Source organism: Elaeis guineensis, chromosome 7, assembly GCF_000442705.2.
Source record: "Elaeis guineensis isolate ETL-2024a chromosome 7, EG11, whole genome shotgun sequence".
Taxonomy (NCBI): Eukaryota; Viridiplantae; Streptophyta; class Magnoliopsida; order Arecales; family Arecaceae; genus Elaeis; species Elaeis guineensis.
In genome coordinates, this window is record NC_025999.2 from 84,816,172 (window position 1) to 84,941,544 (window position 125,373).

The 125,373-nt window shown below is 38.6% G+C and overlaps 5 protein-coding genes and 1 non-coding gene across 6 annotated transcripts; 5 read left to right on the forward strand and 1 right to left on the reverse strand.

The window, feature by feature from the left end:
* Positions 1 to 21,582: 21,582 nt before the first annotated feature.
* Positions 21,583 to 34,167, reverse strand: LOC105048624 (ras-related protein RABH1e). Its single transcript, XM_010927986.4, has 6 exons — positions 33,718 to 34,167; positions 30,754 to 30,824; positions 27,224 to 27,312; positions 23,560 to 23,671; positions 22,190 to 22,280; positions 21,583 to 22,108 (listed from the first exon to the last, which is right to left on the reverse strand). The coding sequence occupies exons 1-6, from the start codon at positions 33,832 to 33,834 to the stop codon at positions 21,965 to 21,967; spliced, it is 624 nt and encodes a 207-aa protein (XP_010926288.1). The 5' UTR covers positions 33,835 to 34,167; the 3' UTR covers positions 21,583 to 21,964.
* A 9,023-nt stretch (positions 34,168 to 43,190) lies between these two features.
* LOC140859169 (uncharacterized) lies at positions 43,191 to 44,318 on the forward strand. Its single transcript, XM_073260781.1, has 2 exons — positions 43,191 to 43,507; positions 43,669 to 44,318. The coding sequence occupies exons 1-2, from the start codon at positions 43,286 to 43,288 to the stop codon at positions 44,080 to 44,082; spliced, it is 636 nt and encodes a 211-aa protein (XP_073116882.1). The 5' UTR covers positions 43,191 to 43,285; the 3' UTR covers positions 44,083 to 44,318.
* A 9,467-nt stretch (positions 44,319 to 53,785) lies between these two features.
* On the forward strand, positions 53,786 to 56,301 carry LOC105048626 (uncharacterized). Its single transcript, XM_010927988.4, has one exon. It carries the CDS (start codon positions 53,820 to 53,822, stop codon positions 56,073 to 56,075), a length of 2,256 nt encoding a protein of 751 aa, XP_010926290.3. The 5' UTR covers positions 53,786 to 53,819; the 3' UTR covers positions 56,076 to 56,301.
* Positions 56,302 to 59,371: 3,070 nt separating this feature from the next.
* LOC105048775 (probable mitochondrial adenine nucleotide transporter BTL3) lies at positions 59,372 to 61,798 on the forward strand. The gene is given in 7 exon segments (XM_073261324.1): positions 59,372 to 60,334; positions 60,734 to 60,824; positions 60,827 to 60,892; positions 60,895 to 61,061; positions 61,064 to 61,168; positions 61,171 to 61,215; positions 61,329 to 61,798. Coding segments are annotated over 7 exon segments (789 nt in total). The 5' UTR covers positions 59,372 to 60,088; the 3' UTR covers positions 61,398 to 61,798.
* Positions 61,799 to 65,711: 3,913 nt separating this feature from the next.
* Positions 65,712 to 87,743, forward strand: LOC105048627 (calmodulin-binding transcription activator 3). Its single transcript, XM_073261326.1, is given in 15 exon segments — positions 65,712 to 65,876; positions 66,038 to 66,173; positions 70,418 to 70,537; positions 71,838 to 71,953; positions 72,577 to 72,665; positions 76,587 to 76,629; positions 77,563 to 77,740; positions 77,861 to 77,986; positions 78,087 to 78,406; positions 79,628 to 79,658; positions 79,661 to 80,013; positions 80,188 to 80,888; positions 80,978 to 81,560; positions 85,940 to 86,263; positions 87,462 to 87,743. Coding segments are annotated over 14 exon segments (3,132 nt in total). The 5' UTR covers positions 65,712 to 65,876; positions 66,038 to 66,133; the 3' UTR covers positions 87,570 to 87,743.
* A 1,336-nt stretch (positions 87,744 to 89,079) lies between these two features.
* On the forward strand, positions 89,080 to 117,673 carry LOC105048628 (uncharacterized). Its single transcript, XR_012142967.1, has 8 exons — positions 89,080 to 89,356; positions 89,443 to 89,583; positions 98,983 to 99,210; positions 112,175 to 112,382; positions 113,068 to 113,204; positions 115,347 to 115,427; positions 116,844 to 116,910; positions 116,997 to 117,673. It is a non-coding gene; the product is annotated as an uncharacterized protein (transcript).
* Positions 117,674 to 125,373: the final 7,700 nt, after the last annotated feature.

Consider the following 125,373-nt stretch of genomic DNA (forward strand, 5'->3'; position numbering starts at 1 on the left):
CTAATGAAGCATATATTTTGATCACCTTATCAAAACGCATGTTCTAACTCCTAGATTCCTGCTTCAGTCCATAAATTGATCTATTTAGTTTGCTCATCTTAGATTCGTTTATGGATGTAAATCCTTCATGTTGTATCATATATACCTCTTTTTTCAGCTCTCCATTAAAGAAATAGTTTTACATCCATTTACCAAATCTCATAATCTAAGTGTGCTGCTATTGCAAGCATAATTCGGATGGGCTTGAGCATTGTCATAGGTGAGAACGTCTCATCATAGTCAATACCATAAATTGACGGTAATCCTTGGCAACTAGAGGATTTTATAGGTCTCCACCTTTCCGTTCGCTCCTCTTTTTCTTTTGAAAATCCACTTGCACCCTATAGATTTTATTCCTTTAACAGATCAACTAGTGTCAACATACCATTGATCTCATGGACTCCATCTCGGATTTCATGGCTCAAGCCACTTCTGGAAGTCGGCCTTTGCATGATTTTCATATAAGTGATCGGATCCTCATCGTTCTCATCTAGTTCGATAGGATCACCATCTCGGATTAAGAAACCGTAGTATCTGTCCAGTTGATGCGTACTCTATTGATCTCTTTAATGGTGCCTCTATAGCTCTAGATTTGATTCTCCAATCAAATCGATTCTGTATGTGCCGATTCTTCTACCTCATGAACTTCACCAAGTTCAATTTTGCTGGTATTAGTTTTGTCTCTAAGGAACTCTTTTTCCAAAAAGATTGTCCTGTTGTTGACGAACACCTTTTGTTCTTCAACAAGTAGAAGTAGTATCCTTTATTTTTTTGGATACCCTACGAACAAATATTTATTGGACTTTGGTCCCAGCTTATCTGTCTTTAAACGCTTGATATAAGCTAGACACCCCCAAACTCTAAGGTATGAGAGCACCGACCTATGCCCTATCCATATCTCATATGAGTTTTATCGATAGACTTGCTTGGAACCTTATTTAGAATATAGCAGACAGTTTCAAGAGCGTATCTCTAAAAGGAGATTGGCATATTTGCAAACTCCCTTCATGGATCGAATCATGTCTAACAGGGTTCGATTCCTCCTTTCAGACACTCCATTATATTATGGTGTTTCAAGAGGGATCTACTGTGAGAGAATCCTATTCTCCTCTAGATATATCAAAAATCACTGATGAGGTATTCATCTCCTTGGTTTGATCGAAGATTTTAATACTCTTTTCAGTCTATTTTTCTACTTCACTATGAAATCTTTGAACATTTCAAATGATTCAGATTTACGCTTCATAAGGTAGAGATCCATACCTCGATAAGTCGTCTGTAAACATAATGAAGTAATAGTATCCTCCTCTGGCAGTTATGTTCATAGGTCTACATACATCACTATGTATTAGACCTAGAATATCATTGGTCATTCATCTTTTTTTTAAAAGGTGACTTGGTCATCTTACCAAATAGACAGGATTCACAGGTCGATAATGATTTATAATTATTAATTTCAAGGATACTCTCTTTGATTAATCTGTCTATCCTGTTCTTGTTTACGTGACCCAGCCTATAATGCCAAATGTAGGAATCACTGACATTATCTATCCTAGGGTATTTGTTCGATGTGTACATTATACCAACAGACTATGATAATATGTATATGTCATATTTTAATTATCCATACATAATTATAGTATCATTCACAATAATATCACAAAAATCATTCTTATTAAAAACTTAAAACTAAATTTGGCCAAAAGGCCTACAAAATGGCATTCATCAAAAAGGAAGAATAATAATGACACTCATCTAACATGGCACTATTAGACTCAAAAACAAGCTGCATAGTTTCTAAAGCTAGAACTGGAATAAGACTTCGATTCCAATATTCAGAAACCGCTCGTCTTCTCTAAATTTTCTACTGACTTGCAATTCCTACAATGAATTACAAATATTAATCGGACTTTCGATATCCAATACCCAGGTAATAGTATTACAAATAGAGAAATTACAAGGAGTTATCATATAAGTATCTTACAAAGCAAATGATTGTTTGTTTCTCTTACTCTTTGACTTATTTGGATCAAGGAAAGCTATATATGCTGAAAATTTATTTTTCAATGACCCAACTTCTTGCAAAAGAAGCATTCTGCCTGGCTCTTATCGATTTTTGACTTTTTGCTCTGCTCTGACTTAAGTTCGACGGCATGATTTTTCTGCATCTTTTTCTTCTTTCTTCTTAGAGAAACGACGACCTGCAGATGAACTCCTACTATATGCATCGGCTTCTTTTGGAGCTAATGGTCCTTCTCGAATGTCTGCAGCAATTCTAGCAAACTATGGTAGTTCACTATAGACTTGGTCATTCTGTAATGACTCAAGAAGAATAGGTAAGATTTTGGTAGCGAGTTCAGGATAGTATTCTTACCCAACTGTTCATATAACGGAAAGTCAAATTTACTTAAGTATTTAATCTGCTCGATCATGTACAATACATGATCAGTGACTGATGCCCCCTCTCGCATACAGACATTGAATACAGCATAAGAGATTTTATGTCTCTCCACATCCTCAGGGGTGTCGAATATCTCATTCAACATTTGAATCATATCCTCTGATTGCGTATCTTCGAACTTATGACTAAGTTCATCGTTCATTGCTGCCCTCATGATGCAACGCACAGTTGTGCGTCATTGAGCCACTTCAAATAAGTGTCTCTCACAGCACGGGGTGTGTTGGTAGTAGGTTCTTTAGATGCTAGATCCGCAAGCACGTACAAGATCCTTTCGTGCTCCAGAACGATCTTTAACTTCTGATACTAACTATCGAAATGGGATCCGAAAAGCTTGTTACTGTCCAACAGTGAACGAAGCGATAGTGTGTTAACCATAGCTAAAAAGAAAAAATATAAACCTATTAGTATATGAATTATTTTAATCCTAAAGATATGAACTTTAGTTTAAAGGTACTCCCACTATTTTATACAAATTGGTAGCATCTACCTCTAATTCAAAAATTACATTAATTCTTTAGCGGGTACTAGAATCCACACAGATTGCATTCGAATCTAAGTATGGCTCGGCCAACCCTAGTGCATTCATGGGTAAGTTCATAATCAATTATTTCTCTAAACAATTTTTAGCAATTAGATTTTACCTCAGGCATCTCTTCAACAGACGTGTGGCGCCTTTACAGAAAATTCAGGATAGATCCAACCATTAACATGACTACACCAAGCGCATCCAACAAATGAATATCCAGGCCCGAGTGTGGCTCGATCAATCTGAGCATTGATCTAAAAGGCATAACAAGATGGTCATATGATGAATGATAATTTCAATATCCAATAGACACCAGGCCTGTGGTGCCTTCAATGCCTATTTAGAATATTAGACTCATTATCACGCATCTTAATGGGAGGCTATGAACTAGTTATCCCTATAACTGTATTATTTTAAGGACCTAATAATATAAAATATTTGATTTAATGATTTGAGAATAAGAGAAGAAATTGATCTGTAAGTCATAAATCCTCCCACTGATTTCACCCAATTATGAAGAGGACTTTATACAAGCTGATCTAAAAATACTTAAATCAGTCATATTGATTTATCTTAATGACATGGGTCAATTTGAATCGATTAGTAATCTAATTAAAACATAATCTACCATATTAGTCAGGTAAGTGAGATTGATAGGAGGGATATGCCATTACTCACCATAGACGCCATCTGGATGAATAACTCCCAATTAATGACCACCGATCAAAACTGTCAAATTTACCTTGGATACTAACTGGTTAATTAATTTCGATTTGGTCCACCAGAAGATTTAGGCTCAACCACTAAGCCATGTTCATGATCCATTTAGGGTGCATTTGGTTACACTTTTGATTTTGATTTTTAAAAAGTATTTTTTATTTTTTTTGATTTTTGCTATTGAGTAAAAGCAAAAAAGTAAAAAGTATGTTTGGTAACATGTTGCTATAAAGCAAAAAGCAATATTTGGGGACGGCAGATGAAGAGTTCAACGAGCGAGAAGAGTTCAGAAAGGGAGGGAGAAGGGGATGGGGAGGTGAAGAGCTCAACGAGAAGAAGGGTTCAGGCCCTTTACTTTTTGATTTGGTGTTTTAAATGTGCGGAAGCAAAAAAAGCAAAAAAATAAATTTTGAAAAGCAAAAAAATTTTGCTTTGCATATAAAGTAATTATTTTGATTTTTTGATTTTTACTTTTTGCTTTTATGACATTACCAAACATTGCTTTTTGATTTTTGCTTTTTGAAAATCAAAAAGCAAAAAAAATATTTTTTAATGCCTAACCAAATGCACCCTTAGTAAGATAAAAAATATAGACTTGATCTAGCTTCAACTATTAAGGTTGATCTAGAAAAATTCGGACCTAATCTAATTCAACTCTTGATTAGATTTAATCAATTTTTTTATTTAGTCTATATCTGTTTCTAACCCTAGGTCTAACCTAGTAGAAGGATCTGATTCATGCTAACCCATTACTCATTGATTTATGTGGTGTCTTAAAATCTTCAATTCTCAAATCTAAATCGTTTTAAAACTTAATTCTAAATTAAGTGTGTGAAACGTGTGTTACAGTTTGTAGAACTATTCTACTAGAGTTTCAAGTGAAGCATACCATATATTTTATATCATGAAAATAATTTTCATATCAATGTTTAATAATTAAACATGCATAAGTATGATCTAAACTTCATATATACATCACATGTATCATGACTACTTTTAAATCATTACAATTACATCTAATGTAACATACTATTCTGATTTTAAAATAATTTATATCTTATTGTAATGAGTCATAAATCGTTTTAGATCTAATCTAAATTATTTATGATCAAAAAATTTATAACATTGTTCTTTTTTCTTCATGATATGGATCACAATGACACCCCTATACGTCATAAGAGAATCCGTCGAATGGACAAGAGAGTTGAATTATACATGACTGGTTCACTGACTAGAATAGGTGTATCAAGTTAGGACCAACCTGCATTAACAAAAGAACGAAACAATTAAAATCTACTACAATCTAGTGCATATTGAACTAAAATTTGTTTAAAAAATTGGAGAAGAAAAGCTTATCACATTCATATAGGTATTTTCAGTCCCCTCTAACACATATATACCCGACCCTCTAGGAACATACTCCATAGCATCACCAATTGTAGTCCTGCCACGTCCTCTTCATTGATAGTTCTTTCATCATTTGCATCCACAACATCATTGCTGCATGTACCCATACCTCTCCTCCCTCTCTCTCGAGCACTTTCACCCCTATTGCCTCTACTAGTTTCAATCTTAACATCATTTGCACTTACATTCCTTCCACCCCTATTTCCATCTCCTACTTCATTAGTCATTTCTCTTTTGCTCAGCATTTGATCTAACAAACTGCCAAAAGAACATATAAAAGTGAGTACATTATGTAAGGAATTTATTTAATGTAAATAAGTATGAAATTCATTATACCTTGTCAGTGTCTGATTGATGCTCATTAGTCTCATCCTTGTGTGGACATCCAGTTCTATTATGGCCAGCTTCATAGCAAAGACTACAATGAATCATAACTCCTATTTTAGAAAGCTTGTATCGATTTGTTGGTTCATCATGACCTCTTTTTCTTCTCAACTTTGGCCTTCCAGGTGGCCTCCTGTATGTTGGTGGTTTGACAAGCCCAAGAGAATGTGTTGGTCAAAACTTTCTTGATCTGATATAATGAATTGTCATGCTGTATGCTTGCAAATATCTGTCATTGGTGAAGAAGTCAGACACATCTTTTTGGCTGCCTATTCATTGCATAAATTGCTGACACAGCATGATAGCAAGGAATTTCAGTCAAATCCCACCCCCTACAACTGCAAGATCTAGCTGCAATAACTACTATATGCTTGTCCATATCATGTCTGACCCTAAACTCATATTCTCCAGCTCGTATACTCCTACAATTTCTATTTAAACTATTCTCTCAGTTCAATGTCCTATAAATTTCAGGACATATATCCCTATGCCAGCTATTATCAAGATCTCTCGTCTTATGAATTTAAAGCATTGCATTCTCACTTATATCATCTAGCATAGCATAATCTCTTTGCACCTGGCATCTAAAATGAAACTGTTAAAAGTCTCATCCAGATTGTTGTGAATTATGTCACATTTGCAATCAGTTAAAAAAAAAGCTCTACACTAGTGTCTAGGGTCCCTCTTTAGGATCTCTTCTATTGCTTCATTAAACAATTCCCTCAATTTGACCACAGCTAGCTGAAAGTCAGGCTCAGTTTATACTTTAGCTATAGCCCAGAATATCCATTTATATGTAAGCCCCTTGAATCCATCTGACTGGTCGCATGTAGAGGTCTTGCACAGAACCTATGCTCAGCACCTGGGACAAGTTCTACAATGCTTGGGATAAGGCCCTGATTAAAATTCAACAAAAGATAATGCGTTAGTCTTAAATTAATTACAATTATAGAAAATGAAAATACATTAGTACATATCTAACCTTTTGTTTGTCTAAGATCCAGACCCAATTATTTACTTCTTATGGACCAATATCTCCAAGTAACATCTTCAAGAACCAAGTCTAAGTATCCCTAGTTTCCCCTTCTGCTACACACCATGCTATAGCCAACATTTGGTTGTTCCCATCCCTTCCAACAGCAGAAAGAAGCACCTCCTGTGTAGGAGGTTTCAAATGACATCCATCAAGCCCTATTATTGGATTACACCCTCTCTTGAAACATTCTCTATATGCTTCATAGCAAATGTAGAATTTTTGAAATCTATTCTCGTTCTCATCAGCCTTTATGAAGAAACTACTGTTAAGATTTCTTTATCCTAACTCACTTGCATAATCCCTCACCCACTCATACTGCTGCTGAAATGACCCATAAATAGTCTGCATTGCCTTCTGCTTTGCTCTAAAAGCTTGTCCTCTTGACATCTTAATGCCCCACTTCTTTTTACAATGATCAACAATGCTCTTCAAAGTCTTATGTGGGTTATAATGAGGTTATCTTCGATCTCCTTCGTAATCCAGTTAGCATTAGCATGTGTTATCTTCTCACTTGACTCATATTCATGTACATCAATCAACGACTTCACAGAAAATATTCTTCCTCCCTTTTCCTGCCAAGTTGCATCATATACAAAAGACACCCTTACATTCAATAGTCACCCTCTTAGCATGATTTTTTATGAATCTTAACTTGAATCCATTTGCAATTTCATAGCATGTAACAGTATGCTTGAAAGCTTCTACATCCATGAATTGCATTCCTATTTCAAACTTAATGTCTGCCCATTCTGATTTTGTATTGAAAGGCTTACCGGTTTTTCTCTTACCATCATTCCCATTCTCATTTTCTTCGTCTTCATTTAAGTCCAAGATAGGTAGACTCATTGTCCTTATAATCTAACTGGTACCTCTCCCTTATAGATGGGCCTGCAGCATTGTTGAATCTCCATCCTTCTCCTCCAGCACTCTCATCTTACTGTCTTTGTAGCCACTATTGAACCCTATTAATCCTATTTCTTCTCCCCATTCAATCTCTGCACTATGTTTCTTGGTCATTTGATTCACCTTCCTCCTGGTTACCATGTTGTTCATGGTTCTCATCCTCTTAGTTACCAACCCTAGTGCCTCTTTTAGAATTGTTGCGGCCAATCCCCTCGTCGCCTGGTCGCCGGGAACGAGCGCCTGCAAAAGAAAGTCCACACTGACCGGAGGCGGCTCCGGCGGGGACCCTCCGACGGTCAAGTCAGAAGGAGACTAGGCAACAGTGAAATGAAAACAGAGAGCTCAACGAGAGAAGAGAGCTAGAGAGGAGGGAGTTCAGGGTTTCGAATCGACCTCTAGCACTGTTGCCTTCCCTGATATATATAGTGGAGCATGGTATGGCGCCGTCATTAATGGCGCGGACAATTGAAGTATTGTCAACTCACTGAGGACTGTCAGAGCCGCCGTGAGGGTGTCAAATCGCCGTGGGGCTGTCAAATCGCTAGGGTTGACCATGCCTTAGATGGGATAATGCCCCTAGGCGGCAGTGCCGCATGCCGTTGTCAGGACTGACAGTCTCTGGCAGTAGTACGGCGATTGAAGGAGCCGACCGACCATAGGTCGGCGGCCAGCTGAGGGGCGTCGGGTGAAGATCTGGGCCCCTCCGACAGTCAGTCGGGCACGTTGCAGGAGTCGGGCATCAGACTCCATGGTGCAGTCGGTTGGGAGAGCGAAAAAGGTCTGCCCGACCGACGTATCCTCGGTCGGTCGATAGCCGCTGATCGGTCGGTAACGGCACTCGTCTGTCAGTAACGGCTCCCGTCGGTCGGTCGGTAACGGCTCCTTTGGTCGGTCAGTCGATAAAGTCGGATGTTGAACATGTAGGCCCGATGATGAGTCGGCATGAGTGGGGTCGGTCGGTATTCTCCAACAGTTGCCCCCCTCCACTCCTGAGTCGGATGGCGCGCTGGCCAATGTCTTTGTTTGGGGCAGCAACGTCGGGCGAAAGGAGTGGATTACAAGCGTGTCAAGTTCCGACCGTCTCGTGGGCCGGTATGATGACCGTACCGTGGGTTGACATGATGACGGGCGCCTCATGAATGTCGGCGATTCGCTGGCGTCAGATGTCCTATCGGTGTCAGACGTCTTGTCGGTGCCAAACATCCTGCCGGTGTCAGACGTCCTGTCGGTGCCAGACGTCCCGTCCCATCGGGAAGGAAAACCGTCGTTCCCGCCGCCCCTTCGGGGATACGAAACGTCATGGCCTCTGTGCCACGTGGTAGGTGGCCATTGGGACGGGTCCGTTGGAGCGGATGGAGGTGACGTGGCTCGATCTGAGGATGGGTGCGTCGAACCATCGGGCCGACGGATGGCCCGGATGACGCCACGTGGCTGATCTGGGTATCCCTCGTTGGTCGTGCCTTCATCTCGACCGTCGGGGGGTACTATATATACAGGGTCGCCCATATCCAGGTTTTTACCCTCCTCACTTTGCTGTCGAGACTCTGCCCGCGTAGCCCCTCGTTCAGGTACTCCGCTTTGCTCCTTCTCAGGGGTCTTCTCTTTTTCTTCTTCTAAGGGCCTTCCCCATCTTTATCGTCTTCCTCCTTGCTTTCTCGCAGTCTGCTCCTTCTTCTTCATTTCAGTCTTTTATTTTAGTCCATGGCTAGGATATCCCCACGAGGAGGTCGGTCGGGAGAGCCGACTGACGACCCTCGGTCGACCCGGAGGTGGAGGTCTCTTCACTTTCGGGGCCGAACGTCGATCGGCTCCGGGAGCAATATTGCATCCCGGAGCAATTTCGGCTGTCCGCCCCTGGTGCCAATGGTCGGGTCAATAGCCCGCCCGAGGGCCAGGTGGCCTTCTACGTTGAGGACCTCCGGGCCGGCCTTCGCTTCCGGTTCGGAGTTCGTCCGAAACGTACTCGACTATTACGGGCTATGCCCGGCGCAACTCGCACCGAACTCGGTTCGGTAATAGTCAGTTTTGCTTTATTGTGTCGGCTTTTGCCGACTGAACCTCGGATTTCCTCTTCCGAGCCTTCTTTGTCCTCCGACCCACCCTAAAGCCCGAGGGTGGTGGTACTTCAATCCTCGGAAGGGCTTTCTTTCATCACTGGTCTTCCATCGTCCATTCACGGATGGAAGAACCAGTTCTTTTTCGCATCTTCTTCTACTCCATGGGGGTTCCTGCTCGTTGGGGGAATCTCCGAACCGAACCGAACGAGAACAGTCGGGTGGAAGCCGAAGACCGGGAAGACTTCCACCGGCTGAAAGACATCTCAGTGCCGAAGCAGAGGGAGCTCGTCACTGAGCAGGCACTGTACGACGCCGGCCTCAGCCCGGTCCCTCGCTTAGGTCGGTTTTTCATTTTTCTTCTCCTTTTTCTTTTTGTTTTTCCCTTTATGGTGCTAACCATTTGTCGTCGTTTACAGATATGCCGCCGAGGTCAAGACTGACGGCTGCCGACGTACGCCAGTACGCCGTTCGAAAGAGGCCGGCGCAAGGGGCCGGGCCGTCGCGGCCTCCCAAGAGGCCCCAAGTAGCTCCGTCGAGCAGCCGACCGGGTTGGGGGCGGAGCCCGTAATCACGCTGTCGGCACCAACAGTGCTCGTCGAAGTCCCGTCCGAGGGACCGTCGGGCGAGGGTGCAGCCTCGCCCGAGAGAAGGGCGGCCGATGAATCGATCAACGGCGCACGGCTGCTCAGCCGGCAGAGGAGGATCGGGAGGAGGCACACGAGCCCGAGCAACCCGCGCCCGCTGCTGCCGCGCCCTCGGTCGATACTCGTCGGGCTCGAGCTTGCCGTCCTTCTCCGACGTCAGGGCCTGGATGTCCGACCGAGGGAAGGCCCCTATGGCGTCGGGCGACGAAGGAAGGTCGGCCGGTGGTGGGGGGTCGACCGACTCCCCATTCCTCGAAGGTGCGTCGGGCTTGGCCAACCACGACTTGGCCAGGAGGCTGTGCCAGGCGCTCCTTCTTCCAGCCGACATCGAGGCGATGAAGAATCAGCGTGTCTCCGACATGCTGTCTTCATTCTACCCGATGATGATCCGGGTGAGTTTCTCTCTTCTTCGTTTTCAATATAGCTTCCGTGAGTTCGGTCTCCTGACGGTCGGTCTTGTTTTGTGCAGCTGGTTTACAACATATCCGAGCTAGAGGCCGGATATCGAAAGTTCGATGATATGCGCACGGCTTGGAGAGACAAAGTCGCGGCCGCCGAAGCCGACGGGTCATTCTGGTCGACCAGCTACAACAGTCGGTCGACCGGGAGGGCCGACTTGAGAGGGAGGTCACCCGACTCACGGAGGAGGTCTCCCGACTCACGGGAGCCTTGGCGACATCGGAGTCGGAGCTACAGTCGGCCCGGGACGATGTGAAGAAGAAGTCCCGGACCGTCCGCCGGCTTCGGCACGAGCGGGACAGCTTCGCCAAGGAGCTGAAGGACGAACGCGAGCAGCTCCGAGTAAGCCTCGGGAACCTCGCTAAGGTCGAAGAAGGTCTATCCATCGCCCAGGCCGACGCAGACATCGCGAAGGCAGAAGCGGAGTCGGCGAAGGAGGCCATGGGTCGGACTGTTGAAGACTTCCGGACTCGGAAGAGTACCGGGAAGAGCTTCTGGAGAGCGGCTTCCTTTCGTACCGGGTGGGGTACGAGGATGCTCGGGAAGCCGTTCGACACCTGTACCCAGAGCTTGATCTCAGCGGCGTTATTCTGCCGGAGTCGGAGGCCCCAACTGCGGAGGAGATGGCCGACCCAGCATCGGAAGGCCTCACCACCAGGGCGGAAGCCGAAGAAGACGCAGAGCAAGCCACCGAAGATCAAGCGGCCCCGACTGCCGAAGCCAGAGCGGGTTCGCCGACCGTCTCGGGCCGTCATCCAGTGGAGGAGGCCGACTCTGAAGACTAGTCAGTTTTTTCATTTCTTTTTGCTTCGGCTTATAATACTTGTAGTCAGGCCTCGGCCCAGTTTGTAAACTTGTCTTGATCTTCAATGAAGTCAAAGTCAAAGTTTTTGGACTTGAACCTTTTTCTTTCCGCATGTCTTTCTTTTGTGGAATGCATTTGAACACATAAGTCGCCAGTCCGATAGATCAGTTAGGACGTTCGATAATGCGTGCTGCCACGAAGGCAGAGCAAGTCCCGACTCTGGATCGGTCTTCCGACGGTCGAGGGCTTAAAGTCGGGCATCCTTCGCCCGGCGGTGAGTCGGGCGTATTCGTTGAGTCGAAAGCCGACCGACCGTCGGATAAGGCTTGGCAGTCGGATGTCGTCCGACGCGTTTAGTCGGAGAAACGATGATAAGTCGGATTTCGATACCCTTGCATCGGGTACTTACGCCACGCCGCATGATAGACGGTGGTAAGCCGAATGTCTTCCGACCGGTCGTAGCCCGATCGGTGAGTCATGAATGCGACAGAGGTCGCGTCGTGTGATAGACGGTGGTAAGCCGAATATCCTTCGATCGACCGTAGCTCGGTCGGTAAGTCGCGACGTCGGTCGCGCAGGCGTTATGCCTTTCTTTGGTCGGGGCTCAGTCGGCAAGTTAGCCGATCGTTTGGCCCGAAAGTTCGACCGTAGAAGGAGTGCTAACTCCCATTGTTATGGATGGTTCGGCCCTTGTGAGCATCCGATACATCGTCGGCGATCGCGCCGTAGGCTCCATATGGACATTAAGTCCAAGTCAGGACGTCGGGACTCATCCTTCTTGGCGAGCGCCGATCATCGGTCGAAGAGTCAAGACTCCAAAATTTGAAACTGGATTTGTATTCCGAACGAACAAGTACAAAGTTCATTGGTGATACAACTTCAGGTTGTCAGCATTCCAGGTCCGGGAATGGGTTTCCCTTCCAGAGTTTCCAGTCGGTAAGCCCTTGGCCCGTAGGTGTCCGCTACCATGTAGGGCCCTTCCCAATTCGGAGCTAGCTTCCCTTGGTCTAGTGGCTTCGAGACTTCTGCCTTTCTTAGGACTAGGTCCCCAGCCCTGAAGAGCTTTGGCCTGACCTTGGCGTTGTAATATCGGACTACTTTCTGTCGGTATGAAGCCATGCGAAGTTGAGCCTCATCCCGAAGTTCGGAGAGGAGGTCTAGGTCGGCCCTCCGACACTCGGAGTTGTTCGGTTCTTGATACTGCTCGACCCTGGTTGATGGCAGCCCGACCTCGAGCGGTATCATTGCCTCCGTCCCATAGGCCAAACTGAAAGGTGACTCCCCAGTCGGAACGCGGGGGGTCGTTCGGTAAGCCCACAGGACGGAGCTCAACTCCTCGACCCAGAGGCCTTTGGCTTCATTCAGTCGGTTTTGAGCCCGTGTAGTATAGTCCGGTTGGTCACCTCGACCTCGCCATTGGACTGTGGGTGCCCGACTGAAGTCAGTCGGTGCGTGATGTGAAACCTCGCGCAGAAGTCTCTGAAGTCCTGGTTGTCGAACTGTCGCCCGTTGTCGGTGATAATGGTATGCGGCAATCCGAACCTGAAGATGATGGACTTCTGGATAAAGTCCTCCATCTTCGCTCGATAATCTGTGTCAGGGGCTCGGCCTCCACCCACTTGGTGAAGTAGTCGATGGCAACGACTATAAACTTCCTTTGGCCCGATGCCGGAGGGAAAGGACCGAGAATGTCGACCCCCCACTGAGCGAAGGGCCATGGGGCGACAATAGGAGTGATTTGGCTGGCTGGTCGGTGTTGTACATTGGCATACTTCTGGCACGGTTCGCACTTCGGACCAACTCAGCCGCATCTTTCCTCATGGTGGGCTAGTAGTAATCCTGCCGCAGGACCTTGTAGGCCAAGGATTTGCCCCCCAAGTGACTCCTGCAGATCCCTTCGTGCACTTCTCTGAGTGCGTAATCACGTCGGTCGGTCCCAAGCACCTGAGCAAGGGAAGGGAGAATGACCTTTTGTAGAGTCGGCCATCCATGATCACATATTGGGAGGCCGACCATCAGAGCCGCCTGGCCTCCGCGGGATCTTCAGGGCTGATCCCGTCGGTCAGGTACCGAACAATCGGATCTATCCAGCTTGGTTCGGCCATCAGTTGTAGCACCTCCTCGATCTTGTCGATGCTCGGCTGCTCGAGATTCTCCACGAACGTCTGGCCCAAAGAGTCGAAAGCTGAAGTCGCCAGCTGGAGAGTGCGTCGGCCCGGGCGTTCTCCGATCTGGGGATATGGGAGATTTCGAAATATCCGAGGCGCGCCACGAGATCCTTCACTTTCTGGAGATACTTTGCCATAGCTGGGTCTCGTGCCTCGAATTCGCCTTTGACCTGCCCCACGATTAGCTGAGAATCGGAGAATACCCGGAGGCTGTCGATCCCAAGTTCCTTGCCATCCTCAAGCCGGCGAGGAGCGCTTCGTACTCGGCTTGGTTATTGGAGGCTTTGAAGTCAAATCGGAGGGCATACTCGGTGACTACCCCATCCGAGTTGGTGAGCAGGAACCCAGCCCCGCTCCCCTGAGCATTTGAAGCTCCGTCGATGTGCAGTACCGAGGTGGAGACCGGGTCAGGCTCGGAGACCGCGGCTCGTCCGGGGTCCGCGCCATCCGACCTTGATCGGTCGTCGGGCATTCTGCGATGAAGTCGGCCAGGACCTGGGCCTTTAAGGCAAGTCGCGGTCGGTACTGTATGTCGAACTCGCTGAGCTTCATTGCCCACTTCGTCAGTCGCCCCGATGTGTCGGGTCGGCGCAATATCGCCCTCAGGGGCAGGTTGGTGAGAACCGCAATGGCGTGCGCCTGGAAGTATGGGCGGAGTCGTTGTGCGGAGACGGTCAGAGCGAAAATCATCTTTTCTGTCTCCGAATATCGAGCTTCAGCGCCGCGGAGCACTTTGCTGATATAGTAGATAGGTTAATGGGTTCGGCTCTCGTTTTCTCGGACGAGCACCGAACTAACCGTCTCGGGGAAGTGGCCAAATAGAGATACAGTGTCTCCCCGACCTCTGGCTTCACAAGCAACGGCGGAGAAGCCAGGTACCTCTTCAGATCCTCGAAGGCCCGTCGGCACTCATCCGACCAAGAGAAGCCCCTCGCCTGCCTCAGGGTTTTGAAGAACGGGAGGCATCTTTCGGCCGACCGAGAGATGAATCAGCTGAGAGCAATGATTTTTCCATTCAGCTGCTGGACCTCCTTCTTGGTGTTCGGGTGCCGCATGTCGACGATTGCTTTGATTTTCTCGGGGTTGGCCTCGATTTCTCATTGAGAAACGAGGAACCGAGGAACTTCTCCGAGGTCACTCCGAAAGCGCACTTAGTCGGATTCAGCTTCATTCGATGTTGTCGTAGAGTGCGAAAAGCTTCTTCGAGATCTCGAACATGATCCGCAGTCTGCGCACTTTTTACCAGCATGTCATCCACATATACTTCCATATTACGCCCGATCTGATCTTTGAAGACCTTATTGACGAGTCGTTGGTAGGTAGCTCCCACGTTCTTCAGCCCGAAGGGCATCACCCTGTAGCAGTAGAGGCCCTTGGGGGTCACGAAGGCAGTGTGCTCCTCGTCCTCGGGCACCATTTGGATCTGATTGTACCCGACGAAGGCGTCCATGAAGCTGAGCAGTCGATAACCGGACGTCGCATCCACCAGCTGGTCGATCTTTGGAAGTGAAAAGTTGTCCTTTGGACAGGCCCGATTCAAGTCGGTGTAGTCGATGCAAATCTTTCACTTTCGTTGGCTTTCTTCACCATAACAACATTGGCGAGCCAATCGGGATATGTAGTTTCTCTGATGAAGCCCGCCTCGAGTAGCTTGTCCACCTCTTCGTCGATGGCCTTCTGTCTTTCAGGAGCAAAAGACCTTTTCTTCTGCCTCACCGGCCTCATCGTTGGGTCGATGTTGAGTCAGTGGACTATCATCTCCGGAGGAATGCCCGACATATCTGCTGCCGACCAAGCAAATATGTCGGCATTGGCCTTCAGCAGCTCCGCCAACCGTCGTCGTTCTGGGTCGGTAGCTGAGACCCGACCCATACCTGTCGGTCGGGATTCTCCGCTATCGAGATGGGAACGAGCTGTTCGGCCGGTGAACCCCGTTCTCCCTCCTCCCGCTGGTCTAGTTTGTCGATCGTCAGGGAGCCCTTCAGCTCATCGCTTTGGGCGGAGATCTGGAAGCATCGGCGAGCGAGCTGTTGGTCTCCGCGCATCTCTCCGATTCCATTTTTGATCGAAAACCGAACCAAGAGGTGGTACGTTGAGACGATCGCTTTAAGGACGTTTAGTCCGGTCTTCCAAGTATGGCGTTGTAGGCCGAAGACACTTGGACGACCGCAAAAGTCATATGGACTGTGCTTTATCGTGGTTCGATGCCGACCGTCACGGGCAGAGTGACTTCTCCTTCCATCGTGACAGCATCCCCGGCGAAGCCTATCAAGGGCGTAGAGACCCTCTTGAGTCGATCGGTTGATAGTCGCATCCGGGAGAAGGTCGAGTAAAACAAAACGTTCGTTGAACTTCCATTATCTACAAAAATTCTTTTTACATCATAGTTCGCTATTGTTGCCGAGACAACAACAGCGTCGTCGTGGGGAGTTTGGATGCCCCAAACATCTTCTTCCGTAAAGATGATTGCGTCGTCCGGGCGCAGCTTCTTCGTCGGCTCCCCTCCAGCAGACGTCCCGGGCCCAGTCGCTTGGAAATCATATTGATGACCCCGGCCGTCGGCTGATTGATCGTCGCTTCTTCAGTCGGCTGGGGTCGTCGGTCGGCAACTGGTTGAGTCGGCAGGTTCCTCCGAAATTTATCGAGATACCCCCGGTGGATGAGAGCTTCGATCTCATCCTTAAGTTGGATACATTGCTCGGTATTGTGCCGTGGCCCCGGTGGAATCGACAGTACTTTCGCCGGTCGAGGCCCTTTGCCTTCAGAGGTGGAGGCCGTCGTAGGTACTCTTCCCCCTCGATCTCCATCAAAATTTGCGCACGGGGAGCAGAGAGAGGAGTGTAGGAGTCATACCTGGGGCGTGTCGGCCTTGGAGTCTGCCGTCGGGGCGACCTCTGGTTCTGTCGCGGGGGTGAGACCCGACCGTCGGTCGGAGGCCTGCTAGGTTCGACGGGGTCCCGACCCTTTTTTCGCTTCTCCTTCGGGCCCTTGAACTCGGTCAAGCACCGGTCGGAGGCCCCTTCGTCCGCGCGCATGTACTTGTACGCGCGCTCTAATAATTCGGCGTACGTCCAGGGGAGGATCTTGTCCAGGAGTAAGTGAACTGGGATGCCCTTAGCCCCCATTTCATGGCCGAGATGGCCATGTCTCCGTTGAGGTCCCGTACCTCAAGCGTGGCCGTATTGAATCACGTCACGAAGTGTCGAAGCGTCTCATTTTCTCCTTGTTTGAGGGAGAAAAGATTGTCCGACGTTCGCGGCGGCTTCCGACTGGTGCTGAAGTGGGCCACAAAGGAGTGCTCGAACTGCCCGAAGGAGTGGACACTTTCCGATCGAAGATCGGAGTACCAGGCTCTGACAGCTTTGCGGAGTGTAGCGGGGAAGCCGATGCAAAGGAGGGCATCGGTTGCCCCTTGAATCGTCATGAGAGCTTTGTAGCTCTCCAGGTGGTCGATCGGATCGGTGGAGCCGTCGTAGGGCTCCACGTGCGGCATCTTGAACCGAGTGGAGATCGGTTCGTCGAGGATGAGTCGGGAGGAGGTTGGGCGGTCTGGAAGTCGGCATCATTTGAAGACTTCTGCCCGTCCACCTGCAGCTGTGCGAGCCGACGGTCGATTTTTCGAACCTGCGTTCGTAGTCGTCGGTCCGTCGGTGCTGGGAGACCCCAGGAGTGGAGTCCCCAGAAGAGTCCGAGAGAGAGGCGGACAGCGTTCGCGAGCGCTTCTCCTTCCTTGCTCGTTCTAGCTGGGAGGGAGAATGCCGTCGGGACGATGGGTGTCGCGCCGCGGCCGCCCCTCCCCTCTCGGTAGGAGCGCTGTGGCAGGTGCTCCTGCGGAGGCGACGGAGATCGATGCGGGCGTCGGCGGCTGCTCCTGGAGGGCATCGGACGCGCCGTCGGTTGCCCGGTCGGTGATGGCGGCAGCCGGACCGGTTGTTGCTGAAGGCTTTTAACCGCGTCCGTCAGCACGGTCATCTGCCGCACGATCACTGCGATCTGCGCCTCCGTGGTCACCGCAGGGTACGGAGAGCTAGGTTCCACCGCAGAGGGTGGAGGAGAGGCCTCTTCCCGACGGAAGAGCGCCTCGCCGATCCGTGACCCTCGATCGCTGAGCTCTTGTCTTTGTCATCTTGAATTCTGTGGGGATTACAATCCCTGATGCTGTCGATGAAGCACTAACCCGTCGCCCCCCTTCCTGGCGCGCCAATCTGTTGCGGCCAATCCCCTCGACACCTGGCGCCATCTATGGGAACCCGTCCCCTACCTGCGCAGTAGACTCCCTTGCTGGGGGCTCTATTGTGGGATGGACATCGGGGGCATCGAGCCCGAAAGTCCATACCGGAAACAAGCAAGAGACTCTACTACTTATTAGTGCGAGTTTCCCCTCTCCCACGTGAGGCGCCTTTTGGGGGCAAAACCGTGCGGGGCGGGGTGTTGACCGGATCAAAGGCCTGGGCCCGTCCCAAAGCGACAATACCTCACGATCGGATGGAGGAGATGGTTCCGTACTAAGGGTAGTAGATCTCGACACCTGACGCCGTCTGTGGAACCCGTCCCTTACCTGCGCAGTAGACTCCTTGCTGGGGGGCTCTGTTGTGAGATGGGCATCGGGGGCATCGAGCCCGAAAGTCCAATACCGGAAACAAGCAAGAGACTCTACTGCTTATTAGTGCAGTTCCCCTCTCCCACGTGAGGCGCCAGGTGTCGAGATCTACTACCCTTAGTACGGAACCATCTCCTCCACCCGATCGTGAGGTATTGTCCGCTTTGGGACGGGGCCCAGGCCTTTGACCCGGTCAACACCCCGCCCCGCACGGTTTTGCCCCCAAAAGGCGCCTCACGTGGGAGAGGGGGAACTCGCACTAATAAGCAGTAGAGTCTCTTGCTTGTTTCCGGTATGGGACTTTCGGGCTCGATGCCCCCGATGCCCATCCCACAACAGAGCCCCCCAGCAAGGGAGTCTACTGCGCAGGTAGGGGACGGGTTCCCACAGACGGCGCCAGGTGTCGAGATCTACTACCTTAGTACGGAACCATCTCCTCCACCCGATCGTGAGGTATTGTCCGCTTTGGGACGGGGCCCAGGCCTTTGACCCAGTCAACACCCCGCCCCGCACGGTTTTGCCCCCAAAAGGCGCCTCACGTGGGAGAGGGGGAACTCGCACTAATAAGCAGTAGAGTCTCTTGCTTGTTTCTGGTATGGGACTTTCGGGCTCGATGCCCCCGATGCCCATCCCACAACAGAGCCCCCCAGCAAGGGAGTCTACTGCGCGGTAGGGGACGGGTTCCCACAGACGGCGCCAGGTGTCGAGATCTACTGCCCTTAGTACGGAACCATCTCCTCCATCCGATCGTGAGGTATTGTCCGCTTTGGGACGGGGCCCAGGCCTTTGACCCGGTCAACACCCCGCCCCGCACGGTTTTGCCCCCAAAAGGCGCCTCACATGGGAGAGGGGGGACTCGCACTAATAAGCAGTAGAGTCTCTTGCTTGTTTCCGGTATGGGACTTTCGGGCTCGATGCCCCCGATGCCCATCCCACAACAGAGCCCCCCAGCAAGGGAGTCTACTGCGCAGGTAGGGGACGGGTTCCCACAGACGGCGCCAGGTGTCGAGATCTACTGCCCTTAGTACGGAACCATCTCCTCCATCCGATCGTGAGGTATTGTCCGCTTTGGGACGGGGCCAGGCCTTTGACCCGGTCAACACCCCACCCCGCACGGTTTTGCCCCCAAAAGGCGCCTCACGTGGGAGAGGGGGAACTCGCACTAATAAGCAGTAGAGTCTCTTGCTTGTTTCCGGTATGGGACTTTCGGGCTCGATGCCCCCGATGCCCATCCCACAAAAGCCCCCCAGTAAGGGAGTCTACTGCGCAGGTAGGGGACGGATTCCCACAGACGGCGCCAGGTGTCGAGATCTACTGCCTTAGTACGGAACCATCTCCTCCACCCGATCGTGAGGTATTGTCCGCTTTGGGACGGGGCCCAGGCTTTGACCCGGTCAACACCCCGCCCCGTACGGTTTTGCCCCAAAAGCGCCTCACGTGGGAGAGGGGGAACTCGCACTAATAAGCAGTAGAGTCTCTTGCTTGTTTTCCGATATGGACTTTTGGGCTCGATGCCCCGATGCCCATCCCACAACAAGAATTAGTAGGATTTGGTTGACTACCCTCCACCCTCTATCCCTCCATATCATGCCTTACATGCCTTACATCTTCTTGATGTATCTATGGTTATGTTACATTAGTTGGGACATCATCAGTTGCCCTCTCTCCCACATCTGCTTCTTCCACTCCATGCTCCGCATACAATTGAACAATATCACCAGCATGCACATTCACCATATAAAGCAAATCTGCGTCGTTCTTTAAAATCCCAAGGCTATGAGTCAGTGTACCTCAAGGAATGGTATAGTATACATTTCTAACATTATACTATCAAAGATCGTTGTTGATTGTGCTAATGATCTCTGGATATGACATGTAATCAGGATCTATGCCTATCAAATGCTCTGTAACCTCATCATAAAACCTCAGATTGTTCTTGGTAACAAATCTTCCTCCGCGATGGAAGTTTAACTCTATTTTTTGTCATTCCTGAAATAATAAAATAACAAGCAATCTTGTCACTCAATAAGAACCTGACAAACGTGTCCTAAACTCTCCTATAAACAAACATGCAACGGTGCTGGGTCAATGGTTGGAATTTTTAATTACAAAACAGATCCCTAGAATTTCTCGATGAAATTTTAACCTAAAATTATAATCGCGAATCAATTGTTAATGAACAACATCAAACTTTAACCTAAAATCTCTATACAACACTTCAGTTTCAGTAATTCATAAAATTTTAATTTCAATTCTCACCTCAACAATAATTTGTGAAGAACGTTGCTCCAAATTCACTGACTGTCCGATACTCTCCCAAGCTTTTGTCAATCTTTCGAGAATGAACTATACACTGTTTCATCATGTAACCAATTTCGTTTGAATTCTTATGCAAAGATGAAGATGAAAATTTCAGCCTCTGCTTGAGCAACAACATCTATATTTTCTCTTCAAGAGTATGTATTTATCGTTTCTTCTCCTAGCCCTTTTTTCTTTTTTTCCTATTTTATATTTTTTTTTATTTTGCTAAGTCAAATAGAACTATGCCACATCAGATATAAGAAGGAATCATGTGCAAATCATGTGGCCCATTCTGTTAAGAAATTCTAACAATGTTAGCTCTCATCCTTATTTGAAATTTTTTTCAAAAAATTTATCCTTTAGAATCTCGAAGAGTTTGAAATGGTGGTTTAGCCTAAATATCAAGTTAAGGATCCAAATACATTAAATTCCAATAACAAGTATTACAAATTCAGGCTAAACCCATATTGCAATATTTTCTAATCCAAATAAATCATAGACTGAATTCATTTTGATATTATTTGTAACAATTTAAAAACTCATTCAAAAAAAGCTAATTAAAAAATACTATTTGAGTTTCCTACTTCTATATAAACACCCAAGATTTGTTTGATGAATGACTGATACGGTACTAAAAATACATTGCACGGTTCCTCGCACAAGAAAAATCCCATCAACCTTGCTTCTTCAAAGCTTCTGGGCGTTTGTATTTACGGCTTGTACAAGAAGATGGTATTTGGTAGCATGCTGTATCGATACCCTTGCAGTTTTCTTCCCCAAATTAATCGACAGCAACCACCCATCTTTCCTCAAAAACTAATCAAGACCTTTGGGACATGATGTGAATAGGGACTGAAGTTCCTCAAGGCAAGGTCAGGACTGCATGATTACAGATAAGATTTCAATCAAGAAAACTGTTAACAAATCAATAACCTGTTCCAACAAGTTTAAGTAGGTCTCCTAATTCTCAGCCATTACCAGAAAAAGTTTTTGCTTCAGAAATTTTAAAAAGAATGCAGCTCTTTATGAAGTTTATTAAACACCATAGCAAGTACAAGAACTAATGAAACACCCCTGACAATCAAATAATGTAGCGCCTAGTCATATTCTAGAGTTGGAAAAATTGTAACGATACATATAATTCAAACCAGTGGTTCCCACCCAAAAAAGAAGCAAAGTCCCGGTATTGTTTTAAATTATACCCTCAACAAAACAAGAAGTTCTGTGAAAGGAGAAAAAGAAACAGATCCTGAAGAGAAGGCTTTTACTATACAAACAAGACAGAAAAAGAGTCTCCATCAATTAGGAGATCATTTGGTAGCCTACTGCAAAATGCAAAAGAATGACGCTTGTCCATCCTCATGTATATGAAACCCTCAAATTGCACTTGTATTAACATCTGAAAGTTCTCCTTGGCCAATAATTACTTCTGCCTGTATACTCTGCAGGTATTTTCTCTAGCACGAACATCCTCCTGATTGCTGTTCTGACTGCGAGGCACTGACAGTGGGCTTCAAGTTGACGTCAACCATGTCTTCTTGTTTGGTCGAAGAAAGAGTCTCCATCCCTGGTAAGGCTGCAGCAATCTTGCGGAAGAGAGGCTGCAATTATTCGTTTCTCTTTCAACATTAGTAACCGGGAAGTGATGTTGAAAAGAACATAGTCAAGCAGATATGATTCACCTTAATGTTGAATCCTGCTTTTGCACTGGTTTCTATGAACATGACCCCAAATTCACGGGCCTTGGCTTCTCCTTCTTCAATAGAAACTTGCCTGTTATCATGGGCAGATAACATAGTTGTTTACAACTGTAATGGAATTATAGCTGAAGGAGATGCAGGTAAAATCACATAATGTAGGCTAAGGTGAATCAGCTAGAAAAAGGATTTCCTAAAAAAAATATAATCTGATCATTACTTGTTAAGTCCACAAGCAGCAGCAAACAGTTGGACATGTCAGTGAAGAAGTGAATCTGCACACAATTCTATTTAAAGAACCATATGCCAATCAGTAAATGACCCTAAAAAAATTATTTCTTTGTTGTAATTTTTGTGAAAATAAGTTTCAAGTATAGAATATATATTAAAATTAAGGGCACAACACTAGAAGACTCGCCAACCCAAGACAAAGATAGCAGGTTTGGGTTGGGCATAATCCGGCCTGGATCACAAGCAGGTTGAGACCGCTATCCATTTATTAAATGTTCTAGTTTGTGTCCAAGTGTGGACAGCCAGGTTCAATATCTGGTAACAGACACAGCCCAATCTAACTTGTTTATTACTTGTCTAACAAACAGGTCAGGTTCAGGATCAGGTTTTACCAACCATTTAACAGAATTCCTGTGTCCAAGGCAGATAAAAACCTGATCCAACCCAACCAACCGCTAATCCTAACCAAAATGTACAAGGAAGCTAACAATCAACTCTGTCATGCAAACTTAGAACATTAAAGTGGAGTAAACTGTTGACTGCAAGAACTTCAATCATATATTCCTGACACAAGGATACTTCACTAAAGAAAAAGAAAAATAAAATCAAGGATAAAGTAATCAAAGGAATCAAGAAGTCATCATTCTTGTTACCATGTTCCAACTCATATGGAGCTATTTCCACAACATTCATCTCTTGATATCCGCACAAGAAGTGTATGAGTCCATACAATCAATGGCATTCTTTCAACAGAACATCTCATCAAAAGAATGACTAAAATAAAAGGAAAACAGCCATTTAATCAGCTATACAGGCACCTTCGCATGTTATATGGCCACCAGAAAATTCACACAGAGGTATATACCACAAAGAACTGAGTGCACATCTTCTCTAGCGCTTGTTCAACTAGTGGACTCAGTCGAAAACATAAATCAATCTAAAGAAAACAATTTTTGATGAGCCAGGTTGTCACAATTCCATGGTTGCTTCTAAACACATCAACACAAACGATGAAGCAGATTCAAAGAACTTTGGAAAAAAAAAATACAAAAGCTTGAGTGGCACTTCAACCTGTTAAAATAGTGAAGACAACCAATAAATAGTTGAGGTTTCAGGGTTATCACCTTTTGTCAACAAGATCCGTCTTGTTTCCTACTAGGACAATAATAACATCACTTCCCCGTTCTGTTCGCACTTCTTCAATCCACTTTGAAGTGTTTAAAAATGATTGCCGATCTGCACAAAAAAACATATAACTGTATATACAGATTGACATCTTACTTAAATAGGACAGGTGAAGAAGACCTGTTATGCTATGATTGTTGATGGCTTGACAATATATTTGAGAACGTTATGTGTTTTAGCCCATTTCTGCGAGTAATTGATAAATAGTGTGTTTTGAAATAGTTAGAAGCAAGTGAATTGTGATACCCCAACCCCATCCACATGCATCTTAAAGTAAGTTCAAAAAAAAAATAATTAAGGCCAGCACGTGCAAGAAAGCTAGATCATGTTGAGAGCTTGAAACACATGGAGAACTCCCGAGGGAGTTCTCTTCCGATTAGGAAACCCAAAACCACTCGGGAATTCGAGTTAAAATGATCTCAAAAACCTCTCTTAGAAATCTATTAAAGACCTCAACCTCTCGATTCCTTTTCATCGGAAAATCACCAAGGTTCACTGCTCATTTCCCCTTCTTTTCCTCTTGAGTTACCGGTGTTTTAATCTGGATTTGGCCGCAACAAATCAGATCGATTCTGATTGGAGACTAGGTAAGACCCTCTAATCATCCATCGCTCAATCTCCCATAGTTGCCAAAGCTTAGAATCTAACCAATTGTGTTGGAAGTTTTCATGAAAAATGTTGATTTCTGATTCCCCTATTTTCCACATCCTGTTCTTGGTTTTTCCGCCACCAATTGCTGTCGCCGATCGTCGGACTGGGATCGCTGGTCGCCACCATGGCCTACTCCTCCAGCCACGAGCATTGCCGGCTAAGAGGTGGACCTCCTTGGCATCGGGAACAAGAGAACAAGGAGTTCTCTATTCCATGGAAAGAAAGAAAGAAAGAGGACTGCATCCTCGATTCCGTGAAAGAAGAAGGAAAAAAAAAGAGAAAGAAAAGGAAAAAAAAAAAGAAAAAGGAAAAGAAAGAAAAGAAGAGAGTTTTTTTCTCTCTTCTCTCTCTCTCTCTCAGCTTGCAACCCCATTTTCTCCCTCTAGAAAGTCTAACTTTCTCTCCACTTTCTCTCTCTAAGAAAATCCTACTCTCTCCCTACCAATTTCTCTCTCTAAAAGTGTCACATTTTGGATTATGCCTCTTTTAGGATTTTCTAGATTTTAGAAAAAATCCTTTAATAGCCTTGATTGATCATGGTCAAGGGATCTTGATTGTTGATTGTCGGACAGTTTGCCGGTCTCCATCTTGATCAGACCAAGCATCATAAGATTTCATTGTCGATTGCATCGTAGCATCCTATCTTGACCCTTGATTTGTAGTGGACCGATTTAATGCCCTAAATTAGACCGACTGGATGTCAAGTGTTACCGCATAGCCAACCACCCTGTGAGGATTTAGGATTTTTATTTTGAAAATAATTATGATTAAGTTTAATAAAAGTACGATTTTGGTTGTTAGGTTTTGAAAGACAAATTTCTGAAATTATGTGGATTCGTTAAAATACATGTGAGGTAAGTAATGATTTATCTTCTCTAGATTTTTCATTTATATAATATTATTTTAAATATTGAATAAATTGTTAATGGATTTATATATGTTTATGAATCGTACGAAGAATGTATTTTGAATGAAAATTGACATGAAATTTAGAAGTATTATTTTCCATACTATTTACTGATCTGAAATAATATATGCATTATTTTGATTATAGCATGTGTTATTGTGAGAAAAGAATTTTGATATGAATCGATTTTGAACTCTTAGCCTGGCTATGTTCTGAACCCTGCCAATTTGGGTTATGCATTGGCACTTTGAGCTCATAATTCTATTTCTGACCCCGCCATAGGATATAAGTGTAGTATTCTGATCCGGCCACAGATATGTGTTGTATTCCGATCCCGCCACAGGGTATAAGTGTGATATTCTGACCTAGCCACAGAGTATAAATGTGATCATAGTGAAAGACTGATAAGTAAAGTAGAATTTGTTTTGAATTAAATTTTTGAATATGATTGGTTTTCAAAATTCGATATATAATTATGTATATGAATATTTAAAAAATATTGATATTACTGAGTTCGTGTTTTGAAAATGAATTTGATTACATTTATGCATTGATTAATGATAAACTATGTCTTGGTAATTGCAACTCATATTATCACATGAATTATCTAGTCAAGATAATTATTACTTACCAGGCCGTCTAGCTCATTACTCTATTTTACTGTTTTTTATAGATTCAGAAATCTAACTTGACTCGAAAAGTTGATATGGGAGAGTGAACTAGAGAAGAACTTTGATATTTTGTCGTAGATTAGGATTTATTGGAATTTGATGCAAGATCATGAAATTTTATTTTGTAAGATATTTGATTTAGTTATTTAAAAATAAAGTTGAATATAATTATTTAAATATTATTCCGCTGTTGCTTTGTGATATCATGATGAGATGCTTTGCATACTTGTGGGGAGAGTTCTCCATAGGTATACGGTGGTTGCCATGACCTCTGGCTCGCGATTTCAGATCAGGGGCGTGACATGAATATTCTCTCTTAGTGTTCCTACATATGGAAGTTGTCTTATCCAATGCCTTTTGGGGTGTATTTGCCTAACCATTCTTTGTAAATCTACCCAGCTTTTGATTTCAACTTATTCACAAAATATACTGTAAAAATAGAAAACAACCTGCAGTCATAGAGGGAGTAATCCCAATCTTCTATCTATTTTGCAGAGGAAACATTTTGAAGATGTGATTTAGAAACCATTAAATTATAGAAAACTTTTATCCAGTTCTGGTTGCAAAAAAAATTGTAGGACTTAAATCACACTCCAGATTGGTAACATCATACGACTGCCTTCACAGCTTACTTCCAGAACACCATGGTGCTCGTCGTACTCTTGACAAAGCCATCTGTTTTATAGTGCAATTAAGATGTCTTTTGTTTCTGTGCATGCATGTAAATTCAATCAACTGGCAGGTAATGTAAAAATGAACCCTGATATATAAAAGGGAAACACATTTGCTGAATGACATTATTGGTCAGGGTGTCTTATTTATATGCATCATGGAGATAGATAAAAAGTATGACAACTATTCTGTTTTAATTACTGATATCAGAACACATAATATCCTTTTCTTCAGATAAACCCAGTCTAGGATTTTACTAAGATTTCTTTGGATAGGGAACAGCAGATACTGCAAATGATAAAGGGATTGGTTTGAAGGCTAATGCATCACTTGGCCATCCAAGAACATGAAAATGTTGTTTCTTTATTATTTAATTTATAAATATGTACGAAGGCCTCAGCAATTGTAACATAAATAATTGCTATTATCTTAAACCATGACTATGTGAATTTCTGCATGCACTCTTACAAGAGATATATTCTCAAAAAATAGAAAAATATCAAAATGTCCCTTATTGAAAACAAACTGAAGCAAAGGAAGCCCATGAGAGCAACACAACCACAAAATTGATGATGATGATGATGATGATGGTAAAAATTAGATAGATAGCTAGATAGATAGATAAATAGATAAATAATTCTTGCAGCAGCATCTGAAATGCAAGATGACTGTTGAAAGAAAAAAAATACTAGTATCACTTACTGGCTACATCATAAACAATTACTGCAACAGAAGAATCTCTGATGTAGCTTGGAATAAGACTCCTAAATCTCTCCTGTCCAGCAGTATCCCTGCAGATTAGATGACGATAAAATGATGTTATATAGACTACAGAGTTCACTCCTATTTCTCTTCTAATCACTTTGAAATAGAGAAGCTAAAATAGACATTTCTATATACAGATAAAAATGAGAGTAGTTGGTCAAAAAAGAAAGCAGGAATATTACATATCTAAGAACATAAGCAATTAGAAACTTGAATTTGTTCTCTCAAATACATGGGAAGAGATTGCAACTCCTGCCAGAAGAACAGCAAGTTTCCTTCTATGCAGGATAAAAAAATGGGATATCAAAAATAGTGAAATGGGTAGCATGTTATTCACAACCATGCGGTCAATGATAATTATACATACATATGTGTGCATGTAAATATATATGCACATACATACATATAATATATGTAACTATGTATAGAAGCAAATGTGCAGGTTGTCTCGCCCTGCAAAAGAACCAGACACCAGAATATACGACAACAGCAAAAAGTTAGCATGCTTGCATCATTCTATAAAATGAAACTTTTATTTACATCTAGATTTTTAATGTGATAACAGAGAAATTACATGTCCCTAAACATATGGTTGCTAGCAGTCTCATAAGCTATATAGGAGTCCCCATGAACTAACTTGAGGAGTCAACATTTTTTATGTGGAACAATAACATCAAAAAATCTAAAGACATGCAAAACTGCTTGATCTACATCCTTATCGTCATTTGTTCTTTACATGCTACATGCTAAATAAATACAGGTTTTCTCAAAGCCTTAATAACAATTTCCACCCAACTTTTCTTAGCTATAACCCTCCTATATTCTGATCCTGCCGCATAAACCCAGGCTCTCCTTGTATTCTTCATTGTACATAATAATAACAGACAAAGAGGAGGAGGAGGAGGAGGAGGAGGAGGAGGAAGAATCCGAATAGGTTCCGCATCACATTATCCTTCAACAAACCATATATACATGTCAATGCTCTCTTCTTTGTAAAACTCATTCTATATGGCTAATCCCTTCACCTCGGTTATGTTCTAAACCAAGGTTCACGGACTCGATACCAAAGCCCGTGCCGGCCAGCCGGCCGACGGTATAGATCTGTACCATACCAAACGGGTGCGAACCGAAACAAGGAAGGGAACCGAGAGGAGGAAAGAGAGAGAAGTAGAGAGGGAGGAATAAAGAAAAGAAGGGAGGGAAAGGAGTCGGAAGGGCCGCCGGACGGCCTTCGGCTAGCCACCATGGCTGCCGGATGGCGCAGTCCATGCGTGCGGTGCTGTGAGCGTGAAACAGGGGCGACGCCCTTGTTTCACGTGGTTTTTTAAAAAATCAGAACTTAAGTGAAGACAGCAAGCCATTTACCGGCTTCTCTATTTTTGCTTTTAAAAAAAAATTCAAAAAAAATGAAATCAATAATCGGATTGTTGGCTTCACTGTTTTTTAATTTTTTAAAAAAATCTCTTAAGTAGTGAAGCCGACAAATGGTTTGCCGACTTCACTGTTTGTCTCCATTTTCAAAAAAAAAAACGATGCATGAATAGGGACGACAGGGCCGATGTGTGAGTCGGGGCTGTCACTCCTGTTCCTCGGCCGCGACTCCACCCGCACGATTTCTGACACCCACTGGCCATGACAGCCACCCGAAAACATTCGGAAGCCCCTCCGCCATCCCGTCCTCTCTCCGATGAGTCACTCCCCCCTCTCTCTCTTTCTCTCTCGTTTAATAGTCCTATCGGACGGACCGAGCCACGAGGCTTGCGCGGCCCTTCGATGGCCACAGCAGGCCACCGCCGGCCTCCACGACGTCCTTCTCTCTCTCTTTCTTCTTCTCTTTCCCTCTTTTCTCCCTCGGCACCGTCGTGTGCCGCTTTCCAAGCCGAAACCGTCCGGTTCCCCGCCGATTTGGTTCGGCACACCCCGAACTGTCGGGTTCGGAACATTCTGAAAATCTTGTTCTAAAACTTGTAGCATCCCCAACCTACGTTATCACTAAATATAATATTTTATGTTTTGTCATATCATATTTTGATCACATTATGCTCCAAAAGCCATATTCACATCACTCACCCTACCCATATTTAGTCAATTTCAATATTTATGTTTCCATTTAATTGTAATTGATTCAAATAATCACTTGGCTGGATGTCTTGGCCACTATTTAATCATAATTTGTATTTACATATCATTGCATCAGAAATACTCCATTAGTTCAACTAATTTTAGAAAGCTAACCCAACAAAAATATTCTTGAAATCTGACATCCAACCTTGTGGTCTTTCAAACCAAATCACTAGCAAATAACACAGAACATGGGACTTCTCAAAGAAAAGAGTTGGTGAGATTTTCAAACGTAACAGCAAAATTAATGACCAAGGAGCTGCATATTTACATATTATTAGTAATAATGATGCAGCAATATAGAGACAAAAATCTACAGGAACACATAAAACAGAAGAATAAACAAAAGGAGCTAGGAGATGCCTGTTAGAAATTTTTTAAACTTCAATGGAATAGCAAACTGCTCATAGAAAGGATCTGACCCCTAATTACAGAACTCCCCCACTTGCTAGCAAAACATAAGGCAGATCCAAAAGGAACTTTTTGAACTTATAAAACAGTTTCTATTAGCTTACAAAATTCGATCCTCATGAGGCCCCATATTGAAAGTCAACTAAATAACTATATCAGAAATATGTCCAACAACTCTAGTACCTCCCAATTAAACCTACAAGCAAACAACTTCTTAACACTATTTCTAGTCACCGCAGCATTCAGAATATGAAGGGCTACAACAACAGGAAATAAAAGAACAGTGGCCTGGCTAGGAGGCTGATGGTCATAATTGAACAAGGATTCTTCCACAGATCCAAAGCCAAGGATTTCCAGTTGGAAACCTTCTTCAACCAGCACCTGGTGAATGCCTGCCTAGCTACCACCATCTGCTTTCTGGAGAAGGATATTCCCACAAAATTATAAACTAATATTTTTTTATTTTGATAAATCAGTATAATAAACTAATACCAATAGAAAGAAACTAGCAAACAGAAAAATGGGCCTTGTATTTGGGAAAGGGAGGAAGAAAGAACAGCGAAGGAATAAAAGGGCAAGGCTCACATGATCATTCGAAATACTAGGACAGATCATGTAGAAAATCACATTAAAAAGCAAAGAATTCAATTTTTTTTCCAACTAATAAGATCATGTTACTATCAAAATCTACTTCTGCATAATTTTTTCTTGCACCGCATTTATGTTTCATGCAAGACCAATGCAGTTCCTATTCTTCATGCATGAAACACCATGGCCTACCTTATCCCACCCACCCACCACCCCCCACACCGACCAAAATAATAATAATAATAATAATAATAATAATGCCTGTTTCCCTTAAACTGTAAAAATGTAATCCAAGTGAAGTTAAATTTGATTTCACCATCAGAAAACAAGAGAGACAGACACCTTACCAAAGTTGCAAGCGAACTGTGCGATCTTCAAGGTACATTGTCTTTGACAGAAAATCAATCCCAATTGTGGCCTGCAAAGTATTTGTGGAGTGTGGAAGTAAGAAACCATAGCTACTTACCAGATACTCTCAGCTTTTTTAGATATTTATGTGGCAATTAATACTATGAATTGACACTTAAAAATAATTCCTACAATGCACCAAAATGAGGTGATGACATAAATGTTGAGTCTTCAAAAAGTATATAAGAAACATTCAAACATTCTTTGGGAAAGAATCCAAGGTTAACAAATAGAAGAACAGTCCAAAAATTGCAAGCTCTTGGTACAAAATCGCTGCTTGTCTTAGTTCAGGGTTTTGGGGGAAACGAACAAACAAATCTCAACTCTTTCCAAGAAGCAATGCTAGATAACATCATAGGTGCTTAGAAGAAGTAAAAGGTAATTTTTGTTATGGGAACTAAAAGGTAATTTTTGCTTTGGGAACTAGAGCTCTAGACAGAAGTCAAAAACTGAACTCATAATGACATCAAATTAATCATAAATTACTGGCAAAAAGCGAAAGACACATTTGTATTTAGTCTAGCTGGTTAAGAATTTGCCTCAACAAGAATACTTCTTTTTTTAGTTAAATAATTCTGTTATCATATATCAACAAAAATGCAAACCAGAAAACCTCTGTCCCAACATTTCAGCAAAAAAAATCCTCAAACAGTGTAGCAGACATAACCAAAACGAGATGTCTTTCAGAAATAATCTATCTAACCTTCCATCAAAACTCCCAGACATTATCCAATAATTTAAAAGAGGAAAAAAAAAAGATTCTGATACTTGAGCAAGGAAAACAAATAAAGATTGCAATTACTCATGATAGAATTCTAGCGGGCTTAAGGAAGCAACATGGGGGCCATTATAAGTGGCTGGTCATGCGTATCTCAATTCATTAGAGCTACTACTTCTTTCTCTTCTTTTTATTTAAGAATAAGCCACTATTCACTAAAAGTAACATAGCTCTTACTGAGATTTTCAGTAAGAAAAAGTGCAACATGCATCCTAGTACTGCTATGAAAGTAGTAAATAACATCAACAAAAGTTTATGCATGTTGTCATAGGAAAGAGATTTTCTTTTTGAGATGGTTTGTGTAAATGTAATGAAGTTTAATTATATCTCAATTTCCTCATTTGGATTCCATGATCATTTGCTGGTAAATTTAGGGTTGAGAATTCGCTTTTGATAACGGACCATCAAAATTTATGATTTACCTTTTTATTTTAAAAAGTGGATTCCAAATTCAACTATTCTGTGTATGCAGATACAAAACCAATGAAGATTGCATTGTTCTGATAGTAAAGCAACGCATCTTGCTGATCTACATTCAAGTTGCTACCAGAATATAGATATATGTTGTTAGACCAAAAAAGCAATTAGATTTTCTAATGATTGTTTTTAACATATCAAAGAAAGACCACGAAAGAGGGAAACAATGCCCCATTGATTCAGATATATCTAGTCTAATGGAGTAAAAATCAGAAGAGCTTGGCCCTAAGGTTCAGTCATCAAGGACCCAACTATATATACATCAAGGATCCAACTATACATACATACATACATACATATATATATACACACACACACACATATATATAACAGCAATCCTGTAAGATCTAGAAGCACAACAGTGATGCCTAGTTGAGCTGGTAAAGTCATTAGGTGTTAGCATAGACTTGGGTTCATTCCCTCCAGCACCTCAATTTTGGCCAAGCTTCTTCCCATCCTAGTCCTCAAAAAATACAAGACCTAGAAGAAAGACCTAAACAAGATTCTTGAAATCTATTGAGAAACCAATTTTCAAAAAGCTTAAGCATTGAGAATAATTCTGGAACCTCAAATGTTCATGATCACATATAAATGATAAGATGACCCATGCTCTTTGCATTTGATGGATCCATCATCATGCTTGATCTAGTGATTGTGTACAACCAATCAACAACATCATTTGCCACAAGGGACTGATTCTGCATGACATGCTGTCCTAAAACAGATATTAGAATTCAAAAATGAGTGGAAATTGAGACAAAATATATGGAACCATGTAGCTTTCACTTGATCAAACTTTTATAAGGGGTATAAGTTTAAATTTTATTCTGTTAATTGTTTTAAGGAAGCTTGTTTCCTTTTCACATGAACAAAATATCATATCATGCATGTGTAGTCTCCAAAATAAAAATGAATAGCAAAGTCATATGGGTTAGATGGAGAAGCTTATTCAGTAGAAACATAAATTCCACATAATTAAACAGACATAGGATTGATTTTAGTGGCGTATGGTGCATAAGGAATTAATATGTACGCTCATATCTAATATTATTACGATCTATAGCTATGGATACTCATAAACCTTAACAGGAATGAATTTGGTCTCCAACAGACAAAAGAATCAACAAGTACCCTTCATTTTGAAGAATAGCCATACAATTTTCATATAAATCCCATTAAACTATTGAATATGTTTTGGTTACATATCAACCCGCATCACCCAACACCAAGGTACCTCGATCTAGTGGTAGTTCCTCTACATAATCCATGAAATTATACAAAATACACATGTCTAGGAAATATAAGTTATATAGGCCAATACAGATCTCATGGAGCACAAGTTTACAGAAATGACTTCTTTATTCTCTTCTTCTAAAATATCGATCTGAACTCCGCAGTCACTCGTCATTTCAACGAAAGAGACTTAGTACCGATCCAAAAAAACTAACTTCATACATCTGAATTCCTTCGCCGAACCCAGACCACAAATCAAACTTCCACAAACCCAAGATCTAGCAATCAAACCCCTTGCGCCCTCCAAATCAATACAATTTATGGCCAAAATAAGAACAGATCAAGCAAAAATCGCATCCAAATTCAAAAACAAAGCCAAAAAAACTGGGAAAGAAAATCACGGAGGGATGATCACCTGGTAGGTGGTATCGAATTTGTCGTACATGAATCGGGTGATGATGCTAGTCTTCCCCACCGATTGATCCCCCAAGAAGACCAGCTTATACTTCGCCAGAGCCGATACCACCGCCATTAGGGTTTCTCCTCTTTCCCTCTCTCTTTCTCTCTTTCTAGATCTCTGATGGCGAGGAAGAAGAGAAAGAACGGATCCACCGATCCAGAAGACGAGGTCAAAAGTGTCGACAAAGAATGAGACCGGTTGGAAGCCCTGCGCTCTATATACCGCCAGGAGACCATGGAAGCCAGACGACGGGCGGGTGCCCGCCAACCACGGGCCGAGTTAGCTGTGTTGGTCCAAACAGAGAACTCCGGATTTCTTCCCCTGTGAGCCACCGAGCTGGTGCGAGCGACGTCATCTGTGTTGACGTGGGGATCTCTGATAGTGGAATCGTAGTGCTTGGTGTGTGATCCTACTCGCGAATCGTTCCGGCCACCCGCAGGGAGCCGATCGGGGGTTCAAATAAGCCTTTTGGAAAGAAAGCGCGTCGGACTACGTCGGGGCGGGCACGCGCTCACAGTGGATTCGATGCACGGGAAAGGCCATCAGAACCGTCAAAGTGGGGACGGTGTCGATATCGGATTTCCAGCCGTCGGATCAGATTGATCTGAGTTGATATTTGGACCTGGGCCGAGCAATTCCGCCTTGGGCTTGGCTTTTGATTTCCAGACCCGGTTCATCCAAGTTCCAACCTGTTCACATGAAATGCACGTGCTAGAAAGAAAGTACCAACGCCCGATTCTTCCTTCATCTTGTTATATGTGGCATCCACTTTTTAACTGATCCACTTCTTTTATTTCTCACCTTCCAAGAAGAAATTATTAGGTGAATCAAATCCACCATAGATCTAAGATGAATATAATCTCTTTTCTATCCTTTTTCTCCTTTGTATGTGCAATAATAACATGCGCTATGATGAGTTTATCCTAGATCCTTGGTAGACCGGATCTATCTAATAATTTCTTCTTTCCTATTGACTAAAAGAGATAAGTATAGAGGTGATGATCCATCCAAATGGCACTAATTGAATGTTTTCATAGAAAAAGTTTTATTTTGTTCCTTCAAAAACCAAATAAATATACTTGATTTGTAATTTTGAAAGGAATTGATGAGGCTGATCCTTTAATTGACTATTACTATATATTTAGCCCTTACATATTTATCCTGTTCATGCTAAATCATATAGTTAAGCCAATATTGTGCATACATTTATGTTTGTTTTTGTATCTTGTTATATCTTTATTGTACATGATTATGCTAAAGTGTGTATAATACTAAAACAAACTATCAAATGAACATTGAAATCAAAAGGAAGAAATAAATTTCAATAAAGATTAAACATGAAATGGCAAACAAACAAAAGATTGAGTATTGATTACCTCTTACTTGCAGAGAGTTTGACAAAGACTACACAATACAGGCCAGGTGATCTTTTATAATGAGGCAACATATTCAGGTTGTGCATTAATTTCTGAGCAATGTAACTTCTACAGAGCATACTCATTTGCATTTATTGTTATCCAACATTAACATTCATACTAATGATCATAGGTTTTGAGGTAATATCAGCTCTTCCATCAATAAATAGCAACTACATTACTTTTTGAACCTTTGATTATCCATTTGTGTCAATTTTTTTAAATCTCTAATTACTGCATGAACTAGGAGTAACCTCTCATAATACTCATAATCTCCCAAATTCCCGTAAAAGTGAGATTTAAATCAAACTCTCTTATATAATCACCAAAAAACTTCACTAACTAGGTATGTTGGCACCTTTAGTTACTATAATCTTGATTGATTGGTGCAATATATAAATTTTGAACAAGCTAAATCTATTTAAAAATAACAAATATATGTTGATTATACACACACATATATAGGAATGGATTTGAATAAGATCGATCGGATTTGGATCTGAATTTGGTCAAATAAAAAGTAACAATGAGGATTTTACATCGATGATCTAAGGCATTGGATGTGATCTATTATCTCAAAACTGCTTGCACACCAAAAATCATATGATTTAAAGATTCGTAGCCTATGCATCAAATGATCAAAACATACTACTTGATGCACGGGCCAGGGGTCTTCAAATCATATAATTTTTTGTATGCAAGTAATTTTAAAGTAGTAGATCAAATTCAATGGCTTGCATCATTGATATAGGATCTCAATTATAAAGCTTTAATCTGACCAGATATAAATCCAAATCTGATCGATCTGATTCTAGCCTGGCTCTATATGTATGTATATATATATATATATTATATATATATATATATATATATATATATATATATATGAATGCATGCATGCATGCATATTTTGAAATAAATGGAGGTTTAGCCACCAAAAATTTATTCTATTGCGATAAATTACAAAGTCAGGTTTGAAAAAAAAGTAGAAAACAAGGAAAATTAAGATGTATTTATTTTATATAGTGCAATTATAAGAAGAATAGAGTAACGAAAAGATATTTGGTGTTTGAGTGAAATTTGTCAATAAATAATATTGATTTTTTATCTTCTATATACACAAAGAAAGTTCTCTTTTATCAAATTCTAATCCTCTACTGAGCTTAAGTTTATTATATATATTAAAAAACTTTCTTTTCACCTTCTTTATAAGCGTTAACCTTGACTACTGAGCATCCAACTACAATGTCAATGATGTAGATAAACAACAAAGGATAATTTAAATTTATTGATGGGAATAAAGGTTGGATGGTACTTGCCTTCCTTCTACTCAATATAATGATGATGATGATGATGATGATAGTTTAAATTTATGAATATTTAATGATATAGAGAACTATTATCCACCACCAACGATTTAGACATATCATCATGATATTTAGTGATCCATTCCTAAAAGCAATTGCTTAAATTTCATATATTGTTGTATTGTGGCATGATTGACCTTTTTGAATATGTCATAAAAAAAAGAAAAAAATTTCATTTTTTAGCCACCTAATAAGGAGTAGTTATAATACAAAATCCAAATGCAATATACTTAAATGCTTCATTCGAAGAATGCATTTTAGTAAATCTCCTTAGATAAATTTCTGGCACGATCAATTCCTTCCTGTGTTTCTATTAATTTAACCGACTCAGCATCAAAATAATCCAGCTATTAATTCAACTGACTCAGCATCAAAATAATCCAGCCCTACATAGCAAATTTAACTATTTAGAAGATGTGGTTGGTATGCTCCACCACGTTGTTGTTGTTGTTGTTTTTAATTTTTTTTATTTTTTTAAGTTTAAAAATTTAGGAGGCATTCATGTAATAAAAAAAATGAGTTGCTCTGCTCTATGTAATTCCCTTGGGGCGTCTAACCTCCCAATTTATCAAAGAAAAAATAAGAGCCAAAGAAAGCTCGGAGACCCTCAATTTTTGGTCTAATGAAATTATTTGATGAGGTTAAAGAATTTTTCCTTCAGGCATTTAAAATATATCGTTGCTAAAGTTAAATATAAGAATAAAAGGGACAATTCCGTCGCAGTTTTTTTTTTTATTTTATATCCCTTTAAAAGATTTTTTTTTTAATACTTAAATATCATAATCAACCAAACTATGTATCTATCCATTGTGCAGAGTGAAGGTAATTTTTATTCATAAATCTTTATCCAATTTAATCATTATATTTGAGAACTAAGACAGAAAAAAAATCTATTCTAAAATCAAGGAAAGAGTGTAACTTGAACGTAAATTCTTGGTATTAATCTCAAAAACTTTATCAGTTGCACTAATTAGTGCCCTCGTAGTCCCACCAACACTGAAGGGAGATATGATATAATATACCTTAGTCAAAATAGAAATCAATAATCTCCAAGATTTGGCCTATGAGATTCGAGCATTGGATGCGTTGTGGCCAAGGGCTCATAGCTCAGCGTGTGAGAAATTATCCACTCTAATTTATGGACCTCACAGTTTTGTCTTTTAGAAGGCACATCGTATAGAAAAGATGGTCCCTTCTAATTCGAATATAAGTCAAGTTTTTCTTGACTCAAAACCAATGTGAGACTAATGATGCTTCCTTCTACACCACAATATAGTCTCTTAGTCAAGAGAGATTTTGTACGTACGAACAGAAGATATCCTCCTTATTTTACTACAAACTGATGTATGGACTGGAGGAGCCTCACAATTATAGGGGTGATCCTCTATCTGGTATATTATTGTTGAGATTAAGGGCTCATGGCTCAGCATATGAAATATTATTCATTCTGGCCTATAGATCTCACAATTTTATCCCTTTGGATTCCAATCCATAAGACACTTCACGTGAAATAAGTGGTCCCTTCCGATATAAATCATAGCCCCTTGATTTACAATCAATATGTAATTAATGATATCCTTCCTTCTTACTATAACAAATTACATAAAAATAATATAATAGTATATACTCTAAGTTTTCTTCGAGAACTCCCTGAGCAAGTCTTGAAAGCTCTTCATGTTTGTTCTCTGATTCTAGGTGGTGTAATCATTTCCCAAAGACTAATAGAAGAATTAGTCATATCAAAGAAGTGCAAAAATGCCACATAATGTTAAAACATTGAATTGTTTCTCAGCTAATGAAATTTCGAAGAGAATTTTGACTGCCAGGCTACAACTAATTTTGTGTTCTCACACAACATCCGCTATTTTGGGCATATCAACCACCAATTCTCGTAAAGCCTAACTAAAATATTTTTGAAATGATTTTGTGCGTTCTCAAATCAAAGAAGCTAACTAATCAACCGATTAAAATTTGGATCTTGTAGCAAGATCAAACTCTAACTACAAGATTTAGTCATTCGATACTAGCTAAAATACCAAGGAAAACTTTTATCATCATCATCATTTGGATTTGCCTTGTTGTCAGCAGAATTCAAACCCAATGGTAAAAAGGATTTAGAATTACACCTCCTCATCTTGATCGAAAATAAACAAGTTCCAGTGCCAACCGTGCCAGATGTGCCCAACACAATGCGAGTCAACTAATTTTTTAAGGAAAGCCATCCCAACCTTTAAAATTGAAGAATCAGGTTCCTTTCCAAGATATCATAGTCCCATATTGACTAACAAAAAAAAGATGCCATATTTAACAACTTGAGTGTGTCCCACTCCCAATTGCTTAAAGTTTTTGAGCTATAAGTCTCTATGCTGCAATCTTTTTTAGTTACATAGAAGATATACTAGGTTTGAGTAGGACCAGGGTTATTAGTGGGCCTTCCTCTTTCAAGCAAGAATCAATCGTGCATGACAAGGGTGCTAGAAAATTAGGTGGAGAAAATTATCGTAGCTCCACAATAATTAATAAAGCCGGTGCCTTATGATTTATTAGCCTGCATCGGTCCTCCTCCTGACAGCTTAAATTTTTGGACCGTGAGACTGTGACAGAAGGAACTCCCAATGACCCTCCTTCAAGCATTGGGTTGCTTGCCAACATTTACTCCCGGATGCCGCGCAATGGATAAGACTTTCAACGGTAACGGCCAAAGAGCAATGACATAGCATCATCATGCATCATCATACGAGAGAGAGAGAGAGAGAGAGAGGGTGTTGATGGTGGGCGTTGGCATTTAAGGAGGACGAGCGGTGGCGAGAGGAGGAGCGATGACCGTTGAGGAAGAGGAAGGCTCTTAAAGTAGGCATTCACGTGGAGTTAATGGCGGCAGGTGGACTCGAACCCTTGAGCCATCCGTCTTCTTCCAGCTTTTAATGTTGGGGAGCTCGCCTCCTCGATCCTCGAGCTTGGCTCCGATACGCAATTCCAGATATGCCCCTTCCTTTCACGCGGCAAAACTGTTGTTTAAGTTTGGCAATGGTTATGCAAAAATTATTTTTATTTTTCATTTGGCTATGACATCCGGAATAGCATTGGATCAAGGATGCTTTTATTAAATATTTTAAAATAAAGCAAAAACGATAGCTTTTATGGCAACTTTTTCTCCTTGATTGTACATGCTTTTAAGTAGTTGTATGGCATGCATAAAGTTCATCTCAAATCTCGTGCCTGTTTTTTTCTTCAAAAAAAAAAAAAAATCTTATGCCTGCTTTGTTCTTGAGATAGATATTATGAAAGTACTATTAAAAAAAAAAAAAAAACAAATATCATGAAAGAGAATTATTACCTGCACTCTATAATGCCCTTTAAAATCATGTAAATCCCTGTATAAAGGATTTGAGTGTTAAATACACCTTTAGTGGTTCATAACAAAGAAAGTCTTAGATTTTTATTTCAAGTTTGGTTAACGGGAAGCGAAGGGAAGAAGAGGTAGCTTCTGAAAATTAGAAAAGACTTCTTGTTTGGTTAGAGTTTTAAAAAAAGAGAGAGTAAAAAAAAATTCTTTTCAAATCATTTCTCACATTTTATGAAAAGTGAAAATTCATAAGGAAGATAGATTTTGGCACTTTTCATGGGATGGAAAGTGGTAATACTTTTTTCTTTCCCAAAGTATTTTTTTAAAATCAATAGTTAAAATTTTTTAAAATATCAATGGATGATTAGGATGAAATATTGAATAGTGATATAATATTATATTAGTATTATCCTAATATTTATATGAATATATATTAATATCAATATTATAAAATTTATTATATTTTTAATATTATTTTAATATTTACACTAATATGATATTTTTATTAATATTAAAATAATATTAATATTATATATTGATATTTATATTAATATATATTATATTTAATATTATATCTATATTAATATATTTATTATATTAAATATTAATATTATATTAATATAATATTAATATATATTAGTATTATATTAATATAATAAATTATTATGATCTTATATTATTTTATAATATATTAATATTAATATAAATATAATATTTATATTTATATAAAATTTTAGAGAAAAAAATATATGGTTTTATATCTATTAAGGGTATAATAGGTATTTTACATAATTTTTTTAAAAAAATGGATGCTCAACCAAATATAAATTACTGTCCAATAAATCGCTTTCTCATGATCAACCAAATATATCAAAATCCTATTTTAAAGAAGTAACTTTTTTAAAAATAACTTCATTTTTTTTAAAAAAAAAATTCTTTCCGCAAATCAAACAAATCCAAAATATTTGCCATACTTCAATGCCACCTTCCAGTTGTAAGTAACAAGGACAACTTGGTAACTCAGAATATTAGCACTTTGCTGGATAGAGCTTAACTTGCTCCGAGCTTTTCACACTATCTTTGGAACAAGAGTTGGATTTTAGCTGGTTCCCATCAGCGATAATTTACAGAAATACAATCAATAAATTCATGAAATCTTGTGCATGCATCAAAACAGCAACAAATTTCCCGACCAAACAAGTTAAAAATGGTCGTAGCTGCATTAGGCATGTTCTTGATTAACTCGAATTGCATTGATTCTACATAAATGTTATTTACTTGATTCAAGTGATCAAAAGGAAAAACAATTCCTTTGCTTCCTAAGTTCATGATCAAATTCCCAATCGTTTTTACTTATGCTTCAAATTAATTAGCCAGACTTTGCATCTAATATGACCTCCTATCACGAGGTCTCGACTAACTTATATTAAACCGGTCTCATGTTCTAAAGTCATTTGCTTAATAGGTTCAAGTAATTTTGGGTCAACATTTCAACCAATTTCATAGATGACCCAAATTTACTGTCAAGTTCGGTTTGGTTACATTGGTGGTAGCCAGTTCTACCAAATCTAAAGTCGGTCCAATCAAAGTGTTTGGTCTACATTTTCAATCTAAACCCAAGTGCATATTTGTGTTTGTTGACAAAACTCCTTCCATCATCAAGCCATGGGATATGAATATAAACTATTATTATACATGAAGACGACTTTTGGCAATGTAAGATGAACATTGACCTCTCCCACACTTGATGATGTGTGAGAAAGAAAGGAACAGTGCCAGTGCAACAAAATCATTAATCAGATTCTAGCATTCTAATGAGGTCACCATGCCTTTCATCAGAAGAAGAAGAAAAAAAAAAAAAAGGGGTTCACCATGCAAAGAAATCAAACATAAAATTCACCTTGGAAAATCAGTTCTCTATCTCGGAAGAAATTACCATCTCAACCATTAATTCAAAAGAACAATCACACACATTCATCTTTCCTGTCATGTGCAATATACATGCTAGAATTTAGTTAATCATAATGCCTCCATATGGTTGTACGTCTCCCGAGGAATGGAGACTCGCATGGCTGCCACCAAGTTATTCAAATCCAACCCCTTGCAGCAACCATAACTAATAGGTAAGATATAGGGCCTGTTTTTTGAAGGGTAAAAGACTTACTCGATAATTTATATTTTATCGTATAAGTATTTTTCAAAAAATATTTAGATAAAAAAATAATTTTTTATATATTAAAAAATATTTCTGAAATTTATTATCAATGTTCTTTTGCAATACTACTTTCTAAATAAATTGCTAAGATCTATTTATATTTCTAATAATATTTTTTATTATATTTATTAATATTATAGTTGAGATTATCTTAAAAATAAAATAAAAATATTATTTCTTATGGATAAAGGACTCATCTACCTCTTAGATGAGTAAGCTTTTTCTTTCTATTTTATCGATCGCTGCTATTATGTAAAAATGATTTACATATATAAGAATATGTATAAGTTAATCAACTAAAAGTTGAATAATTTTTCTATCATATTTATCCACCAAACAATGGTAGCAAGATTTGAAAAGTAAAAATCGGACAAGGCCATCAATGGCACGAGCATTAATTTTATGTGAATTAAATAGGGTAATTTCGAAATTTGATCTAAGAAATTTAAGAAGCGCTGGATTAGGAGAAGTGGAGGGTGTCTATTTATTTCATGGGGTGTGCTTGTTTTAAATTAGGGTTTACAGAGGGTGTTGGGGTGCTTTAAATTTTTCTTGAGGTGATTCAAATGCGGAAGTTGGAGTCAATGGAAGAGCGAGCGCATTCAATCCATCCTCAACCGTATAGCCTTGCCCTTTATTTAGTGCTGCCTTTTAATCTTGCACCCTCTCTCACCAACTTCTCTCCCCCTCTTTAATTCATCTCTCTCTCCCGTAATCTCAACATCCCCATCTGATTCCTTTCGTATACCCAAAGGCATTGATCAAATGGCTGTGGTTAAACGGGCCAATCTGCAATGAAGCGCAGCATATTATAGATTCGCTACTTCCTTTGTTGCTGTTTGTGGTTTGTGACGTGGTGTGACGAGAAACTAGACAGTCCATTAAACTTTGAGAAACATATGAAGTGATGTAGAAAGTGGTGGTGACTGGATCTTAGTGGGTAAAAGTGGGTACGTGCCATGGTGGGGATTGTGGGCCCTCTCAAGTGTTCTTATGGCTTTCTCTATCGGATCCTTGCTTGCAGTTCCCTGCTCTTAAATGAGCCTTTTAATCTAGCCTATAAAGCAGTCCAAAATCCACCATCAGATGCACAGAGAGAAGGGTGAAGTTTACACGCAACAGAAGAGAGAGAGAGATAGAGCTTGGAAACGGAAGTGCTCGGTTCTTTTTATCAGAAGCTATGGTGTCCTTGCAAGCAGCCCTTTCCCCAGAGGAAAACTTATGCCTTAACCTCGAGAACCAGCTATCGAAGAAAAGGAAGAGGGAGGCCGGCGAAGAGAGTGACGACTTCTTTGCAAAGGAGATCAACTTGTTAAAGTCCAAGGATACGAAGCCCGACCTCGAGCTCCATCTGGACACTCCCTTGCCATTAGAGTGGCGCCAACGATGCCTTGATGGCAAGGTAGACTAATAATTCTATCCTCCTGGATATTAATTTGGAGAAGTTTAATTTATTCAACTTTATAAAACTAAAATTATAAATTCTGCAATATATATATTTTTATAATTAAGCTTGCTTGGAAGCTGTACTAACAGTTGCAGTAATCATTTCTTGCATTGCAGTCAGGCCAGATACACTTAGATAGCATCAGGACACACAAGAGGAGCTCCAAAGATCCTAGAGGAAGTGCAGAGCCACTGACTTCATGTCCGAGCCTGGACCTCGAGCTCAACCTCACGTTTGAGCCCCCGAGAAGCCACATCAATGGAGAAGATAGAGCAAAGCAGGACTCTTGTGGCAATTGGTGCAATCCCAAGGATAATTCTGGCAGCATGTTGAAGTCCTTATCCTGGATATCCCTTGATGCTGATCAACCGGCCGAGATGGTGGCTACTGTGTGCATGCGGTGCCATATGCTGGTCGTGATGTGCAAGGCCACTCTAACGTGCCCGAGTTGCAAATTTGTGCACCCACCAAACCGTAGCTCGTCTACGTTGGTTAAGCCAGGGTTTAAGCTTTTGCTTTGCGAGGATTAAGGATTAAGAGCGGGAATTCATGACAGATGACCATCAAAGAACCCGATTGTTAATTTGATGTCATGGCTTTTGTCTACCTCTCTGTTTCCTTGGGACACCTTACCAGAAAAAGAGATAAAAGTAGTGGAATATAATTTAAAGTAAGGTTGATAAGAGGACAGAGAGAGGGAACTTCCTTGGGTGATGTAAGTATATAAATACAAATGTGTTTAGTGGTAATTAAGTTCATGTATCAAGCATGGTGTAATATCTATATCTATATCTATATATATATATATATTGATCACCTTCCACTTCGAAGTGTGGCAGTTATATATGCTTGTTTACGCTTTTCTACGGGCAATAGGTAGTTTGCCTCGTTGTTTCTGGTAGTTTTTAAGTGGTTATTTTGGGTTTGAGAATTCAGGTCCTGCATTAGCCTTACTGTGATGAGTCCAAACTTGAGCATTGCAGTAAATTGCAGCACGTTTTAAGCACGCTTTCATTATAAGGTGTGAAAGACTATATTAATGGGGGTCCTAGATTTACCCCAAAAAAAAGGGGTTATCTAGCAAAGGTGGTTCCATATTTAAATCTTGTAGGAGTAATGTGCCGTCATTCTTTTAGGTGAGGTAGGCTCATCCAATTAATGCTGATTAGTTTGGATGATAGTATTATGATGTAACCAGTGTTGCAAATTGTGGTATTTCAGCTAACCTACTGTTTTCCTACTGCTCTAGCCAAGATCATAACTTATATGAACTTTCTAAGTCTGTACAAGACTAGTAAAAAAATCTATAAGAAAGTCCTGTTATGAAATTAACAAATATAAGTTAATGAGATAAAACTTAAGGAGGATTACTGATGGATCTAGTGGAGATGAATTATGAATCACATATTCATATAATTTTAATGACGCTGAGTAGAGCATCATTCAGAAATTGATATGACTAATCCATTTAGGAATTGGATTGGCTGGATATGGAGATTTAGAAAAGATTGCATTTAAAATTGATGCAGAGCCATGAATGACTAAGCCATTTAACTATATGTGGGTCAAAAGCCACCATTACAGATTGTGTCATCTCCACTGCCAGTGTTGGCTAAAAACTAATAAGCATGATTACTATGACATATAGCATTGACAGTGGAACCATTTTTGAGAGGTCTGAGAAGAGTTTTCGAGTAATGATCTCATGGCATTTTTACATTTCTACTCAGGACTTGGACATGTGTTTCAACTGAAGGGAAAAATGTTTCTGCATGGTATGAACATCATGTAGCTGGAATCCAGGACTTTGAGACGAGTGGCAGAACTTGGTTCAATTAGACTTCTGCATTTGTTTACTAATATCAATTTATACACTTGTTGAGGATCTTACTCTGAATTCTATTAGCCCCTTTTCCTCTTGATTTTGAAGTCTCCTCCTAAAAGCTAAGACACCATGGCAAATGGCTTGAATTGTTGAGATACCGGCCAAATCCAAGTTGGCGCGATCATTTTATTTTTATTTTCAGAGACACTATTTAGACTTATTTGTAGATTAATTCTATGGAGAAAATTCAGGTTGCTTATGATTAGCGGTACAGTTGAGTCAGATAGACACAGATCAACAAGATCTAAAGCCGATCATTCCCCAAAATTCAGGCCCCTGGTGAGGCATGAACTCGAAGTATGTGGCAGATATCCACAAGCCAACATGTAATCCTGCCCTCATGTATTTCTATTATTCGAGTTTGACCACACAAAGATAACATATTGCATCATAATGATTACACCTAAATCACAATCTCAATATCAGTTATGTTCTTATGTAAATTGCTATCCCGTGTCCTTGACTAAAGGGCGAATCATCTCACTTACTCCAGAGTAGCATTGCATATTAATTGAGCTTAGGTGTGCATTTTGAGGCTTTGGTTTAGTTGCATGGAAGGAGTGTTTGAGCTTGAGATAAATTATAAATACTTTAAGTTCAAGCTCATTTGGTTGGGGTCAATTTGGTATAGGGAAATAGATTTCATAGCAAATTATCATATTTGGTATGAAAAATAAAAAAGAAAGATGATAAAAAAATTAGTGGATTCCATATTTATTTTTCAGAATGAGAAGGTAAAATAAATATTATAGAAAGATTAGTATTTAGTAAATTTTCGAGTTGCAGTAATCTATACTTAGACAAAAAAATTTCAATAAATTGTAATGATTATAATTATTATATAAAAAATTGATTGAAGATGATAATATTATCCTGATAGTCAAAAAATATTTCATGTTGATGAATATATCAGTAAATTTGATCATATGCATATATAAGATTACCTCCAACAACATATAATGCTTTTTTTTCAGTATTATTTTCAAACTTTTCTATCAATCAAATATAAAAAATTATTTTTCTCTACAATTATTTTTTCAGATAAATGATTCTCAAAAATTATCAAATTATCCCTAATCTGATATACTACAACGAAATAGATCCTAAGTTTATTAACTATAGTAGCTGATACTCGCAATCTTAGGATGTCAACCTCTAAAATAATTTGATTCACAAGTTAAACCAAAAATTTGTTTTTTTATAGAGAAGTTCTACTTGAATTTTGCTTGCTTATAAGTCTAGGATGGGCATGTAAATTGGACTTTGGCTAATTGTCTAAGCAAACAAGGTCATATGTGCACAATGTCTAGTCAAGTCTAAGCTTGTTATATATAAACAAGTCGGTTGATTGGGCTTTTGAGAAATCATGCTGACCAGTTAACACTCCTTTCTTGATTCTGTTCTGTTGATATTCCATTCTTGAGAAGGATGTTTGCACATTTTCTATAGTCAAATGATGTGACCTTCGGGCCATGTTTTACCAAAAAAAAAACAAAAAGAAGATGAGTTGTAACATAACATAACTTCAATAACCTATAATTTCCCAAGAACACTAGTATCTTTGAAAAAAAATCCCCTCTTTATATAATAGGAGAAATCCGTTATTTACCTAATTTATGTATGGACTTGATCATACTAGATTTTAATCGTTGCCATCATCTTGTCATGACGGTTATAGACAATTACCTGAGAAGAATATAATGGTTGTTATAAAATTAATTAAGAATGCCAATCATGTGGGTTAGTAAAGTCACTTTGATATTGGATGCTAGCCACTTGAGTTCGGTCTGATCCTAATTTTGATTTCCGCTACCTCACCATTATTTTAATCACACTTCTTCTTATCTTACCTATAATAACAACAACAATAACAACAACAAAAAAAAAAAAAAAAAAAAAAAAAAAAAGCAAAGAATGATATTATTTAATAATATCATTTTTTATATGCTAAGATTTTATCTTTGACGTAACATAAACATCTCAATTAGAAAGAGTTATATAATTTTTATTGGACATGACACCAGGCTATTGCCCTTAATATTATGAGCTGGCTGTTATATATTTATAATCATGGTCTTTCAAACAACTGATGTAAAATTTATTAAATTCTCAATTTCTTGTAAAATTTTTATCTCTTATAAAAAGTGAAAGGTTTCAAAAGAGGACTCACTCCACTCCACGTTGGTGGAGAAGAAAGAGAAAGAGAGGCGCAAAGAATAGCAAGCCCGATCCCGATCTTAAGGTCCAGACCGCATTTCAAGGATAAAATTTTTGTCGTCGGATCGACTATGAAAGAAATTATGGTCAGATCGTCATCATCTGTCACATGCACATATTGAGACATCCATCAAAAAGTGGACGGTTATGTGATGTTTATCTAAATTATTCAAATATCTATAAGATTTCTCAATTTTTTTTTCTTAATTTTTTAATCTAAAATATATCCGACTATAATTTTTTCTATGATCGATTAGATCATAAGAATTTTATCTGCAATCCAGTACGCGATGATTGCTTCCATGCTCACCAAGCTCCGTTCATTTCCCCGCTGCATCAGGCCAGCATCGGTGCCGCCGCCGCCAGCCGACCATTTGCTGTTCTCCCTTTTCTTCTCTTTTTTGTAGGGTTTGTTTGCATTCTTTTGGAACCTTAAGCATCCGATGTCAATGATTCTTCATTTTCACCCAAGATTTCCATCAGGAGAGTGAGGATTTGTGGAGCTATGCGGCAGATCTTAGGGCGAAGCTGGTCGTCGAGCATGCGAGGAGGAGATTGGAGCGCCTCGTTGGACTGGAGGTAATGCTTCATGTTGGTCTTTTAGCGTTGATGTTGTGCTTCCCCTTGTTTCTTCTTTTGATCTGATGGAGCTGATATAGAGATTTCAGTTAGATCAAAATGGAAAATTGATGGCAAAAGGTGAAGGATTGGAAGGTTTGTGAAGTATTGTGCAAGATGACTGGCATGTATGCTCAAATCTTATTTTGTTAGCAAAAAGATTGAAAGATACAAATGAATATTGGTTATATTTGCAAAGATTTTAAAGATCGAATGCCTGCTTTGTTTATCGATCAGTACAACTTTCCTTTCAAGGGCTTTTAGTCGGTGCTCTTGGTGCCTGGGGTGTTAGAATTTAGATTAGACATCATTGAGTCACAAACTTTATTATATATTACTTTGGCTAATGGGTCCACTATTTCAGTTCACGGTAGGAGAACCATTTTCCTTCATCCTAATTTACCCTTATCTTCTATTTTATAAATTTTTAATTTTTTTATTAATTTAATATTCATTAGTTAATTAACTAAACAATTGAATGGCTCAATTATCTTTTCTTCTGATTCTGTAGTGGTACAGGATTTGAAGACAGGGAGGACGATTAGTTTCGATTTTGAATCTCATGATTTGTATCGACTGTCTAGACCACCAGTGTATGTAGTTACTGCTATGCCTTTTCAAATTCACAGCCGGTTAGGTCATCTTCATCTCCAGAATCTTCAAAAAATGGTGTTTAATGTATCTGATATCCGTGAATTAAATTGTGAGTCGTATCAGTTAGAAAAGTAGAGTCATAGTCCTTTTCCTAGTTGATCAAATAAACATGCTTCAGCATCTTTTTGTCATGTTCATTCTGATATCTGGGGATCTAGTAAAATCATTTTTTTATGAAATTTAACTATTTTATGATTTTTATTGATGATTATTCTGGCATGACTTGGATATATTTATTATGTAATTATTCTGAACTATTTTAATTTTTACTATATTTTATGCTGAAATTAAAAATCAGTTTCATACATCCACTAAAATTTTTCGAAGTAATAATGTCCGTGAGTACTTATATACTAATTTTCAAAATTTTATGACTACTCATGGAATTCTTTATTAGGCATCTTGCACTTATACGTCTCAATAAAATAGGGTAACAGAGCGCAAGAATCGTCATCTTATTGACACAGTATGGACACTTCTTATATATATGCATGTGCCTGTTTATTTTTGGAATATCGCTATTCTTACTGCATATTATCTCATAAATCGTATACTCTCATCTGTGTTGCATGATTAAATTTTATTTTCAATTTTATTTCTTAGGGACTCCCTATATGTCTTACCTCCTAAAATCTTTGGGTGTACTTGTTTTGTCCATCAGTCTGGTCCTATTCATGATAAGTTGTCCTCAAGATTCATAAAATATGCCTTTCTCGAATATTCTTAGTCCAAAAAGGGTATACGTGCTACTCTTCTGTTCTTCATCGTGTCTTTATATCATCTAACATCATGTTCTTTGAGTCTATTTCTTATTTTTCTCCTGAGTCTAAGTCTATTATTTCTCATGAAGAGTCTGTATCGATTGGGCTATCTGTATCTTTTTCTACTGGTGACACATCCTCATCATTTGTGCCCATTCCTCTATCTTCATTTAGATTTGATCGATCGAATTTTCAGACATAGCGGTGTTGTGCACCACCTAGGATCCTTTCTGCTAAGCCAACGGATTCAATGCTAGCATCAATCGCTTCTCTGCCAGACAGTTCTACTACACCAGCTCTTTCTTTTGATTTGAATGTTCCAATTGCTCTATGCAAAGAAACTCAAACAAAACATCCCATTAATCATTTTGTTAGTTATTTATCCTTGTCTTCCAGATATTCTGCCTTTATTTACAGAGACACTTGATCATTCCGACTGGAAGCAGGCGATGGATGATGAGATGTCTGCACTGCATACTTTGGATACTTGGGATCTTGTTCCACTTCCTCCAGATAAGTCCATTGTTGGTTGTCGCTGGGTTTATACTGTTCAGTGTTCTCTTGATGGGTAGGTTGACAGATTGAAGGCTCGACTGGTTGCAAAGGATTTCACTCTGATTTTTGGCCCAGATTATCTTAATACATTCTCATCTATGGCTAAACTTACATCTGTTCATCTTCTTCTGAGTTTAGCTACTATCTTTCATTGGTCTTTTCATCAGCTGGATATTAAGAATGCATTTCTGTATAGTGATCTTCACGAGAAGATATATATGGAGCAACCTCTTGAGTTTATTGCTCAGAGGGAGTATGTATGTCGGTTGAAAAAGTCATTATATTACCTGAAGCAGTCTCCCTGAGCCTGGTTTAGGAAGTTCAGCTCTGTTATTTTTCAATTCGGCCTTCTCAGAAGTACTTTTGATTATTCGATTTTCTATAGGCATTTGAAGTTAGGCAAGCGCATTCTTTTGATTGTTTATGTAGATGACATTATTATTATTGGTGATGATAGTGATGGCATTACTACTCTGAAGGATTATTTACATCAGCAATTTCAAATCAAAGATCTGTGAGAGTTATGATACTTTCTTGATATTGAGATTGCTCGATTTCGTCAGGAATAGTTATGAATCAGAGGAAGTATGTCCTTGACATATTGGAGGAGACATGTATGTTAGGGTCTCATCCTGTTGATACTTCCATAGATCCTAATGTACGACTTATTCTTGGTCAGGGGGAGCCTCTGTTAAATCTTGAAAAATATCGGAGATTAGTTGAAAAACTGAATTATCTTACAATCATCAGGTCAAATATATCTTTTGCTCTTAGTGTTATCATCCAGTTTCTCGACTCTCCTATTGTTTGTCATTGGGAGGTTATTGTTCGTATTCTTAGATATCTAAAGAGTACACCAGACAAAGAATTATTTTACCAGAATCATGATCATAGCTAGGTAGTTGGCTATATAGATGCAGATTGGGCAAGATCTCCCTCAAATAGACAATCTATCTCTAGATATCGTGTTTTTTTTTGTGGTAATCTGGTGGTAATCTAATCTCATGGAAGAGCAAGAAGCAGGGAGTTGTTGCTCGTTCCAGTGCTGAGGTGAAATATCGTGCTATGGCTTTAACCACATATGAGCTGATATGATTGAAGTCTCTCTTAGGGGAGCTTAAGGTTATTCAGTCTGAGTTTATGAAGTTGTTCTATGATAATCAGGTTGCTCTTTATAATTCCTCAAACCCTGTATTTCATGAGCATATAAAGCACATTGAGATAGATTGTCATTTTGTTCAAAAATAATTACAATTTGATATTATTTCTATGACTTTTGTGAGCTCTAACGATCAGCTAGCTGATATGTTTACTAAGTCATTGAGGGGACTGAGGATGAATTATATTTGTAACAAGCTAGGGCTCCATAATATTTACACTCCAACTTGAGGGAGAGTATTAAATTATATAGCATATTATGTTAACATATAAATCATTGTGAATATTTCCTGTATAATCCCAAACAGAAAATATATCAAATATGTATAATCCTAAACAGGGAATATATCAAATCCTATTTAAAAAATATATCATTAGGAGATCAATAGATTCATTGTATCTAAATCTTTATAACTTTTTATATAGAGACTCTTGTAACATGAAATATATACAATCATTTTTACTTTTACCTATCTCTCTCTCTTTTTTTTAATATTTCTAACAATGATTCTCTTTCTAGATTCTATCTTCTACGGTTCTCATAAAAAAGATAATAAAAGCAAAGAGCAGCGAAAATTTTGTGCAAATGGTATCTTCAATGTACATCTTTTGGGATATTTCACTGATTTGGAGGGAAACGAAACCATAAAAACAACGATCCTAAAAAGCTCTAAAGGTCATTTTTCCAGTATTAAAACTCAGTATCTTCTTTAATAGTCAAGGAATTTCCCTACACCCACTAGGATACTGAATGTAAGAAAAAAAGAATTCTTCCTGATCACCAATTTTCAAACATCACTAGCTACATTAATGCCGGGGCATCTTTTCTTTTACCTAATGGATTAATGACAGGGGCACATTGCAAATAGCAGCAATGCTGTACAGACTTCACTCCATCACGCTTCAGTTATTAGTTATTCAACATGAGATCAGTCAACAAATATATTATAGAAAATAATCTCTAATTTAATTGAGAAGGTCGATACAAAAAAATAATAGAACACATCAGAACCCATGGTATGTTAGCAGAATACACAAAATGTTTTTTTAGAAAGTTGACAATCCATCACTGATCATCGGACAACAGTAAACTCTTAAGAAATAATATCCTTCTTACCTCGTTACTGGACAACATTGATTCAAGAAAATGGAAGGGAAGCATGCTACCACTATCTGCATGGAAGGAAAGCAGTTCAAATACAGACACCGACAAGGTTCAGATATTTAGAAACCACAATTTGTATTTTATAAAATTAATATATATGTAAATATGATATCTAATTACTGTATGATCTTATCTTATGTAATACAAAACTATATGGATTAGGCTTTTCCTAACTCTTTCCATCAAAAATAATAATAATAATAATGATGATACGGGAATGGCTGGACACGCAAACAGAAAATGTGACCTACTTTTGTCTTTGCTTTTCTAGCAAGAGCATCAATTCAACAACCTAACAAGTGTATTGATGGCTAGAAACTCTGATCCTGCAATCTGTCTTTGATTTTGTTTTATTTTATTTTGAGAGAAGTGCAATCTGACTTAGGCCAAGTTCAGTTGTTTAAATCAGGATTAGCTCCATGGGTCTTTGAAACCGGACCGAATTGTCTGAGAGTTTTGTGGATAAAGATGGGTGTTGAATATGTTGGGCGTTGAGATTGCTCTGCTACTCAATAAAAACATAATATTTTTATTTCTTACTGGACTCAAATGTTTGATTGATATTGTCGTAGAAGCAAGAACAGCTGGAGATTTCAGATCCATCTTTAAGATGTTGGCCATGAGTGGTGGAAGATGTTGGCCCATAAGTGGTGAAACTGTGTCAGATCACTTTATTTAATAAAGAAAATATGTTTGAGCCATCAGGCTAATGATTTAAAATTCTTTAAGTCCACTTACAAGCATCAAGATTATTCGTATTTAATTTTATTGGCCAAAGCTGCAGTCTACTTTTGTCTATACATGTTATAAGTTAAATTTTTTTATGTACAATCTATTATTTAAATTTTTTGATTTTATATAATTATTCATGATCCTCTCTATGTACAGCTAGTATAGGGTTAAATAATCATATCTATATGGATTTTCACATTATCCATACTATTGGCATCCAACTTACCATCTTTTTACATTTTATCGACTAAATATTTATATAATATTTATTTATTATCTTTGATTTTGATGATCATTTCAAAAATTGCGAGGTGTGCAAAACTCTAATGAAGAGGTTACGTCTCTCATCGGCAGATTCGTTGCACGTGCGTGTTCTCCGGTAAATAATTATGCACGAAGAGAGATATGACTATATAAATCTAAAAACTTAAAATAAATTTAAATGCGTAACAGGCGGTAAGGGCGTAGAAAGATTGGCTGTGTGGGAAGTACTCACAAATTCACAGCCAGAGAAAGGAGTGGATGAAAATTTTTCCTACAAAATTTTCTGGACGCACACCCCCTGCTTGGCGGTGCCTCCTTTCCCCTTCTTTTTCCGACCATCTGAGCACTCTCTCTCTCTCTCTCTCTAACGGCATGCCCTTCTTCCGCCGCCTTCCCTTCCTTCGTTTCCTTCCCCTCCTCTCCTTCCCCAGCCTGATTCCCCGCCCATTCTCCCAAGCTCACACCTTTCCCCTCCAAAATCCCCAATCCTCCCCGCTTCTCCAAATCCCACCTCTCGAACTCACCAAGCCAAGCCATGGCGGCGTCGAGTTGCAATTCGTCACTGTCGACAGAATCTGTCGTCTGGTCTCTCAATCCTTCGACGACGGCGACCAAAAGCTTCGGTCTTTCCGACTTGATGTGACCGCAGAACAAGCGGTGGGCGCCGTCGCCCTCCTCGCAGAGCGGGAAGGCTCGATGGTGGCGCTAAGCTTCTTCCATTGGGCTATCGTCCGCCCAGAATTCAGGCACTTCATGCGGTTCTACATCACGGTGGCGAGCTCGTTGGTTGGTAGGGGGAATTTGGAGAAGGCCCAAGAGGTCATGAGATGCATGGTTACGAGCTTTTCCGAGATCGGGAAGCTGAAGGAAGCTGTGGAGATGTTGTTCGACATGCGGAGCCAGGGGCTGCCCGTCAGCGTCCACACCTTAAATTTGGTTCTTAGAATTGCTGTGGAGTCTGGTTCGATAGCATATGCTGAGCAATTGTTCGAGGAAATGCCAGTAAATGGTGTCTTTCCCAATACTTGCAGTTTCAAGACAATGATTGCCGCCTACTGTCGAGAGGGTCGTGTTGCCGATGTCGAGAAGCTGTTGAGAGCGATGGATGTGAGAGGCTTCCGTGTAGATAATGCAACATGCACTTTGATTGTGGAAGCGTTTTGCAAGAAGGGTTGCTTTGGCTGGGTTTTCGCTCTTTTTGAGAAGATGTCGGAGATGGGCTTGGCTCCAAACGTCATCAATTACACCGCTTTGATAAATGGGTTGTGCAAGAAGGGAAGCGTGAAGCAAGCATTTCAAGTGTTGGAGGAAATGGTTGGAAAGGGGCTGAAGCCAAATGTTTATACCCACACGTCATTGATTGATGGATTGTGCAAGATTGGGTGGACAGAGCGAGCTTTCCGGCTGTTTCTGAAGCTTGTTCGGAGTGACTCATACAAACCAAACGTGCAAACTTACACTGCAATGATTGCAGGGTATTGTAAAGAAAATAAGCTTAATCGAGCTGAGATGTTGTTGGCAAGGATGTCTGAACAGGGGCTGGTACCAAACACTAACACATACACTAGTCTAATCGATGGGCATGCTAAAGAGGGAAATTTGGATCGAGCTTATGAACTGATGGACCGAATGAAGAGAGAGGGTTGTCTTCCAAATGTTTGTACATACAATGCGGTCATTGATGGGCTCTGCAAGAAAGGAAGGGCTCCAGAGGCTTATATGATGCTTCAAGAAGGGTTGAATCAGGGTTTGCAGCTCGATAAATTCACTTACACTATTCTTATAAGCGAACACTGCAAGCGAGGCCAGACTGCTCGTGCTTTAAAATTGTTTGGTCGGATGGTTGGAGCCGGTTGCCAACCAGATATTCATACATATACCACCTTGATCTCTGCATTTTGCAAGCAAAAGAGGATGGATGAGACTGAGAGGCTTTTTGAGAGATGTCTCGGGTTGGAGTTGGTTCCAACAAGGCAAACTTATACGTCCATGATAGGTGGTTACTGTAGGGTTGGAAAAGCAAGCTCTGCTTTGAGAGTATTTGAGAAGATGATCCAGAATGGTTGCCTAGCTGATTCGGTTACATATGCTGCTTTGATAAGTGGCCTTTGCAAAGAGTGTAGACTAGAGGAGGCGCGAGCTCTATATGAGTCCATGTTAGATAAAGGTCTGGTTCCATGTGAAGTCAGTCGCATTACATTAGCATATGAGTACTGCAAGAGAGACAAAAGTGATGTTGCTATATCTGTGTTGGAGAGGCTAGAAAAGAAACAGTGGATCCGGACAGCCAATATCCTAATCAGAAAGCTCAGTTCTGAAGCGAAGGTTGATGCAGCGTGTTTGTTTTTCAACAAACTGTTGGATGAGCATGGCAATGTGGACCGCATAACTTATACTGCATTTGTAAATGCATGTTATGACAATAATAGATTCTCTGTTGCTTCCAATCTTTCTGAAAGGATTTCCAAGGGAACTGTTGGCTTTTGCACAGAAAATGATGTTGCAGTAACTTGAGTTCCCTGAGTTTCCAAACCATTACACCAGCTGCTTCATGTTTCACTTGGAGGATCTATTCATTTAATATCTGGGTAAATGCCTGAACAATGGAACTCCCAGCAATCTGTATAGATGTCCGAATTTTTTTTTTGTGATGTGCCCATCATACAAATATCAAACACATTGCTTCGCAGGAACTTTTTGGACAGGTTAATGAGGAAGAATTTTTCCTTTTTTTGATTCATGGCAACTGATCTTTCTAAAACTGCTTGACTCCTGTGGAATTCAAGGAATTGTCTTTTGCTCATTAAATCGTCTGACAAAAGTGTTTGCACGTGCAAAGAAGGCAAAGTCTCTGGCACTTGGGGTGCATTTGGTCTCTAACAAAACAGCAAGATGATATCTTTTATTTTAAAAGCAGGTTCAAGAATGTTTTCGTGCATTCTTACACCTAGATCCTTACAAGCTTTTGGATCATATCTGCTTTAGACTCATTACAATGAATGGGCAGATCAGGGTGCAGTTATGATAGATTTAGTAGTGGCGCTCATACTCTTGTCATGTCCAACTTTGGTGAGCATCAAAGCTCTAGCTCCACTGAACCAGACCTCATATTGACACAGAGAAGATCATCGCAGTCCACCTCCAGACAAAGCAGGCGGGAAAGGAGAGAGATGAACAGAATGCTAACTAGAAACTTTAATCTGGAGCGGATCTGACAACAGCATAAAAAAGTTTGCATGGTTCTGGTGGATCTGGTCATGTGTTTTTCAACTTGCTAAGGTCACAACTGCAGGTGAAGTTAGTGCAATTGCTTTCTGCCTGTAGTAGAAGGTCCTGGATGCCTTCTTGGTTTTGTAGTCTGTAAATTAATGGATAACTTGTATATTTATTTTCAATCTTGCTGAAATTCTTCTATGTGCACTTTGGAGTGCCCATTCTTTTTGTTGTGCTATGGAGAAATTCCATTTTTATGGGAGAGTAGAAACCTTTCTGTAGGCTTAAAGGGCCAGTAGTAGATGGTTGCATGGATTTTTTTGTTGTGCGTAGGTGGGTTGCTTTCCCATTTTGGAGTGAGTATAATTTATCAGGTATGGGAATATTTTTTGAAAACATGTGCTTGATAATTAGCTGTTTACTAATTCATGATTCTACTTAATGCATGAGTATGTTGCATATGCCTTGTGTATTTTGATATGGAGCAGTTGATGGGTTTCATCAATGTAGTTCCAAATTTTAGGACTTTCTAGCTACTAGTGTTTGTCACCTGAGTGCATGAGATTTATTTGGAAGAAACATCTGATAAATGGATGGGATCCCATCAGTCAAATTGTTTGGAGTGTACTGATAAATACACCCTATCTAAAATTTCTTGCACTTCTCGTCAGTGTTCCTTGTTCACTAACAGTCAAACATAGAGGGGTTTATTTATTATAACGAGGATGGACATATAAAACCTTGCATGAGTCCACACCAGAGGTCTCGGTGGAGTTGAAACAGTAGGAGTGGAGACATGCTTGGATATTTGCATTAGGGTTAGGGGTAAGTTTATCCTATTTAGGTGACTTCTTTTAAGCATAAAAGCTTTCTTGGCAGTTTCACAATTTTTTTAATGTCATTTATATGTTGTTTACATGTCATGCATACACATATACATACACAGAGAAATGTATATGTGCAGCTTCAGTTTAGATTAGCTGACTAATTATTTTTTTGTCATATTTCTGCTATTAGGTTTGGAAACATTGAAGCATGGAAGCAGCTAAATAGACCCATCACAAGCCATGGTGTCAAGTTGGTCTCAACATTATTAATATTTTCTCCTTTGATAGTCACTACTTGCCTCTTTTTATGGACTTGCTTGCTGCAGTAATCCTAGAATTGGGAAAAGCATGTGTGCAATACAGCAGTCAGGTTTTCTAGGTTAGTTATTTCTTTTTGAACAGCTATATAAGCATGGATGCGTTTGCTGAGTTGCACATGAAAATGACTTGCAAAAGAGGGTGCCAATTGGTTGAGTTGGCAAAGTTACTAGGCATCAAATGCCAGTGAGCTAATTTTGATCCCTCCTTCATCCAATTTTGCTTGGTTTCTCCCATTGTTGTCCTCAGAAAGGAAGAAGAAGAGGGAGTGGAAGATGAGGAATTATTTACCAAAATTCTACTAGATTGACGAGTCAACATTGGAAATAAAAATCAAGATTTCAAGGGGTAAATAAATTTAACCTCTCTATTTTGTTTTGTTTTTTTTTTTTTTAAGAATTGCTAAGATAACAAAAAGTAGAACAAAATGATATGATATCAATTGGTCGGATCTTTTTTCTTAAATTTCTGTTTTCAGATTTTGTTCTGAATTTTTGACTGAAATTTTGAAATTTGGAGGGAAACCGGGAAACAGCCAAAACCAAAACTTTACCCAGGGAATTGAAAAACCAAAACTATATTTTAGAACCTTGACTATGATGTTTTTAATAGATGTGTAGCATGTATTGAAGTTTAATAACTCATCTCCCCAATCTATCGAATGCTTTATTGGATGTAATTGTAACCATATTATTTTTGGAGTTAGATCCTTGGTGATCCAGTTTTTATAAAAAGAGAAGAAAGAAATGCTTGCATGTGCCATCAATGAGCAAAATACAGGCAGAATTACAATATTTGTTCATGGCCACCATGGTCTTAGTATTTGACTATATGCATTTAGGTCTTGTAAGTGAAGTTTCCAAAGCTATATAAGCAATTAACATGCATACTGTGTTTAGTGTTCTTTAGGTTCTGTTTAGTTAAACAACTTCATGATATTTTCTGATCGTAATTGCTCAAAATACTCTTTCATATGATTCGCTCATTGTTTTGACAATATTCCTTTGGTTAGAAAGCTAGCAATTTTCATGAACTAATTGTTGGGCCTTGTTTGGCATTGCTATAGGTAGCCTTTATTTGTAGAGCTTTGGGTAAGAGAGTTTCACTAATAGAGCTTTTAATAAAAGGCTGTTTACTATTTAGTAACTACAATTCTGAAGTGTTGTTGAACTTTAACATCTATTTAGTAACCAAACTATGAAAATACTGTTAGTATTAGAAAAATAAATAATAAAGGACATTATATGGTACTTTCAATTATTTGACTATTTGTACTATCAAAAATTGCTGCGAAAGATTCTTAATTTATAAATTATTTATCTTGATATTTTAATCTAGATAATATAATAAATGATAATTTTATGTTAATTATAAAATATAGCAGTGTTCCTATAATATTATTATATCATAATCATATAATTTCAAAGTAATAATATGATATTATTATTTTAGTAAAGTATTATAATGAGATTATAATATAATATTATTATAATATAATTATTATGTTCGAATAGCAATAATGATAATAATATCATATTCTTGTAGTAAAATATAATATAATATAATACAATAAATATTATTCTATTATACTATAGCTTTTGCCCTCCCAAAAAAAAAAAGAGCTTCCCAATGCATCTCAGGTAGAGCTTTTGCCTAAAAGCTCCAAATTTGTGCTTTTCCCTAGTAGACCTCTTTTGGCTAAAAAAACTATCTTAAACTTGTTAACAAACACCTTAAAATCATCCAAGAAGTGCTTTTTGGCCCTTCAAAAGCAATGCCAAATGGGACCTTAAATGTCTAGTTGGGCTTCTAATGAAGCAGCTTTGTAGGTTGCATATTTTTTTCACATCGATTTGACAAGATTTTTTGAACCCTGTATTCTGGATATTTTTTAGATCATAACATACACCTACTTATATGTTGCATAAGCAAATTGCAATTAAGCTTTTGATAAAGTTGTTAAATAATGTACCATTCCTTTAGTTGTGAACTGAATACTTGAAGGATTTTCTTCACTGTCATACGTGTTAATGATATTAAAAACTAGTCATCTTTTTTATTGGCATCACCATTATATTATCTTTCCTGAACATGATGTTATGATGTATCAGAACCTTTATTGCTCCTCTTGAGAGACTAAAGTTGGAGTATATAGTTTGTGGTGAACAGATGAATTTATATACACTTATCCATAAAATTGCAACCACACAAGGTTTGAAAGGCTTCTGGAAGGGCAATTTTGTCAACATTTTTCATACTGCTCCATTTAAGGCAGTAAATTTCTATGCATATGATACATCTAGGAAACGGCTTCTCGAAATGTCTGGAAATGAAGAAACAACAAATTTTGAAAGGTTCATTGCAGGTGCTGCAGCTGGCATAGCTGCTACAATACTATGTCTGCCAATGGACACGGTATGCATCATTTGATTGCATTCATCATTTGTGGGGTTTGTGGGGCCTGAAATTCTTTTTTCCATTATATATTCTGTATTTACATTGTTGAGATTGGGGGTTAACTGTAGCACCTTGTTCCCAATGTTAGATGACAAGTGACCAGGTTATTTTGTGAAAAATTGCCCTGGTTGTTTTTGTTGTGAGATAGCATTAGCTAAATGGATACTCTCATGAAGCAGCATAATCTGAAACTCACTGGTCTCTTCTGAGAACAATATTGTTTTCATTTGTTTAAGAAATAGCATGTTCTTTCTGCAGTTTCCTTTTTTTTCCCTTCTATAGAGATGTCTCTCTTTTGTTTTTTTTTTTTGGTAAAATTTTAAAGATGTCTCTTTGCATACAAGCTTTAAATTTCAGACCCGTACAAAGATGGTAGCACCTGGAGGGGAAGCTTTAGGCAGCATTATGGGTGTTTTTCGTCACATGGTGCAAACTGAAGGATTCTTTTCTCTTACAAGGCATTAGTACCTTCTCTTATTAGCATGGCCCCTTCTGGTGCAGTTTTCTATGGTGTTTATATGTATTGAAGGCAGGGTATCTTCATTCACCTGAAGGAAAGAAGAGCATACCTCTGATGAAGCAACAACAAGGTGAAGATGTGAATGCCTTGGATCAACTAGAGCTGGGTCCCATGAGAACCTTACCGTCTGGGGTCATTGCCGGTGCTTGTGCTGAGGCTGCCAGCCTGCCAGATATCCTTTTAAGGTAGTTGGGCGGGAGCTACAAATGCAGGTTCAAGCGACAAAACTAAATGCATTTGCTACATCTGTGAAAATAGTCGAGCAAGGGGGAAGAGAATCTCTGCACTGTATGCTGACCTGATTCCCAGCTTGTTACAGGTATTTAGACCAGTCATCTAAGAATGGAGTCATTTGTTTTCTCTCATCTGTGGATAAATTGTTAGTTGATAGTTTCTAGGAATTATCTCATTGAATCTCTTTTCATTTTTCAGGTTTTGCCCTCTGCTGCCATTAGTTACTTCATGTATGAGTTCATGAAGATGGTTCTGAAAGTAGAATGAAAACAGACTAACTTCCCTCCACAGCAAAAGTGTTTTGGAGTGCTCTAGCTGGTGTAGTTGGAGCATCTATTTGTTTGCAGAAATCCTTTTCCTTCCTCATTGGAGATTAATTTGAATAAGCATTTATGAAATCGGAGACATTACTCCATTGCCTTTGTGAATTTTAATGCAGAAGAGCATGATGGAGTTACTACTGCACGATTACATTCTTGCACCTTCACTTGAGATTCAGTGGAGGAAAGTCCTGGCCCCTTGATTCTCTCTCTTAATTATGCTAGTTTTGGATTCAGCAGTGACAATGGAGGTCAGCAAGACATTCGGCTGATGGACAGGATAATTCATATATTGTCTTGACTCAATGTTTGGATGCATCTTTCATAAAGAATGTTTTCATGTTTGTCCATGTATTACTTGATTTGTTTTCCCTATGATCACGGCCATCCAATATTTTCTCCTAGCCAATTATCATTAGAAAGATGAAGTTGCAGGAAATATACTCTATTTGCTCTCCATGTATCAGCGAGTGTGCAAACTGTACTCATCTCGTGGGCTGGTTTTAACCAGCAGGGGCATTTTTAGACATCCAATATACCCAGGATACCTGAAGTAGTAGCCCCGGCTTCCACTCAGGTGGCAAGTCATGCAAGAACAACAAGATAACATGGGGATGTGGAATAGCAATGTTGCGCTTAAAACGACCTGCGTTTTTTACGGCCACCACCCGCAAGTTTATAGCTAAATGAAACTCTTTGCCGGCACATAAATAGGGTATCAAGATCACCAGTTCAGCTCTTTGCACATAAGGCGAACCACACAGGATATATCCTTTGATATGCTTTCAAGAAAAAGAAAAAAAAGGGTCTTCACAGGTGGCTGTATGATTGTCGCCCTGGGAAATCTGTGAGATTAAAAGAAGACAGGCATGGTTGCAGCAGAAATGAACGGGACATGTTAACATCTATGGACCCATTCTCAACCTTGAGGGACAATATAAAAAATGAAAGGACAATCGCATCGTGCTCGCTGGCCATAGCTATCCAATAGTGCGCCTACTTGAATAAAATCATGTAGCTGATCTCTTAAAACGAGGATGTATTTGATTTATGATCGAAATCGAAATGAATGAAAATGAAAATTAAATAATCATACTTTCAAATATATTTGAAACTCGAATGCAATTGAATTATAGGGAAGAATAGAAATCGATTTTGAAAAATTGAAATATATCCATTTTCTCTGGAATCAGAATGGGAGTGGAATTTCTTTTCAACCAAGCATATGGAATGAGAGCTATTTATTTTGCTCCCATTTCAAAGTCTAATTTTTTTCAACCAGTCTACCCCCGAAGAAGATAGATAGTAGTGAAGTACCACTTCTGTTTCCATTGTGTTGAATATCTAATTCAACCACTTTCCCACCACATTATTCATGCGTGGAATAATGCAATGGAACCGGCTCTCCACAATAATAATAAAAAAAATAATAGAGTCGTGCACATATTTGAAAGCAAAAAAGGTTTTGCATTGCTAAGCTGCCATGTGCTACAACAAAATTAGCTTGATGACGAAAGTGGTGCGGCACATGGTGGAAATTTGAACAACGTGCAAATTTCCTTATGGCACATGGCCTTGTCGGTAGTTTTTTTTAATTTCAACAAGATTTTAGTACCTAATATTGTCCTATTCCTTGTTTTTTTTTTTGATAATCTTTTTCTTATTTAATATGACGCGCGGCGAAGGTCCAACTTCCACGTGACACACATCTAATTTCATGGTGTTGCTCCTGGCGACCTGAGCGGGGAACAGAGTGGCATTGACCGGCAAAAATCCTTTTTGGATTCCCGAAGAACCTATATCAAAAGGCTAATATCTCATTATACGGGTTTATGTACCGTGGATCCTAGGTCTACAAAGAATGATACAATACTTTCAGAAACAAATCAAGGTTTCGAGGTTGGCACTGGTTATTTTTGTTGCAGGTTATGGCGGGAGGAAAGGAGAGAGAAAATATGATGATAAAACAATTGCTCTCTTCATCCGTTGTCTCTTAATTTTAGATAATATAAACCATGAAAGAAATATCATCCCAAAAATTTAGAATGTATTTGATTTACAACAAAAAATAGAATCAAAATTAAATAAAAATAAAATACTACATTCTCCAACATATTTAGCTTGTAACTCGAATAAAAAAATATAATCAAAATAGAATTCAAATATCAGGAGAAAGTCCAGGTTGAACTTTGGATAATCATGGCATCCTCATTTCTTTTGAAAATTGAAATGGAAATAAAATTTTTTTCAATCAAACAATTAAAATAGAAGTTATTCATTCTTGTTGGTTTCCCGTTTGGCCCTTCAGGACTTTTTCGGCTTCCGATCTTGTGTGCGTCTTTCTGAACTCCCTCGACCGTCCCAGCTTCCATAATGCCATCCGGACTTCTCCGATAATGAGCTCTTCCATTCATCTACCGGGCTACTCCAAACGCTTTCAGCCGATTTTTTACAGTGATCGACTATTCTCCGAATCTCTTCCAGACTTCTTCCCGCCACGGACGACTCTACTCAGAACTTCTATTGCAAGTGGACTTCACCCGAGCTCCTACGTAGCCGGATCCCAGCCAAACTTCTACAGTGGATGGATCACAACGAGCTTCTACAACGGGACAGGCTCCACCAGCTAGGTCACTACTCCGAGTTTCTACAATAAGAAATCTCCATCCGAGCTTCCACGACAACCGATCTTCGACCGAGCTTCTACAATAAGCGGCCTCCTTTCAGCCTCCTATAAGAGACGGACTCCATCCGAACTTCTACGACAAATTGAATCCCGGACTCCTCCAACGTTCGACCTTCCCGAGTGTCCTCAAGACTCCTCCAGCGGACGAACCTCCACAACGCCATCCGAACTCCACTGTCGGACGACCCTCTGCCGGATTCCTCATAAAATCGGACCTCTCCAACGGGCAATTTACAGACGAGCTTCCACATCAGGCAAATTCAGACGGACTCTCCTAGCAACTGGACTCTTACCAGACTTCTCCAACAAAAAGTCTCGTCCGGACTTCTACAGCAGATGACTTCCGCCTGCAGCACCAGCGCCCAAGGCACCCGACAACAGTGGATTCGTCAGCAATCTCGGAGACATCCGAACTTCTCTTAGATTGCAAAAACAGAGAGCCATTCCGCTCCATCAGACGTCCCAGCCGAGCTTCAGCCGTTAAGCCCGAACTCTCTGACAAGTCGCGACAACGGATACCACTCCACTCTCCGTAACAAACTCCACGTAGCTCTGAACGGCCCCCTGACGCCACTACTCTCCATAACAAACTCCGCGTGGCCTTAAACAACCCACTATCAGGGGTTACAGACGTCACTGTCAATCAGTTATGCTCTCCGTCTATAAAAAGGGACCCCAGATATGTTCTTCTCTAAGCTCAAAACTCTATTTCAATACTCTGCTAAAATCCCATTCGAGTGCTCCATTTCTGTTAAGGCAGAGCACTGACTTGAGCGTCGGAGGGTCTTGCCGGAGCACCCCCAACTTCGGTTTAGACTTTCCTTGCAGGTCCCGACGGGGATGCGATCCTCTCGACTCCAGCTTCTCCGGCGTTGGCGGAATTCTGCACCAACAATTCTCATTATATAGTCCAATTTTTTCTAATTAAATATATTTTCAGTATGATTTTTTGATAAAAAAATATATTTTTAATATGTTAGAGATCAACAGATTGGGAGGTACGTTAATATTTGCTGGAATTTTTTTTTGCAACCAGTTGTGGAATGCATGCTTGTACGATGAGCCTTTGCTTCTACTAATTCTAGCTGGAGATTTGGATGCCGCCATTTGCACCAGTTTTGGTTTTAGCCATAGTATTTGCGCTTCTAATGCCTCCCACTATATCTTGTATTCCAAAAACTTTTGCCATATTTTGGCTGCTTTTAGTTGAGCTACAGCTCCACTTACCACCGAAAGATCTCAGAGACACTAATAGGGTCGGTTCCTGAGTTCTGCACACAACCCGCTCCAATTCCACTCCGCTACCCACCCCACTCTTTTGGATGAACGGCAGTGCGCATTGACCATAGCCGCCTTATCCTCACCCGCGGTTACCGTAGCCGATCGGATGGACGTTTGCGGGACGCCGTTGGACGCTCGGGGTCGACCGCTGACCAGTGACCACCAGCAACGCCCCCCGCTAACAAGCGCCGCTCAACTCAACTTAACCCAACTCCGCGTGGATTCCGCATCTTATCCCGCTAAACCCCCGCATTTTCCATTTTGTGCGGCTCCATATCTACCCTCCGGCCTACCATCGAACGAATCTCGTCTTCCCATCGATCGCGTGGCGCCTCTGACGCCTTGTACTCAAACCGACGGCGACGACTGGTCTTTCTCTCGCCTTTTAATGTCCGTCTATTTTCTTCCGTTCTCTCTCCTCCGAATTCCATCTCGACGGCTGCTCTCGGCTTTCCTTCGCCTTTCTAATCTCATCTCATCTCCCCTCCAAATTTAGAAAGAATTCCGATCTTCTCTCTGATCTCGAATTTCCCCGCTCCGCTCCCTTCATGGAAGATTGGTCGATCCCGATTCCATCTCTTTAATTTTGAATTTGACTTGATCCGATCCTGTTTTTGCTCAAGTTTTAGGCTCTGGTTCTTCGAGTTCAGATGCGAGAAGAGCTAGGGTTTTGAGATCGAGTCGTGTGCTTTTGGGGTTAATTGTCGGGTGAAACGATGGCGGATGCTCGGCGGTATGGATTGACCCCTCAGTTGGGTGAGTATTCGCGGAGATTTCTGCTGATTGAGTTGCCTTTACTGGTAGGGAATTTTCGATCTTGATATTGGGATTTCGTCTTGATTTTGATGGATATGGTGGTGGTCTTGGAGTAGTCTCTTGTCCCCTTCTCGCTCGGTTTCTATGTTATTGCTTTTTGATGTAAGGTTTCTATGTTATTGTTATCAGTGTATTATGCAGAAGTTTCTTAGTTGGTCTTTTAATCAATTTAATAATGGTTTTGGAGTGATCTGATGCTCGGTTTCTTCTTATTCTTCTTTTTTTTTTTATCAAGGAATGTAGGTATATCAGCGAACTGATTTACGGTGGAACATCAGTGAAACTAGTAGTATGTGACTTGTTTATATGCTGGTCCATGATTTAATATGTTAAAATTGAATCTTGGATGCTGATATTTTGATGAGAATATTTTACACGCAAGGATATGAAGTGGAGTTGATATTTTGTTTTATATATTATTGGTCTTTTGGAATCACAGTTATAAATCTAAGTCATTGGATGAGATCGTTTTCACATAACTAGCGGCAGAAGTAGGAAAATCATATGGATTGGATTAAGGTACGCTATATTATACGGAATTGGACGGTACGGGGCGTACCATCCCATATCAGTTTCATACCAGTGAGGGTAGCAATTTATAACCCAACCCATCAACCAGCCCCATGAATGGCCCATTTTAAGTAGGTTTGGGTTTGACATAAATGGGTCTAGGTCATAAATGGGTTAACCGATCTGTTTATTAAATGAGTTGGGTTCAAATTTAGACCTTTGATCTGTTTAATAATTGGATTGAATCATAATCTGATCCATTTAAGCTGTTTCAATCTATTTAACCTGTCTAAAATCCACTTAACTTGTTTCTGATTTGTTTAACTGAATCCATTTAATTTGTTTAACCCATTTAACCCGACTTGATTTATTTAATAAATGGATTATATTGGTTGGGTTGGATTATCTTTTTAATAAATAGATCGAGTTCAGATTTGAATTTTAAATCCGTTTAATAAATAGGTTGGGTTTGGGTCGACAAATTTTTAATCCAACCAGCATCCTACATGACCTGAATCGGACTTGACTTGATTCGATTGCCACCCCTAGGTACCGATACATGGTATGGGGGGCATACTGATAATTGGTATGTGGAACAGGCTCAACCAAGTATATCAACATAGTGATTGGGTGGCACCAGTATAAGGCCTATAATGAGACATCGTACCTTGGATTGGATTCTAGGAGCTTATTTAGGTAGCACCGTGTGATGGGTTTTTTTGAGAGGGGCAAAAGTGGACATATGGGTGATGTATAACACTATCTGGTAGAGAATTTCTTTCGAATGGTCCCTTCCTAGACAAAAGTAGTAAGAAGGGAGTTCAAGAAGTCTGTTGAATGGAGGATGTGATATTAACTGAAAACTGACGAAGTAACAGCAATATAGATGCCAAATAGATGAGACAAAATGTTAGTTATGATTGCTTCTACAAATCTATTCAGATATAAATTCAATGAAAAGATTCGTATTCTGATTCAAAATCTGTGCAGAAGTCCTTGCGTCGGTGTCGTAATAATGTAATTGACTAATGTAGTTGAATGTGTTACAGAAATTATGAAATCTTCTTGGTGCAAGTCTGTGAGAGATATCTGAAGTTTCAACTTAGAAGAGTTTATAAGTATGATGCTTGACATGGATGGTGATTTCTTTTTTAAAAAATAATTAGAAGAAGGTCCTGTACAGTATTGATGGTTGAATTCCCGTGAATGTGACAAAAATTCATTAGTGAAAGCTTAAGTGCAATTTGATGAATGATTGTTAGCCAATATGAAAGGATGGGATGCTTGATTAGATCAAGCATGAATTTTGCAATGGAGCAAAGATTTTGATTCTTCTTCATGCCTAAAGTGTTGCTAGGGGTTATATTCTATTGACATTCATTACTAGAGGAGGCCCAAATTCTTTAGTAAGTGAAAGCATGAAAGATTTTCTGTTATCATTTAGAGAATAGTATTTCTGAAGCTACTTCAATAAATTTTGATTAATGATTTGTAAGATATAGTCCTTTGATAGCTATAGAGGATCAAATTAAAAAATCTTTCCATATTTTATTTATAGAACATTATCAATATATGATTGCTTATGGAAACATGTTTATATATTGGATCATGTAATTGTCTCAGAACTATGTTATTTTTCAAAATTTATTATTGGTTTATACCTATTCAGGCTATAAATAACTTGCACTTTGGTGCTCTATCTCCTTTTGTGCATGTTTTGGCATTGTTTTGTTCTTTATATATGTAGTGTTGAAGCTTTGGCTTCCCTCTCAATGACTCTTTTGTCATTCCTTATTTATATCCTTCTTAGGCCCCTTGATAAGGATGATACTGATGTTTCTTTGAAATCACATAACACTCCATGTTTTAAGCAGTACGTAAATTTCATCTTATGGTCATATATTTTCCTTTTATTGACTGTGATATGAGCATTACCAATGCTCTTCCATACATAATTAAAATTAACCATGTTATATTTGGCTTATCAGTTCCTGTAGCATTGGCATATTTATCTCGAGTGAAGAACTGATCAACTAGGAAATTTGCACTCTTGTTTCCTTGAAAATCCAAATGGAGTAATAGCAAATGCTTCTAAGTTCTTATGGCCTAGAAAGCTCGTGGGAGTAAGGTTCACCATCTTGGTACTGGACCCGATATCATTACCATTTTATGACAGTGTTGGTATGTGGTTTGGTACTACAGTATGAGAGTGTCAGTACGGTATGGTTTGCTCCAAACTCGGTGATATGGGGCGGTATGGCAAACACTGCATGGGAGATTTTTTTTTCCTCCTCCAAAGGAATAACATAGTGGAGTTATCTTTCAGAACCCCCTCCCTCCCTCCCTCTCTCTCTCTCTCTCTCTCTCACACACACACACACACACGCATGCATGTTGATAGAGGCACAATTAGGTGACAGAAGTGCCACTAAGTTTATTCTTTGCCTTTAATTTTTAAAGCGTATGTTTGGTCTGTTAATTTTCATCTTATGGTCATATATTTTCCTTTTAATGATTGTGATATGAGCATTACCAATGCTTTTCCATTACATAATTAAAATTAACCATGCTAATATTTTGGCTTATCAGTTCTTGTCGCATTGGCATATTTATCTCAAGTGAAGAACTGATCAACTAGGAAATCTACACTCTTGTTTCCTTGAAAATCCAAATGGAGTAATAGCAATGCTTCTAAGTTCTTATGGCCTAGAAAGCTCATGGGAGGTTTTTCTCCTCCAAAGGAATAACATCGTGGAGTAATCTTTAGGTGTACACATAGAGGCACCACTTAGGTGACAGAAGTGCCACTAAGTTTATTCTTTGCTACTAAACTTTAAAGTGTTTGTTTTGGTCTGTAAATTTTCATCTCATGGTCATATATCCTTTTAAGGACTCTGATATGAGCATTACAGATGCTCTTCCATTACATAATTAAAATTAACCATGTTAATATTTGGCTTATCAGTTCCTGTAGCATTGGCATATTTATCTTGAGTGAAGAACTGATCAACTAGGAATCTTCATTCTTGTTTCCTTGAAATTCCAGATGGAGTAATACAATGCTTCTTAGTTCTTATGGCCTAGAAAGCTTATGGGTGGTTTTTCTCCTCCAAAGGAATAACAGTGGAGTTATCTTTCAGAATCTCTCTCTCCTCTCTCTCTCTCTCTCTCTCTCTCGTGAGTAGAGGCACAATTAGGTGACAAAAGTGCCACTAAGTTTATTCTTTGCCTTCTAATTTTTAAAGTGTATGTTTTGGCCTTTTGTTGTTTCACATACAGAGATAAAAAGCCGGAGCTTATGTTTTGTTTCAGTGAAGCACAAGTTAAGCCAGTAGCTTATCTTTCTTCCTCATTATATATATATGTATATATATTTGTAGGCACACAACCTTGCTTCCAGATCATAGTTTTACTGTGCATTTGTCATGCATGAGCACTTATTGTCTATTGTATGTCCAAAAATTCTGTTCTAGCTTAACATTTTATAATGAATAAAGATACAAAGTTTCCACTGTGGTTGCAAAAAAAAATCTTTTGTTCGGTAGCTAAAAATGTTTTTTTTTTTTGGACTGTGCTATGTCTTTATTAACCATACTTCTTCTGTTCAGGTTTAGGCGTATCACTTAATATCTAATTTTATGGTACTAATCTAGTAACTGACTGTGGATGTGCAGATATTGAGCAGATACTTTTGGAAGCACAACGTCGATGGTTACGCCCCACAGAAATTTGTGAAATTCTTCAGAACTATAGGAAATTTCGTATTGCCCCAGAACCGCCAAATAAACCTCCTAGTATGACCTTTAATTTAAACCTCTCTTTATATAAGTTGTTTCTGTTAGTTTAATCTAAATTCATGCATCTTGTATGTTAAACAACTCACGATGAACTTTATTTATTGATGACTACATCTGTTAGTTTCTTGAGAAATCACTATTTTTCCTGGCTACATGACTGAAATCATAAACGAAGTTTGACATTTGGAGGTTCATTGTTGCTTGCCATGAATATTATAGAACACTGTTTTTTCCCCCCTGAGAGCTCCTCTTCCTCAAAGCTGTACCTTCTCTCAATTCAGGCAACTAAAATGTTTTGCCCTCTATGTACTTATATCCCATTTTTAGGTTCTTTTTTACATATCTGTTGATGCATATGCATGATGTTAAACTTAAATTTATGTACCTGTCTGTTCAAATGCATTAACATGCATCTACATTTCCATATATACATGCAATATATAGTCATATGCATCCAATGCATTTATGCTGGTGATATGCACATGCCTTTAGATTTATACTAATCCATATATGTACTTTATTATTTGACTTCAGAAGTTCTATGATTGTTTTGTACTCAACCTATCCCCCGTACCCCCAACCACACCACCTAAAAATTATTGTTTTCTGTTTCACTGGTAGATATTATTGGATTGAGCACAGTTTATTAATTGGTAAAAGCCTACCTCAATTAGCTGGAATCCTGAGTCAGTACTCATTAGTGCTATTTGTGGTTATCAGCATTTGCATTTGAATCAAATATTTGCTGTTTAGGATTTGATCAAAGTTTAACAATACTTGGCAAATCCTAAGCAGGTTATTGGGTTTTTGATAAACATTCAAACGTCTTATATGTTCACCATGTTATGGTTCTATGGGTGCATTGCATCATCTAGGCTATTTCTGTAATTAATTGGCTGGCATTAGTGGTTTAAGCGGCATGTGTACTAATAATTGTGTGTATTAATGAATTGATATGCATAAAAAGAAAAGCAAATGCTTTATTGCCAAACAAATGTTTTCGGTGTTTAAAAATTTATTTACCACAATCAAATAAAAAGATAGATTCAATATTGGATGTGGTTGATTTTCTTTTCTTTCCCTTGTTTCTCTAGTGGTCTATCGATTGTTACTTGCTGTTAAATTGCTTTAATGCTTCTTCTTCGTGAATCTTGGATTCAATATTAGTATTTGAAGAGTAAATGAACCTGAGAGTGATATTTGAAATGATTATCAACTAAGGAATTATGTATGCATTGCTCTGTTTGATCAAATATCCACCTCGGGCAGATTCTTACTTGGCATGTATTTGCATTAGGTGGTTCACTTTTTCTTTTTGATCGGAAGGTATTGAGATACTTCCGGAAGGATGGCCATAACTGGAGAAAGAAAAAAGATGGAAAGACTGTGAAAGAAGCTCATGAGAGGCTAAAGGTAAGTCTGAATCATGCATTTGTCCATACTTATCTTGAAGAACAAATGAGAGAGCGTGCTTGTGGTAATTCTTGAATAACTGCTTAAGAGCATGGAAGGGGAGATTTCTTAAATATAAAACAAGGGGATATGTTTGTATTCTGTGTTGTTATATTTTTCATAAACATATCTAGTTGAGTGCTTGGGAGATCTAGTGTGGCCATTGATGTTTAAACATTGTCCATGGTCCTTTAGAAGTTCAGTTCATATTTCATGGATTCATGCATTTGCCATGCATATGCACATGAGAGTATGCATGTATGTGCACATGATTCATGCACATATTGTTTAGGGTGAGTAGTAGCACTAGTAGTTTGATATTCTATTCTTGTGCTTTAACTTTTATGTTTTTAATTATCTAATTATCTTTTTATTTTTTTGAAAAAAGCTATTCTGGTGTAAATATATCATTTTTCAAAGATTTATTTGCCATAAATTTCTTTTAATAAATTATGCAAGAATGGCTTAAGCTTCAAGCCTCTGTGATGGAATATATGCTTTTTTCTCTAAGATTATTTTCTTGACGTTTTAGAACAAGTGTCATGAGATGGATGCAATAAACCTGATGTAGTCTACATTTTCAGGCTGGAAGTGTTGATGTTCTACATTGCTACTATGCTCACGGGGAAGAAAATGAAAATTTCCAAAGACGGAGTTATTGGATGTTGGAAGAGTATGAATGCAATTTTTTTTGGTGTTTATAAGACTTAAGGAGTTTATAATCGCTTTACACCTTTTACAGGATTGCTTGTATCCCCTGTTGTTGTATTTAATCATACAAAATTGATTTTCAATTTTCATCTTGTTGCCCATTTTGACTATAATTTTGTTTGTCATATGATTGTTACGACATCAATTGCTTAGATTTCTGTATGACATGATGAATAGATCAGCTTATTATGTATCCCTATTGTAAATTTAGGTCTTTTATATTTTTATTTGAGAAACTGGAGTCACTGGATGATATGTTTTCTTTTGCTTTATTTTATTAGTTCCTTTCTCAGAAACTGGTTGATTACATGTTGAAGTTAAATATGAGAGAACAAGTTGATGCAGGCTCTGATGGACTAGTTTCATAATTGAGGGAAAGTGAGCAAAGAACTATTACTTTATGGTGGCTATGAAGTCATTCTTGAATAAGATGTGTGTTTTTGTAAGGGCTTTGGGCATAAGAGGCAAATGCAAAGTAAAACATCCACATAAGTGTAGTCTTGAAGGTAAAAAGCTTACATCAGTCTCTTACTAGAATATATACAATCCTAGGAAGCATGGATACCGGTATGCGGTACGAGTATTTTGTGGTATGGGTATGCTGATACGGTAAAAATTGAAAAAACCACGATACGGATACAGCTAGATATTTTATATTTTTATTAATATTTGAATATATATAATATTTTAATATTAATAAAAATATATGAAAAAAATTGAATTATATATATAATATTCGAATATTAATAAAATTAAGTTCTTAAATCTCAACTAAATTTATAAGCATCATCATAAAAAATAAACAAATACTTGCAATTAACGAAAAGAAATAAACTAGCAGTCTAAATGAGTAGAAGAAATCAGAATAGTAAGTCTTGATAATCAAATGATAATAGTTTCAGCTGCTTCATTATCTGCATCATTAGCAAAAAGCTTCTTCTCCACATCTGGTTCATCAATTGACAAACTTGCAATCTCGAAAACTCTAGCATCGTCAAATGAATCAAATTGATCTCCATCAATGTCTCACATTTTTGTCTCTCTCTTTTGATAATCTTCACTCTTTTTAGACAAAAGATGAAGATTTGTATGTACATATACTAAATCTTCAGCTCTTTTTGGATTGATCTTATTCCTCCTCATTGAGTGAATAAATGAATAAGTGCTCCAATTTCGTTCACAGCATGATGAAGAACAAGGTTGGTTAAGAAGTTTCAAAGCAAGATATTGAAGTAAAGGAAGTGTAGCACCATGCACTATCCACCAACCAACTGCTCTAAAAGTCATGTATTTTGCCGCACCGGAAACGTTCCTACACCAGAAACGATCTGATGCTGGTACAGGCCTGAAACAGGCGTACCAGTGCTTCATAGATACAATCATATTGGACCAGCATCTAGGAATGTATGAAAATATAAATTAAGTCACTGTTTCTAGGATGAGGCGATTTGGTGTACATACCTCACCGGTGTACCTAGCGAATAAAATCTCAAGGACAAGGCAATACATCATAGATTCAATGTTTCAAGGCTCAAGCTAACTCTATCTGTTTAACACTTGGTGCCTGTATGAAGAGAGGATTAATGACTAGAATTGAGTTTCAAGGCAATTTTCAAGGTAAGGCCAACAGAAGTAAGATCATGTATAAAGACAACGAGAGCAACAGTCAACTATATCCAAGTGATTTTGAAGTTGGGCAGAATGACAACCTAGACTTTGATCATGAGGTGTTATGAAAGGATAATACTGAAGATGATATTTTGACTAGTTAAGTGAAATCAATCACGAGCAGGAAATACATGAGTGAGAATGCAAACTAATTAAAATCTACTGAGGAATGACTGATCACATCCAAAAATGTGTGATCTGGGCTGAAATTATAGTCTCCAAGGATTTTGGAGGAAGATGAATTAGTCTTGAAGTGTAGGAGATGTCTAATTAATGAGAAATATTAGTTTTGAAGATGTTTTTACGATGTGAAACAATAAGAATACACGATTAATTTATCCATCCAGGAAAGTCTATGGGAAGAATGATCCCTACATGGCAAGGAACCACCCAAAGGCTTGTTGGTGGGTGCAGATCTCGCAAAAATGGGGTGAGGTTGCTAGAAACTTTATAGCAAGATGATGATGACTCAAGGGACCAAGCAATCTATGAATATTATGAATTCAACATACAGTGAAAGGATCCTGCTGTGGTGTTATAATGAATAGTTGGAAGATGGTCCATCAATCTGCAAAGATGAACGGCCACTTTGCACATTCAGAAACAGAAAGAAATCATGTTTTTAGTTGATTACTAGAAAAGCAGTTGTTGTATTATTTTCTTTGGCAATCTAGAGGGAAGGGTTCTAGGGAAATGAAGTAAGATTTTGTTGCGTGATCGGAGAGGGTCTGCAGTTGATCTGAAATCAGGAACCTGTTTTTGGACCATGTGTGAGAAGGAGACAAAAATTCAGAAGGTAAAATTTATAATAAACAATTGATACAGTTGTGGTTGTGGGGTTGGTTTTGTGGTTTGAATTTTCTTTATTGGATACGAGGGTTTAAGAAGATCTGAGACAGATTTAAGGGCACTCTAATCGTCCATAATTATAGCTTTACATCTGTTATATATATGAGAAATTACAGCAGCAGAGAAATCAGAACACTCAAAAAGATCAAGAGAAAGGAGTTGAGAAAGGGTTTAAGAGGGTGGAAAGAATGGGGTGAAGGGAAAGGCTGAACGTGGCCTTCTGTATTCTTTATTTCCAAGAAAAATCAATGTATATTGCAATGTCTTTCTGCCTGTTGAAGGCCTTTTAAAAAACCCTTAGCATTGACACCCCTCTTACATCATTATTTGAGTCCTTGGACTCCTAAAAAATGGACAATTTCAACAAAGATGCTAAACGTGACAGACTCATGAGCCACAAGTTTGAGCTTTTATTAGAATCTACAATAACTTCAATTGTAGCATGAACAGTTCATAAACAATACCACTTATTCAAGCCCTCCCTTTTTCTTATTTCTGAAACATTCCTGGACTCTTATCCATTTTAAATGCAGGCTCAGAAGAGCAGCTTTATTGCACCAAATTGCATTGATTTAGCCTCTTTTTCATTCCAGAATTGAGTACAAAGCTCCGAAGTGGACTGAAGAGACTCTTTTCGTAAATCTTTCACTGAGCTCTTTGTTGGTCCAAATTGGCAACCATCCTTGAACTCCACTTTGTGTGGTCTTATGCATTAAGCTATGGTCTGTTGAGCTTCACTTTACTCAATCTTGAACTGCTTGTACTCCTTGCAGTTACTGCACCAGTCCTTAGGCATTAGTTGCCTCTCCTCCAGGGAATTGCATTACTTGGTTATTAAGAGTCTTGGAACAGTTTCTTTTGCCTTTGTCTCATGCATAGTGCATTTTGTAGGAACAATATTTGAAAGCATGTGATACATCAATACTAGTGACATCCTAGCCTTTACCAATGATATGTTCCTTAATTATGAAACTCAACTCTAGGTTGAGAAGGTTTCACATAATGATTGAACAGATATCTGTGGTAACTTATCTGGTCTATATCAAGTCTCCCACTAACTATATCATTCTACTATTCTAGGTTGATGCAATTGGAGAAAACCTAGAAAGCAACAAATTTTGCATTCCTTAGAAGGCAGCCAAAAGTGCAGGCCGTGATCATTTTTATTATTTCATTAATGCATGTTATTAGTTAGCTCTCCACTAATTTACCTTTGTGTTTCTTTTATATTATTTTCTTGTAATATGCAAATATACACACAAAATTTTTTGGGTGACATCAAGTGCACATGGTCACCTATTTATTCAGAGTGTTATGCTATTTCTTTGACAACATTAACCATTTATTGATCTATCTTGTGTTGCAGAGACTACATGCATATTGTTCTTGTACACTATCTTGAAGTCAAGGTTATAGCTCAGTTCCCTCTCCTTCAGTTATCGCATGTGATCATGTTCAGTTTCAATATCCTATAACAAGTTGTCTTTTACATTTATCTTCTTTGACAGCCTTTGGAAACTAATTTGAGTTCCATTTTCTTGTTCTTAGAGTGTGTTTGTTTCCTAATAACGGAGCACGAACTTGACGTCAGTTCGAAATGGGCACTTCTTACTGTTTGTTTCCCTGTAACTTAGCCCAAACCTGGAACTCAAGTTCCCAGTTCACCCAAAAAGGCCAAACTTGATTCGGAGGAATGGGAGCTCCTAGTCAAGTTCTGAGTGAATAAGCATTCATTTAAGCTACTATAATGCTGTCTCACTCACCCACTTTTGATAAACAAACCATTTAAGCAACATCTGACTGATAATTACTAGTAATAATTTAACGATAATTTCAGTGTTTAGAAGTTGCACTTGCACTTACTTCCCACAAAACAAACAGCAGAAAATACATTAGATGTCTCTGGATTCTTGATGCCAACGTCTTCCTTTTTAACATCTGAAGGGGAGAAAAAAAGATTGAACTCTCAATCTTGATGGCTTTTGTAATCAAGTAGTTATCATAGCACATTGCTTGGCTTTCAGCACAGATAAATTCTGAAATCTATTAGGATTTGTAGCAGGTTGAATGTCAATGGAACCATGAAAAGCTATTATAAAACTTCACAACACCATCCAATTTTGTATAAAGCATTGGTTATTTATATTTGTTAACTTTCATTTGAAATGAAAGCTATTTCCAACCTAAAGTTGGATATGTTTTAAATGTTAGTGCCTGTATTGGCATGGTGATTATTGGTTTATCAGGAACCATCCTGCTATCTTTCTCTTTGTTTCTTTGTGATAAGGACTAGCGTTGATTCATTTACAGATCATGCTATAATGCAGAATTTTGCTCCACAGGGTAACAAACCAAGTTTCGGTCGTACTAGAGATGTCCAAGAAACTGCTCAAGTTGTCAATATGGATAGTCCTGTCTGTTCTAATTCTTTCACAAATCACAGCCAGCTGCCTTCACAAACTACGGATGCTGAAAGCCCAAATAGTGCACACACTTCAGAATATGAAGATGCGGAATCTGGTATGACTGATTCCATCTTGAATCTGTCGCGCATCATCTTACATTGTATACTGCTTCACTGATTCGTATTTCAATCATGCATCCTTTCTTTCAGTGTATCTAAAGCGAAATTCGATGCAGCAGATAACTATCAAGCAAGTTCCAGATACAACTCTTTCCTTGAGATGCAGCAGTATGGGGATGGACCTGTGATGGATGTACGTCTGCGGAACCCCCATTTTCCAATTGCTTCCATCAATAACCAATGTGAGAATGACAGTAATCATTGCTTCTGTTCATTTTGAGACTTAAACTATAGTTGGCAAACCAACTGAATGTTTTGGTTTGGGATTTTTTTTTCTTTCAGGTGATATTCAGGGAACACAGGCTGCGGAACCTAAATCAGATTTTAATTCAGTTGCTCAAGAGGATTTCATGAGAGTTTTTGATGGAACAGGCCTTGGATTAACTTTTAGTGGGCCCAGAACCCAGTATGATCTGACATCATGGGATGAAGTCCTGGAACATTGTACAACAGGGTTCCAAACCCCACCTTTCCACCCAGGACAGGCTGCGGCAGTGGAGGATAATCCTAGACTTGAGACTTCAACCGGGGAACTATATACAGATGAACTTGGGGTTAAGCAAGTGGATGTTACCACTACTCTAGACAAATCATTGTGGCAGGTACTTGGTTATCTCCATCTGATAAGGTCAAATTTCCAGTTTGCTATAATCTGGCTTAAGAATGAATGAGGATGTCAATATGAATTGGTAGAGGTCTACAAGCCACCGCAGAACTTTAAAAATTAACTAATAGGAATTGTTTGGCTTAATGTATGAAAAGACAGAAATGGAATCTGTCGTGAAAATTGTACTCAGTGATGCACCCTCATCAGGCTAGCATCTAATAACGATTCATATGGCTTTCTAGCCATCATTAGTTAGTGTTAAGTTGATGGATTTATTCTGTGGACATTCTGATGGAATTTCATTATGTGTACTCATCTTTTAAGTTGCATTGGTGAGAAGGTATCTAGTGCAATTTGTTCGCAAAATTATAATGCCACTCCATGCCTCATAGCTTTTGACTACTTTGTTAGCTGACATTGGTGGCTGGCCTACTTCTAGTGTCGCTAATTGACCCGTCTATATGGCGACTTGAATGAGATACTGACTGAATCAATCCTTAGTTCTATGCTGTTTAGGTCATTATTCCCAGGTTTGGCATGGTTATCATTCTGTATGTTGGAACCTGTAGTAGTCAGACCACATTTGCAACAATTGATTGGGTTGACTGCATAACCATGTTTCTTCTCTGGTGATGTGTCACTTTCTGTTAGTACAGTATTAGCACACCTCTGGATCTATAGAATTACCTTTATGTCATCTGTTCTTTGGTTGCTTGCGCTACCTCTTATTTCTTTTGTTTTCTCATTTATGCATCATCTCATCTCATCTTCTGGACTTGAGCATATCCCCCTTGATTCCATTCATTACATAATATTATGATTGCTTCTTTGTTTCCCCAAGAACACCCCAGAATAGGTTAATAAGTGTAAATCCAGGTTTTGGTGCGAGGCATTGTGTCCCATGTTAAATTTGGGCTACAATGCCAACTTTGCACCCCGACTGTTCCTCAACAGTGGTTTACAGCTATTTGCCTTTTTCTTGTGGAGATCTCTTGGGTTTGAGGATTGAGGATTGATGTTAAAGAAGGTTTATGGGGGCCTATTATTTTGCATGTACTTAACTGAACATTCTCAATGCACTGTATGATTTGTGGCCTCATGGAATGGTCATTATTGCTCGGCAATAATCTTTGTGCGAGTTTTAAGCAATTAGGAGTGTAGGCAACGGCTGTGAGCTTAACAGTTATCTGATATGCAAAAATATTTTCGGTTGCAGCTTACCACTGCTGACATTGGTTTACTTGGTACATCAATGCTGTTCTGGAAAATGGCATGTCTATAGAGGAAAATGTCAATGCCCCATTCCTTATAAAACAGGCATCCTTAGATTTCTCTAATATGGAAAGGGAAGGCCTAAAGAAATATGACAGTTTTTCAAGATGGGTGAGCAAAGAACTTGGAGAGGTGGATGACTCACATCCAATATCCAATTCTGGGGTTTACTGGGACACTGTTCAAAGTGAAAGTGTTATTGAAGATTCTGGCATGTCTAATCATGCGCGCTTAGATGCGTATATAATGAGCCCCTCACTTTCCCAAGACCAGCTTTTCAGTATAATTGATTTCACTCCTAATTGGGCATACACTGGCATGGAGACTAAGGTATGTCTTTTTCAAATTTTTATTTACTTAATTTCTTCCTGATTGATCTAATAGATTGTGAAATTTTAAATGATCCTCTGCAGAATATGGATGTTGTGAAAGTAAAATAGCATTGACATAGTTATAGACTTGTAGTTACATTCTTCTAATTATTTTGTCCTGTAAATTTGGCAGATTTTAATTACTGGAACATTCTTGAAGAATAAAGAAGATGTGGAAAAATGTCAATGGTCATGCATGTTTGGGGAAATTGAAGTTCCAGCTGAGCTTTTAGCAGATGGAACTCTTCGTTGCCATGCTCCATTACACAAATCTGGAAGGGTTCCTTTTTACATCACCTGCTCCAATAGGTTGGCTTGTAGTGAAGTGCGGGAATTTGAATTCCGGGTTGATGATGCTCAAGATATGGAGACTTTGGATTCTCATGGTTACGATACAAATGAAATGCATCTTCATGTACGTCTGGAAAAGCTACTTAATTTGGGACCAGTTGATCAACAAAAAGTGGTAGCTAATAGTGTCAAGGAGCATCTTCATTTAAGCAATAAAATTAGTTCGCTGATGATGGAATTCGACGATGAGTGGTCCAATCTGCTTAAGCTAACTCACGAGGAAGGGTTTTCTCCTGACAATGCTAAGGACCAGTTGCTTGAAAAATTAATGAAAGAGAAACTGCATTCCTGGCTTCTTCACAAAGTAGCTGAAGATGGTAAAGGCCCCAATGTCTTAGATAATGAAGGACAGGGTGTGCTTCATTTAGCAGCTGCTCTTGGTTATGATTGGGCTATAAAACCAACAATTACTTCAGGTGTAAATATTAACTTCAGAGATGTTCATGGATGGACTGCCCTTCACTGGGCAGCATATTGTGGCAGGTAACCCTTGAAATGTCATTGTTCATTGTTACTTTTTCTGTATGGTCTGTATAGATATTTAATACTGTTTGATCTTCTTTTATTATCAGAGAGCGCACAGTTGTTGCCCTAATTGCCCTGGGTGCAGCTCCTGGAGTTTTAACAGATCCTACTCCTGAGTTCCCAACTGGAAGAACACCTGCAGATCTAGCGTCTGCAAATGGGCATAAGGGGATTGCTGGCTTCCTGGCAGAGTCTTCTTTGACTAACCATCTTTCAACTCTCACTTTAAAGGAGTCAGAAGGCAGTGATATAGCAGAACTATCTGGTATTACAGATGTTGAAGATGTTGTAGAAAAGAGTGCCATTAAGGTTGCTGATGGGGACTTGCAGGCTGGACTTTCACTGAAGGACTCATTGACTGCTGTCCGCAATGCTTCTCTAGCTGCAGCTCGAATCTATCAAGTTTTTAGAGTCCATTCATTCCACAGAAAAAAGCTTATTGAGTATGGAGATGACAAATGTGGAACATCAGATGAGCGTGCTCTTTCACTCATATATCTCAAGACGGCCAAGCCAGGACAACATGATATGCCCCAGCACGCTGCTGCAATTCGTATACAAAACAAGTTTAGAGGGTGGAAAGGAAGAAAGGAGTTTTTGATTATTCGGCAGCGTATTGTTAAGATCCAGGTGTGTTGTCATGGAACCACCTACTCAGTTTGCTTATAAAACTCTGCATTTGCGGATTTTTGGTTTGTCTTCTGTGCTCCAAGTAGAGCTGTCAAAGACAGGCCGGCTGGCCCGTTTAACTGATGGGTTGGAAAAATTCCAACCCGATCCGACCCGACCCGTCATGGGCCGCGGTTAAATGGGCCAACCTGCTAAAATTCAAAAAAAAAAAAAAAAACCTGTAAACAGTAATATAAACTGAATTTTATATTCAATTTGAGCTCAAATCAACCTTTCACATCTCAATTCTTAGAGTCATAAAATGAAATTGTCAAACTTAAACTAAATACTTAATACAACCCAAACTTAAAAGACTTTAAGTTTCAATTTTCAAATTAATTTAGAGGTAAATCAAAGTCCCAAAAAATTATCCTCCATATCATTATTGTGGTCCTCATCATTCAATTTTTCATCTTTTTTCTCTTCTTCATCAATTATCTCTTCAATAACATTAGAACCCTTTTTTAAAATATATATATATATATATATATATATATATATATATATATATAAAGAGACGGATCAGCCCGTCCCGACCCGTCCCAACCCATCGATCCAAACGGGACGGGTCATTTGATCCGCTTTTAAACGGGTTGTTAAAATATAAACCCAACCTGCTCCATTTATATGGCGGGGCGGGTCAACCCGACAGGCCCAACCCAAATTGACAGTTTTAGCTCCAAGGTCCCCTTTCTTGCTTCTTGTACAGCTACTTTTGTGTGTTACCAAAAAATGATTTTTCCCGGAAAGCCTTTTCATCTTCTGCTAAAGTTATCAAGGTAGTGAAATACATCTAAGAATGTTCATTGCTATCATATTCTGGAATAAGTATATGAGTTGGTTTTTTATACATTTTGAAAACACGAGATGCTCATAAACTTATCAACGGAAGATTGTGTGCGTCTTCTTTTGGTTAGAAATCTGTTCTTAATTAGAAATTTTATGTATCACGTGGTGATATGCTTGGAATAAGATTAGTGACTGCAGCAATAGTTCTAACTTCTAATTATAACCAAGTCTATTCTCCTACCTTGCAAAATCTCATTTCCAATTATTTGATCGTCTCCTTTATGATTACCATTGAATCTCAAATAATACTAGTTTTGGGGCATCATATATCTCTCAAGTTCTAGTGTTGATTATTAGTGCCTGCCAAGGCTTCAATCTTCTGTTTTTCAGAGACCTGGATGTACACAGTCCTCAGCTAGTCAACTCGAATGTAAAAATGACTGTGGTCAACAGTTCATTTAAATGACAGAAACACTCTAGACAGCCTCATTTGCAATCAACTACTCCTCTCATTTAGAAAAATCAAAATAAATGGTAGGTATATATTTGTTTTATTTTTTTAGTTTTACCTTTGTTTTTCGAGGCGAACGGTTTTCCAAATATGGGAGACATGTTGAATCACTGGTATGAAGTCCTGCATATTCTTATGATTTTTTAATATGAAAATATTATGGGAAACCATTAGTTTTTAAAACATGGGTTGAAGCAAATAATGCACCTTAGTTATATTATGAATCCAACACCTGGATTCCTATGTAATAACTTAGCATATAGTTAACCTACATTATCAAGACCTTTGACAGAGTTGACACCGATTATTCTTGTCCAGGTAAAGGTATCCTTTTTAGCATCACCTTACTCAAAAAGAGAGTGAAAACCACCTTATGATACATCGGAGTTGAATTCATTTTCTTCCAATTCTCTTTTCGTCTTCCAGTATATTAATATTCCTGACATAATTGCATTGGACACCTATTAAAGTTCTGACAAAGTGCAAGCTAGACCTGTCAACAGGTCGGGTTCGGATCGGAACCTGAATAGCTAGATCCGGACCCGATCTTAGTTACTGGTACCGGATTTGGACCCGAATACCCGACGGGTCTAGCCTTGAAGTAGCAGATCTGGACCCTAATGGGTCCCGATATCCGGATTCGGTTTCGGGATCCGAAACTCATATTTAAAGTCTCAAAAAAAAAAATCTAAAAATTATACAATAACTTAGGAAAACACCTAAAAATTATACAATCATATGATCATACAAATAAAAATATAAAAGTTATTCAAATTCAACAAGTAAAACTCCAATTAAAGCATCCAAAAGCATAACAACATACAATTATAATATATATATATATATATATATATATATATTATTCGGGTCCCGGTATCGGGTCTGGGTATTAAATATCTATACCCTATCCATTTACATGATGGTTTATCGGATCCAGATCTGCGTCCGGGTAAACAGGTCCAATACTAATACCAGACCCAAATCCGTCGGGTAAATACCCACGGGTCTCGGGTCTGGACCCGGTCCATTGACGGCTCTAGTGCAAGCCCTCGTATATGTGATGCTCTAGTTACTAGCATTGACAAATGGCATTGAGGATTTTAATCTTGCTTTGCATCCATATTAAACAAAGACAATTTTTTGATATTGTTAGTCTGCTTTAGGAAAAGCAAGCTCTGTGTTTACATAATTTTGTGTGATTCTGTAACAAATTACTTCTACCGGGATGATTATGACTTATGTTTCTTTACTTCCCAGAACATCTTTGTGCCCAAAATCTTCTTGCTTGTTCCTAAATTTTTGTTTTATACTTGGTACTACGTTGAAGCTAAATTTGCCGATATTTCTCCCGTCAATTAACATGTTATCAAGATAAAGCAATTGGTAAATCAGGATACATTTGCAGGTGTCTGTAGAAGCTCAATCATGCTTGCCTTTGTTATACCCATGTCGAATTGTGTTGCCAGTACGATTAAATAGAACTTGACATCATGTCTTGCTCCTGTGGTCAATGGAGGGTGAAAGGGGTTGTACTTTACTGTCATTGCAAGAACCTCATTCTGCCATATATCTATTTGAACCTTTTTGATGATCCACTGCCACCGTCTTTTCTGCACTTATGTTATTGGACAAGACTGCATGCAGTTCCGGCAAGATTTGATCTCCACCATAGACATTGTAGTCTTTGCGATTGTTAACATCCTTTAACTATTTCTATTCATTGGTTGATTGCATTCGCCAGTCTCTTGTAATTCAGTAAATCTCATCTTTCTATGTTGTCAATCATGTGGCGCATTTGCTGACTTGAATTTAGGCTCTTTAGAGCTTCAGGATTCTAACTGATTGGAAGTTCCTAATCCCACCATGTGTATTTATGCCTTTACTATGAAGAATTTTATTCTGACTCTTTCATGCAACAATGTGCATTCATGACTAAAATATCAACTGATTGTCTTAAGTGATTAAACGTCAAAAAGTTTTGGACACCCAAACTTCATCCTATCACCTGTCTATATAACTCAGGAAAGATGTACTGCCTTTGTTTGGCTGTTTGGTCCATGCAAACAAGATTTGTTGGCCCGAATCATTTAGCGGGTGGTATGGGTCATGCCTTGTATGCATTTTGCATTTAATTAGAACATGACCTTTGGACAAAGATGGCTATTTGAGCTCAAAATCCTTTACATTCTCCAGTTATGACTGAGGGCATCACTCTTGTGGAATTTTTAATTCATAAGTTCTGCTGAACTTTGTTGCCAGCATCCTAGTCTTTTGGACAGCTAGAACCATTCACGGAAATGAACTTGCATTGGTTATGTTTTTTTCATATTTTTGGTAGTCTTAGCATGAAATGTGCTCAAAGGGTCTTTTTTTAAGCAATCATTCAAATATTAGCTTTACAGATTGTCTATAAACATGTTTAGTTGTTATTTTATTAATTATATAACAATATCATTGTTTAAAATATGTTCCTTTTATTGGAGCTGTTCATAGCATAATATTCAGAATATGCCATGCTTTCAGTAGTCTTCAGAACAAGATATGCCATCTCACCCACCCTCTTTACTGTGTTGGTATGTCTGGTAGGAGAGCCGGCTCGATGTACCGAGTGTTGGTATGGCCCCCATATCGTATACTGACTTAATATTGATATGATATGGTACACCCCATACCATTCGGTATGGTACACACCGTACCATCCGGTTTGGTATGGTATGGCGTACCTTGCTTCAAAATGCTTGAAGTATCAGAGGCTATAAATAATTAAGCAGCTGTTTTATTCCTTTATGTTGTAATTTTTCTTTTCTACTAATCATGATTTATTATTTTTCCTTTTTTTTTTCTTGGTAATGCTTGCAACTCAATGAAAATTTCTGTTATTGTCTGTCACAGGGTACCCAATACATGGTACTGTTTTTACAACTCTGATCTATCCCATTTTCTGATTCATTATCATGCACAGTATATACTTCTTTATCAACATCTATTTAAATTTTCCTCAAGGATAGTATTCATCTCAGGCTCTTACTTTGCTGACTAGGCCCATGTACGAGGACATCAAGTTAGGAAACATCACAAAAAAATTATCTGGACAGTTTCAATTGTGGAGAAAGCTATATTGCGGTGGAGGCGGAAAGGGAGTGGATTACGTGGTTTCCGGTCTGAAGGTCTACTGGAGGGTCGTAGCACACAAAACCAAGCAGTGAAAGAGGATGATTATGACTTCTTGCAAGAAGGCAGAAAACAGACTGAGGCCAGGCTACAAAAAGCACTTGCAAGGGTGAAATCTATGGTTCAGTATCCAGAAGCAAGAGATCAGTACCGAAGGCTTGTAAATGTTGTCACTGAGCTCCAGGAGTCCAAGGTAGCATTTTGTTCTCTCATTTCCTGAGCTATTTATCTCCATAAGTGTTAACTTTGAATCGTTCATGTAATAGCCAGCCCAGTAAGTTTTTTAATAATTGGGGCGTAATTGTAAATTGAACTGAAGTAAGTATTGGCTTGGTTTGTGTGCAATATGGGCTTCCCATTGGGCCTGTTGGTTGCATGCAATCAGGAAGCTTGTAGATAAAGCTACATGTGGCTGTAATTCTAGTTTTGTTAACATGTCAGATTCTTAACTGTGTTGGTGCATTTGCAATAAATTGAACAACATTGTTTATCTATATGTAGCTAAAGAGATGTAATTATGCATTGTCACATACTACTAATTTATATTAATATTGTAATAATTTTGTTATTGTGACAATCTAAATTTTCAGAAAAACATATTAATTGATACAATAATAGTTCGTCAAAGTATTAGATCAAAAGAATAGTATATGACTGTACTAATATAGCATAAATTATGTGTTGCATTATGTTGTAATAATTCAATCAAATTAATACTATTATTAATATTATTATCATTGTTATAATAATATTATAGTGCAGTTCATACGTGGTATTTAGTATATGTCAAGGTATAAAATTACAATAGCATAATATATTATGATAAATATGATTAAAGTTGTATATAACCATGCTATTATAATACATTTATTATTGCTGGATCATGTGTATGCTATACCTTATATAGTGTTGTCAGTACTAATGGCATGATAGTAAATATATTATATATCAACATGTTACTATATCTTATATATGCAGCACCATTTGCAGCATAATTTATAGTATTTATATATTACATAAAGAATTTTTATATTTTATAATACATCAATTCTACATTCACCATTCTGCTTTCTGCTGATGGATGTTATGAAGACCATTTTTCTTGTCTTTTGCATAAAGAGCCATCCAACCTGCTTGTCTTGCAACTACATTTCACAAAGTCCAGTAGCTGTTTAATCACAGTGTATGCAGTACATTTTTTTTTTGGGGGGGGAGAAATACAATGGGAATGCCACTGTACAGGTTCTAACCTAGAACCTCTCCACCGGACCTATTTTCTTAGTGAGACTTTATTCCATACAAATTGGTCTTTTAGGTTACTTCTCCTGTCTACTATTTGTGGTTCACCTTATGAGTAGTTCCCTTCACATTTCTCACTACCGTTTGTACAGGCCATGCAAGATAGAATTTTGAATGAGTCGTCGGAGGCTGCTGATGGTGATTTCATGATTGAACTAGAAGAGCTCTGGCAGGATGACACCCCCATGCCCACAGCTTGATAAGGTTAAGTTTGCTTTCATATACTGAAGGATTGCATCTGTGTACCATCCAACTGCTGCTGTAAATTATCAAATGTGGATTTTGGACCTCTTGGTAAACATACAGCTGTATATACTTCACTCATTATATGTAACTTAGGAATGGAGTTATAGATATCAATGTTTTGCATTAAATTCTCTTCTCCTCAGGTCTTTGCAATAATCATTTATCATTCTGACTATATTATTGGCTGAAAAGGGACCATGATCACCAAATTCCATGAATTGAAGATGGGGGAACAGCATATGGACTCCAGAAGTTAATCTGAGAACTGTTGAGATTACTTGGAGTCCGAATCAACTTTTTAACAATGTATCCTCAAGAGAAGGCTTGGAAAACTTTTCTGTTCTGATGTTAATCACAGATACGGCGGTATATACCATCGAATTCTCCAGACCCCCATGGATAGAGTGTCAGGGTTGAAGCATTTTCTGAGATAAATGTTTCCATCTATGTTCTGCAATTGATAGCCAAGTAAAATTGATAATAACCACCGAAAAGACATTAAAATTCAAAATAGCCCTACTAGAGCGACGTGCGTAGAAAATCTTGCAAAGTTGGTTGTGGGATTTAATGAGTTAGTTGGGCGACATTCATTCACTCGAATTAGAATTTTGGCTTTGCCAATACTAGGTCCCACAGTGAGCTTATTCATGTGATTGTAATGGGAAAATTGCAATGATCGAGTGGGCGTGAGGATCACGTTCTCCATCGATTCCAACTGCGCTACCGACGTCATTGATGGCATTTATTCCCTATCAAACTCGACGGATTCCCGTTAACCTTCAGGAGAAATGAGATCTCATCCAAAGATGAAATCAAGCTGTCGGATGGTGAACCAAAATTTCTCAAGGGAAGAAAACCTTAAGGTAATGAGCTGATGCGATTGAAAGCACAAGTGCAAGCTGGACTGGCGTGGAGAAGCGTGTAGCGCACCGAGGGTAGAGGTACAATTAGAGCTTAAAAACTAATTTCTTTGGATACTTTCCAACTTGGCATTTTTATATATGACTCATATCTTTTAAGGTCAGTCACCATCTGTGCATCAGATACATCTCCCTTGCGAGGCCTGCTAGGAAGATCCATATGCACTGGGATAAATCTCTAATTATTTAATTTCTTTCTAAAATTACTTAATTTTGTAGCTCCATAATCTCTAATTATTTAATTCCCATCTAAAATTTTCAATGGATTTACCATATATGAGAGGGATACAGCCATTGTCCGGATTCTTTGCTCCAAACAGTGCGAAATTTGCTCCATGTCTCGCATCATAACTGTGGGCCCCACCAAATGTTTCGTGTGGGAGAAATATTCAAAAGTTTGTTCAACCGTGCGAGTTGCGACGACCCCACGTCCAAGACAAATATTCAAAAGTTTCCCATCGTGGTCGGTTCTCCGTTCCTTCCCACCTCGCTTTTTTTCTACTTCGTCTGGTAGCTCTCTCGTTCCCGTTGCCGTGTTTAGGTCTCCCTCCTCCCCCCAATGTCTCCATTCGCCGACGTCGGAGGAACGACCTGCGCGGCGGCCTCTCGCCGGATAACGCCAGCTCGGCGCCTCCGGCCGCCCCGCGTCCTATTCGTGCAGTTCTTAATCCGATAACAGATGAAGAGTGGAGGAGATTCCTGCGATGCGTCGAGGCTGCCGGCAAGGGTTTCACCATTGGAGCCGGCCTCAAGGGGGGCCTCGCCCTCTTCTCTATCCTTGTCCGGCTGCGGAGCCGAAGAACCGTGGGAACTTCCTCCAGGTGCGGCGGATTAGGGTTCCTGTTCTCTAATATATTGTGGCTTCTTCTCTCGTGCTGATTGAATTGGTCTCTTGATGATTGTTTAGAAAGGTGGGAGTGATTACGAATGAGGACGCGGTGGCGGAGGCGGTGAAGGAGACGTTAAGATATGGACTGTTTCTGGGCTCGTTTGCCGGAACTTTTGTTTCGGTTGATGAATGCATTGCTGCTATTGGGGGTAATAAGAGGTGATACTTCTAAACTTGATTCGTGTTTTCTGATTGTATCTGTTTTGCACTCATCCAATTCTGTGGCTGGTTATACTTATTTCCGTAAAAGGAGTTTGTTAATCTATGTTTGTTTGATCGAGAATTGCATTGTTATTAGATGATAAAAATTATCGATTGGATAATTTTGATAGAATTTGTGGCATACCTTAAGATAATTACCCGATGATGAAGTTAACTATATAATGCTTCATTTTAGTCTCTGGTTGCTGACTCTGCTCCAGTTATAATCTTGTAAGTCAATAGTAATGGTTGCATGACTAATGCAACTGATCAAGAAAGAAAGAGTCACTTAGAAGATTGCTATAATCCCATTGACCAGTTAAAAAATTTTCATATTTTTTACCATGATGAGTTTTAGTGTATTTTTTAAGAAATACGATTCCACTGTTGGTTGATGTGCTTTTTTTCTCTCTTCTCTCTTGCTAAAACATTATCTAGAGAGACAGAATCAAGAGGGATCTATTTACTAAATGAATGTGATGTGCTGTCTCCTTGGTTGGACCTTTCATGGAAAATGTAGATCTGAGAATATGTCAGATTCGATGTGGTGAATCTATGATGATAGTTGCTAAAAATTTCTGTGCGATGGATTTTACTTTGTTCTGGACACAATTAGGTGTTTTGGGGATCCAACCTAAGTGAGTAAATAGGAGAAGGCCTAGAAAGGGGCGGAGAAAGAAAAAAAAACTTCCTCCATGCTTAAATTCTAACATGCTAAAATCAAATGTTATGGGCTCTAATGACTCTCCTTCAATCAACAGCCAGAAACTAATATGCACAGAAGGCTCGAAATTCACCTTCCTTATTCAATACAATAGGCTCGATCGCCCATTCCTCCTCCTCCTGTTTTCTTTCTTTCTTTCCTATTCTTTTCCCACCATATTTATATCTAGAAGAAGAAGGATGCCCTACACATTGACATGGAGCATAATAGAGATAGTTGATCTTCTTGTGGTCTAGGTAGTTGCTGATTGGAATGAGTTATGAGTCAAATAAGTATATGAAGGGCACCATGAGATCTAATCTGGACAATCCATCAATTAGACTATGGTTATATAACTAGTATAAATCTAAAGCTTGCTTAAGTCATGGAAGCCACAACCCAATTTTTGGATGTATGGCACTCATGATGCGCTTTCAAACTACTGGCTTGATCAGCTACCCGTGTTGTGTCAGAGTGGATATATAAGTGTATGCCTTGGTCTGATGCAAATGTCTAGCGGTTCTAGAACATTTTCTTTAATGTAATAGATGGTCCCTAATTTTGCTTTGGTATATAAAGAGTTAACTGATATCCTACCATTTGCATTGTCATTACATAAAAAGAATTTTCTATGGTGACAGAAGAATCTAATTCATGTTTCCCACCTCATATCATTAATTATGTAACAACAATACCAGCAAGCCAACAACAAAATCAACAGCCTAGACATGTTTCATCATGATGAGTTTGGCTATGGAGTACAACTGTAACTCAAGGAAGCTTCTTTAAAAGGTGGTAGTCGATAGAGCATAGGTTGATACAAACTGGCCTTATTTTTGTTCTTGTTATGTTTGTGGCATCTAAATAAAGCTCTATTTGGGATTATTGTTGGCGATAGAGCTTTTGGAGCTTTTGAAAGTAGAGCTTTTACAAGAAAGCTGTTTGTTGCTTTGTAACCATATTTATAAAATACTTTAAAGCTTTAATATATTTTTGATAACTACAATAAAAAAGTACTTTTGGTATGATAAAATAATAATAAAAGACATTGTATAATATTATATAGTGGAGAATAATATAATATAATATAATATAATATTAAATATGTTAGAATTATGCTTATTTGATAAGTCTTTATATAGGAAGGATGCATTTAGTATGTCTCTAAACTTAGTATATCTCTAAACATGGTATGTACTTGCTTTCCAAGTATGTACTTCTTTCTTTATGTACTTATTTCTCGTTTATTTAAAGAGATGAGATTTCATTAATGAATTGAATTTCTTTGAGCTTTTACTTTCAACATGGTATCAGAGTGGTTGCCGCATCCTCTCCACAACTTTAGCCCTTCGCCACCCCTTCTTCCACAACAGGCTGCAGTAGCTCTTCCTAGCAATAGCAGTCCTAGCCGCAATAGCCCACATCGTAGCCCCTCTTCTTTGTCGGCAACCTTCAAAGCCCTAGCCGCATCAAGCAAGGTTCTAACTCCCTTCTCAAAAATTCTATCTGTCTCCTCCCTTCTCAAAGCCTTTTAAACCACCGTCGCTACCACTTTTCATCTCCTTGTCAGCCTTCTTCGTCGTCCTCTTCCTCCACCGTTAGAGATCTTTGGCGACAGTTGCCTCTGGTTCTTGCTAGAACCCTAGTTGCTGCTTAGGACTTTGGACTTTTGTCCTTGCTGAATTCTTACTAATGCAGTCCTGAAATCAATTTGTTCACGCTATAACAGTTCATCCTTTGCCATCTTGGAGGTCTGATTAATGCTTCTATTTGTTGTTTGCTGAAATCCGCTTGTGATTCTGCAAGATTGGTTGAGGGATTTTCTGTGCATCTTGAGGAGCAATCTGCTCTTGGACAAATCAACGTAGGTTCTTTTCCTATGCTATACAAAAGTCATTTGACTGTCTTTCTAGCTATCTACTAATCACGGAGTGGTACATTGCCCATGATTTTTCTAGCTATCGTGTAAAGATATCCTTCTCTCTTTTTCTGTCTGACTGTTTAGCTGTTTGGCTATTTCTGTCCTCTTCTCTAATTGTTATAACATCCTCAAATAACGATAATAAACAACTCTCCTGCCTGGTTGTCTGGCTATTTCTATTTTTTCTCTGATTGCTATGGCATCCTCAAATTACGACAACAAACAAATCTCGACACCTCTGACTTTCGATTCTGACGTTGCGATAAGAAATCTAACAGCAACTACAGTAAAGTTCAATGGCACTACCTTTTGTGGGTCCAATCGTTCAAACTATTTATTGGTATCCAACGAAAGGTGGGATATCTGGTTGAAGATCCTCCAAATTTCAAAGATCCTACCTGTTGTGGCCAATCCCTTGTTGTGCTGTCGTCGGAGAAGTGCAGCTGCAGAAAGAAGTCTGCACTGACAGAAATTATGTCCGACGGAGACCCTCCGATGCTTAAGTCAGTGGGAAGTGATGAACAGCAGATGAATGTTTAGAGAGGCAGAGTATTAGTCCAAAAATATCTTACCAATACTGTTCATTTACTTTCTTTTATAGACGAGTTGTTGGTAACCGTTTGTAACGGTTAGACACGTGGGTCTCGCTTATTTCGGCACTATGTGATTGTGGGATGGGCGGTTATACCCACTACTGATCATGATATATGGCCATTATGCGCTTTTTGCGCTGGTGGTTTCTGATATGTCGACGTTATGTTGGTTGTTTGAGTGTGCTGACCGAATGTCGGTACTTGTAGGATTCCGAATGACTGTCGGTTCGTGATTCTGATACCGACTGGACATTGGCAGAAGAGTTAGTCGAGCCTTCACAGTTGACTTGGTCTGGCTAAGGGGTCGATTGAGAGCATCCGAATGTTTGTCGACGTGTTCGGCTAATAGTCGGATGTCCACATCCTTATCACCGATTGAGAATTGGGTGATCGTGTTGTAATTTGGCTGAGACTCATTCTGCAATGCGAGTCTGAAGGTCCATTGCAGTCATCGATATTTAGTCGGTCGGCCGACTGTGAATCGGTCTGGCCAATGATAAGTCGGAATTGTATTATGGATGTCCTAAGATTGGCGTTGAGAGCCGCTCGATGAGGGATCGGTCGAAGGTGCCCACTGACCAAAGGTCGGTGTTGCTCATTCGTCGACTAGGGCTCGGCGCCAAATACCAGTCGTCCTGAGATCATACGGTACTTTGCTGTTTGATTAGGAATCGATCTCAGAGGTCGAGTAGTTATCAGGATTAAGAGCTGGACGATCAGGGCTCGGACAATGTGCTAATCGACCCTTTAGTTGAAATCATCTGGCTTGGTCGGAGAATTGATAATTCATCGGTTATGCCAAGTATGGGTTGGGCAAAATCAGATATCCCAACAGTTGCCCCCCACTCCCAAATTCAAGGTGACTCATTATCTTGGACTGATGGGAGTATCTTCTATCATGATTTGTCATCGGATTTTGCGATCATGTTTATCGTCAAGGAGTTAGAATGAGAAAAATTTCCCAATTGGGGGCCAAGTTGGAGTCGGCCAAGGCTGAAGCAGAATTGGCCAGAGCTGAAGTGCTGAGTCTTTTTCCTTTCTTTTCATGCTTGAATGGTGGTTGGATATTCACCATGTTGGTAGTCGTCAATTATTTACCGATCGGAGTTGGTTTTTGGTCCTTCCAAGACTTATCAATTCGGAGATTGATATTGACTTTGGCCCTTCAGGGCTTGAGCCAGAGCTCATATTTCTTTCAACCGATCAGGAGTCAGGTTGTGGCCCTTCAGGGCTTGAGCTGGAGCTCGTATTTCTTTTCGACAGATCAAGAGTTGAGTCATGTTCTTCGGGGCTTGAGCCGGAGCTCGTATTTCTTTTCGATCGATTAGGAGTCGAGTCATGGCCCTTCGGGGCTTGAGCCAAAGCTTGTATTTCTTTTTGACTGATCAGGCATCGAGTCGTGGCCCTTCGGGGCTTGAGTCGGAGTTCGTATTTCTTTTCGACCGACCAGGAGTCAAGTCGTGGCCCTTCGGGGCTTGAGCCGAAGCTCGTATTTCTTTTTGACCGACCAAGAGTCGAGTCATGGCCCTTCAGGGCTTGAGTTGGAGCTCGTATTTTTTTTGATCGACCAAGAGTCGAGTCATTATTGTTGGGATGCTCCTGGCGCAGAATCTTCTCCAGAAAAACTTGAAAGGGAAGAACTCGGTGATGAGCGAGGATGCTTCCCCTTCTTTGCACTATGACGGTGAGAGGGAGGAGACCGTCGCTCTTTGTGGCTGGCACATTGGGAGTGCCGGGATGGTTGAGGCTTGATACAGGATCATCCAGCCTATCATTGTTCAGGGGGCAGAGGAGGTGATCGTCGTGGTGTGCGGTGACTGTGCCTTGATGGCATCTGGCATGGTGCCGATTCTTTCGATGTCGGTGGCTGCTGCTGTTGCACTTGTTGTCGTTGGAGGTTGTATACCACCTCCATCAATATTTTTATTTGCTGCATTAAAGCAGCAATTTGTGCGTCCGTAGTGACTACAAGATGCAAAGAACTGGGCTCTGCCATTGGAGGTGGGGGAGGGAGATCTTTTCGACGGAAAGATTGCCTCGCGGACCCTGTAGAGTTGTTTTGAGCTTTAGTTTTTGCCATGATTTCTCGTATCTCCCTTTACCTAGTGCACCAATCTGTTGCAGCCAATCTCTTGTTGCACCCATCGTCGAAGAAGTGCACCTGCAAAAAGAAGTCCGCACTGACTGAAATTGTGTCCGACGGAGATCTTCGATGCTTAAGTTAATGGGGAGTAGTGAACAGCAGATGAATATTTAGAGAGGCAGAGTATCAGTCCAGAAGTATCTTATCAATGCTGTTCATTTACCTTCTTTTATAGACGAGTTGTTGGTAACCATTTGTAATGGTTAGACATATGGGTTCCGCTTATTTCGGCACTATGTGATCGTGGGATGGACGGTTATATCCACTATTGATCATGATATATGGCCATTATGCACTTTTTGCACTGACGGTTTCTGATATGTCGACATTATATCGGTTGTTTGAGTGTGCCGACCGAATATCGATACTTGTAGGATCCCGAATGACTGTCAGTTCGTGATTCTAATACCGACTGGACATCGACTGAAGAGTCGGTCGAGCCTTCACAGTTGACTTGATTTGGCTAAGGGGTCGATTGAGAGCATCCGAATGTTTGTCGGTGTGTCCGCTAATAGTCGGATGTCCATATCCTTATCACTAATTGAGAGTCGGGTGATCGTGTTGTAATTTGGCTGAGACTCATTCTGCAATGTGAGTCCGACGGTCCATCGCAGTTGCCGACATTCAGTCGGTCGGCCGACTGTGAATTGGTCTGGCCAATGATAAATCGGAATTGTATTATGGACGTCCCAAGATCGGCGTTGAGAGCCGCTCGATGAGGGATCGATTGAAGGTGCCCGCTGACCAAAGGTCGATGTTGCTCATTCGCCAACTAGGGCTCGGTGCCAAATACCAACCGTCTCGAGATCGTATGGTACTCCGCTGTTTGACCAGAAATCGATCCTAGAGGTCGAGTAGTTGTCGGGATTAAGAGCTGGACGATCAGGCTCGGACAATGTGCTAACCGACCCTTTAGTTGAAATCATCAGGCTTGGTCGAAGAATTGATAATTCATCGGTTATGCCAAGTATGGGTTGGGCAAAATCAGATATCCCAACACTACCTATGATGGTGGACTGGCTAGTGACTGTTGTGTTATGTCATGTTCTGAAGATGGTTAAATAAATTTGAGACACCCTCAAAGATATACTGTGATGAACAAGACTATCATAACACCATTCACTCCATCATCTGAGCAATTAGCTGATATTTTGGCTAAGTCTCTGTTTTTTGGTATTTTCAACTCTATGCGTAACAAATTGGGCATGTTTGATATATATACTCTAGCTTGAGGAGTATTAAAATTATGCTTATTTAATAAGTCCTTATATAGGAAGAACATATTTAGTATGTTTCTAAACTTAGTGTATTTCTAACATGGTATGTACTTGCTTTCCAAGTATGTACTTCTTACCTTATGCATTTGTTTCTCATATATTTAAAAAGATGAGATTTCATTAATGAATTGAATTTCTTTAAGCTTTCTCTTTCAACAAAATAAATATTATTATAGTATATAATATTATTATAATATAATGTAATATAATATTATAATGTAATATTATTGTAATTACAATATAACATATAATGTAATATGATATAACAGATTATAATCTAATCTAATAATGGATTATATGTAATAGATTATAATATATATTTATAATAAAAATATTATTATATTGTATAATAGTATTATCATATGATCTGATATAATATTGTAATATAATACAATACAATATTATATATAATATAGTATTATTATATTATGATAAGATAGATTATATTACATTATAATGATAATAATATTATATTATTATTAAATATTATTATATGAGATTATATTTTTATAATATAATAGTACTATAATAGATTATATTATATGCTTATAATATATCGTAATATTAATTTATTATTATATTAATTTATAGTATAATAATATGATATGATAGAAGATGTAATTATGAGATTTATTGATGGGTATTTTGGTCATCGAAAAAATCTCATTTAAATCAAAATAGTTTCTCGACATTGGTCAGAAAGCATTTTTGGGGAGAAGCTCCAAAATGGAGCTTTTCCCAAATACACCTTTTCAGCTTTCTGACAAAGCTAATACAGCTTCTCAATTTTTTATCAAACATCACTATACTATTTAAAAGTGCTTTTAGAGGACTAAAAGGTGGTTTCTGGCACTCCAAAAGCTTTGCCAAATAGGCCTAAACACATAGCCAGCACGATATGGCATGATAACATGCCTTATAGTGACAGGCTGACAGCTTATGAGTAGCATAGATTTGATCCAAGGCTTGAAGTACCATGGTAAGGGGGCATACTAGTCACATACTAGCATAGTATTTGTCATGTTAACCCCATTATCTACTCATGGTTTGCCGAAACAGGGTAATACAAAATGTGGTATCCATTGGTGTACCATAGTATAGATGCTACACTCTAGGAAATGGTTGGTTCTTTAAACTGTGTTTCAAACCTTTTTGGCATAAATTGCTAACTTTTGGATTGCCTGAATTTTTCTTGCATCATTTTTGCTAATAATAAAGTGAATCAAAGTAAGACCAGGTTAGACGTGAGCATTATTTGGTTGATATGTGATAATTTAGGGTTTATATGTAACATTCTTTTCTCCCTTGCTATCCTCATTGAGAAGCCAGTGTGTCAGAACTAGGAATGGGTGCAATAATGCACACATAGCAGTTGCACCAGTTAAGAAATGGTGCAGGAGAAACTGAAATAGTATGGGCTTGTGCAACAATGATTGGCGGTAGGTCCAATGAGGATAGGGCTTCAATATATTTTGAAAGGGTAGAACTTAGTAAAGATATGGCAAAGGCTTTGAAATAAGTGGTTGTAGGTTGCGAGGAGTATTGAGGATGACTCAATAAGAATGATTAGCAAAGCGCTCCAAATTTTTGGGATAATGCTTGACGGTTACGAACTCCCTGTTCCTACTGATAGTAATAAATTATAAAACTTGAACATCTTTTGAAATAACCTGGACCATGTGAATGGTGGGTCACCAGTACATAGTGACTTCTTTGAAATTTTTCTATATATCCTTCCTTTTTTTCATAAATGCTCCTTTCCCTTTGATTTTAGATTGATTCATTTGTCCATGTCATGGATGATATGAAGTGTTTTTCTCAAGAATATATGTTTTGCTGCTATGCTTATGAATAAAAATTGTATATTACTACATAGATGCTCTGCAATGTGACCAAGAATTTTGGCTTGCTTTAATCTGAAGTACTATTTGTCTACAAATATCATTATTTGAAACCTACTAATGTTCCCCACGTTGTGGGAGGGTTGTAGTAGAATACTAGAATTCTAGACCAAGAGACTTCCTGTTTTGCTCAATCTAGGGAAATATGTCATTCAAATTCACTATCAAGAACATTATATATTTTTTAACTATGTTACTTGAACTTTTAAGTTGTCTGGAAGTGTCAACACTTTTGGATTCTTTGACACAGCAGGATACAACGTGACATGGCTGACACTCCACTTTGAAGTCCTGCTGATGTCAGCAAAAAGTGTGATATTTGATGCTTTTTTTGAGGTCATGGAGGGGACTGTTAGTTTTAATGTTGAAGTGTTGGACACTTTCAGTGAAGCACCCTTTATATGTTTAATATAAACTTATCAAGATTATATGAACATTTGAAGCACATTATCATTATGTTTTAAATAAATAAATATCTTAGTTAGCATCAATCTAAGTATGCCAAAACAGCTAAAATGAACCTAGTAAATAACTTAAATGACTTGTAAACTCATGTCTATTCTATTAATTTTATTTGTTGAATAGCATCTATTATTCTAATTTCCTTTTTTGAATCAGCATCAAAAGATGCTTGTCTAGATTTTTGGAGGTTGTCATGTTCGATACTTCAGGACACTTGGTGCCTGTGCCAAGTGTCCATGCACCAAGTGTCCAGGCAACACTATTTTTTAACAAGTTCCATTTTGTGCAAGTAATATTTACTTTGTGAAAATTGAATTCCAGAATAACAACATTATGTTATGTCCTACTTTGCTTCAGGACTGCAGGCTGGAGGGCACTGGTAGCGGGATTATTTGCTGGTCCATCAATGCTCTTGACAGGACCGAATACCCAGCACACTAGCCTGGCTATATACATTCTTATGCGTGCTTCTGTGCTAGCATCTCGCTGGGGGTTAAAGAGCAAAAGATTTAGAAATGTTTGTAAACCTTTGACTTGGTCACATGGTGATATATTCCTTATGTGTCTCTCCTCTTCACAAATATTGTATGCTTCCTTCTGGACATCTCATTTTTATTCGACATCTTACCTCACTATACAATGTTTTATATTTAGTTAAATTTGTTGCAAAATATAATATTACTTTACATGTTGCATGGTGCCTGGGTTTGAGTTGCAGATATCTTTGTTACATACTGAAAGATATCTAATTAAAATGAAAACCAATCTTGTCATGAATTTAAAGAAGTATGAGATATATATGAATTTAGGTACACTGTAAAAGAATAATTTAAAAAATCAACTGCTATTCATGTTAAATGGAGGTAATGTGCAGAAGCAGTAAAAGAATTATGATAATGTGCTGAATGTAATCCAAGCGACATAAGCTTGGTTGAAAGCAGAATCTTTTTATTCAAATACTTTATGTCACCATGACCAACTGATTGGATAGATTAATGATACAAAATGATGGTGCACCTACTTGAAGGAACCTTCTTTATATGCAGCCTTGAGATCAACACCATTGCACTTGAAGCTATAAATTTTTTATTGCATATTATACACTTGGTGAATCTCTGACTTTTCTTAGTTTGTCTTCATAACTGTTTTTCATGATGTTTTTATTCTTGTAAAACACTTCCCTGTTTGTTTAAGTAAAGATTATATTAAATGTATAGAATAGGATCGCTGCCAGTATTGTTGATCTCAAATTACTGTTTTATTTTAGTCTTTTTTTGTGAAAGTTCATAGGCTCGATTCCCTGGTTATTCCAGTTAAATCTCTAGTGGCATTTGTTTTATGGATGGTTTGGCCTTTAGAATGACAAGTTTTGATGAGTTTGTTTGTAGATCAAAATATCAGATGTCTCCACTCCCCCCATCAGGAATTGCTTATGGTTGTTAAAACTTGAATTCTGGTCAAGGTGATTGAAGTTGGTGCTGAACTGGACCTGACATCCACTTCTATTTCATGATTGTAAGTTGTAACATGGGTAGGTTGAAACTCAAAAGTTGGATATAGGATAATAACATTACAATAAAACCAAGAAGGTTCAAATTGTCAGTTTTACTTAGATCCATTTAGCAACATATGTTGAAAAATCTGTAAGAATTTTCCTTGTGCTCTATATTGTTTTCCAAGGTAGATTGTCAATTCAGAAACAAACATAGGTTTAAACAAAATTAAAGTTCAAATAGGCTCCTCCAAACTAATACTTGCATGAGTCACTTGCCAACTTATTGTGCTCAGCACTTTTTATATTCAATGAAATTCTAATGCCATTTATTGGGTAGGTTGTTTTGGATAAGCAAATAAAGAGTTGTAGTGACCAGCAGAAATGTGTCTTGAGTTGCGAAAGAAATTGATGTCACTAGATTTTTTTCCTAGTGTTTATAAAAAGAAAACATTGTTTATAAGTGAAATTTCATGTTGAGTATTGAATATTCCAGTTGGCAATCAAGTGGGTATTTTACAAGTATGCTGATACGTAAAGGATGTTAGATGTATATCTTAGAAGCCAATATGACTGACACATTGTAATAAATCTAGGATACAATTTTGTACTTAATATATTGATATGATCAATAAATGGACAAGTTCTTTTTCATTCAAGTGTAATGTGTCCTTGAATTGTCCATAGAATTAGTTTCAATACATATTCTCAAGGTGTTGAGAATTAGAGACATGTATTTAATTCCTAAATGCTTCCGGTCATAGGATCATCATGAGGGCGGTGATCGATCCGGATAGACTGGTGCATAAATCGCTTCCTTCGGAATAGACGAATCTCTAGTCTACAGTGTAGGGACACTGGACGATGAGTGTGGGTAGTTGTTAGAGAACAACTAGTACTGAGCGTGACCATACGAGAGATCACTTGGACTTCTATTCGATCGTCAGTGATTGTCTTGATGCTGTAGTTGTGTGACTGATTTTTTGACTTGAGATGGTACTGCTACTCGCAGTGAGGCTATTGGAGTTTGACTGACACATAAACATGGATCTTAATGAGCCCTTGTAGTGGATGTTGGCGACAGTTAGTCCATTGTAGGGGTAGGGTGCGTATAAAGATAGGTTCTATCGACCTTGATAGAGAGTAGTCCTATGAGATTTGAGAGGTTAAGTCTAAGAGTCTGTGGCCACAGCAGTGTGATTGATGAAAAAGAATTTTCATAGAAGTCACAACTGGATTTGAGCTAATCGAATCTATCATATGACTGATGATGAGGTTTGACGATTTATTCATGATCTGCCATCAAGTTGAGACTCACAATAGAGAGTTTGAATCACACATTAATTACACCTAGAGATTCATTTCAGTTTTACTGAATTGCCACTACATACTGCTAGGTATCACTGATGGAGTGTGAGAGCTTATTAGGATTGTTTTGGATCGACAATCCTTGTTGAGTTAGAGTGGAATTATTCCGACCATTGAAAAGAGTTTTAATGATACGATGATAGAGATCATTGTATATCTCACTACCAGATAGAATTGAATCTATGGGATCACACAACATAGGAATTAGGCTTGGAATAAGCAATTGAGCTTATGAAGTATTAATTGGGTTTAAAGAAACTCATTGGGTTCATGATAATCTTGCTAGCACATGGTTGGACTCAATTCCTCTTTTCGTTGAGATTACTTATTTGATAAGATAATTCTAACTTAATTATCTGCTAATAATCTACATGAATAAAATTCATGAGACTCCAATTGTTGGGTGTCTAAGATTATGGATCATATAAATTAAGGGTGCAAGTTCCTAATTAATTTTTTTGATAGTTATTGTTGGGTGCCACCTTGATTTGATCAAGTTGGGCGTGTTCATTTATTAGAGGACCTTTAGATCTTCTATGGGGCGTCTCTTGGGTGTATTTTGGGGTGTCTTATTATGGGTGCAAGGGCTCCAATTGTTGGTGCTTAAAGGATCTCTTAAAGTAAGTTGGATAACTTAAGTCAATAAGAAATTCAATGCAAGTAGGACTTATATTATGTGATTGAATAGGATTCAATCCTTGTGCCTATTTAAAGGGACCTTCCCTAAGGTTCCTAGAGCATCCAAACCAGCAGACCCTCATGTCTAGAAGGAGTCCCCACGCCCTCTCTTCCTCTCCCTTTCTTTTCTCCCCTCCTTGGACGTCCAAACGCCCTTCACTTGGGGCGTCCCTTCTCCACGCCAAGGGGTGTTGGGGCATCCTCTTGTTGTTGCTGCTTCCTGGTGTTTTGTAGCAGCACAAAGCAAGGAGAAAGGCTAGAAAAGAGGAGAAGAAGAAGATCAAGGAAAGCGATCAAGTATTGATCGCGATCTAGACTTCGTTCAGATTCAGCAGGCTGAATTTTTTTGGAGAAAAAAATTCAGATTGAAGAGGACTGTTCCAGGTTGATTCTGAGTGGATATTCGTAGAGATCGGATACTTGTGCAGCTAAGAGAGAACTCTTCTCTTCCAGATCCAGATTTGAAGAAAAGAATTGCAAAACAGGTATGTGATTTGATCATAATCTGAGTTTCAGCATATATCAATTTCAGCATATGAGATAGATCCATGTGGTTTTATGTTTTCATGCATATATAATTCAGATTAAAAGGGTTTTAATCTTGTTCTCTACTGCGGTGTTTAGAAAATAAAGTTTTGAAACACATATGCATGCACCAAATTCTGAATTCCAACGGTGGTATCAGAGCCATGGATTTTCATATGTTGAATTTTGATATATATATTTTTAAACAAGTTTCAAAATCAGATTTTTTTCTTGATACATGAGATGTATAAATGGATCTTCTAATCTGAAATTTGATTTTGAGTTTAATTTTAGAGCATATAATTGATATGTTATTGCATGCATAGATCTTAATTTTGATCTAGAAAGAGTTCTAGTTCATGTTCATGTGATACATAGATGCATGCATGAAATCTGAAATTTTTATGTGATTTGAATTTTGATTCATATATGAGATATATGATTTCATATTTAGATCATAAATTTGCTTTTAATTTGATCCATGATTAGTATATGAGATATATGATATCATGCTTAGATCTGAAATTTTATTTAGATCTGATTTGACATGCATATATATGATATTTGTTTGTGAGTTAAAATCTGAAAATTATTTTCATATTTTAAAATTTACTTTTATGCAAAAAATTTAGATCTGACATATGATTTTAGAATCTGAAATTTGTGTTTGTGCACGAGGATTTTGGTTATGAGAAAACTATTAATTAGGTCATATAATAGGATTGCATCTTAAGATTTTTGATTTGAGTCATATGGGTCTAATTCGATTAAGTAACTGATCAAACCGTGTCAAGTATTGATTAGGATCAGATCAATTAAGTTAATGATCATATAATTGTTGTTGATCAAATCGATTAAATTCTATATGTAGAATCGATTAACCTAAGGACTTAATTTGGCTCGTTGGTTTGAGCCCGATTCGCTTGAGCTAATCAATTATGATCAATCGACCTATTGGTGTCTAAGGCAAGTTAATAAGACGTGGTTATTTAATTGGTTCCGTTAGCTGATCTGGCCAATTTATTGATGTCTAAGAAAGACAACGGAGGGACCCCCACCGATCTCCACTTGGCCAATTTGGAAGATTGGATCTTGAATTAGGTAGTTTAGCGGTTTGGTTTAGCCCACGTCAATTAGATCGGTCATATGATGATTGATTATATGAGATCTAAACCTAAACCTCTTCACAAATATTAAGTCCATAGGCCTTTCACTGTTTTAGATATGCGGACATGCTACCGACGTTGATTGTTCTTGACTGGTTACAATGGTTCAGTTGCATCGAAAACACGCAACTACTCTATTAGCAAAGAGTTGCTCCAGGATAAGGATGGGGTTGGATCCAATAACTGTTAGGTGAGAGATCCAATGACGGCCTTGCACTTGCTTGCTTGTGAACAGTGGGTCGGACTTAACTAAGGAGTGTGGACAATAACTGTTAGGTGAGCCCATATGACTTAGAGACCAAGTTGCTGCAACATGCTTAGTGAAGCATCTGGACAAAGAGTTGCCTACGCATCGGTGTGTATGTTATCAATAACTGTTAAGTGAGGTGCATGGTATTGGTGGGATCACAGCACCCACTAGGAATTTTTTATCGCGTTAAAATTTTTGTTTCCTTCTCGGAGAGTGGAGGAATCCGAAAAATTAATGGGAGTCATTATTTGCATCTTAAAGTCCCTAGAAGCAAATTAAACATTAAGTACAAAAGTCTAACTTGAATCTCTATTCTCGTATTTTTACAATGTCAGTCTCAAACCCTCTAGCCCACATCCTTGAAATCAATCGTTTGATCGGTAATAATTTCAAAGACTGGCTCAGAAACCTCATGATTATCCTGACCTCAGAAAAGTTAAGCCATGTTCTCGATCAGGATCCCATGGTGCTATCAAACTGTCCTACTACTGAGCAAAGAGCTGCTTTTGAGAAATGGACAGATGAAGACAGTCGGATCAAGTGCTATGTGCTGGCGTCTATGTCAAACGAGTTGCAAAATCAGCACGAGCATATGCTCATTGCTCGGGCTATGATCACTCACCTACAAGAGTTATATGGTGAGCAGAGCCGTACTGCGTGCTTCGAAGTATCCAAGAGACTTTTCAATCTGAAGATGCACGAAGGGCAGTCTGTTAATGAGCACTGTATGACAGTGATCAAGGACATTGAGGAGCTTGGGAAGGTCGGGCTAGATATGCAAAAGAAATTGCCAATGGATCTGATCCTTTAATCCCTTACCAGTTCATATAGCCAATTCATTGTGAATTTTCATATGAACAAACTTGACTGCACTATTTCCGAACTCGTCAATATGTTGGTCACCACAGAAGGTACTTTGAAGGGTTCAAAGAGCACTATTCTCGTTATGGAGCGGACTTCTTCTTCCAAGAGAAAGCCTACTGGAAAGAAGAAAGTTAAATCTGCGAAGAAGTAGAAAAAAGAGAACAAACCGAAGAGGGATGGTCCAAAGGCGGCTGAGGTAAAGAAAAATTGTTTCCATTGTCATGCTGAAGCTACTGGAGGAGGAACTGTCCTGTACACCTGGAGAGCCTAAAGATCAAAAAGGGTGATAAGCCTTCTGAAGGTATGCTCGTAATAGAATCTAACTTTACGATTTTTTCTACTTCTAATTGGATATTGGACTCTGACTCGAATGCTCATATATGTATCTTAATGCAGGGTCTAATAGAAAGTAGAAGGTTGAGGGAAGGTGATATGATCCTTCGGATTGGCAATGGAGTAAAAGTTACCGTAGAAGCCGTTGGCACTTATCCTCTTCGATTATCGTCTGGGGTTAGATTAGATTTGAAAGACTGTTATTATGTTCCTGTAGCTAGTCGGAATTTAATTTCCGTGTCTGTGCTAGCACGGAAAGGTTTTGAAATTAGTTTTAATAAAGATTTTTGTTTCATTTATTTGTGAAATAAATTGGTTGCACGAGGTCTTTTAATTGACAGTATTTATCACCTGTATGTTCATGCGAATGTGAACTTAAACGAGCAAATAGTGAGTGCCGTAGGTCAAAAGAGATACAGAGATAAAATTAATCAGAAGTATTTGTGGCACCATGGACTAGGCCATATTGGAGAGGATAGAATAAACAGACTGAAAAAGGATGGGATCTTTGGCTCTCTTAACTCGAAGTCGTATCCAGCTTGCGAATTCCGTCTTCAAGGAAAAATGATTAAGTTATCCTTTGTAGGACATTGGGAGAGAGCCACTGAGTTACTCGTCCTGGTACACACCGACGTGTGTGGACCATTTGATATATAGGTTAGGGATGGTTATACCTACTTTATTATCTTTATCGATGATCTGTCTAGATATGGATATATGTATCTGATGAAACACAAGTCTGACCTTTAAAAAGTTCAAAAAATTCAGACATGAAGTAGAAAAGCAGACAAATAAATTCGTTAAGGTTCTTCGATCTGATCAAAGAGGTGAATACGTTAGTCGAAAATTTTTGGGATATCTTAAAGACAACGGCATAGTCTCTCAATGGATGCCTCCTGGAATACCTCAATTCAACGAGTATCCGAAAGGAAGAACAGGATCCTATTGGATATGATCCGATCCATGATGAGCTTCACTGATCTATCCTTATTTTTTTGAGGACATGCCTTGGTAACCGTAATTCACTTGTTGAATAGGATTCCATCAAAGTCCGTTCCTATCACGCCGTATGAGACATGGTTCGGTAAGAAGCCAAGTATAGGTTATCTTAAGATTTGGGGATGTCCGACTTATATCAAGAGACAGATGGCGAATAAGTTGGAGGATAGATCTATTATAGCTCTCTTTATAGGGTATTTTAAAGAATCCATGTGATAGTACTACTTTCCACAAGACCACAATGTGATTGTGAGTCGAAACGTCATATTCTTAAAAAAACAGTTTATCCAAGATGACGGCAGTGGGAGGTTAGTGGAGCTTGAAGAGAAAGTCTCTGAAAAGTTAAGAGCTATAGATCCTCAGGAACCCATAGTCCATAAGTCAGTAGTTGATGCTCTACCATCTCGTAGATCTGGCAGGATTTTCTGACCTCCTGAAAGGTACATGGATATACTTACGGAGGAAGTAAAGAAAATGTTCTTTATGGGAGATAGGGGTCATACTGATGATCTTAATATCTTTGACGAGACGATGTCTAACATCGATTCGAAAAATAGTTAGATGCGATGAAGTAAAAAATTGACTCCATGCACTCGAACTAAGTCTGGATCTTAGTGGATCCACTTGAGGGTATTGTACCCATGGGTGTAAATAGATCTACGAAAGGAAGATAGGTGCCGATGGTAAGGTAGAGATCTATAAAGCTAGGCTTGTGGTTAAAGGTTATAGTCAGCGTAAGGCATTGAATATCAGAAAATTTTCTCGTCCGTAGTCATGCTGAAATTCATCCGCACTTTGCTTGCTGTTGCAGCTTTCTATGATTATGAATTCTGGCAGATGGATGTGAAAACTGCTTTTCTGAATGGATATCTTGAGGAAGATATCTATATGGAGCAGCCTATGGATTTCATGTCCGATGATGGTGATCACAGAGTCTGCAAGCTACAAAGGTCTATATATGGATTAAAGCAAGCTTCTCAGAGTTGGAACTATCATTTTGATGAGGCAATCAAATCGTTTGATTTTATCAAAAATGAAGAGGAACCTTATGTATACAAGAGGGTCAGTGAGAGTGCGATCACCTTTCTTATATTGTATGTGGATGATATTCTCCTCATTGGGAATGATATTCCCATGCTGACTACGGTCAAAAGATGGTTGTTCAAGAAATTCTCAATGAAAGACTTAGGAGAAGCGTCCTATATTCTCGAAATAAAGGTCTATATAGATAGACCTAAACGGATGCTTGGCCTGTCACAAAAGCTGTAAATAGAGAAAGTGTTGAAGATATTCAGCATGAAAAACTCCAAGAGAGATTTTTTATCTTTTAGGCATGGTATTAGTCTTTTCAAGACGATGTGTCTGACCACATTTGAGGAGATTCAGCGCATGAGTAGGATTCTTTATGCCTTAGAGAGTTCATGTACGTCATTCTATGCACTTGACCTGATATTGTTCTTATTGTAAGTGTCACGAGCAGGTATCAGTCGAATCCAAATGAGGAGTACTGGATAGCTGTGAAGAACATTCTTAAGTACTTATTGACTAAGGATTTATTCTTGATCTTTGAAGGAGACTCTGAGTTGTGAGTCGAGGGGTATACTGATTCAGCTTTCATATCTAATCTTGATGATAGAAAGTCTACGTCAGGGTACGTGTTCGTTTGTAATGGTGGCACAATTAGCTGGAAGAGTTCCAAGCAATCTATCATTGCGATTCGACTACGGAGGCTGAGTATGTCGCTGCTTCGAATGCTGCAAAGGAAGGCTTCTGGTTTAAGAAGTTCGTCGCGGAACTTAGAGTTATGACATCGGATGCCTTACCGCTGTACTGCGATAACAATGGAGCCATAGCACTTGCTAAGGAGTCGAGATCTCATAAAAAATCTAAGCATGTCGAGCGGCGGTTTCATATCATACGCGACTAACTCGAAAAGAAACATGTCGAGGTACGAAGAGTAGACTCTGCGGACAACGTGGCAGATCCGCTGACTAAGTAGTTGAGCCAATCGAAAATGAAAGTCCACCTCGAGAAGATGGGACTTAGATTTGTGGCCAATTGGCTTTAGTCTAAGTAGAAGATTGTTAAATGTATGTCCTAAAGCCAATATGACTAACACATCGTAATAAATTTAAGATACAATTTTATACTTAATATATTGATATGATCAATAAAAGGATAATTTTTTTTCATTCAAGTGTAATGTGTCTTTGAATCATCCATAGAATTAGTTTCGATACATATTCTCAAGGTGTTGAGAATTAGAGATATGTATTTAATTCCTAAATACTCCCGATCATAGGATCATCATAAGGACGATGATCGATTCGGATAGACTGACGCATATCGGATAGATTGACGCACAAATCGCTTCCTTCGGAATAGACGGATCTCTAGTCTACAGTGTAGGGATACTAGACAACGTGTGCGGATAGTTGTTAGAGAATAACTAGTACTAAGCGTGATCATACGAGAGATCACTTAGATTTCTATTCGATCGTCAGTGATTGTCTTGATGTTGTAGTTGTGTGATTGATCCTTTGACTTGAGATGATACTGCTAGTCGCAGTGAGGCTGCTGGAGTTTAACTGATATATAAACATGGGTCTCAATGCGCTCTTGTAGTGGATATTGACGACAATGGGTCTACTGTCGGGATAGGATGCGCATCAAGATAGGATCTATCAATCTTGATAGAGAGTAGTTCTATCGGATTTGAGAGGCTAAGTCCAAGAGTCTGTGGCCACAGCAGTGTGATTGATGGAAAAGAGTTTTCGTAAAAGTCATAACTGGATTTGAACTAATCGAATCTATTATATGACTGATGATGAGGTTTGACGATTTATTCATGACCTGCCATCAAGTCGGATTCACGATAGAGGGACTGAATCACACATTAATTACACCTAGAGGTTCATTTCAGTTCTACTGGGTTGCCACTATATACTGCTAGGTGTCATCGATGGAGTGTGAGAGCTCATTAAGATTATTCTGGATTGACAATTCTTGTTGAGTTAGAGTGAAATTGTTTCGATCCATTGAAAAGAGTTTCAATGATATGATGATAAAGATCATTGTATATCTAACTACCAGATAGAATTGAACCTATGGGGTTATACAACAAAGGGATTCGGCCTGGAATAAGCAATTGAGCTTATGAAGTGTCAATTGAGTTTAGAAAATTCATTGGGTTCATGATAACCTTGCTAGCACATGGTTGGATCCAATTTCTCTTTCCGTTGGAATTACTTATTTGATAAGATAATTCTAACTTAATTATCTGCTAATAATCTACATGAATAAATTCATGAGATTTCAATTGTTGGGTGTCTAAGGTTATGGATCATATAAATTAAGGGTGCAAGTCCCTAATTAATTTCCTTGATAGTTATTGTTGGTCCACCTTGATTGATCAAGTTGGGCATGTCCATTGATTAGAGAGCCTTTAGATCTCCTATGGGGTGTCTCTTGGGTATATTTTGAGGTGTCTAATTATGGGTGCAAGGGCTCCAATTGTTGGTACTTAAAGGGTCTCCTAAAATAAGTTGGATAACTTAAGTCAATAGAAAACCTAATGCAAGTAGGACTTGTATTATGTGATTGAATAGGATTCAATTCTTGTGCTTATTTAAAGGGACCTCTCCTAAGGTCCCTAGAGCATCCAAACTAGCAGCCCCTCATGCCTAGAAGGAATCCCCGTGCCCTCTCTTCCTCTCCCTTTCTCTTCTCCCTTCCTTGGACGTCCAAACGTCCTTCACTTGGGACGTCCCTTCTTCTCCACGCCAAGGGGTGTTGGGGCGTCCTCTTGCTGCTGCTCTCTGGTGTTTTGTAGCAGCACAAAGTAAGGAGAAAGGCTAGAGAAGAGGAGAAGAAGAAGATCAAGGAAAGAGATCAAGTGTTGATCGCAATCCAGACTTCATCCAGATTCAGCAGGCAGAATTTTCTTAGAGAAGAAAATTCAAATTAAAGGGGGTTGTTCCAGACTGATCTCGAGTGGATACTCGTAGAGGCCGGACACTTGTGCGGCTAAGAGAGAACTTTTTCTCTTCCAGATACAGATTTGAAGAAAAAGATTGTGAAACATGTATGTGATTTGATCACAATCTGAATTTCAGCTTATATCAATTTCAGCATATGAGATAGATCCATGTGGTTTTATGTTTTCATGCATGCATAATTCAGATTAAAAGGATTTTAATCTTGTTCTCTGCTATAGTGTTTAGAAAATAAAGTTTTGAAATACATATATATGCACCAAACCCCGAATTCCAACAAAAGGATGCATGTATCAGTCATCATTGTTTTATTATGCTATGCAAGCATCACGTAATATGCTTGTTGGTATGTCATCGACTATACTTGCAGGTGAAGGGACTAGGCATAAAAAATGTTAACTTAAAAAATATAAAAACAGGAAAACATAAAAAAATAATAAAAATTATGGAAAACTAAAAATTTGTATAAAAGTAATAGAACCTTGTTAAGATGTTTTCTTTTCAGGGAACAAGCAACCCTTTTGAAATTTAATTGTTATGCTTCTGCATGTGCATTTTCTATTTATAGACACTTTTTCTTAATTCCAGCAGTAAAGGAAGTGTGGGCACATTCTTAAGAAATCTGTCTCTTTCTTTTTTTCTTTTTTCATACTTCAATTCGATGCTCCCAAGTTTTTCAAAGGCAGATGTTTCGGCTAGTTCACTGGGTGACCAGTACCAAAGAACGATGCTGTCGGCTTATCTCGGCCAAGATGGAAGGTTAGAAGAATTTTTCAAGGACCGAGATCTATCAAGATCTTAGCTAATATATCATGACTGAGATAGTGAAATATTGACTGATATAGTTAAATCTAGATCCCAAGAACCTTTTTAAGCATTGATTATAGTATTTACTAAATACAATCCCATTTAAAATACTCAGAAAAAGATAAAAAATCTTGGCCTATATGTGGCTAATGCATTAGCCAATATTTCAGGATGTTTAACATAGATAAGAAGGGCCAATGTTTCATACATATTGTATCGGTGAGTGCACATACCAATACAAACCAATATTTTGATTGTGATGAGAACTGTATATGTTGCTCCAAAATCATGATAACATCAAATCAACATGCTTTATGACACAAATGTAGCACTGAATTGCCTTTACCTGTTCATTGTTGCCATGCCAAGGTTGCACTAGCGAGTACCCCATTTATTTTGCAGGCTAGATCAACAGTTATGGCAAATATGAGTACGGCTTTTCCTGTGAACCAGCCAAGCATGAATTCATAAGTCAATTTTCTAAAAATTATGGCCCCTAAGTTCCTTAAATCTCTGGTTCCTCTTTTCTTGGTCTACTCTGAAAATAATGGCCTGATAGTTACCTCTACATGCAAGCAGTGTTCATTATCCAAGGGAGTGGGTGGGTTATCAGAGAATCAGTTCATCCCTCTTCTTTTTGTTCATGGCTCTGGCTATAAATTTTTTGTGATCCTAGAGATACTTGTTTTACTTATTGTGCTTTTAAGTGGTGAACAATTTTGCCATCTTTTGCAACAGATAACTACAATCTTTTATTAGTCATCTATTGTCATCTCCCAAGAACATTGCTGTGTTGACAATAAGCAAGTAAATTGATAATTGTCAGCTTGTTAGAGTTCCACATTACAATAAAATTGTGCAAAATGAAATAATAAGATTTATAATTTTGTTATTTTTGCATGTTGATCTGTAGTTGGAATATGCAGTAAAGAATTTTCCCATGCTGAAGAGAAAATTTTGTTTAACTTCTGATATTTACTGGCATTAGTTCATGGTATTTTTACCTGTTTTCTAGGACTTAAGAATAAGATAAGGCATATAATATTGATTAACTCTCTAATACTTTTTGCAGGTCTGCTTACATTTTGAAGCAAGACAGTTTGCCATCATCATACAAGTCATTTCTTAATAAGCATGGTGGAAAGAATGCTGTCATTCTGCAGGGAGTGAAGGATATTGCATGTAACATTCCTTTCACCAACTTAGAGGCGATTGAGAAGTATTATAAGAGCTTGGGTGTTGACATAAAACTAGACCCTCATATGAAAGTACCATGTTCAGTATGTATTCCACCCTTTTAATTTCATTTTCTTTTAAATGGGCATACTCTAGGAGACATTTCACATGTGGATTTTTAATGTCATTTATTTCCGAACAGTTTAGTTGTATATTGGTGGTTTATCTTTTGTAAGACAAAAAGGAGTTGTTGTTAGATCTCTCTCTCTCTCTCTCTCTCTCTCTCCCTATATATATATAGGGGGGGAGAGAGAGCGGGAGGGGGAGAGAGAGAGGGAGAAAGATGTCAATGTGGGTACTCTCTCCATCTCATAGACTTCTTTTGGGTAATGGTTCTCTTGTATAATTTTCTTGGATTGTCACTCTCATGTCTGTTCATATCTCAATCCAATTCACTTCTATATTTATATCTGAATTTAGCTGAATATGGATTAAAAAAAAATATAGAAATAGATAAATATATCAACACGTTTTAGGTTTGTTGACCATTCCAGTGGTGTCCATTTTTCATGACTTGGTGTTATGTATGGCACATTCCATAATTTAACGTCTTCATTTCTAGCATGTAGCTCAAACTGATTGTTTGGAGTACGGTGCTTCAGTATTTAGCTCATGTTTGTATATATATATATTTTGGGCAATGATTTTAAAGATAGATTAGTCCATCTCTGCAGTTATCATACTGATATTAATATCATTGATCAATGAACACTTGATTTTCTGTTGCAGATTATTCATGGTAATCAATCTTGTGTTGGACATTTCATTTCTTTCCTTTTACAAGCATATAAAAGGGCGTTGCCCGTTTATCTTCCAGTATACTTGGTTCCTGCACTTATAGTTCATCGTCAAGGCCTCATGAAAAGGTATATAGTTATTCTTTTACGTTATTTTTACTTTCACAATGATGAATAAGATTTTATATTTCAGATATAATTTCTTGATGTAAACATTTAAATGCTATTGATCATTAATTCCACACACATTTTGATAGGTATGCTCTACTTGAGAATAGTTTTACAAGTTAAACTACCCAAATCATCTTCATATGCCATGGTCATTTGTCGACAAATTGGAGAGTGCTGGGACTTTAAAGGTCATGAAGAGTCAGGAAATCAGGAGTCTAAGTTAAATACAACAATAACAAATGCAACACTGACTGGATATTTAGATCATACAGCAAATATTCCTTTAACTTCCTTTTTATTAGCTTTGATGTCTTGTCATCTGTTCTTCTCCAATGCAATCTATGTATTTCAAAATAGATAACTAATGATTGACTTGAGAGTAGTTGCTGATGCATCTCTATTATATGTTGGCAAGGAGCCTCTCAAACTTTTAATTCCATTCAAGCCAATAATCATGGATGGCATTCTTTCTCATTCAGCATATAAATATACACTCATAGATATGTACATACAATTATACACCCTAAAATACACATATTATATAAGGAGTTTACACTTTACACCCATTGCCAATAGGAGATACAAAATGAAAATCTAAACCATTAGAATTGAGCTAGAAGGTCTAAAATGTGTATGAATAAAAAAATCATATGTTTTAAAGACCATTTCCTTATGCATCACGTTGTCTAAAATTTGACACACTATATCCTCTCATTAGCATTGCTAATTTGGAAGGTCGATGCATAGGCAAGGAGTCCTTAAGACATTTTTTTATTCACAAACATTTTAGGTCTTATAAATCTTATCCAATGGCTTAGATTTTCAGTCTGCATCTCCCATTATTGAATTTGACAGCGGGTGTAAAGTCACTTTGTATTATAACTGCACCCTATAAATAGGTACATTATGTATGTAATGTGTGGACAGATACACATGTATTTATTCTTGGTGTAGAGAGATGGCATTGATTCCATAGAGTTTGCGATACCATTGTGTTGGGACTTGGAATATATGTTAATCACTCGAGAGGAAGATCTGTGCACCATCTCTCTCCTAGTCTCCCACCATTAAGCAATAACATGGTTCTATTTTCAGCCTCTTCCCTTGTCCAACCTTGATCCACAATCATTGAGGATCACAGTCAAATAAAAGTTTTTTTTTTCCATTTATACTATTGCTCATAGCAAATACTAAATATGTGATTATTGACATAAAAATCATTCCTGTCTTGGACATGTAGAATTCCTTTAATTCCAAATAGTACATTTGCTGGTCATTAAATAGTTAAACTACCAGGCCATTTAAGGAACTGGCGATGATTGCGATCCCTATTAGATGATTTTTATTGTAATTATATAACTTGATAGCTGTCTTAATTTGCAGTGGTGCACGTTTCCGATATGTCGACTTTAAAAAGATAAAAGAACCAAAAGGGATGTATATATAATTGAATATGAGTATTTACGGACAGATGGACAATGCAAAGGGATATATGGAATCTAAACAATAATAACAATATAAACTTAAACAGAACATTTATTTAGTTAAATTTATTTAAAAAATGGATTTAATAGGTGCCATTCCAGCTTGTGCTAGGTGCTAGTGGCAGCCTGGTACATTCTGTCTCTGCCAGCACAAGATGAACATGGCTAGAACTTGAAACCTGTGGATGAATTTGATGAAATCAGGTCTGATATGCATATAAGCTCTGATTTGACCTGATTTCATCAATATTCGTCAACAAAACTATGTTATATCTAAATTATGTGTGGCTATTAACTTTCTTGTTCTAGGCAATTCCATCTTCAGTTGATTCTTTTAATGCCTTTTAAATGATAAAACTCCTGACACAACTAGTTGATCTTGGATACTTGAGGCCTTCTCATTGCTATATCTTGCTAGATAAAGTTCCTCTCTATGCTCAAAAAAGGAGATACCTGTTATTTATGGCTTTTCCATCATTGTAGCTATTTGTCATAATCTAATATTTGTTTTCTCATCCTTTTTCCTTCCAGTGGAAAACTCTGGTACTTTTTATTGTTCTCATGAACTTTTCCCCTTTTGTTCAATAACCTCATATCTCTGACCTATACTTTACAGGCCGTACACAATTGTGGGAAAGAGTTTTCTGGGTATTGCAAGATCTAGTTTGTTTCTCTCCATATACTGTTCATCAGCCTGGTTGGTCTTTGCTTCTGCTAAATTTCCTGCCAGTTATTCATCTTCATGACTTGCATTTGCTACTGCAGTAATAGTTATTCCTTTAGCAGCTGTTTTATGATTAGAACCAATCAGCTGAGAATTATGACTGAAATGATGATTATATAAGACATGTAGAAAACTATCTCTAGTTTATTGTCTAAATGCTGTATGTTGAGAAATAGTTTCATAATGCTATTCAATGAACATCAGTCCACAACATTATCAGATGTGACATCTGTTGCATGATTTGACTAATTCATGTTTAGGTGACATTCTTTTCACTCTACATTTGAACTCCAGTTATGAAACTAGAGTCATATGTAGCTTACACCTGCTTTTAGAAGGAATGAGACAGCATCGCTGTGAGAACCTGTAAGCTTCATCTTTAAAATTTAACACTGTTAGACTTCCAGTTTAGCGACTGAATACAATAGTTGATGTTACCACGATCCATAGGGAACTGTCTTATCCGGGAATTAGTTGAACTAAAATGGAGCGTAGTGACTTTGGAAATGAAGTTGTTAAGTGCAATTTTCTTCTTATGTGAAATAGTAAATCCCTGATAGGAAAAATTAGTTCAATCCAGCAACTTGTAACTCTGGAAGTGTTCATCAATTCTGATTAGATCGGTCCCTCCTCGAGAAGCAGAATTTCTTATGTTTAGGACTTCCACTTTTCATTCCACCACCATGGATTTTTTTTTTTTAAAGAAACATGTTGATGAAATAATATTATAAACATACCCCCATTATGTATTTATGAACCCCTTTCTTCCATCTAAGGCTTGAATAGAACTTCTACATATATCTCAATCATGCATCCGTACATTGATCAAGGGAGTTGCAAATGCCAGTCTCAGTGTTCCATTTGGCAATGTTTTCTTGTCTTTCATACAGACTTTGTTTATTTGAGCATTATGGTGGCAATCCAGGTTCCTGGAATGTCTGGAACATACATTCTGATGTTGTCAGCTTCACGACTAAACCAAAGTTTTATGATTTAAAAAGTGAAATGAGGTTTATATTTTCAGTTCAAGTATTAACTCCTATTACATGCGAGACTAAGGCATGACCTGCAATGATTAATGGTTTTGTCAACCTTATGCAAGGAAATATACCATTTAGACAAAAAAGCATGAAAGAAAAATACATTTGTTCAGAAAACTATTCCTCAATCCACCTTTCTGATGTACCCTTTCAAGTTATTTGCCTATTGCATGGTCGTAATTTTATAACAAAGGCTGGTGGTGTACTATTAGCAAGAGAAAATCTGAGTCATTGTTTACAGGCACATTAATGACTCATAACTTGAAGTCCAGTTGGCTATCATGATATGCTATAGTTTCTATTTGTTGATTCGAACTATCTAGGAAAACCTTTCTTATTTTGTTTGCAGGGCTTGGACTTGCCTACTTTTTAGAATTTTTAAAAGATGCAATACTCCAATGGTTGCAATGGGAACGGTAAGAAGCTGCCTCAAAGTTGTATATTGTTTATATCATGCATCAACCCAGACTCTGTATCAGTTACGAAGCAACTGTTATCGCAGTTTCCCAGTGGCCTGGCATTGCTAATTGAGAAGAAGAGCAGGAGGATTGAAATATCTTTATATTGCCTAGCCCGAGCCATCGAGAGCTTTTTCGCATGCATGGCAGAGGCAGGACTGTGCCCTCCAGCATCAAAGCTAAAGCGAGCTGATGTAGCCGTATTTAGTGTAGCAACAGCCATCATCATGCATTGCTATGCACGTGAAAGAGAGGTGTTCCGCTCCAAATACTTGAACGTGCTTGACTGGGTGTTTGGTGTGCCACCTGCATCAGATGATGAGCATGATGAAAAATGCTGAGAGAATTTAGGGAAAGTTGGTAGTTCAGCTGAGTTCTGTAAGTTTGTATTATGGATAGTGTGAGCAGTTTTGATTGCAGAGTATGATCCCAGAGTGGCCCCATTAGTGCCAGCTGGGGAACAGAGAAGCGAGACTTATTGATTTTTGTTTGTCTCAGCCTGCTTCCGAGATTCAGCCAGATATCCTTAGTACCTAAGACCTGCCATACACTAGCCAGAGCAGAACATTGATTTTTGAATTATGGAATCCTCAATTCCGCAGCATATAAGAGGCAAAAGTAGTTTGATTTCCAGCCCTAACCGTAACATCAGGTTTGGTATCTAACCCAATATATGTCTTCACAGTTTGTCAATAAATGAGATTTTCTGATTAGCCAGCCATCTGAGGGGATGCTTGACAAATTATTATCTGACCAGAAAGCGGAAAACTCTTGAAGGAGTCCTGCACTCACTTTGGGACCCGCTCCTGTTTGGGAATTTAGCAAGCAGAATGAATAATGTATCAATTTGAGAAGTGTTTATTTGTTGCAACTGGAATTTTGATTAGGAAAGAAAATTTTAATGGAATTCAGGAAATAATGTTATACTCATGGACTTCATTGTAACTACTATTACATGAAAAGCATTACAATCAGTGGTAACGACCGGTCGCCAAATTTATGTGATATTCTAAATGATGTTGCAGTCTGGTATTCAATAAGATTAAGGGTCTATGAAGTTTATTACACGTTGTTTTTTTTTTTTTTTTGGGTAAAAAGAGGAGCTTATAACTAAATTAGGAATGAAACATGCTTTTTAACAAGTTATTTAACAAGTTATTTGAGGTGCGCTGGTGCAGAAACCTGTTGGTCCTCGCCCCTCGGTGGTGGCAAACCATGGGAATTGGGGAAGTTGTGGTTACCGTCGGTCTATTTCAAAATTGATCCTCACAATCTTCTAATGGTAACCGGTTATAGCTGGTTGAAAGTGAGGTGTTCGTACAAAATAGTCATAGTTAGGGGTGCAAATAATGTTGGATTGGACCGAATCACGGGTGGCTTCGAACTGATTCAGTGTTTTGATTGGTTCTAAATATTGGATCTAAATTTAATCTAAAAGAAGGTTAGATCGAGTTAAATTTATGATCAAATTTTTTGATTCAATAGATCATTCGGATCGGAGTTATGAATGATTTGATTTCAATCCATGAAATGCAGGTTCGGTTTGGATTTAGATCAATATAATTGTCTTAATGGTTTTAATGGGGGTAATGATTATTTAGCTTGGTATGAGTTCCAATCAATTTTTTTCATGAGGATTTTAGCTCGATATTTAGATTGAAATTTTGGCATAAAAGAAAAATTTAGAAACAGAAAATATGATTCTCTTCACCGATTAGTATCATAAGATCATCAAGTTGGATGATTGCCGGTTTCGTTGAAATCAGTCCTTCTTGAAAAAAAAGTGTGAGATCAACCTTCTGGCAATAATTTGTGGATCAAGGGCAATGAATCTTACATATTATAAAAAATGAGTGGAGGCTCAGGAAGTCGGTTGAAAGTGGTGATAAATTATGATGGCATGGATAGAAAATATTGAAATGGATTGAATAAGTTTTTTTAAAATACGATATGTTGGAACCTAGTTGCCTTACTGAGTTAAATTGAGATGTGAGCATAAGTACCTTAAGAGTATGATTATTTCGAACAATCATGAGGGCTACTTTAGAATGACAGTTGTTGGCATATAAATTAATAAATGCAGGTAGAAATAAACAAGAGATATTATAAATCTATCATGTGTAATTGGTTATTATGTCGGTAATTGTACTTTTTGATTACTTTTTTTTTTAATTTTAAAATTTTTAAAAAATTATCTTACTGTAATAGTTCGAGGTCAAATTTTATGTATTGAAGCTATATTTACAGTTTTTAGGATAATGCTTGAGATGTTGATATATATAAACTGCCAGTGATGATACTATTTCATCTATACTGTCCATAATTTAATAGTAAAACATAAAGTTGCAAAAGCTCCAAAGAGACTAGGACTGAGTTAGGAGATATCATAGCTCGAATGAGTATTTGGATCCCATATTGGATTCGGATTGGATCATATTAGATTGAATCATTTATCTTAAGATCAAAATCAACCTAAAAATCTCCACAGATCTGTCACGCCTCCGACCCGAGATCGTGAATCGAGGGTCGCGGCAACCGCCGCATACTCATGAAGACTCTCTCCATAAGTATGCAAGCATCTCATCACGATATCAATGCATCACAGCGGAATAAATTCAAATAATTATTATTCAACTGTAATTCAAGTAATTAAATCAAATGTCTTACATCCAATAAAATTTTTGCTAACAATAAAACAATAGATCTAAGTTTATTGAAGTTGACAATGCTAAATCTCACCTCTAAAAGCTCTGTCCCAATATTTTTCCCACGCTCGAAATTAATTATCTGAATCTGAGAAAAAATAGAAAGAAAGGTAATGAGCTAGACAGCCCAGTAAGTAACAAATATCTCAACTAGATATTTCAGATATTATAAAATTTTCAAGAATAATGTTGCAAATAAACATAAGAGTATATTTCATGCTGATATGATACAAATCAAATATTTTCAAATATTCACATATAATATAATCATAAATCCGATTCGATGCAAAACACTCGTAACTCAACAGCCTCTACTATGACCAACGTTTAACCTCCATTGGCGGGGTCCACAGAATATCAGCGCACAACCCCCACTGGCAGGGTCCACAAATACCAGCGCACAACCCCACTGGCAGGGTCCACAAACACCAGCGCACAACCCCACTGGTAGGTCCACTGAGTACCAACGTATAATCCCATTGCGGGCCCACTGAAACATAGTTAGGCTGAGAGCATAAATTCGATCTGTATCAAAACACTTTGTACCATAATATATCATAATTTTTCACTGAATATGTGCATAAATCGACGTACCATAATATTTCAAAAGCACTTTTCTTTCAAAACATAATTCATAATTCATGCATAATTTCAGAAATAATTATTTATTTTCAGAATAAATATGGAATATCTCGAGAAGATGATTCATTACTTACTTTCACGAAGCACTGAATGAACAGATCGACTAACTTCTAGGAGATTCTTCCGTGCCTATTATCCAAAATTATATTTTTAAATTAATTTTAATTCAAAATTAAATCTAAACAAATTCTAATTCAAAACCTCACTTAAAATCAGCTCTTTCCTAAACTCGATCAAAATCATCAGATGAAGCCTTCCACTACGCTAATCCTAGAGGAATAACTTTAGAGAGAGAAAAATCCATCAAGAGAGAGAAACAATCTAGAGAAAAAAATTCTAGAGAGAGAAAATAGAGAGAGAAAGTTCAATTTCAAGAGAGAAAGTCAGGGTTCAGACTGAAAGAAGAGAGAGAAGAGAGAGAACTCTCTCTCATCATTTTTTTTTATTTTTATTTATTTATTTATTTATATATATATATATATTTATTTTTTATTTATTTATTTTTTTCTTTTCTTTTTTTTTCTCTTTTTTTTCTTCTTTTTCTCCTATTCTGATACTACATGACTTGCACACGCTTTCAGTACTCAGAATACCACCTACTGGTGTCTCAACATATAATTTGATTTTCATGGGTTTACAACTTATATCATATTGTCTAATAAAAGTAGTGGATATAAAGGAGTGTGTAGCACCAGAATCAAACAAAACTGAAGCATGAATACCAGATACAGGAATGGTACCTGTCACCACAGCATTGGAGGCCTGAGCATCCTGTTGTGTGAGTGCATAGATCCTTCCTTGAGTTTTCGGCCTTTGACCTCCGTCCTTTGCTTGTGTTGATCTATTCCATCTGGGGGCAATTTGCAATCTTGTGTCCTTTCTGTCCACATCTAAAACACGAACCAGTATTCCATAGGCAATTAGAAGTCTCATGCTCTCTTCGACCGCATCTCGAATTGTTCTGATTTCGTCCTTGAGTTTCACTAAACTTATTTCTCTTCTTCTGATTCCGTTCTCGCTCCGCATGGGCTTCATTAACTTCTCTCTCAATTATTAAGGCTTTATTTACAACTGAGGCATAGGTAGTTAGCTCATAGGGTATAACTTGTTTTCTGATTTCTGTCTTCAGTTCCATTTCAAATTTGTGTACTCTGTCTTGCTCAATCTTAACTAATCTTGGAACAAACTTGGCTAACTCTGTGAATTTAGCTTCATATTCTGCAACGGATCTGTTCCCCTATTTCAGGTGAATGAACTCCTGCTCTTTCTGTATTCTGACACTTCGGGGGAAATACTTATCAAAGAATTCATCTCGGAATCTCTCCCAATGAGTGGTATCCTATCGTGCTCATATTTTTGTTCCAGTATACGCCACCAGTTGTATGCCTCGCCTTGTAACAGATATGCTGTATAGCGGATCTTCTCTTCGTCGTGGCATTCTTGCACGGCGAAGGCCTTTTCCATTTCCATAATCCAATTATCTGCTTCCAGTGGTTCGACAGTCCCTTTGAAGGCTGGAGGAGCTAGCTTCTTAAATTCGACGATATTGTTTCTCTGCATCGGATGTTCTCCATATCCAGGTGTCGGTGGAAAATGCTGACGTGGCTGTGCATGTTGTTGTTGAAGTAACTGTTGCTGTGTTTGAACTACTCCGATCAGAGTTTGCATTAGTTGAGTCATGTTCGGCTCCTCCTGTACTGTCGGAGTATTTCCGGTAGGATCATGGATTCCCTCCTACTGAGTTGTGCCACTGTTTAATTGGGGAGTATTATCGCCAAGTAGATTTGATGTCCCTCCTACCGCTCCTTGAGTATTCCTTGCTCGTCGTGGAGGCATATTGACCTATGATAGATTTGAGATAATAACTTATCCTTAATAAGGTTATAAACTTTACTTGAGACAGGTCAGCTCATAATCATCATAACTAACCTTTCAATTTCCTAATGTCTACCATCACTCGCTCACTCTATTCTACATGTCTCTATCTATCTACTTATGCTCTGATACCATATTAATTATCACGCCCCCGACCCGAGATTTGAATCGAGGGTCATGGCAACCGTCGCATACTTATAGAATACTTTTCCCATAAGCATGCAAGGCATCTCATCATGATATCTTCACAAACAGTTAAATAAATTTTTCAATATTTAATAATCAAACCTTAGTTCAAATAACAAATCAAAACTCAGTATTCAAAAGAAAGTAACTGCCTGACAAAGTCAATACTAAAAATAAAACTAAAAAGTCTTAAATAAATTCTGAGAAAAATCCTAAATCAATGAGCTAACTCCATCTCTAATCGCTCTCCCAACCGAAATCCCGCATCATGCTAATTTTCTGGATCTGTAAGAAAAACATAAAACTTATCATGAGCTAAATAGCTCAGTAAGCAGTGTATACCTTTAACTGAATAAATCAGGCAAATAATACTATACATATCAATTTACTGATAACAAATCAATATGTAAATTCATGGAATCATATTCATACTGTCAATCATATATAAAAGTCAATTCATCATAATTTTCAATTATGCTTTTCATCTTAAATTCATCAATTTTCTTAAGTTCTTCTTACCAACCATGATTATGACCATATTATCCCTGTGGCAGGGTCATAATACCGCGTATCTGCTTGCGGTGGGCTGCGAATCATCTGGCAGCCAAGTCCTTTGGAACCGCTGGTCTCGCTGGTGGTTTTGTCGCTGGTCTATCTGGCGATATGTCGCTGGTCTCGCTGGCGACATAAACCTCAGGACAGTCAATTGCCAACGTATATGCCCCATTGACGGGGTCCTCAACACAGTCAGGTTGTCAATTTATATTGTCTTCCAATTCATATATTATTTTTAAAATAATATAAATAAATGATATTCGAGTCAAATCAACCATGTCATTCTTTGTGATCATACATCATCATAATAATTATTCAACGAATAACTTCAATCATAAATAATTTTTATAATTAACTTTAATCATAAATAATTTCAACAATTATTTCAATAAATAATTTCAATCACAAGCATGCATAAATTTATTTAATTCAAAATTTTATCAGATAAATTCAGTAAAAGTAAACACTACTTACCTCAAAAGAAAATCCAACTAGAAATTTTAGGAATCTCGAAAATCCTTCTCTGAACCTGATACGTCAAATATCATGTTTTATATCAAAATTTCATCGAATTAAAAATAACTAAATTGTTAAAATCTAATGTCCCCATGAGGATCAATTTGTCGACAGCATCCAGGGTTTTCGAACTAATCCATGGATACCCTAATTATATTTATTTATTTTTATTTTTATTGCTAATTTAATTTTTTTTAATTAATTAATTCCATAAATCCTAAAATCTAAAAAGAGAGAGAGAGAGAAAGAGAGAGAGCAAAGAGAGTTTCTCTCTCTGCCCCTTTTTTTTTTTCTTCTTTTTCTTTTTTTTTTCTTCTTTTTCTTCTTTTCTGTTCCTTTTCTTCTTTTTTTCTTTTTCTTCTTCTTCTTCTCGGCCCTTCCCGCACCGGAACAGAGGACCGGCGTGGTCCTTCATTGGCCGGCCGTTCAGGCCCGGTTGCTGCGGCGGAGACCGGCGGCAGAGGGAGACTGCTTCCCCGGTTACGGAGGAGCAGGGCTGGCAGTCGATTTCGATCGCCGGCGCCGGAAAATCCAAGGAAAAATGGCCCAAAACAGGGGTCTTTCCCGACCAAAAATCGGCGATACTCATCGCCGGCAGCCTCAAGCAAAAATACGAAAAGAAAGGGAAGGAAGAGAGGAAGAAGAGGAAGGCTCACCCCAACCTCCGGTGACCTCACCGGCGAGAAATCACGGCGAGAATCCCAACAGTGTCCGCGGCTCTGATTTAGAAAAATGGGAAGAAAAGAGAGGGAGGAGGCCGATAGTCGATTCTAAGGAGAGGGAAGACCTTCTTATAGAGGGTCCTAGGACTTCGAAAGGTCCTAGGACTCCCAATATGCTTGGGTCTCGCCGGAGAAGAAGACTCCTACCGGGAGTCTTCTTCCCGATTTTTACTCTGTTTTTTTTTTTTTGTTGGGCTTGGATCCTGATGTCATGGGCTTGGGCTATAACAGATCGGCTTAGTTAATTGAAGATAAAAGATAGTTTTTGATCGGCTTAGTCAATTGAAGATAAAGAACGGCTTTTAATCGGCTTTAAAAGATAAAAGATGGCCTTTTGATTAGTCCGATTGAAGAAGCCTTTGATCGACTTTAAATGAGACGTTTTCTGATTAGCAACGGAAGAATAATCATCAATTGAAAGCAACATACGCGCACAACAAATGAAAAGGAATAAACTAGCTTTTTATTAAAATATTTATAAAGAGCTGTACTTCAAACGTGGGATAACCTACAAGGGCCCTCAGCCCATCAGCTTCGATAAGAAATGAGGGATAACCTACAAGGACCCTCAAGCCATCAATTTCGGCAACAAGCAATGAGTAACCTACAAGACCCTCGAAGGCCCCTCACTCTTCAACGAATAGAGCCGATGAAGATCTCGATGACTAAAAAGTTATCAACATCGATGTAATGTAACCCCTCACCTCATTGATAGCTATAGACATAGCACGTCTTCGATAAAGCTGAAGTACTCTCTTCGTTTGATCCAATTTTGACTCAAACTTGAGAGTAGAGGGCTAATGTTAGAAATAATTTCGTGCTGATCGAAGACGTGAAGCCTACAAGAAAGAATTGTCCCTCATAGATTCTGAAATCTCGTGCCTCTTTGAAAAATTCAAATAATCCTAATATGACAGCTTGCCATAAGGCAAATAAGGACCATATCTCTCCAAATAAAGCAAGGTCAACCATCTGACTTTCTCCCTGAAGCCAGTATTCCTAATGAGGTAAGAGATAACAAATATATCTTCCTCAATAAAAGAAAAGACAACAAAAATATCCCGTCCAACAAGGCAAGGCCAACCGCGTGATCATGTTTTTTCTTACGGCTCTTTAGCCTCTACCTATAAATAAAGGCATACAAGGAATTCTCAAGGTATGAAATCTCCTCTCACCACTCCTTCTGATTTGAATATTGGAGGATCTTCGCTGGAGCCACA

Excerpts from the sequence above, each read along its gene's own strand:
- LOC105048624 (XM_010927986.4), bottom strand. The coding sequence starts at position 33,834 with ATGGCGGTGGTATCGGCTCTGGCGAAGTATAAGCTGGTCTTCTTGGGG. Across the intron at positions 27,313-30,753 it reads ACAGTTCGCTTGCAACTTTG|GGATACTGCTGGACAGGAGA; the intron begins GTAAGGTGTCTG and ends TCTAATCTGCAG. Across the intron at positions 22,109-22,189 it reads AAGCAGGATTCAACATTAAG|CCTCTCTTCCGCAAGATTGC; the intron begins GTGAATCATATC and ends GAATAATTGCAG.
- LOC140859169 (XM_073260781.1), top strand. The coding sequence starts at position 43,286 with ATGGTGTCCTTGCAAGCAGCCCTTTCCCCAGAGGAAAACTTATGCCTT. Across the intron at positions 43,508-43,668 it reads AACGATGCCTTGATGGCAAG|TCAGGCCAGATACACTTAGA; the intron begins GTAGACTAATAA and ends CTTGCATTGCAG.
- LOC105048626 (XM_010927988.4), top strand. The coding sequence starts at position 53,820 with ATGAAAATTTTTCCTACAAAATTTTCTGGACGCACACCCCCTGCTTGG.